The 138,058-nt window shown below is 35.1% G+C and overlaps 1 long non-coding RNA gene across 2 annotated transcripts; it reads left to right on the forward strand.

The window, feature by feature from the left end:
• Window positions 1-31,457: 31,457 nt before the first annotated feature.
• Window positions 31,458-120,534, forward strand: LOC116421340. Of its 2 annotated transcripts, XR_004231663.1 has the most exons (4): window positions 31,469-31,576; window positions 34,588-34,647; window positions 116,457-116,518; window positions 120,230-120,534. It is a non-coding gene; the product is annotated as an uncharacterized LOC116421340 (long non-coding RNA). The 2 variants fall into 2 exon arrangements; XR_004231662.1 differs by lacking the exon at window positions 34,588-34,647 and having other exon boundaries at window positions 31,458-31,576.
• Window positions 120,535-138,058: the final 17,524 nt, after the last annotated feature.

The following is a 138,058-nucleotide window of genomic DNA, read 5'->3' on the forward strand; positions in this document are numbered from 1 at the left end:
GATAAGATGTGCCAGATATAAGGCTTAAATTCAGATCTACTTGAATATGTCTGGCTTTCAATTTATCCCTCCATGCTAATTCTTTTATCATCTCCCCTCATCACCATCACTATCACCAGTACCATCATCATTACTGTTTTATTTTTTCTGATCTTTTTTTGATGGGATTCAGCAAGAAATGGTCCAAGAAAGAGTCACAATGCTGCTATTCTTAGTTTTTATTTAATATTCTATGGACTAATGTGCATCTGGCCAGCTAAATGAATAAGTATTAGAACCAAAAGTAGTAGCTCACAAGATAATATGAATGACACATCCCCATCTCATACCTCCTATAAGTTTTTTTTATTCTACCACCTCATCATTTTTTTCCCATTTCCATATCAATTTCTCTTCTGCTCATATAGACAGAGACCTAGTTTTAGGCTCTGATCACCTTGTCCAATTCTCTTTTAATTTCTTTTTCTAGTTATCTATATTTTGAAAACTCTTCATCCTGTATAGCTTGGATATTATGAGTATACTATAGGAAAAATTGTTAAAGTTATTGTTCTTAATTATTTTACACATTTATATTATATTTAAAAGTATGTGGGCCTATGTTTGCCTGTACTAAGGCTTCGGTTTCAGAAGAGATTATCTGCTTAAATTTCCAAGGATATTTCAGAGTCTATGTTTGTAATGTGGGAATTTGTTACCTATAGTTTATAAAACTATAAAGGACAGCAAGATTCTGTTGTATAATTCTAGTTGCCAATGGTGCCTTTCAATGTATCCTGTATTAGCTAAATGTTTGCAACCAATAGTAATTGTATAGTTTTTTTTAAGTATAGCTTTTTATTTACAAGATATATGCACAGGTAATTTTTCAGCACTGACAGTTGCAAATCCTTTTGTTCCAACTTTTCCCCTCTTTCCTCCCACCACTTCCCCCAGATGGCAGGTTGACCAATACATGTTAAATATGTTAAAGTATAAGTTAATGTATAGGTTTTTTTTTTAAAAACTAATTTCATTGCAAAATGTGCTTGTTTTGGCTCCTTGAGGATAAACTTTCTGTAATTTTTGGTGTTAATGCCCTGATCCTTAGTTGTTATCATAAGCTTATTTATTCTTATAACCATACCTGCATGAATCAGTTATAGATCTGGCCCTTCTTTGGTAAATTGTTGATTGAGTTTTATATTGATATCACTCAGCCCATTTTGATTCCATTCTTGGATTTTAGATTGACCAAAAGTGAATGCTTTTTGTGTGTTATTTTGTAACATTTGACTAATCAAGTGGTATATACCTACTTCAGTATTCCATGAAATAAAGTTCATTTGTCCCAAAAGAACTTCTGTAAATTTTTCATTAGTTTAACATGTGCTTTGAGAGCATCTATTAGTTTCCTTCTCTCTCTCTCTCTCTCTCTCTCTCTCTCTCTCTCTCTCTCTCTCTCTCTCTCTCTCTTTGGTGAGGAAAGTGTTGCTTTCCAAACTGATTTCCTAAGACTACAAACTTCATGTTCCTTCTTTATAACTTTATACTCAAGAGGTCTTTCTTGGAGAAAACCAAAGCATTTTGTAAGTATAATTTCTACCCATTGCATCAAATTAACTTACAGATTTAAGTTCAAAGTCTTGTTTGCTCTCAGAGTGTCTTTCTCTGCTTCTGGCTGGATATTTTATCTGCTGTGCAATCTCTCCAATAACACTGTCGATGGTAGGCAGCCCCTTTCTGCTTTCTGTCCCAAGTGCAATGGTCTGCTTCTCAAAGGTGTTCAATCTTGATTTCTTCATTGATGTTCTGAGTTGCCTTTTATATCCTTGGGGTTTTTTGGTATACATTTTGCTCCTTAGCCAACATATCTTCCCCTGTAATCTTCAAAGACATGTCATAACTATTTGGGCCATCAAGTATAGTTCTTCCTGATTAGAACCTTGAATACTGCTCATGAATACCTCTTGGAGTCTGCTAGACCAGCTTTAGTAAAAATGCAGGCCTTTATTTCATTCTAGGGCATGTTCATACTATTCTACTATGTGTATATATTCTTCTCCCAACCCTTTACAATTCCCTTTTATATGTTGCTTTTTATTATTAGAAGAGAAGCTTCTTGAGAGCAGGGACTGCCCAGTCCTTTTATTTGTATACTTAGTCCTTAGCATATCTTTTGGCACATAGAAAGCACTTAGTTTATACTGTAATAATCTATTTTCTATCTACTTCTGGGAAAAGTTTATAGATTTATTTTGAGGGCCACAAGTTATGAATTCTTGTGTAAAGTATACAAACATATAATCGATCCCCATTAGGGATCTTTGGAATTAGGTCATTTTTTGGAATTAAATATATAATGTTTTCTATTAAGAAATGTGAGATCAGACTTTTATGAGATGGGAAACTGGTCAAGTACTTTGATAGGATTAATTAATCACTTTGAAGAGATTGGGATTAAAAATGAGTCTTATTTGAACTTGACATTTTCTAATTTTGCAGAATCACCTTCCTTGATTAAAATTTTCTGTCATCTATGATCCTAATTGTAAAGAAATTTTCTATTTCATGTTTGATCTAAGTGTGTTTTCATTGTGTTGGTCTTCTTTCTATCATATAGTTAGTTAATCAGAAATTTTCTACATTAGCCTTCTTTAGGGTTTTTTTTTTTCTCATTTAATTTCTTTGCTTTTAAAGTCTTTATATTATACTTTGATGTTGAATTGTTTACCTTGTTGTTTCTTTTGCTTTTATTTCTCCAGGAAATGAATTACTTACTAGACTAGATAAATGGAGATTATAAATAATCTTGCTCCATAAGCATTTGTAAGGACAGAGTAAAGGATTGTTTATTTTAGATGTCTGGTTAATCCACATATTTGTTTGCCTGAGGATGAGGAGCTATATAGCAAATGACCTTTCAAAGTCTGTAATAACGAGATTATGACCTCCAAAAAGTTATGAATGCTGCTAGAGGAACAAAGATCCCAAGCTGGGATATGCCCAGTATTGAAGATTTAATAAGTAGGAGAGTCAGAGGAAGTGCTGGACAGAGACAATTTCTTTTGATACTAATAACCTGCTTCATGTATCCTCAAGTTGTTACCTCCAGTCTCTTATCTCTCCATAGGACCAGAATGACATATTCGGGCTTAGTGATGAACTGGATGTCGGTTGCATGAAGCCCAGAAACAGAACTGATAAATACAAGTAAGTATAGAATTATATATATATACATATATATATATATATATATATATTTCCTCTTCTGTATATATACACACCTCTATATGCACATATATGTGTGTGTGTATATATATATATATATATACACTCACATATGTGTATACACACATATATCTATATATCCCTCTCTGGGTGTGTGAGTATATATACATATATGAATGTATGTATACCTATACACATATGTATATATATATATATATATATATATATATATATATATCCCTCTTTGTGTGAATGTGAATACACATTCATGTATATATATACAGATGTAGTCATCTGTTGTGTGGGAAGAAGGAGAAACAAAAGAAAAAGATTTACATGATAACATTGTAGATTTGGAGAGAATAGAAAATTGTACACGGTAGATTTGCAATTTCATGTGCAATCATCTTTTTTATTGTACCATGTTATGGAAGTGCTTGTTTTATTTTGTGAATTGAAAATAATAAAAAAACCTCAGCAATAAAAACCATGGTCTTCTGTGTCTTTATAACCATGCACAAAGATATAGATATACTAAAAATGCTAAGGCAAAACTTCAGACAGCCACATATTCTCATTGAGGGGGATTCATGATTAGAATTCCAGTTTAGAAGGCCATAAGTTGTTCAATAGGAATAGATTAAAAGGTGTGGTAGAATGTTTCATGTTTGAAGAGGTACTCATTTAAAGAAATCAAGAATGGTAGGATGGGGAACAATGGCAGAGATCATTTGTGTGGGGCTCAGTGATGGAAGACACAGAAATCTTGTTAAGATATTATATTACTGAAAGCCTAGAGAAAAGGCCTTGGCTGAGGAATTTAGGAAATAGATTATGTTTTAAATCAAGGAGAGGAAGCTGTGTACTAGGGTGGGGAAGTGCCTTCCTCATATCACATTGTGAAAAAGTGACTTGAACCCCAAATCAATCATCTCATTCATCTTGAAGACTCTTTTCATTACCCCTTACTACTTCAATTGTGTCAGGCACTTCATCATCCCATTTGGGGTTTTCTCAGCAGTTACTAGAGTGGTTTGCCATTTCCTTTCCCAGCCAGTTTTACCGATGAGGAAACTGAGACAAACAGGATAAAGTGACTTGTCCAGGTTCATACAGCTAGTAAGTGTCTGAGGCAAGATTTCACCACATTAAAAATGAATCTTCCCCACTCTAGAATTGGTGCTTTAATCACTGAACCTCCTAGCTGCCTATATGAAAATTAGAAGAATGAATAATCATTCTGTATGAGCGGTTATTTCTAATGACAGTCCTGCTGATCCAAATTAGCAGAGTAGAAATGGTTTTAACCTGAAATAATACAGACTGGTAGCCCATGTTACTGTCAAGAAATGTTAGAATTAGATTAAAGATTTCTGGGTTTGCACATGAGCTAGGAGACTTAGAGTAGATCTATAGCTGAATAAATGTATTATAAATCTGAAAGTGCTATTTAAACATAAATTAAGATAAGCTGGTTTCTTCATCTGTAAAATGGGAGGGGAGGTAAAGATAATGCTTTTTGCACTATCCATATCACAGAGAAGTTGGGAGAAAGTGCCTTGTTTATCTGGAAGTGCTACAGAATTGGGAGTTATCATTATTATTTCCATCATCTCTATCCCGAGTGACTTAATCTGCCCGCCTGTCGGACTACAGAACCGAGATGAACAAGAACTAGCTCGGTAGAAGAGCCTCAGGGATAAGTGCTGCTACAAACCTCTAAATCCTAAAGCTCTCAAAGAGGTGGAGAATATTTCATCATCTTTTTTTATTTGAAAAAAAGCTGTGCTGTTTCCCCCCTTTCATTTGAGATGTCAATGTAGATAACACAGACTTGGGAAGTAATGCATTTTTTCCCCAGGATGTAACACATCAAACATTTATGAAATGTCCAAAGGAGTTTACAGCAGGAAGGCAAATAGTTGAAGGTTTCGTCTTGGCCTTGAGGTTGGAAACCATCATCTCATTGAGCACTAAAAGGCAGCCGTGGGTATACATGGAAGATACAGGGCTTTACTGCAATGCATGCTTTTGACTGACACGGAGACTATTACCCGGGGATGAGACTATCACGAGCCAAGCTGTGCAATATTGTAGATACTCAGCACCACTGCTTTTTCATCCCCTTTGTCTACCCTGTCACTTCATTTTAGTGCCTAATATTGTCAAGGCCCTGAGCTCAGTGCCGGGGATCCAGAGATGGACGTGGCATCCTTACGGTCTGAAGAAAGTTATTGCAATGATAGAAAAAGCACACAGGTAAGTATTACAGAAAAGAGAAGTAGATGGGAATTATGTACAGAGAAAGGCTTTAGAAATCTCAGGATAAAAAGAACATTTTTAGCTAGAGATAGGGGGGGGGGAATTAATAAAACTTTCATAGAGTCTCATTTTCCTCTTTTTCTCAATTCTGGACAAAATATTTTAATTCTCTAAGGTTTAGTTTCCTAATCTGCAGAAACAATAACAAACAGCAAAAACAACATCATTTTTATATCACTTTAAGGTTTGCAAAATATTTTACCAATAAAAACTCATTTTCTCTTTAGAAGAAACCTGGGAGGTAGGTGCTATTATTATTTATATTTTATAGATTAGAAAACAGTCTGGAAAAAAAAGGGTCACACAAGTATATGTCATAGAGAGGATTCAAATATACATCTTCCTCATTCCAAGTCCTATATTCTATGACTTCATGCCTCTATGAGCTATCTGGAAGCTACATAGTACACTGGATAGGGTGCTGGCTGTTTAAATCCAGCTTAATATTTAATAGTTATGTGACCCTGGGCAATCCACTTAATCCTGTTTGCCTCAGTTTCCCCATCTGTAAAATGAGCTGGAGAAGAAAATGGCAAACCACTCCTGTAACTTTGCCTAGAAAAACCCAAATGGGATCAGGAAGAGTTAAACATGGCTGAAACACTCAACACAAACAAAGACAGCTAATAAGAACCATAGATTGCATCAGTGCAGGGCTAAGAATGTCCCATGCTGATTAAAAATTACAAATGCTTCCAGAATTTGCACATCTAGAAATCTGGTTTGACTAACCTTTGACATATTATGTGTCACAGAGCTGTAGTTAGGTATATGCTGGTGATACTTTAACAGTTGGATTTCTAGAAAAGAAAAATTGTGAATAACACATTTTAGAGTATAATCTTTATTAGCATTTTCTCCATAATTTTCTAAAATCTAGACAATTAACAAAACAAAAAGCCAAGTTCTGATTTGTAGCATTTGCCAATTTCTGGCATATAAATGCTCATACTGAATATTTAACAACCAGCTCTTGAGAACAGGCACAAGCAAATTTTAAAGTACCTCTGGACACATGTATTAATAGGTTCTTAAATACCTTGAGAGCAATCTAGTTACAGTGACAAAGCCCATATACCTTGATAGCCAATGCTAATTCTAGACATTGAATTCTAAGTATCCAATGAGAGATATAGATAGCTAGTCAATCAAGAAGATAAACATTTACTTAGTAATCACCTAGCCAATGAAAGGCAAAACAACAACAACAACAACAACAACAACAACAACAACAACAACAACAACAAAAACCAAAACAACAAAAAAAACAAGAGAAAGAAATAGTCTCAGGTCTCCAATTTACTTTCTAATGAAGGGAAAAATATACAAACAATTATGTGTATTTCGATTACATACTCACAGTTATATACTCACACAGGGCAACTCTTCACAAAGTGGTCAGAAAAAGCGATACAAGGATACTCTCAAGAACTTTAGAATTGATTGTATGATTCGGGGGATACTGGTACAGGACTACCCAGCATGGCGTGCCCTCATCAGGGAAAGGGCTGTGCTCTATGAGCAAAGCAGAATTGAATTAGCTCAGAAGAATTACATGATGCTTCCAAATCCACCTGAAATGCTTGTAGGGATTATTTGTGTCCAGCTTGTGGTAGAGCATTATGAGCGTGGATTGATTGGTCTGGTCAGTCACACTGGACGCACTGTAACTCGACTTTAACATAGTTATATCATTTTGGCCCTCTTCAAGAAAGAAGGACAATGACCAGCCAGCTAATTATATAGAGTATTAGTCTAAGGGCTTCCTGCCTTTTGAATTGAAGAAAATTATGAATTTTAGGAATCAGAGATAGAAGAAGAGCATTTTGAGAATGAGAGAGTTAGGGAGAGCCAAGGCAGATAGATGGACTCTGAAGGTGAATTATCATGCAAAAGGAAAAGCAAGTGGGATACCTTAGCTGGATTATAGAGTAGAATACAGGGAAGTATAATTGGTAGATATTGGAAGAATGTGAATGAAATGCCCATAGGCTAGAATGGTCAGGGAAGGCTGCACAGAAAAAGCTGGACCTGAGATAAGTATTGAAATATTTCCAATAGAGACAACAAAAGCAAAACACATTTTACCATTCAAAATGCTTTTCCCCACCACTCTGAGCGACAAGTTGTGAAATATTATTTTTGTTTACAGATTATAAAACAGAAGCCTATGAGACCCGTTGTTTTGCCCATGGACACACAGGTGACAAATGTCGGAAATGGGATTTGTCCCAGATGTCTAAATCTGCATTCTTTTCCCTATACCAATGTTGTTTTTTTGAATCGAGAGGGGGAATCCTGAGACTGTGGAAAGATATGGGAGAAGAGTCTGGAATTGGGCCTTACAGGATCAATTGGTCCAACCCAGTCCCCAGAGCAGAATTCCCTTGTGGTCCCTCTGTTTGGGGGATGATGATTATGTTATGAAGGCTGGCACAAAGGCTTCTCCAGGAAAAGGTTGGAGACATCTTCTAGAGGGGCCTTGCATAACAGTCTAAAGAATAGCAATTTTTTTTCTGCTATAGGCAATGATCAGTGAAGTCTTTTGAGAATACTAATCAAGCTGGAGCTGCTAATTGCAACCACAGCATTCCAATTCATTCTGTTCTATCATCTGACACAAAGCTAGCAGGCAATAGCTATCTCTGGCAGCAAGAATTCTCATTCAAGAATACCTCAGCAGGCCAGAACAATGGGCTGAATTTAAGGTGAAGTTTAATAGGGATGCTAATGCCTCCACCTGGGTGGAAAAAAAAAAAAAAAGAATTCTCTGCTCATGTTCAATTAGTGGAAGTATAACTGCACAAAATTTGTGGGAAAGAAATTTGGGATATTTTTGTATGTGTATGTAAGACTGGGCAGTTTCTGAGGTCCCTTCCAAGTGTGAGATTTTTGACTTTATAATCTTTTGATTAACATATACTTTCTGAAAGGTTACATGACTTATTTGGAGTCACACAGACAGTAAATTTCTGAGGCTGAATTTGAATTCAGGTGATCCTGACTTCAGGCCTGTGTTCTATTCTCCTTGGCATTTAGCTATTCCCCAATATAATATAATTTCATTTACAGCAGAGGAGGGTCATAGCAACTGGGGAATTGGATAAATCCTACCTCCTTCCATATAGGAAGAGATACTTGAGCTGAGCCTTGGAGAAGGCAAGATTCTAAGAGGAAGAGATAAAGAAGGAATACATTCCAAGTACGGAATATCCTAGGTATGGAGATAAGAAATGGTAAACAATGTAAAAGAAACACCAAATAGACCAATCTGTCTATAAGTAGAGTGTCTTGGCTGAGTAACATGAAACCATCCTGGTAAGCTGGAGCTGAATTGTAAAGGGCTTTAAATGCCGACTAGAGATTTTGTTTTTAATCCTCTGGGAAGTGGGAACAGATGAAAAAACTGAGACCAGTGGATCTTCAGGAACTTGTCCAAGTCCAACAGATAATAAATAGAAGAGTTTGGATTTGAACCCATTTGTTTTGATACAAAATTCAGGGTTCTTTCCAATATGTAATGCTGGAGCTTTTTTTAATATGCAAGAAAGGAAGATTCCAAGTTGTCTCTGGGATTGATAATCAGGTCATTAATAGGCCAAAGAGAGCTAGCCTTTGTAACCAACATGACCCTAGCTGTCAAATTTATTCTACATAGCTCAAGGGGTTTCCTTCCCTCTCCCTCAGTGACTTATTTACAACAAATGAAGACCCTCTTCGAGGGAGTTCATCAGAAAAGCACCCCCCATGGGCCTGGGGCCTCAAGGTAGCTATGGCTACCAAATGGAAGGTTTAGGGGTGATGGGCTGAGAGGAAGAGATAAACGAAGCCTCTCAGAAGCAAGAAGTAGGTCAACTGGTTGCTGAACTCATCCCAGCTTGCCTAAAGCGGGATATACTTCCCCTCCCCAGCAAGAGACGTTTTGGGGTGGGGAATGAATGAAAATCTGACCTCTGATTTTCTCCAGGATCCTGTCATAACTCTCTATCTCAGGGAGCCTTTGTTAAACTATGCAATATAAATTTTTTATGTTTGCCCTTCGAGCTATACTTTTTAATTCCGGGAACAAGTTTTTCCTCTCTCCAGGTGTTACAGCATCATTTTATAATGTGGTAACCAGGGCCGAACATCAATTCTAAGTGAGTCAGCCCCACCGTTTAACCTCATCATCATTTTCTTAGACTTACCCTATAATCTTAAATTACCTGCATTGAGCATCCTAATTTCCTTTTATAATGACTTCTCCATCTTGCCTGGAGACAGGGCACACAATGAAAGCCTTTCTCTTCCCCGCAAGCTTCTTTTCAGTCCAACATGCTTCCTCTCCTACAGGAAGTTTCTGATACTGTGCCAGTTTGCATCCCTCTTACACATGTCAACGGTGAGACATCTCTGCTGTGTTTGCCCTGTCAGCACAAGTACAGAGCAGTGGAAAATAGGGCAAATTTACTTACGGATTTCACTCCATTTTGGACTCTTTGGAATGTTGTGAATGGTGGGGCAACTTCTGGAAGTCTTCTCAGTCACCCTTGCCTGCAGTAGTCTTAACTCATATGACAGTGTTTGGCAAATTTATTATTATTATTATTATCCTTACATCATAATTATGATAAATATCCATATAGATATGGAAATTGAGACTCAGGATAGGCAAGGGATGTTCCCACAATCAAAAAGAATAATGTGTTAAGGCTGGTACTAAAATTGTGGTTACAGAGAATTGAAAAGGACATTAGTGTTGTTAGGACACTTAACTCATATCTGACTCTTTGTGACCCTACTGGGATGTTTGTTGACACTGGATTGATTTGCCATTCCTTCTCCAGCTCATTTTATAGATTAGGAAACTGAGGCAGATAGAGTTAAGTGACTTGTGCAGGGTCATACAGTAAGTGCCTAAGCACAAATTTGAACTGGGCTTCCTGACTTAGGGTCCAGCTTTCTACTCATGATGACAACTAGCTCTCCTAAAGACTTCTCTAGGATAACACAATAAATAGTAATATAGATCTAATGATTGTATAGCCGGCCTTTTCCCATTACCCAATGCCTTTATGATGAAAGGCTTACTGCCATTACTTTTTATTTGACAGTTGCCTTGTATTGTACACAAAATGCCTTGTATTGTTATTGTGTGCTTGTTTAAAATTTTTATTAAAAAATCTTGTAGCATCAGAATATTTTATTTCCATGTCTGCCACTTAATTGCCACATGATTGAGCAAGCCGTTTTATTTTCTCAAATTTCAGTTTCTAACCTGTGAAATGGGACAATAATCTTGGGTCTACTATGCTCATGGGATTCTTGTGGAGAAAGCATTTTGTAAAACTTGTAGTACTAATTAATTATGAGTTATGAGTCTGGAGAGTTAAGTTTGAGGTTCAGTATGAAGGGCCTTGAATTCAAGGCTAAGGGATGTGGCCTGATTTTTTTCCCTTTTTTTTAATAATAGTTTTTTATTTTCAAAACAGATACAAAGATAATTTTCAACATTGAGTTTAGACACTATCATTTATTAGTTGAGCGATAACAATTTCAGGACCTAAACCTATCAATGAATTAGGGGAATGTCTACCCCAAGCATTGAAGACTTCCTCTGGTGAAATGGGCGGATGAAAACAATTTGTTCCAATGGCCACAAAGGAGGCTGAAGCAGGAGTTGTGGAGTGGTTGGAGAAAAAAATACTTTTATTTCAAAATAAGTGATTTACAATAAGGACCCATGTTATACAAAAAGTTAAGAATCTTTATCTTAAAGCAATACTCACTTTGTCATTTATTCATGAGGCAATAGGGATCCAGTGAAAGTTTATGTATAGAAAAGAATCACATTAAAATCTCTGTTTCAGGAATAATATTATTGATGTTCAGTCATGTCTGTTTGAGATTTTCTTGGTAAAGATACTGCTGTTTCCTTTTCTAGCTCACTTTATGGATGAGGAACTAAGGCAAATGGGTTAAATGATTTACCCAGTCTCACACATCTGGGAAGTGTCTAGATTTGAATTTAGATCCTCTTAGCTCCAAGCCAATCTTCTAAACACTGTATCATTTAGTTACCTTTAGGGATAATACTGATGTTTTAATAGATTGGAGAAGGTGAGGATAGAGGCAGAGAGAATATTCAAGAGACTTTTAGAGTAGTATAGGAAGACAGGGTCACAGAAAACAGGCAAATAAAGCTTGATTTGAGCTCTCTGAGGAAAAGAAATATCACTTTTTCACTTATATATCTTCCAGTATTTGAACTCATGATATAGCATGGGATTTAGTGTGAAAAAAGGATCTGGATTGAATTACAGGTAATTATTGTCATTGGATCTTTCTGGATTTTAATTTTTTAAGCTTAGATTGGTTTGTTTTTGAATGATCACTATCTCTGATGTTCATCAAGGGAGGTAGAAGAGCTCAAATCTGCTATTTATTTCTGCTCTTTCTGGTCTTTCCCCATCTGTAAAAAGAAATATTTTGCTTGGTATGGTAAAAAGAATGCAGGGCACGGAGTTTGCAAGAACTGAATTTAAAACCTCCTTGAGCCCTTGGTAGCTGTGGGAGGATAATCTGGTCTTTGATCTCCCAGTCAGGTTTTTTCTCCTATAAAATGGAGAGAATATTTACCTAATAAAATTGTTAGGCTACAATGATATATTACATGTAAAGCACTTTGCAAAATCTGTTGAAACATCTGCTAACATTAAAGGGGATTCTTGTTCGGGCTTTCTAGTTTTGGCATTCTATGATCAATCATTTTGTTATACCTCTACTTCATGCAGTCTTTAACACCTGTAAAAGTCCAGCTCAAGTGATATCTATCCTATCAGGGCTTCCTTGATTTCCCTAAGCTGTAAGAGCCCTTTTCCCTCCAAATACTTTGTCTACATTTTGCATTTGTTGTTGTCTGTCCTTCAAAAAAAGACCAAAACATCATGGGGTGAATTAGATTTAAGTAAAGCATCTCTCTCCCAATCATCAAAGATCAGTTGCATAGCAAAAATCATGAAGAGTGGACATGGCCCAGGATTCAGCGGATGACTTTGATGTGTAACCAAGCTTTAAGCACTCCACAACTCCTGCTTCAGCCTCCTTCATGGCCAGTGGAACAAATTGTTCTCATCTGCCCATTTCACCAGAGGAAGTCTTCAATGCTTGGAGTAGACATCCCCCTAATTCATTGATAGGTTTGGATCCTGAAGCTGGTTGCTATCACCCAACTAAAAAATGATAGTGTCTAAACATAAACTAATGTCTTCTAATGGCAAATGTTATTGGTCATTCTATTATCCCAATTCCCCACATTTTCATTAGACCTGATTTGTGTAAAAGCAGCCTTTGATTTCACAGAGACTACAATATCATAGACAAAAGTGGAAGGCTCTTCATGGATCATTTAGTTAAACCTCTTCATTGATAGGTGAAGATCTAAGGTCTGGAAATGTTATTTCTTCAAAATCATACTTTATTGTACAGTTTAACCTAGAATCCAATTTAAATGTTGTCTAGTCCACTGGATGATCTGAATCCCATGTGTTGAAAATGTTCCCCTCTCTCTTGAAGTCCATACTCCTTTTAGAACCAAATGCCCTCTGAGTAGTATTATTGCAGAGGTAATATCTGCTTTTCAACATGATCTTTAAAACCCTGCAAACAGCTCCTGTAAAAAAATCTAACTAAATGCAGCCACATTTCTGTACTAGTAAAGAATAGAAATAAGTTTGCCCAGCTATCATTTGTTTTTTTTTCCCCATGATTTCTTTTTGGGACAAGGTCTCATGAGTCACACTATTGTTTTTCAATAATGTCTGATCCCATGCATTGTTCATGAGTTTTTTTTTTTTTTTTTTTTTGTTTATTTGTTTGTTTCTTTTTTGCTGAGGCAATTGGGGTTAAGTGATTTGCCCAGGGTCACACAGCTAGGAAGTGTTAAGTGTCTGAGGTCAAATTTGAATGCAAGTTCTCCTGACTTCAGGGCTGGTGCTCTTCATAAGATTTTCTTGACTAAAATATCAGAGTGCTTTGCCATTTTTTCCCCCATTTTGTACTTGAGGAACTGAGGCAAATGGAGGGGGAAGGGGGTAAGTGACTTGCTTAATGTCATACAGCTAGTAAATGTCTGAGGCTGGATTTATACTTAGATCTTCCTGATTCCAAGCTCAGTGCATTGCCTAATTGTCTCCCACCTCCCCCCCCCAAAAAAAATCACTCTTTACTAACAGGGAATTAAATTTGGGCTGCAGTTCCTAATTGTTAAAGCCAGATCCTAACAGTTACAGCCAGATCTTAACTATTACAACCACATCCTAACCATTAGACAATCAGGGAACAAGTCACACTCATTTATTCATTTTTCTAGTATAATACAAACTCCCTGAGGGGAGGGACTATTTCATTTGTATTTGTGTTCCTTCCATCTATCACAATGCCAGGCACCTTGACTGTGCTAAATAAATGCTTATTCAATTCAACTGAATTGAATATTAGACACAGTAAATTTTAGCTAATTTAAAAAAAAGAGAGACTCTAGGAAATTCTCGTTACTTCAACAGCATCAAACTTGTTTGAATTTGGTAGTACAGATTAGTAGAGATTTAGAAGTCAGGAAAAATTGGGCTTTAATTCCAATCTTCATCTTCATCTGCTCTCTGCTATTTTTTTTAAACAAATTTTTAACTTCTCTATTTAGAGTTAAATCCTTGTTATGAAAAGAAGTCATCTTCCTCCTACCTGCCCCGACTCCTCAAGTTGAGCCCCGCCACCATCGTGTTGGGTGCTCTGGGCAGTAGTATCTCATTGCCATAAAACTCACTGGCTTGGTGCGAGAGGAAATTCACCGCTCTGCGTATCTTGCACTATTATCATGACTGATCTTCTTTCCCACATTTTATCCCTCATTTTATGATAGCTATTAAAGACTCTTAGGCACTCTCTGGGTTCCTTGAGGAATATTTATGAATTTTATAGGACTCTTATGAAAGAGAGAAGCCGTTATTAAGAGCATGCTGGGAAATGCTATATTAAGGGGGTATTAGGACACTGTGCTGGGAAGATAATGATTGTGGAGTTTCCTGTTTGACTCTAGTTTATGCACCTGTTTGCACTGTTTTCTTTAGGGGGGATTAAAGGGATCCTTCACAGCCACAGACAGAGTACAAAGATGGTTTTGAGCCTACTGCTACTTGGCTTCTCCCATCTGCTGTCAGGAGCGAAGAGGGAAATAGAGCTCATGGTAAAATGAAGTGTTAGGAGCTTAGTTCAAACAAACAAATGATTAGAATTGACAGGGAAGGTTCCAAGGAAAGGTTCAAACATCCATTATTTAAGAAGATGGGCTCTTTGTTAAAAATAAAAAAAAAAATTAAAGTGTCAGTACAGATAGAGCATTGATTTTTACATTTTTTTTTTTTTACAAGTTTATAACTGACATGCAGAAGTAATTATTTTAGGGACACTTATCAGGAGGATTTCATGGTTTTTTGCATGCTCCAAAACTAGGATAGGCTTCAGAAGGTGTTGTCAAAAATTAACTCTGTTAACTCACTGAGCAGTCCATAGCAGATATCTTTCCTGATCCCCCAGAAGGCTAGTGTCTCTTTGCGTTGATTGTAGCCAATATGAACATTTTCTTCTTCTACTGTGGAACTCTCCCAGATTCCCACGATTGTGCTAACAGTAGGACAATTCAAAACAAGAAGCTGGAAAAGCTATCTAATTGCTATATTGTAGGCTTAGCAAATGAAAATCACAGAATTTCTGAGGTAAAGGGGAGCTCAGGACACCCCTTCCCAAAGTAGTTTCCAGACTCTGCTTAAAGAACTCCAAACATGGAGAAGCCACCACTTCTGAGGGCAACACATCCTAGTTTTGGACAGTTCTAATGTTCAGGAGGTTTCCCCCTGCTTTCAAGCCTGAGTTGCCTTTTTTTGTAGGTTCTATCCACAGTTCTTGTGGATATAACCTGTGGAGATAAACAGAAAAAAATCTCAGCTTCTAACAGTCATTCACATTTTGATTATGGTCACAATGTTTTCTCTACATCTCTTAATCTTTAGGCTAAACATGTCCAGTTCCTTTAATATGTCATGAACTCAGTATTCACCATCTTGATTGCACTTAGGCAACTTTTGAATATTGTTTAGGGAGAATAAGATAGGAAGTATTATTTGATTATACCCTACCATGTTTGGGGAATTGTGTATGTAACTATGGTATCTTAGAGGATTTAATGACCATTAAGATAAATGAATATTTGTACTATGTAAATAAAGATTAAAAACTGACCCTGTGACCAAAACTTCTTAAACTGTGGGTTGGGACCTCAGGGTTGCATAATTGAATGTGGGGGTTGTAAAAAAATTTGGCAACAGTAAAAGGCATCAAATGTTCTGTCAAGATCTAATTCTTTTTTTTTTTTTAACTTTTTATTTTCAAAACATATGCACAGATAATTTTCAACATTGACTCTTGCATAACCTTGTGTTTCAGATTTTCCCCTACTTCCCCCCACCTCCTCCCCTAGATGACAAGCAATCCAATATATGTTATATACGTTAAGGTATATGTTAAATCCAACATGTGTAAACATATTTATACAATTCTCTTCCTGTACAAGAAAAATCTGATAAAAAATAAAATAAGTAAGAAAACAAAATATAATTGAACAACATCAAAAAGACTGAAAATGCTATATTGTGGTCTACCTTTAGTTCCCACAGTCCTCTCTTTGGGTATACATGTCTCTCTTTGTGTGTAGATGGTTCTTTTTATCACAAGATCATTGGAGCTGCCAGCAATCATCTATCTCATTGTTGGAAGAAGTCATGTTCATCAGAATTGATCATCATATAATATTGATGTTACCATGTACAATGATGTCTTGGTTCTGCTCATTTCACTTAGCATCAGTTCATGTAAGGCTTTCCAGACCTCTATTAAATCAAGATTTAATTCTTTATGTAAAACTAAACAAGCATATCATCTCATTTTTATACAAATGTTGCTTTTATCTTTAAAATATAGTAAAATCAAACATATGCCAAAGAATTATTTTAAAATAAATATCTCTATGTTTTATCATCAGTAAATGTTTGATTTCTGTATTTATTTTATGTACTAATACACATGTTCATGTAAAAATTTCTCTGAGGAAAAGGTGTCCCAAATGGAAAAAGTTTAAGAAGCCCTAATACAATCTCTCTAAGTAGAGATTGACATCTGCTCTTCAGCTTAAAGCCTTACAGAATTAAGTACCAAGAAATCATCTTGCATATTAGATAGAAAACAGACTTGGAATCAAAGAGGACTGGGTTTAAGTCTGATCTTTGACTTTACCATCAGTCTAGCCTTGGGCAAGCCCCTTAAGTTCTCAGTACCCCATGTAACCCTCTGATATCCGGGTAAAGATAAAATGTTTACCAAGTACTTAGTGTTTTCCCAGCTTACATTAATTAAAGATATTAATTAGAAAAAAAGTAAAATGAAGGTGCATTTTAAAAAATGTTAGCCCTGTAATTAGAGAAATGTGGAGGTGGAGATACCAGGAGGTGAACCACTTTTAAAATAATTATGCTGCTTTTCTAGTATATGATAAAGGCATTTTGCTGGTGTATATAATTCAAAAGAAATGTAATAACAATTGCAGGTAGTTGTTAAGATTCTCTACAATGTTGTTGGTTTAAGGTACAGCCTGACTGGCTAAGCCATTTGGTGAAGTTGAGGAGAGTAGAAGAGACTCAAAAATACCTTTGGAGCTCAGCAAAGGGCTTACCTGAAGCTCTGTGGATACTCTGAAAATATACCCTTCTGTGATTGCTTTCATACCTTTAGCTGGTACACTGATCCTCCAGGAAGGCAACTGTGCATTCAGTGGTGCTCTATTTGTATCTCCCTGCTCTGTCCCCAAACCTCATCTAATTTCCCAAAGTGTTTTTTGAATCATCATTATGCTAGTAATCAGCCTAGGTGTATTTACTGGAAAGGGATATTTATGATAATACATTAATTCAGATATATATCAGGATATATGTATGAAAAGATGATTGCTCTTTGGACTTTGAGAATATCGAGAAATAAGAAAATTTCTCTGTTGAGAAATATTTAAAAAGGGAGAAGGCCTTGTGGCTTAGAAAAAGCATTGGTGTACAGACCTCTCATTCTTATGTCCATCTCCATCACGAATTCTTTCTCTGATTTTGGTTTAGTCATTTTCTGTATGTGATCCCCTTGCTCCTTTTATTTTTGTCAGTATGCAAGAATCCAAGGACTCTTAAAATCATTTTTAAAATTAAATTATATTTTTTTTCAGTTAGCAAGCATTTATTTTCTCTTCTTCCCACTTCTGCCTTACTAAAAAAAGAAAAAGACATAGGAAAAAAAAAGATAAAGAAAACCTATGTCACAAGTAGGCATCTCAATAGTCAGCTGTAACCTATGTTTCTCTACTCCAGTAATCACTCTGTCTTCCATATGTTTCCTCCTACTCAACACCAAAAATATTGAATGCAGGGGAATATTTTGCCAACTAGAATGGTGAAATGCATGACCAATTTTTTTCTTCTGTTCCTTGAATGGCTGGATTCATATAACTGTCTCCTGTATATGGTTGTGTGCTTTTAGATAAACAAAAGCAAAGAATTTTTTTCTAATCTTCTAATTTGATTTATTTAATGTTTTCCTCCAGTTACATTCAAAACACTTTTTTTCATTTGTTTTTAAGATTTTTGAGTTCTAGCTTCTCTTCCTTATCCCCACCCACAATTAAGAAACTGCATGTGAAGTTAAATAAAACATTTCCATAAAAGTCAAGTTCTGAAAGAAAATATAAATCTCCCACCCTAATGAAAATAAAAGTACTCAAGAAAAATTAAGTTAAAAATAGAGAGATGGAGAGAGAAATAGAGAATGCTTTGAATTCAGACTTGATCAGTTCCTTCTCTGGATATGAATAGGGTTTTTTTTTTTTCATCATAAGTCCTTCAGAATAGTTGTGGATGACTGTAGTGTTGAGAATAACAAAGCAATTTACAAATGGTCATCCCAAAACATTGCTATTAAAAAGTGAAATATCTTTTATCAATGGTTAGCAATCTGTCAAAGGCAATGGAATAGTTTTATGCCCTTTTCTTTTGATGATCTAATCCTTGATAGAGAAAAAACAAAAAGGTATAGAATACTTTTAGGAAACAGAGAATAGTGGGATAAACTGGAAGTCTGGAGATCTGACTTGTATAGTCTGTCTTCTTCACTAGTTGGACCAAATGTATCAATTTATATCCAAAACCCTTAGTTTTTTCTCTGTAGAATTACAGGGAAGGATTTTTCGCATATTTTAAAATTATATGTGTTAAGATATCAATATGACTTTTATTTTTCATGATTTTCATTTCTCAAGCTATTCCTTTCCTACTCCCTCCCAGAAAACTATCATTTGTAATAAAAACATTAAAAAATAGAGAAGGAAAGAATAGTTTAATAAAACTAACCAGCATATTAATGGATATCACATGCAATTTTTCACAACCTTAGTCTGCCCTAAAAAGGAAAAAAGGTATTCTCTTACACATGCCTTCTTTGAAGCTAAGCTCTATTATTACAATTTCACAGCATTTGGTTTTAATTTTCATCTCATCTTTTTAAAAAATTATTAAACTAATTGTTTTTTATTAACAAGTAATTATTTTCTCTAAGTCCTGATTTATTTTCTCTCACTAAGAGGAAGAAAAGACAGAAGAAAAATTCTTGAAACAAATATTCATAGTGAAGCATTGACTTATTGGTTCTGTACAAAAATATGTGACTCATTTTTCATATGCCTGAAATTCTCTCCCATAATTTTCTACTGGCTTCTCTGGCTTCCTACAACTTCAGCTAATATCCTGCCTTCTTCAAGAAGTCTCTCCTGTTGCCCCTTAAAGCTAGTGTCTTCCTTGTGTGGACTGTGGCTAATTCATCCTAACTACAGCTTATATATATATATATATATATATATATATATATATATAGTTATTAGCATACTATCTTCCATATGAGATTCTTTAGGGCAGGAACTGTTTTTTCTCTTTTTTTGTATCTTCATCACTTAGCACTGTGGCTGGTCCATAGTGGGTACTTAATAAATGTTTGATGGCTTGTCATTGACTTTCTGTTAGTTTCTTGTGCCTTTGTTACTTACATTGCTGTAGTAATTGTGTGCATGTGTGTGTTTTTCTCATTCATTTTCATCACTTTTTATATCTTCTGCTTCTCTGTATTTGCTATACCTGTCATTTTATAGTACTGTAATATTTTATTATATTCACAGACCAAAATTTTAGTGATTCTTCATATAGGATATACTTTGTTCCCAATTCTTTACCACAATATGTATAAATGCACATGCACATGAATACACACACAGAATTAATAAAATATTCTAGTTTCTGTGGGACTTTAAAAAAATGAACTTTTTGGATATATTGCCTTGCAATAGGGTCTTTGGGTAGGTAGAGTTTAATTGATGAGAAAATTTCTAATAGCCCTTTTACTTCTAACATTCAATACTCTTGAGAGCCCTTCTAATTCTATATTCTGTAATATAAAGTCCTTCCTTCTTCATCAAATAAATTATATTTGTAAAGCATTTAGCTTAGTGCCTTCTCAGAAGAAGGATGAATGTGTTTTTAACAGTACACTTGTGATTTATTCTTATAATATGTCAATACTCTGATATTAATATGGCAAATTAATATGCCAAACAGTGATAGATCTCACCAAGGTTTGAAAGGGAGTCATGATATCAACATTCCTCTTTGGAGGAAAGTAGGCCATGTGTCTCTAAGTTCTTATTCATTGTTGTGTCTCACCATTACATGTTGGAAATCAAGAGTCAATGGCTCATAGTGGCTGGACCATAAGGATTACTAGACTTCTCTCATTACTAAATATTATCCTTTCAGAACTTCAGGGGATATAGAAAAACCAGACTGCCAGGTTCCAATTCTAGTTTTCTGGTCTCCCCTTCTCCCATGAACTTCTGAAAGCTGTTTTCATGACTATGTCCAAACTACAATTGATTGTTGGAACAGATGTAAGATTTTCAAGATTTTTCCCTTCTGCTGTAAACAGGATTATGTCCCTTCAGTCATTTTACTTAAATTTACTTTCTTTTAAAGGATGGCCCTGTTTTACCTAGCTCTCTTCCTCTCACCCTTACTCCTTTCTTCCCTTTGTTATGCCTTTTTACACATTTTTATTTATTTATTTTTATTAAAGCTTTTTATTTACAAAACATATACATGCATAATTTTTCTAACATTAAACCTTGCAAAACCTTTTTTTCCCCTCCTTCCTCCCACTCCCTCCCCTAGCTGTCAGGTAGTCCAATACATGTTAGATATGTAGAAATACATGTTAAATCCAATATTTGTATACATATTTATAGTTATCTTGCTGAACAAGAAAAATCAGATCAAGAAGGAAGAAAAAGAAAAAGAAAACAAAATGCAAGCAAATAACAACAGAGAGAGTGAGAATACTATATTGTGTTCCACATTCAGTTCCCCCTGTTTTCTTTCTGGGTGTAGATAACTCTTCATCACTGAACAAGTGGAATTGGTTTGAATCATTTCATTGCTGAGAAGAGCTATGTACATCAAAATTGATTGTTATGTAATCTTGTTGCCATGTATAATGATCTCCTAGTTTTGTTCATTTCACTTAACATCACTTCATGTAGGTCTCTCCAAGTCCTGAAATCATCCTGCTGGTCATTTCTTACAGAACAATAATATTCCATAACATTCATATACGACAATTTACCCAACCATTCTCCAATTGAAGGCCATTCATTCAGTTTCTGGTTTCTTGCCACTACAAAAAGGGCTGCCACAAACATTTTTGCACATGTGGGTCCCTTTCCCTCCTTTCAGATCTTTTTGGGATATAAGCTCAGCAGAAACACTGCAGGATCAAAGGATATACCCAGTTTGATAGCTTTTTCCAAACTGCTTTTCAGAATGGTTGGATCCATTGTTGTTACAACAAATGATTGTTACACCTTTTTTAAGGTTTTGTTTATTAAATGCTCTCATCTCCTTTTATCTGCTTATGTATTTTTCTCCTTTTTTCCTCACAGTCAAATAGATTCTTCTTTCCCCTCCTTCCCTTCATCTAATCCTGTTCATTAGTTTTTTTAATTTCTTTTTTGTGTGCTCCTTTTGTAATGTTGGAGAAACAGAGACAAGACAGAGATTGGTTTTTAATTTTAATTATGGAGAATTTAGATTACCTGAGGCCAGCTGGTTGCATGGGACTCTTGTCTCAAAGCTTTCAGCAGCGAGTAACTAAGACAAGAGATTTTTATAAGGCTCCAGGTATAGGGGAAATAAAGGTGAGGGGGCAAGGATATTGGGTGAGGGGACAAGCCCTAGTTCTAGGAAAGGATCATAACATGGTCCTGACAGGATGAGGGTCAAGATAAGAAGGTCGAGGGTAGGAGGGAGGGGAGGCAAAAAGCAATACTCAAATGGAGGGGGAATTATTATCACAGCAAGCATTTGAGATAAGGTTCCTGGAGTTTTATGACTCAGTGGTATATAAGGCTTCTTTTCTAAATTATTCTCTCAGTCCTAATGGCAAGGCGGAGGATGGCCATAATAATTTTATTCAGGGAATAACATTTTCCAAAAAGAATTTCTTTTACTTTCTTCATTTTCAGTCTTTACTTTTTGTTCACTCTAGATCTTCATTTTCTAATTCATGACCCCTAAAATCATCTGACCTCTTTCTTTTCTCTATATCCTTCCAAAAACCACAGCCTCTAAGGTATCATTTCCAGGCTTTCTCTTCTAAGAACTTTCTGCTACTGTCTTGTAGGGCTTATTCCATGGATTCCTCTTTTCTATAATTCCTCACTCAGAACAAAATGAATTATTTTAGAACCAGAGAAGATGCTGCTCCATGTTCAGATATTCCACCTTCCATCCTTCACTGATTTATATCTTTGCTTTTACATTTTTACATTTTCCAAGAAATCTTCTCTCTGTGTTGATGTTCTCCCACTCTTCTAGATGTCACCATCCCCAGGGGTTTCAAATGCCTCCTTCCAAGACAAGCAGATTTTTCAAATACCAGTTTACCCAGGCTTCATTCAATGAAAGGTCCTTATCTCCCTTTGTCCATAGGAGTATTTATCAATGGAACCACTTCCCATCCCCAAAGTAAGGCTTCTTTCCTTCATTTTCTCTTTTCTGTCTCCCTGCCTCCTCACTTACTCCTTTGTAGACATTTCTTTTCCAAGATCACAGATTTCACCTTCCCCTATTTACTTGATCTTAATTTGATCTGAATGAATTACACACTCCTCTCTATACCCTTGCCCCCTTCTACCTTCCATATTTACCTGTAGATACTGTGTCACCAAGCTTTGTTCATAATGTCCCATCGACTTCTGTAAAATGTCCTCCACAGATTTCTGTTCTTCTCTGCCTACTTGTGTACATCTAAAAGAAATTCTCTTACTAGTCTTTCTGTTGTCACTCTGTTGGTTTTGCTGTTCTTGTCTGCTGCATTTATTCACTCAATCATTTCTGCTGTTTGGGATGTTCAAAAAACAAATAATCTCTTCACTTTTGATTTTTTTTTCTGACAACATTTTTCAAACTCTGATAATTTAATGCTCATTTTTGGTTCTGTATTTTCAAGTTCAGATTTGCACAATAGGTCATTCTGGACTGCATCCTGAACTCCAGTGCTCTTTGGAACACATTATTCCATTCCCTCCTCTTTTTTCTAGTGGTTGCAGAATAGTCTTGCATTATTCAAATGTCCTTTCCTTTGTATATGAAGGTCTTTCTCTTGATGGCTTGCTGAACTTGTTTCTGAATTGAATTGTTAAATTTCCCCTCAATGTGTCTTGGAATTTGTAGCCCTCTCCTGCCTCTTTTTGCAAGTGATGTATGGCATTTTCAATTGGCATATCATTTTCTATTTTCAGTAGTTCTGGGCAGTTTTCTTCCATTTTTTCTTTTATTATGGTGTTAAGATTTTTTTGTCCTGTTGTGTTCTGAATGATTTTTAGGTTGTCTTTGCGCATCCTATCTTTGAGTTCATTATATTTTGCATGCATAGTGAACATATTTTCATTTAATGTTCTTGTTTTTTGCTTTTCTTCTAAATAACCATTCACTTTGGTGTATTTGAATTCTCAACTTTTTGTTCTCTTTTGTTTCTCTAGTGAGGCTTGCCTTTGCAGATTTAAATTTTTTTCTATTCTGATCATTACTTTTTGTGTGCAGGCCATAAATTCTGCTCTCATAATTCTCATTTCTCTTAGAACACTCAGGAACAGTGTGTTGTGGTTCAATATTCTCTTTCAAATTTCATAGGATTTTCTGTCTCATCAATTGAATCATTTTCATTTATTTTGCAGTATCTATTCATAGATTCTTAAACTCCTTTAAAAGATCTATAAGTCATCTTTCCTTTTCTTGTTACTATTTTTCTTGTTGATTTATGTTTTAAGTTCACAGTCTTTGAGATTTTTCTTCTTTCTGAAAACATTGGTATTTTTATTCCTTTCTCTTTTATTTTCTTTATCTCTTACTTCCTGACTTAACCCTGATTATGCTTTCCTTGGGGATTAAATCTTCAAGAGTCTCCCCCAATACTGGGAAATTCACAGTTGATCAGTTTAGATCTCTGCCACAGATTTGGTTGGCTAGAATCTAACTGAATGCTAGGCTGTTGTCTTTAGACTCAGTGAATTGCTATACTACTCTGATAATGTACAGTGTTCTATTCTAATAATCTGTTACACTTTTCTGTTCTTTCTCTGACCTGATACAAGCAAGTATCTGTTTTCCCTGGGAAAAACTTTAGAACTTCGTAGTACTGGTCCTTCCAGGTTGTAGCCTTTTGCTCTTAGGTGGGCTTTGTTTCTTACTAGGTTGTGGTTCAGCTGGTTGTTGAGGCTTAAGAAAAATTTCATAGGTTTGGAGCTAGGATTTCCATATCAATAGGAAGGAGAGTGAACCAAAGTGTCTGAGGATGTTTTGGTGTAAACTGTGTCATGTGCTTTAAGTCTGCTACTACATCCTTATTGTCTGTGGCAAGGGAGATGGTAGAGAAATGCTAAAAGAATTCAATATTAATGAGTATCAATTTATGGCTTTGGTGGAGATAGTTTTTAACCTTCTTTTAGATTCTAAGTATCCTACACCTTGAAGATACTGAAGTTGCTTTCTCTTTGACACATAATTTCTGTTTTGAGGAGATTTCAGAGATTGTGGGGATTAGAGAAAATGGTAGTCTACCATCTTGTTATTCAAATGGACTTTTTGCAAAGGATTATGTGTGGTCATGTATTTAGTCATTGTGGCTATTTTTCCCCCTAGGTTCTACTAACTTCACTTTGTATCATATAAATCTTTTAATGCTTCTCTTTACTTATTATTTCCCATGGCCCAGTTAGTTTTTTACATTTTTTCATGGCACAGTTATAACTGTTATAACTAATTGCACTGATGAACCACAATTTGTTTAGCCATTCCTCAACTGCTGGGTATTTACTTTGTTTTCAGTTGTTAGCTTCCACAAAAAGTATTGCTAGAAATATTTTGGTGTAGTAACTTTATTTGCATCTAATTTGTTTTCCAAAATGGTTGTACCACTTCACAGCCCTGTTGATAATGGGCATTAGCCTGCCCGTCTTTTCACAATCCCTCTATTCTTAATTATTTTTTTCGTGTGTCAACCTTTCCAATTTTCTGGATCAAACATTGAATTTGTGCCTTTTCTTTTACCCACTTCTGGAATTTCCTCCTTCCTCTTCAAATAACACCTGTAAAAACTCTTTCTCTTTCAACAACTCTTTATTTACTTTTCCTCCCTTACACAATAACCAATATGCACTGACATTGTGTTATAATGTTTATTATATCTGTTTATGCATTTTATACTGAAGATTAACAAAGCATTTTATGCTAGAGGAAAAAATATATATAAATCACTCCACTATATTTGCCAAATAAACCCAAAATGGGGTCACAAACAACCTGAACAATTAAACAACAACAAAAGCATTTTATGTCTGGGTACTTATGTGAAGTACTTAAACACACACACACACACACACACACACACACACACACATATACATACATATATACACACACACACACACATATACAAGTATATATATATATATTTATACAATAGTATATGTGTATGTGTATAAACATATATTTGCTTTTATATTCCTATTTCATCTTTTCAACAACTTTGTGAAATAGGTCTAATTATTATGCCCATTTTATAGATGTGGAAAGTGAAGCTGAGAAATGTTAAATAGCTTGTTCAGGTTCGCAAACCTACTAAATGTCTGAAAAAAGTATTTGAACTCAGTTCTTCCTGACTCCAAGGAACATTTTCTTATGTTCTAACATTTTCCTCATGTAATATTGTTTATTATCCATATTTGTGTTTTATTCCTCTGCTAGATTATGAAATTATGAGACTATATCTAATCTAAACTGCAGTTCTTTCTTTCTGATACTAGCATCCAGCTCAGTATGCTGAACCTAATGAGTAATTAATTTATGTTTAAAGAATGGATGAATGAATGAAAGAATGAATGAATGAGAAGATTCAAAGTAGTCAATCTGATATTTTAGGTGGTGATATTTAAACAGATGAAGGAGGAGACAGACCTTTCCATTCTGATTCTCACTATTTACTCATAGCAAACATGTCCCCCTAACTTAGCCATCCCAGAATTCCCTTTCTGAGGAAATCATCCAGAGTTTTAGTCCCCTCACTCAGCGTCCCAGAAACCTTCTTCTGGAGCAGGTTGGTGTCCCCTTTTCCTATTTTTCCAATCTAGCCTCCCTGTCATACTCTATTTCTCCATGGCTTTCTCTCCATCTCATTTTAATTGATTTTGAAGTGTTAAGGCATTTTAGTTAAGTATGAATTTGTGTTTTGCTGAAATCAATCTCTTTCTGCAAGCTTGCTTTCCCCTTCTTTAAAGTCAGCTAAATTTTGCCTCCCCCAAATTAAATGGCTGCAGGCTGAACTAGCTCTGAGTTGATTATATAAGGCCAGAGCAGCTCAGAAACATCTTGGCTGCGGATTGACCTAGTTTGACCCAGAAATGCCAATTCATTCAAGAAAACAGTACTTGTTTCTGTGAACAAATGCATTGCAATGTCCATGGACTGAAGATGTCCCAGCTGAGAGTGGGGGAGAAATCCTAGAACTGTAAGGACTTTCCTGTAATGAAAGAGAGGAGAGGCAGTATTCCTGGTCCCTATTTATTAATGATGTAGACTTAATTCAGCAAATTCATTTAATCTCCAGACTTTAAAGGGTTAGTGATCACATCTGGGTTCTCTCTCTCCACTAAGGGAGCTCAGTACCCTTCTAAAGCTTCTTATCATATATAATTCTTATTTGCATCCTTCCATCCTCTTCTCTAGAAAATCTACCCAATGGCCTAAAGGCTTCCTGATTTGCTTTCTTTTATTGATTTTTGTTAATCAGTAGGCAAAGGGGAGGAGAGGTGGGCATTCTGGGCATAGGTAATGTAATGGGCAGAGGCCTGGAATCCTGAAGATTCAGGGTATGTCTGGGTAACAAAGTTTGGCTGAAGCAAAGAGCACGTGCAAGAGAAAAGAAACCCATTGAATGAGAAAGTGAATCCAGTTGGGATTATTGACTCATGGACATCACATAGACACACATAAAAGGCAGAACTATATATATACATATATATGTACACACATATGGGTGTATATGTATGTATGTGTGTATATAAGTATGTATAACTACATATATATTTATACATATATAGGTATATATATATCTTTTTGTCTTTCTGTTTGTGTGTATATATATATATATACATATATATACACATATTTGTGTGTACATATATATTTTATATATACATATATTTTTTCCCCTATTTCTCCTTCTAAAGGCAGGGAAATCAGATGGCTTAGATGTTGTCAGTCATGCCTCAGGCTTGGGCTTAACTGCCTTTTGAATGGCCTTTCCTTTTCCAGATTAACCATGTCCAGTTGTAGGAGATAGGGAATTTGTTATGATTTTATACAGAAACACAGGATGAGTAAAAGATCTCTCTGGGTTTCAGCTGCAAATATTATAATGATTGATAAGTGAAACTGTCCAATGGAATCATGCAACTCCTTCTCTACCAGATAGTACATGCAACATTTGCCTAGCCAGATAATGATCATATGACCAAAAGGACTCTTTTATTTCCCCCAATGCTCAGGTGACATATGTGACCAGACCCCCTAAGAGCAATATAAATAACAGGAACTGCTAGAATTGACTCTTTGAGGCAATGATACCAAAGGTTCTAGAGAGATAGTTGCTTTGTAAGGATTTTGCCAGGATTTAGCCCATTACTAGAAATGGAAGTTCCTCTGTTTAATTTTTATCATCTTTCATGAAAGTTCCTTTTTTGCTTCAACATTGTGGTTCTTGCTGTTTTGATTTTTCCATCATTTAAAAGCAGGTTTTCCTGGATGACCTCAACTACGTTCCCTGTTCTAGGCAATTCTCTTAGACTACGGTTGCATGGATGCCTTTGTGTTTAGAAAAAAATGTGTGTGTGTGTGTGTGTGTGTGTGTGTGTGTGTGTGTTCAGGTGTGAGCACATGAATAACTAAGAGAGATAATGTAAACAACCCCCCAGAATTAGTGCATCAACCTCCATTTGTAGAAGGAGTTTGTCAACTTTGTCCTTTTCCCTTTCTCCAAATGAAAGCAGAGATCCATTCTCTATCTTTATCATTATCTATCTCTATTCCAATTTAGGCTATAATTAAGAGATGCTCAGCATCTAGTATTAGAGTGGTAATAGATCTTGAGTACTTGTCCTAAATTAAACTATCTCTGTAATATTGTTTGGTTTTGACAGGCAAGACAATGGATATTTATTAAGCACTTACTATGTGCCATTCACTTTGTTAAGTTCTGAGAGTACAAATCCAAATAAAATAGACTTTTCCTTCAGAGATCTTATAACCTAAGGGAGAAAGACAGCACACGAAAGGGAGTTGGAGAGTGGAGTGTGTCCAGATATCTAAGGGCATAGGATAGGGTGAAGGTACTTGTAGTGCAAGATGTGGAGGAGAACCCCCAAAAGTCATGTGTAGCTGGGAGGGGAATGAGGTCATCTGGTGCTAAAATCTATACCATACTATAGGAAGGACATTGATTTTGTTAGAGAATATACTAGGAAAATGATAAAGATGATGCAGAGCCTTGCCATCACATCCTGTGGGTACTGGATTGAAAGAACTGAGTAAATAACATGAAGAAGAGAAGCCTGGAGGGAGGATAGGGGTATTGTGTCTTTATTCAACTATTTAAAGGGCTGTCAAAAAGACAAGGGGTTAATTTGATTCTTCTTGACCCTACATTGCCAAACCCTTCCATTGCCTATGGAAGCTACAAAGAAGGAAGTATTTATTGTGTTGTTATAAGGAAAAAACAATTTAGGGAGATTTTTTTCCTAAAAGGGAAATAGGTTGTTAATATAAGAGTTTATCCCCTTAAACAGAGATTCGAAGCGAAGATATTTGTCTATTTTATTTTCACAAAAAAGCTAAGCCAGGATAAGAATCTTTTCATTTTTTTATTTGATCATGGTATCTACTATATACACACTTTGGAAGTCTTTATATTTGGGGAAAATGTAAATGTGTGTGTGTGTGTGTGTGTGTGTGTGTGTGTGTGTGTGTGTGTTTAATGGTGTAAATAAGAGGTACTATAAAATCAACTGGAGTCAGTGCCTGAAGACATGTTCAAATCACGGTTTTAACCTGGGTGACCCTAAACAAATTATTTATCCCTTTTAGGTCTAACCTAATTATGTTAACTTTGATTCCTCATGTATAAAATGAGACTATTGAACTAAATGATCTCTAAATTCTCCCTTAGTTCTAAAATGCTATTGATCTGTAATTCTTCCCAACCACTTAGGTGGCTGCCTATTCTACAAATATCCAGTTTCTATCCCTGAACAGTAGTAGTAATAATCCCTCATGCACCCCAGGGAGATGAGGTTCCCTAGAGCACTGAGTGGTTCATGTCTGAGTCTCACTTTGTACAGTTGTCTTTATTCTCAATTGGTAATAACATCTGTGTGTGCTTGGAAAATGAGGAGGAGGTAGAGCTGTGTGGGAAGACAACCCCAATGCTTTACCAGTGCCCTGGTTTCCTGCAGGTCATATTCTGCATTATCTTTTTATAGCTTGCCAGAATCCATTTAGAGGACATTTGATCTGGTTTGTCAGACTTCCTTTGGCAGGTTAGGGAGAGAGGCCTCCTTGAAAAAAGTACATGGATACTGCTTGGATACAGAACTCTGGTTTGTAGTGGAGAAATATTAAGTTGATTCTGTAGGTTTGCCAAGAAGGACGACTCCCATGAAATGGTCCATGTGTAATCTATCTTATGAGAAGCATCCTAGCTATGTATAGGGAGTCTTATCAAAGAGACCTGCCCATCAGAAAATTATTTTTTTCCCCAGTTATAACAATTCATGCTAACCATCTGCTTTGATGTAGCAAGGTTGATATTTACTTTGCTGGAATGACCAGTCAGCCTGAGAAATAAACAGATCCTTCAAAATTTGGAATTGTATTTTTTTTTGTTACATAATTGATGAAAATCAGACAGCTGGATATGAATCTCAATTCATCTACTTACTAGTTTGTGACTTAAATAATATACTTTTTTGGACTGGACTTTTCTTATCTGTAAAAATCTATGACTGAATTAAGGGTTTCTTGATGTGGAATTTGTGAAATAGGTTTTTTTTTAACATTTTGATTAATATGTTTCAATATAATTGGTTTCCTTTCTAATCCTAGATTTGTTATTTTATGCATTTTGAAGCATTATTAACAAAAGGGGTCTAGACACATCACTAGACTGCCAATGAGATCTGTGACACACAGAAAAATGTTAAAAACTCCTAGATTGTTTGGATTCTAAATGAAATTCCCTTCCAATTCTGATTCTGTGTATTTCTTCCTTGTTTTTCCAGCTAGACTTTAAGTTCTCAGGGGAGGAGGCAGGTACTGTGCCTTAACCTTTTTGTTACATCCTTTCCTACCCCCAAAGCAATTAGCAAAGTCCAATACATGGTAGTTAATCAGTGAGTCAGCCAGTCAATAAATAACTTTTTTACCATTTACCTTGAAGTGATTTTCACAAACCTCTGGACCCAAGGCCCACAGATACCCCAGGTATCTTTGGATAGTTTTCAGAGAATCTATGTACTTGAATAGGAAAAACAAAACATCTCTATTTTCGGCTCTTAGAATAATATTTGGCACATAAGAAATGCATGATTTTTAAAAAAACTGATTAAATTACTTCCAAATGAAATTTAGAGTTTTCTTCTGCATTATTCTGAGAAGAGGTTGCTAGATTCCACCAGACTTTCAAAGGAATCTATGATATTAAAAACAATTAAAAACTCTTGGTCTAGTCTTGCCCCCTTTTTTATAAGTGAGGAAAATGAGGTCTTTCTGATTCTGAATAAAGAGCTTTTTCCATGGACAGATTGTTGTTGTTGTTTGTCTGTCACTTGAAGACCAATAACATCATGAAGATGATGTCTTGAAAGATGACTTGAGAGATTGAAAGAGAATGAGAGAAATAGATATAGAGAGAAAGAAACAGAGACAGACAGAAATACATACAAAGAGACAGAGAGATAGGTGGTAGACAGAGACAAACAGATTGAGAAACGGGGTGAGAGCCGCTTGTATTTAAGAACATTAGGATGAAAAGCAGATTGCTGTTCTTTAGGAGTTTTATCTGAGCTGGCTGCTTATTCTGCACCTGAAGTCATAATCGCCCATTTGTGACGGCATGCTTTCAATAGCAGCCAGCTCCCACCACCCTTGCCAGGTGGCTTCCATAACTTCAGGCCCCCATGCCCTTTCTTTTTCTTAGCAGGGTTCTCACTGAAGTCAGAGGCAGAGATGGGCCTGTGACCAGAGGCAGCTCTTCAGGTACAGAACTCCCGGTAAGAACAGATGGACTCTTGAAAGCCAGCTCGAGCTTTCCCGCAAATATGATTAATACTAATTAAGAAAGGAAGCAGCAGAGAGGAGCTCAGCTCCCAAAGCAGAATGCATTTTCTCTGACTTTATTGGGAGCCAAACAGAAGGTCTTTAATTGTGCTTCAGAAACCATCATCACTGAGTCAAGGATGTTTCTTGTACCTCACTCAGAGGACGTGCCGGGAGTGGGAGAAGGGGGAAAAACATGGATCCAAATCAAAGCTCATCGACTCACTATCTGTGTGGACTTGGGTCTTTCTGGTCTCAGTTTTCACGTCTGCACAGTGAAAGAGTCTGACTCAAGGATCACTAAAGTTCATTCCATGTATCAAATATTATAAATCTATAATATCTATAATATTTTCTGACTACATCCTAGGACCTACCAGCTACAGTATTCTCCTGAGAGTCAGAAGAACTTGTGTTCAAACCTTGCTTTGGATACCTAATTGAGTGACTCTGGAAAGTATTTTAACCTCTTGGCACATGGCACATAGTAGCATCTTAATAAATATTAGTTGACTGACCCTAAGCATCAGTTTCCTTATCTTTAAAATGGAAAAAAAATAACAGCATGTACCTTTCAGAGTAATTGTTAGGATCAAATGAAATAACACTTGTAAAGTAACACCTTGTAAACCTTAAGGTGCTAGGTAAGTGATTTCCAATATTAAAATTATTTTTTCTTTTATTTATTTTTAAAAATTCTAACAGCATTTTATCTTTTTCAACTACATGTAAAATAGTTTCTGATATTCATTTTTTGTAAGATTTTGAGTTCCAATTTTTTTCTCCCTCCTCTTATCTCCTCCCTTTCCAACATAGCAAACAATATGATATAGATTATATATATGCAATCATTTTAAATCTATTTCCATATTTGTGAAGTTGTGAAAGAAAAATCAGAACAAAAAGGAAAAGCATGAGAAAGGAAAAACAAAGAAAAAAGGTGAAAATAGTATTCTCTGATTTGCATTCAGTCTTCATAGTTATTTCTCTAGATGAGGATGGTATTTTCTTTCCCATGTCTATTGGAATTGTTCTGAATCAGTGTATTGCTGAAAAGAGCCATGCCCATCACAGCTCATCACCATGCAATCTTGTTATTATTATTATGAACAGTATTCTCCTAGTTCTGCTCACTTCACTTAACATCAGGTTCATGTGAATCTTTTCAGGCTTATCTGGAATCATCCTGCTCATCATTTCATATAGAACAATAATATTCCATTACATTTGTATACCATAACTTATTCTGCCATTCCCCAACTGATGGGCATCCCATTTCCAGTCTTTTCCCACTACAAAAGGGCTGCCACAAGCATTTTTGCACATGTGGTTCCATTCCTTTTTTTTATCATCTCTTTAGGATACAGACCCAGTAGTGACGATGCTGAATCAAAGGATATGCACAATTTGATAGCCCTTAAATTCTAGCTTAAATGTCATTCCCTTCAAGCCTTATATTATTCCTTCCTTTTGTCTTTTGACTGTTGTCTATTTATTTTATGGTCTTTCCTTCTTCCAAACTTATGTAATGCTTTATTTGCTTCTATCTCATACACTTGTTGTTGCTGTTTAGTAGTTTTAATCATGTTCAGTATTCTTGAGTCATGTGAGGTCTTTTTGGGCAGAAACACTGGAACAGTTTGCCATTCCTTTTCCAACTTATTTTACATATGAAGAAACTGAGGCAAACAAAATTAAGTGACTTGCCCAGGGTCACACAGCTAGGAAGTGTCTGAGACTAAATTTGAATTCAGAAAGATGAGTTTTTCTGACTCCAGACCTAGCACTCTATCTACCACACGCCCTCACTGTCCTTGGATACATTTAGGATGCATTAAACCAAAGAAAGCTAAATAGTTTTGAGTGCTTAATAGAGTCTGGGCTCCATCAATCATCAGAGTGCAAATATTCCACAGGAAGAGCTCTTGCTTCCTATAATCTTTATATTTCTCTTTGAGTCTAGCGCAATGCTCTGCCCACAGTAACCCCTCAACCAAATATTGGCTGAGCAGTCATAGGATCTAATGATGACAATGATTTGTTGAATGTACATGTTATTTCTTAACAACTTCAACAGCCTGTATCCAATATTTGTGATGTATTCTGGATTAGTCTTTTGAAAAGACATTGTCTTCAAGAAAATTCTGGATGACCACTTGTTGGATATATTGTAATTTCTATTCATTTCATATGGTCCCCGAGATCCCTTCCCCATTTCACTCTTCTGAGATTGGTGGCTGCTGGTCCAGGCCTTCAAGATTATCATAAATTCAATAATTTCATTGAGCTTTAAATAAAAAAAAGTATTCTGGGGACTATTCACTGAACATACCTTTGACACAGTCAAAGATTAGGGTTAGTAATTCTCAGTAGAAAGCTCATATTTCATCCTCTCAGACTTATCATGATTCTCTGTCTCATTAAGAGCACAGCTGTCAAGATGATTACTTCAAGCTTATCTGGCCTAAGAGGTGCACATTTTTCACCCTTTCACCCCTTTATAATAATTTGTCCCCAGTTACAGGAAACAAAATATTGCACACATTTTAGAGAACAGTATTTTAAATTTCAAAATAATGAAACTTGTTTTAAGGTACCCTAATAATTCTTTGCAGAATAAATAGTACTTAATTTCCAATAATTGCAAAGCATAAACATATATATATATATATATTATACATAGATAACCTGCATATGTACATGTTCACATAAATACTTATTTTTAATGTATATATTTCTTTTCTACACTTGATTTCCTCATCTATAAAATGGAGTTGCAGGGCTTGCATTAACAAATCACTAATAACTGGGAATCTATTCACTTTATAGGATTCTCATGAGGAAAACACTTTGAAACTCTACATATTTTACAGTTTGTGATCAATAGAAATGCCAGCAATAATAATAATAATAATAATAATAATAATAATAATAGACCATTATTATTATCATTATCTTTATTCAGCACTTCAAAGATCAGTGATTTTTTTCTGTCTGGACATCCCATCAACCAATGTAGCTCTCGGTAAGCATGCCTACCTAAGTAAATATTTTCTAAATTTTATCTTTAATTTATGGGGAAAAAACAAGCATTTACATAACATAGAACAATAAAAAAGATGATTGACTATGAAACTGCAAATCAGCACTGTATAACTTGCTATTCCTTTTAAATATCCAAACCAAATTGTCATTTAAATTTATTTTTCTTCCCCCCTTCCTCCTCAGCTAGCTACCATTAGACACAAAAAGGTATACATACATACATATATATGTGTGTATATATATACATATATATATATATATATATATGTTAAATTATTCTATACATACTTCTATTTATCAGTTCTTTCTCTGGATGAAGATAGCATTTTTCTTTGACTGTCCTTTACAGGTAATTTGAGTATTTACAAATTATCAAAATAATTTATATGCTCAAAGTCACTCTGAAAACAATAGTGCTGTTATGGTTTACAATGTTTAAATTATTATTATTTTTTATTATTTTAAATTTATTTTTGCTGAGGCAATTGGGGTTAAGTGATTTGCCCAGGGTCACACAGCCAGGAAGTGTTAAGTGTCTGAATTCAGATTTGAATTCAAGTCCTCCTGATTTCAGAGCTGGTGCTCTGTCCACTGCATCATCTAGCTGCCCCTCTTTACATTATCTTTAAAAGTAATATTTGATTAGACTTTCTTTTTGCATTAATTACATTCCCAAATGCATTACTTCTCCTTTCTCAAGTAGCTACCTCTTATAGAAAATAAGACTAAAAAAGGAGAAATAGATTTAGCAAAACTAACAGATATGGAAATGTCTGACCTTTTATGCAATGTTCCAAACTCAGTTTCTTATTTGTCTTATTAGGTACCCTGTTTGATTATTATAATTTCTCAGTTCTAATTACTTTGTTATTGGTATTTTTTATTTATATCACGGTAATCATGTTATACTTTCTTTTCCTGCTTCTACTTAAATTTTCATGTGAAGCAATGTCTTCCCATGCTTCTCTGTATTCATATTCATTTCTTAAATTATAGTAATAGTCTACATGTAGAATCTGTTTAGCCATTCCATAATTGATGGCCTTTTTCTGTGTTAAAAAAATTAAATCCATTTCTTGGTCACCTTCAAAGGATGCTCCTTTTTATCACTGGAGCAGAAGATGTGGGCCAACAAGGATGTTCCCTTAAGGTCTAACAGCTTACTTGCTCTAAGCTCTAGACTTGGAGCCCTTCACACAAAGCTATTATGCTCCTTAGATTACAGTTATGTAGTCCTTCCCAGGTCTGTTGTTGAAATCTTTCTAGTTTGGTAGAACATTTCTTTGCACCACGATAAAGCATCATATGGGAACTTGAAGAATAATGGGACAGTCTCAAGAGACTCCTTGCTTTATGTGACCTAATGTCACAAATTCTTTGAACCTTTATTTCCTCATCAGGGTAATGGGGAAATTAGTCTGCCTTGCTTCCCTTTTGGAACTATTATGAAGGAAGAGCTTCTTTAAATCACAATGAGAGTTTTTATTATTTGGAATAGGAAAATATGCTAGAAATGGCTTTACGATTAACAAAAACCCTCTATTTAGTAACTAGCACTCTATGAAGGAATGTTGCAATAGGACATTTGGGCTTTTATAAGCTCAATATGTCCCAGCTGGGTCTCATTAATATTTTGTATCTGAGTTTGTCCTGTTGCTGGCTAACAATCACCACCTGCAAGAGCCCTCCTCTGTCTGGCTACTTGCTAATTGCAATTCAGTCATAATGGACAACTCTCCATTCTTCAAACCTGTCCAACCCTATTTTGCCTCTCCATCTTAACTTATTCTGCTGCCCTTTCTGAGAACGCCCTTCCTAACCCTGGTGCTGCCATTTTGAACTCTTCTTTTCATTAAAAGTACAACTCTAATGCTATCTTTTCCAGTAATGTGATTTAGCATTATAAAACATTTTAGACATAAAAGAATTCAATATTCTCATTAATAGAAAAGAAACAATCTCAGAAAGATTGAGTGACAGTACCAAGATGGTTTCAAACTCAAATGCAGAGGTTTTTCCCCCTACTATACCACTCCTTCCCTATTCTACAGAAAGCAGAGCTTCTTTAACTGATAAATTTTGGTAAAGTTTATAGATCTTTTTTCAGAAAAATATTTTTGTTATTGCTGAACTGTTTTTCATCATGTTCAATTCTTTCTGACCCCATTTGAGGTTTTCTTGGCAAAGATACTAGAGTGGTTTGTCATTTCCTTCTCCAGCTCATTTTACAGAAATGGAAACTGAGGTAAATAGGGTGAAATGATTAGTCCAAGGTCACTCAACTAGTAAATGTCTGAGGCTGGATTTAAACTTTGGAAGATAAGTCTTTCTGATTCTAAGACCAACAATCCATCCACTATATCACCTATATCCAATGGTATTTTTGAAAGCATTAAAAAATAGGATTTTCAAGGAAAGCAATTATATTGAAATATAAGTAGTAATTTTAAAAAAAATTCATGGAACTCAAATTAAAATAAAAACCTGACCCAGGAAAGATCATTTGTATGTATTACCTTCTGCTTTCTTTAAGAGTTTGTCTGTTTGCTTTATGTGTTGGAGTCCCTTAATAAGTCTAGGCGGAGGCTACTGTCATACTTGTACACCTCATCATGGAGAAGGTATGTATCCTCCTAACTTGTCTCTAGATTTTTATTCTTTGGTCTCAGCAGTGGCCTAGCTTCATAGTTTCCCCCCCCCCACCCCCACCCCCAGCTTCCTGCTGATTGTGACCAACAGGGCAACAATTGAGGAGAGTGTTTTAAACTTTAAAATACTCCAGAAATCCAAGGTTATCACTCACCTTGATCTTGGCTGACAATCTGACTAGCAATACTGAGTTGAATAACCCAGAGGTCTCAGTTGCTGCAACCTAAAGACTTGACTTCTGCTCTGTTGGCTGAATATAAGCCATTATTGCTATAGCAGAGGCCATCATTCAACTTCAGAGGAGATTGCTGAGAGCTAGAGTAGTCAGGGAAGATTCCTTTGAGGAGGCTGGATTTATGTAGGTCCTTGATGAATGGATAGGATTAGAAAGAAAGTAAACTTTCAGTGAAAAAATAGCATAATTAAAGAAAAAAAAATAGGAGGAACATATCCTTAGGGATTTATTTATGAAAACTGTTGGACTAAAATGGAGGGAATCTTTTTGAAAGTAATGGGAAATTAGTGGATAGATGAAGGTGAAGAGATAAATGGGGCATTAGCTAGGGAGCAGATCGTTATGGTCATCATAAAGATTTTAGATCTAAGAGAGAATATAGACATCATTTAATTCAAATGCTTTTATTTTACAGATAAGGAAACTGAGACATAGATTTTCTATGGACATAGAGTGAGTGTTATAGAAAAAGTATTTTACTTATTCTCAGAAGACTTGCCTTCATAGTCTAGCCCTGTCTTTTTTACTAGCTCTATGAACTTGAGCAAGCCATTTAACATTTTTAAGCCTTAATTTCTACTTCAAGATCTTGGGAAACAAGTTTTGTAATTAGTAGAGTTCAAATCCTAGGTCACACATATGCTATCTGAATGACCTCAGACAAATTGGTTAAACTCCTGGTCCTCAGTTTCCTCATTTGTAAAATGTTATATTAGACACAGTATTGCTTGAACTCACTCTCAAGTTGAGGTGGTAGAGGCTGAATTCAGAATTCTTTGAATGTCTCTGAAGATTTTTCAAATGCTTTGGCTCTGACGTGTTTTGCATATTGCCAAGCATTTTTTAAACCCACATGTAATTTAAGGAACATTTAATCAATACCGTCTTGATTCATTTTTCCCTTAAATCATCAGTATTATTGTTCTGAAGAGCCTATTTGAAGTTCAGGAAGGCTTTTAAGCATTTTGAATAACCATTTTCTTTCCTTGGCTCCTGTTTTTTAAGTTTCTGTTCTTAAAGATACAGTTTCCAATAGATGAACAAGTCATAACTAACTGTTTTCTAGTAGCTTAAATACTCTCAGTGTATATTAAATAAAGAATACTTCTCCACCTTTTATTGCTCCTCCTCTTATTATTCGCCTTCTTGCTCCTTCTCCTCCTATTACCACTACTGCTGCTGCTGCTACCTCCAATTTCTATGGAGTTTTATGGTTTTCAAGTCATTTTTCTCATTACCACACTATAATGTAGATTGTGCAAGTGTTAGCACCCCCCATGTTATAGCTAGGAAAATGAGAAATAACTTGCTTGTGATGATATAACTCTATATAGAGCAAGGTCAGAAACCCTATGACACATTGTCTCTCCATGGTCTTGGAAAGCAGTGACTTGAACTATTTATAAAGTTATACATTGCTAAGTTTTGTTGGAAAAATTCAGAGGGTTTGTTAGTCATATGATTAGATGTTCTGGGATGTTTTAAGCCAAGAATAAAGCCGAGGGAATGGTAGGGTTGAGTGAAAGCATTTTAAAGATGAGAAATACTTGAATATATTTGAAGGCAGAAGGGGAAAACCAGGGGATGGGAAAATGATAAAGATTAGAGAGAGTGCCTGAAGTTTCTTTTTCCTTGAAAAGACAGGAAAGGTTGAGATTAAGGGAATATTTGGAGAGATGGACCTAAAAGGGAAGAAACCTGACCTCATTAGGAGAGCATGGAGAAAAGGAGAAGAGAACGAGGGATAATATGAAGAGATTTTGAAATGAAGGGAAGGGGAGAAGAGAGAGTTCATATGAATGGTTTCCATTTTTTTTTGGTAAAAGTAAAAGGCGAGGTTTTCAGTTACTCGATTGCTCAATGTAGGACAATTCATTGTGGGAACTGGAAAAGGGAAGAGAAGGTTTTAAATAATTCTCCCCTCCACTCCAGGTAAATCAATTAATGGAGGAATTAAAGGAATGTTTCCAGGTTGTAAGAAATAGTTAAAATTGGAGAACATACAGATCATGAGGGTCATGTGACTTCCTCTAATTCTATTTAGTAAGAGGAAAATGAGTGGAAGAGGTAGATAATGGGAATAATACAGTCTTGAGGATTTGGCAAAGGATGAGCAGAAATAGGACAATGGAATGAATTGTTCAAGATGATGACAATGTGAAATAGAGCCTATAATGTGGTCATTGGCAAAGGAGGGAAGGCAATGAACTGGGAAAATACTGATTGGTGGATGGTGAGAGTGGAGATAAGGGCAAAGAATGGAGTGAGAAGGGTGAGACCTGGAGAGAGGAGGGAGGATAGGAAATTATGGTTTGTTAGAAGAATGCTTGCTACTTTGAGTAAAGAAATAGAACACTTGTGGGTAATGATGAAACTATAGTATAACCATTCTCTCTGTGCAAATCAAAGGTGGAATGGAGGATTTAAGGACACGTAGGAATTCAAAGTTTAAACAGAGTATCCAGATGAATGTTGAAGTCCCCTGGAATTAGGGGGAATAAGGACAGGAGTTGAGGAGAAGAGAAAGACAATTTCTGAACTCTTTGAGAAAGATGGGAGAACAAAAAAGAAGCTAGGTGGTTAAAATCCCTCTCTCAGGTGTCATGTCTTTTATCTCAGTCCAAATCTCATATCCAAATTTCAGTACTCATCTATGGTTCCATGTCCTATGCCCCCTACATTAAAAATAACATATTTATTAATTTTTAAATGTTTGTTGAGAATATACATAAAACATGGCTATGGTCTGGGTACTTTTGTGAGACAATGCTGAATAAAACGATCTTCTCCCTTAAGAAGTTTCAGTGTAATAGGGAGATAAAACTTATCTATCCACATCCACATGCACATACATATAATGTCAAGTAGAATCTCATACATTCCATAAAGAGGTACAAAAGGTTGTAAATTGGAAGGAAAACAAGATCACTTCCAGATTGAGGGTGTAGGAGGAAATGACTTAGGAATGTCATGACATTTGAGCCAGATCTTAAACTGTATGTTTAAATAGCTGGAGTTAGTGCAGGGGAGAAGATATGGAGAAGAACAGTGAAATATATAGCTGTATCACACATACACATAACAAACGTACATATATTTGCATGATTATTCATGTGTATTTATGTGCATGTATATGTAAGTAGGCTATATATAGCACAAATGTGCATGTATATATGTATGTTATATATGTGTGTATGTAGAGATATATTTATTCCCATGTTATATGTATGCAAACACAAACACACATATATGTTAATAATTGAAAGAAGAAACTTCTTATTTCTTTCTAAATTCATAATGTTTCAATTGTGATGGTGGAGTCAGAAGGAGCAATCACAGATCCAATCTGTGATCACACCAATATATCAGGCATCTAGGAGATGAAATGGCTAGAGTATTAGAACTGGAGTCAGGAAGAACTGAACTCAAATCTGACCTCAGATAAGTCTTATTATCTGTGTTGTATAACTCTGGGCAAGTCTTTTAATCCCCTCCTCCCCCAGTTTCCTCATTTGTAAAATGAGGATAATAATAACATCTATTTCCCAAAGTTGTTGTGAGAATCAAAGGAGTCATTATATTAATATGTGATACCTAATTATGTTGATTCAATACATTTAATTCTATATTATATTGATTACACATCATATTTATGTATTATGTATAAAGTACTTAAAATACTAAAGTGATATATAAATGTTATTGTTATTATTAATTAATCAATAAATCATACTTATTATGTAATAATATGTACTCTAATGTGTACCAGGGACTGTGTTAAGCCTGGAGATATAAAAAGAGGCAAAATTTATTGTTATTCTTATTATTTTTAGTATTATTTCAGTTTCATTTGGGCCTGGGAAATACATGCAGCAGTCTATGGAAACTTTAAAGAGAGAGAATGAGTTAGACAAATGATTATCTCCCTGACAATCCTTGTATTTTGTTTCCTAATTCAATTCTAAATCTATGGAAATTTCAGTACTCCTGGTTTCTTTCTCCCTTTAACCTCTTGAACAAAACCACTCCAGAGAATTCAAGATTATTAGCTTGCCCAAGTTTTTTGGTTTATAAAACTTATATCTTCAGTTAGACCTACTCCTTTTTGCCACAGAAAAGGATTGCTATTTCCTGACTCCCAGAAATTAGTCTAATTTCAGGAGGAGAAAGGTAGGGGGGAAGGGGAGAGAGACAGACAGAAAGAGAGAAAGAGACAGAGACAAAGAGAAAAGAAGACAAGAAAAAGAATTAGAAGAATAAAAATTAGAAGAATGAAGAAGAAAAAAAGAAAGAAAAAGAAGAAGAAGAAGAAGAAGAAAAAGAAGAAGAAGAAGAAGAAGAAAGTGGGAGGAGGAGGAGAAGGAAGGAAAGCAAGGAGGAAAAGAAACAGAAAAAGACAGAGACAGTGACACAGAGAGACATGATATATCTATATAGTTTACATTGATATGTTAGAAGTGCTCACCCTTTTGCCTATGAGACTTTAAGATTTGCAAAAGGCAAACAACCCTTCGAGGAATCCATTGTGGAGATAATTGTTTACATTTTGCAGAAATAAGAACCCAAGATCAGAGATGTTTATGACTATCTCTAGGTCACCCAGTTACTAAGTGCTGAATCTGGGAAGCAGAGAAGGGAGAATAGCATAAGCCTAGATGTTCAAGGGATGTCATAATGGTGTGGTAAAAAGGGTGAATTTTGATAAAAGATGAGTTTGAATTCTGTTTCTGTACTCATCACTTTAGCAAGTTCCTATCTCTATTGTAGAGTTTAGTTTTTTTTTTTTTTATCAGAATTATGAGGATGTTGGACTTGAGGACTCTGAGGTTGTCTCTACGATCCTATCAGTCCCCTCCTGCCCTTGATATGCCATAGACTCAACCTACCTCTCCTTGCTTCCCTTATTATTCAATAATATAATAGTAAGTATAATTTTGCATTGTCCTCCAAATCAAACCCTCAATTCCACTGACTTCACAGAAGTTCAGCATTGGCCCATCTTGGAGTTGCAAGCATTGATTTGTATTTTCAAAATCTTATTTGAAATCAAAAACTTATTGTTATTATTATTATTATTTGTTTCCAGGAATCACCTTTGACTTTGGAGTAAGAAAACCAACATTCAAATCCTAGTTCTTTCACTTAATGCTTGTATGATCTCAAGAGAATAACTTCCCTCTCTTTAAGATTTAGTTTCCTTATCTATAAAATGAGAATATTCAATCTGATGGTTTCTAAATTGCCTTCCAGCTCTCAATGTTATAGGGAAAAATACTGTGGCCAGTTGGTAATAGAATTACACATTTACCTGCACTTATGGCTAATATCAAGTTTACTTCAAATCTAAAAATATTCCCTTCCTTATTTCATTTTTGAAGGGTGACCCCAAACTCAAACCACACTTGACCACAGCTCACAAATGTATATACTTAACACATCTTGAAATATTAAAATGCATCACGAGCCAGGAACAAGGTAAACATTGTCATTCCTGGCAAGGAGGATGGTATTGAAAAAACCATTAGTGTGATTTATGTCTTCAAAGGGCAGAAGGGCTGTTTGCCTTAAGGAGGTTCCAGAAAACTAAGCTGGAGTGGTTACACAAAACACTGATGTCACTAATTGCTTACACTGAGGGACACCTCCCCCTGCCATGCCCTACCTCCTGATGAGGTTTGCCACAATCCCATCAGCAAGGTGTGTATAGTAGTGATATGGTCAATAGATTAGATTAGATTATGGTTCCAGTTTGGTTTCTGTCCATTGCTAGTTCTTTCACTTTAGGTAAGTTCTTTAATTCCTGTCTGAATCTTGATTTCTTCTATTAAGAGCATAAAATTATATTTGTACTATTTATCTTGTAAGGTGACAAAAGTGCTTTGTATCTTGAAATGAGTCAAAGGAATGAGTTAAACTGGTTCCTTCCTCAGTCTTTTTTTTTTTTTTTTCTTCTTCTCAAGACCTTATTGCTCATGCTCTCTAAAGCTCTGTCCTAGGTCCTGATCTCATTTTTCTCAATTCTCTTTCCTTGAGCAAGATCATTCATTTCTAGCTTCAACAATTATCCCTCCTCAATAAAGATAAGTTTTGAATTTATATCTCTAGCCCAAAAATGTCCTAAGGGAACTAGATATTAATCTTCACCTGTTTCCAGAATATTCCTACCTGCATATTCCAATATCGTTTCAAATGCATCAGGTACAAAACTGAGCTTCCTTTCTTTTGTCCTAAATCTGTTCCTCTTTCTGAGGTTAATACATTGATCTGTAGCACTACCATTCACCTCGTGTCTGATGTTTAAATCTCTGAGATTATTGATGACTTCATCAATAGGGCACAAGCCACATTTCATGTGCACAGAAGGACTTTAACAAATATTTGTTGAATTTAATTTCAATCCAATCCAATTCAGTTCATCAATAACCACTGTGACAAAAAGGAGGACCTACTATTTGAAAGGCAATATGTTAAGTCTTGGAAATACAGAAAAAAAACATGAATAATCCTTATAACATAAAGGAGTTTACATTGTTGGATTGGAGGTGGAAATGACATGATAAAAGTGTCAGGGATAAGCATTGCTGCCCTTACTGTATTAAAATGTAGTTGTGAAATATTTAAGAAAATAAAAATTCAATAGAACAGAGATGTTAATATATTTTTAAGTCAATATATAATCTGTAAGGAACCTTATAATATGGTTTAGTAACCCTGTTTCTATTTGAGTTTGACATCACAAGTATATAATAAGCAAGGTATTTTAAAAATTACAGAGCAGGCATACTTACTGTGATAAATATTTTTCTTTTTTGTGAGAGAGGGTTCAATTTCTTCCAAGTGGGAAGGGTGGGAAAAGGAAGGGGACATTTAGAGAAATAACATTAGAACAAGAGGCAATTGATAATTTTTAAAAAAGAAAAGTATGCGAGATCTAAATTATGAAGGTATTAGCATGCTAGATTTTGTTGAGAGGTCTGTATTTTATTTTAGAAAAAAGAGGGAGACGTTCTATATTCTCAGGGGCCTATCATTATCAAAGCCACAACTCAGGAATATTAATTTGGAACTGAATGGAGGAAGAATTAGAAACAGGAGAGAATGGAGTCAGCAAGATCAATTAAAAGGTAATTGCAGGAGCCTGGGTAAGATTTGATGGGGTTGAATTAGGCTGGTTGCCTTGTAATTGGAGAGAAGGCGACAAACAGGAGACATATTGTGAAGGTAGGATCAACAAGACTTGACAACCCTTGCCATACTGGATGAAGAAGGAGAGAGAGGGGATAAGACTGATTCAGATGATCAAAATTTTAGAGATGGAAAAGACAATATAGACATTGCTAGTCGAAAATCTTATAATATATATTATAATAAACTCAAAATGAATAAATGTCCTGAATGAATGTAAAGGTCATACGACATACATGCAAAAATAGAAGAGAAGAAAACCATATAGCTTTAATAACTATGGTTAGGAGGAGAATTGTTAATCAAACAAGAAGTTGATGAGATCATAAAAGATAATACAGACAATTCTGACCACATAAAATTTAAAAAGCTTTTGCTCCAATAAAATCAATGAAGATAGAATTAGAAGAGAAATAGTAGAGTGAGGAAATATTTGCATCAAATTTCATCACTAAAAACTAGATTTTCAAAACATAAAGGGAATTGATACAAATATATATTGTCACAGCAAGAACCATTCCCCCAGAGAAAAGCCATCCAAGCATGTGAATTAATGGTTTTTCAGAAAAAAAGAATTGTATACTATAGCTTGAAGAAGCTTCAAGTCACAAATAGTAGGAAAAAAGAATACCAAAACATATCTCAATCTGCCAGACAAACTGGCAAAGATGATAAAAATCAGGGAATAGTTACTTTTTGGATGGCTGTAAGAAGAGGGCACATTAATTGGTTATTGATGCATAAGAAATATTCTAAAACTTTTGGATTTGAATTTGGCATTATTGAGGAAAAGTGACAAAACTACCCACAACTTTTGGTCTCTAGCAGGCATATAAACCATGAAAGTCAAAGGCAAAATGCCTATTATCAATCATGCAAGTTTTTATTAAGTGAATGAAAATGAATGAAAAATCATATGCTAAGTATTTATTATGTGACAAATTCTATTCTAAATACAAATACAAAAGTTCATACAGTCACTGCCCTCAAGGGGCTTTTATTTTAACGGGGAAGACAACCTGCATAGAGATGTGGGGGCCAGGGAAGAGAAATTTTGTCTGTGAAGGTTACTAAGATGATGGATGGGACAACTAGAGAGTAGGCACTTTAGGCATCTGGATAGTGTGTTGTGTAAAAGTATTGGACTTAGAATCAGGAAGTTGATGTTCAGTCATTTTTCAGTCACATCTGACTTTCTGTGATCCCATTTGGGGTTTTCTTGGCAAAGAGATTGCTATTTCCTTTTCCAGCTCACTTTACAGATGAGGAAATAGAGATAGGCAAAAAGATTAAAGTGACTTGCCTAGGATCACACAGGAAGTAAATGTCTGAAGCTATATTTGAACTCAGCTCTTCCTAGCTCCAGGCCTAATTCTCTATCCATTGTGCTACCTGAGACATGTACCAGCTGTGTGACTAAGAAAATCACTTGATATCTGCCCGCTCTCAATTTTTTCAACAGTAAAATGTGGATAATAATAGAACCCATTTTCTAAGTTTGTAGTGAAATTCAAATTTGCAAGGCATTTAGCATAATTTTTGCAACACAGTAGATGCTAAATAAATGCTTATTCTCTTTCTTCCCTTGATATAATCAATGAGCAATCAGTTTTTACAAAGAAATACTTACTACAAAGATATAGCAACATAAGGAGCACAAAACACAGCTCTGAGAGTAGTTTCAGCTCCATCACTTTCATTCCTGTAAAAAGTGGGCTGAAATTCATAGTTGTTGCTATAACACTTTTGACCCATTGATTTCACTTAGTGATCTGGTACATGCCACAGGATATGGGTACTTGGGATCAATTCATTTCTGGCCTTGTATTCTATAGGTTATGCTGATATTTCACTTGGCTCCATTGCCAGAAAGCTCTGGTATAAACTCTAGTTCCTGGAACCCTGGTACTTTTCTCACCTTTTGATATTCATAAGGTTATAATCAAGTCCACCCCAACTCCAATACTTATTCATCTAAGCACTGGAGAGAATAAAACATAACATAGACTCCAGTAAAAACAGAGCCATATCTTCACAGACTACATGAAGTTCACCCCGATACGGAGAAAAAGAACTAAGGAATCTGTCTCCACCAGAAGGTTTGTAGCATTGTATCCCCTTTACTGGAACACAACCAGGGATACATATTGTTTTGGCTACCTATAGTGCTTTTTGAGTAGCCAGAGGGTTATTATTTTTTCTCTTTATAATAAAGTCACAGAATACTTGCTGATACTCTGGAGTGGAGAACTCTTCCCTCATCTCGCCTTTCCTTGTTATAAGGATTTCCAGAAGCAGTTGAATACATAACTACATGAATGGCAGCAGACAGAACAATGAACATGGTTAAATAATTGACCTCCTGTAGGTTAATGTGACTTTGTATATGGAAATTAGACAAGTAACTTTTTTTTTTTCTCTCACAAGATTTCAATTTCTTCATTTGTAACAAGCTTTGTGTTATAAGGTAAGGAATGATGGTTCTGGAGTCATGAAGATATGAATTCAAATCTGACCTTAGATGTTTCCTAGCAGTGTGACCCTGGGCAAGTCACTTAATTCTATTTGCCTCAGTTTCCTCATCTGTAAAGATCTGGAGAAGAAAATTGAAAAACACTCTAGTATTTTTGTCAAGAAAAATCCAAATGACCAAAATAATGACAACTTTATAATAAGCATCAAGCTTTATGCATTAAGGTAAGTTTGTTTATTCTCTCCTTTGAAGGATTCAAAAAAATTTCTCCAATGAGGACTTATTGCTGATTTGTAGATATTGCTGTTATGAATGTAGTAAAAAAAAAATCTAAGTAGATCACTTGAAGAACAGAGAGACTAATAAAATTCTAGTAGTTTGGTCCTAAATGAAGAATTTACAGGTGGGCTTTGATAACTCCTTAAGATAGTCATAAAACAAAGAAACAAACAACTTTGGCACTGGGTCTTAGAGAAATGTTTGAAGTCACATGAGCTTCTCTGTAATCTTATACTTTTAAATAAAAAATAAGCATTTCCCCACATCTCATTAAGGCAAATTCAGCCCACCAACCTTCACTGTTTTAGCTTAGTCTCTTAGTTCTTCAAAGTTCTCCTTAGACCAGGCTTGATAGCATACCTACTAGAAGTACTGGTGGGGCTCCTCTAGTCTTCACGGGTATACAGACTAAGACAATGTAATTCAGTGTAATGAGCAATGAATTGGGAGACATGAGCAATACAAGATCCGGTGGAAGACATATCATTGGTCCTGAGAATCAAAGGATGTGGGTTCAAATCTTGACCATCACTTGCAGATTATGAGACTTTGGCCAAGATCTCATTTTCCTCTTTGATAAAATAATGAGATTGTACCAGATGGCCTCTGATATCTCTTTGAGCTGTAATGATTTCAAAGATTAAGCAGCAGTATGATCTCAGACAAATCTCTGAGGATCAATTTCTTCATCTGTAAAAATGAATAATAATTCTATTATCCTTAGGGTTGTTGTGAGAATAGGGCTACATGAACTATTTGGTGCTATAGAAGCAAAAAAAAAATTATAAAAATGGCTAAATAGGAACTGTGCCTGTGATTATTCAAGTAGGGATGTACAGGGATTTATCCAATTAGACTCAGATGGCCCATGGTGCTTCTGTTCACAGGGAAATTTTGCTTTTTTTGTTTCATTCTGTGTTTCAGTAGAATATATCAGCATAATTTTACTCTATACAATTCTTTCTCAAGGTCATACCAATATTTAAGGGAAGTCTGAGTTTTTAACCTAAATCTTTAGAATCATAAGACTACAAATTTAGAGTAAAAGAGGCATGAATAGAGATCCTTTTAGACTCACATAACTCCCAAACTAATATACAAGCATTTTTCAAATCCAGGAACTCCAGAAAAGCATTTTGTGTATATCAGTTATCACAGGAAAGTAACAAGCATTGCCAGACTTACTCCACTGTAATGTCACTCCTGAGCCCCCATCAGTGTGCTATCTATTATCAATCAATAATTAAGCTCCATTAGCTTAGAGAACACCTATGGCAAAGGAAGACCTCACAACCTCTCACCCTGCAAGTACTTTTCTCCCTTCATGGAGTCCTCATGAATTTCCCTTTAGGCAGATGGAGTCTGAAGACTGATATTTTTCTATGAGTAAAAGCTATCAAATCTCTCCCTTATGAGAGATCCAGATCTCTAAAACCACCATCATTCTCCAATAACTATTCAAATTAATTTATTGCACTTCCTGTCTTCAGTAGCCATGGCTATGAACTTTGGTCATCCTGAATCTGGTCATTAGTGAATCTCTGGTGGAACCTCTGGATCTCAAGAACTCATTAATTTCTGGGTGCTTCCATATTAGATATCAGAATAATAATTTTCTGTAAATCAGGGAAGAAGAAACTCACCCCCTCTTCCACCCATCCCCTCTCACACACAAAGGTTCTATGTGCTCATATACAAATGGCAATTGAGTAGAGGACTACAATCAATTATTTCTTTCCTTACATGGCATCTTAAAGCATCACGCCAAGCTGGAAACAAAAACAAAACAACTGAGGTAACTAGACTATACTTTTTCTATGCAAACTCAATCCTGTCTCAACATCTGCTGAATCATTGGTTCTTCTGACTCCATACTTAATTAGAATACTTTTCATCATTATATAGTACTAACCTGTGGCAACTCATAGCTGGAAGTGGGCTCATAAAATTTCTTACATGATTGAATTAGAAGTAGGTAAGAAAAATCTATACATTCTCAATTTAACCTAGGAAAGGAAAATCTAATTGTGCTCTTTTGATTACATATGTAACATACAGAATCAGAAACTAAGTCCCTAATAGCGAACTGACTTGCTTAAATTCATATAGGTAAGAGAATAGCAGAGCCATGATTTGAATTTGGGCCCATTTATCCCCCAAAGTCAATATTCTTTCGATTAGTCCACACTGTTTCTTAGCTGTTGGGAGGGGTTCTTGAAAGACTCCAATATTGCTTTCTTCAATATGCCTACAAGAAATAACTCACAAATGAGATAATAAAGCCCTTACTGAATTTAAAAGCCCTCCATACATAAATGCTAAGCCACAAAGAGAAGATTAGCTTTCCCCCAGTAGGAGAGGGATTATCAAGCAAATACATAAAGTTCCTCTTACAGCAGAGTGCTCACCATGAATAATCCGTAAATATTAATTGACAGTCATCTCTCCATTCCCTCTTTCCTCACAACACTACTTCAGGTTGTTCAGACCCCTATAGTCACTCACTCATACACAGTAAAACACTAGAATGATAAACTTTATATGTGCATATACATCTATTATATTCTACCGTGTGGTCTATCTTCCACTTTCTAAACTGGGGATGATGGAGTGACTTAGTTCTTTTTCAATGAGTGCATTCACATTGGGCAAAACATTTGAGATATGGCCAGTTGCTTAATATTTTGCCTTCACAAATTTGAGGTCCACTCAAAGGAAATTTCCTTGGCTTGTAATGCTGGAGAAACTGAGGCAATACAGAGATTAGTTTTTAATATTTTATTAGTGGATAATTTGGGCTAGCCAAGACAAACTGGCTGAATGGGGCTCTTGTCTCAAAGCATTCAGCAGCAAGCAATTAATTCCAGAGACTTTTATAGGGCTCCAGCTATCAAGGAAACAAAGGCAAGGGGGCAGAACACTGGGTGAGTGGACAAGCCAGAATTCCAGGAAAGGATCATAATTTATCCTTCACAGGATGTAGGTCAAGTTAAGAAGGGCACTGGTAGGAGACAGCGAGTCTAGGGCAGGAGATAGTAATATCCAGGCATTTGAGATAGGCCACCAGGAGTTTTGTGACTCTCACTGGAATGTGAGAGTGGCCAGAGCTTCGAGGCCCCAATTCTCTCAGCCCCAATGGGGCAAGGAAGGGGCGTGGCCACAACAATTCCACTCAGGGCATAACACAATAACTCAGGGAAACTGAGGCACAACAATTCAGGGAAACTGAGGCACAGCAGGGCCATAGATACATGGCGCTAAGACTCTCAGAATTTCCTGAAACTTGTTGGGAGAAAAATAATCTTTCCTTTCAGCTTGTTCTCCTTTCAGATTCTATCTGCCTCTCTAACAAGCTTTCTAGAAGTCTTCAGTTTCTTCCTCCCTTTTATGATCAAAACTTTCAAAATAAGACATCTTTGGCTTGGCTTACAATTGACAACTGCCTATTTTATTTTCCGTTTTCTGTTTGCTAGTGTGTTCTTGCTTTTTATTTTTGTGGGAGTAGGAGTCAAGAGAGTACAAATTTGACCCAAGTATTTTCTTCTTTCTTTTCCCTCCCATTCTATTTCCAAAGGACTACTGAGTCTATTGAATTTTTTGCCATTTTTAACAACTTCATTAAATGTTCCTCCTCCAAGAAGCCTTCTCTGATTTCTCTCTTTCTTGAAATCTTTTTTTCCTTCCACAACTTTCAGACTTCTCTTTTTGAATCTTTTACAAAAATGTCTTTAGCTCATTAGATTGTGAGAGCTGTCTGAGAAGAAGGGCTTTCTTTTGCATCTAAGTGGCACAGTAGATTGAGCTCTGGACTTGGAATCAGGAAGACCTGAGTCTTCCAAATTCAAAGCCAGACATTTGCTAGCTTTGTAGCTCTGGCCAATAACCTCTGTCTGCCTCAGTTTCTTTGACTGTAGCACTTATCTCCCTTGGTTTTTGTGAGAATCAAATGGGACAATATTTATAAAGCACTTTATAGTAAGTGCTTAACAAGTGCTTCTTCTTTCCCTTCTTTGAGTTTTCAATACTTAGTACAGTGACCAACACATAATAGGTATCTTATATAGGTACTTGTTGGATTAACTCACTTTAATATATTTTAATATATTTTATAGTTGGTTCATTTATAAATTCCTGGTAGCAAAGAAAAAAGTTTTATTTCCTGTATGTCTCTCCCTCATCATTCCTACACGCCACTTCCCACAACTAGTATGAATTTCTGCAAGTAGTAGTAACAGGTACTTACTTGATGCTTGTTGAATTTAATTAAATGGAATTTAATTAATGGCCTTCATTATCAATGAATGGCCTCGATTCTATTATCTAGGGTAGCAGTTCACAACTTTTATTATTTCTTCAACAAATATTTACTGAGAACCCACTGTATACTGTCTAGTGAAAGATTGGGGGTGAAGATTGTAAATATATGCATGCAAATTAAATTTGAACTGAAGGCCAATTTAAAGCCTGCTCAGGACTCACATCTTCCATGATGTCATTCTAGGTTATTAAGAATAACAAGGCATCCCCCCACATTCACAGTTCAGACACCAATACACTGAATGCTTATTGTTTTTGATTTAAAACTAAAAGGGACTTTAGCAATATTTAGTTCAGGGCTTCTTAACCTGGGCTTTATAATCTTGTCTTATTAATATTTTGATAATTATGTTTCAATATGGTTGATTTCCTTTGTAATCTTCTGTATTTTATTTGAAAACATTTTCCTGAGAAGACATCCACTGGATTCACCAGGCTGCTCCATGGGACATAAGGCATTATAAATGCCTTTAGTTCAATTCCCTTATTTGACAGATAAGAAAAGTTGTGTGAGAGGTAGATGAGAACTTGATTTACCTAAGATAATAATGGTAAGGTAGCCTGTTGTTCATCCAACAAATGACCTCAGAAGGGTGATATCTTGATTTGTAAATGAATTGGATTTAAGTGAGGTAGACTTGAATAAGGTAGTAAGAACCAGAACTAAGATTTAGCTTAGTCTTTTTTTCTATATGGGGTTAGCAACCACTTATTGCCTTCTGTATACTTTTAGTTTCAAGTATTATAAAGTTGAGGGTATTATAAAGAACATGGATGAGTTTTTTAATTTTTCTGGATCTCAGTTTTATCATCTGTAAAATGAGCATAATAAATATTTATGCTGCTTTTTGTCTAGCAGTTTTTGGAGGAAAGCACTTTGCAAGTCTTAAAGGACAATGGAAATGGGAATTATGGCTGTCTTTTTATGCACATCCTATGTTCTGTCTCCCCAGTTACATATAGGCAGCTATATTGAGCATTAGCTTCAAAGTCTGAGTTTAAATGTCATTCCCACAATTCCCACCTGTGTGACTTCATTAATACTCAAAATTAGAGCCTCCATTTCATTATCTGTAAAATGGGAGTATTTGACTTGATGGCTCTTCAAGATTTGAATAATCTATGTTTCTTTAATTGTCATACTAAGAATTTGAGAGTGCTTTCTGGTATCCAACATGCTTAAAACATATTAGCTCATGTGATCTTCATAGGGGAAGGTAGGTGACAGAGTGGGATAGATGGATGAATTTGGAATCAGGAAAATCTGAGTTCAAATCCTGCCCCATGGAGTTGCATAGATGTATGATCTTGAACAAATAATTTAATCTCTCATTTATTTATTTGCATAATTTATAAAATCAGAATAATAATAGTTCTGACTTTGCAAGATTGCTGTAAAGATTAAATGAAAGTAAATTATTTTAGAGACCTTTAAATTCTATATAAATGCATTTATTACCACAAATGGGGCAGCTAAGTAGTGCAGTAGATAGAGGGCTGGGCCTACAGTCAGGAAGACCTGAATTCAAATCAGGCCTTAGATAGCTAAAGTTGTATGATTTTGGATGTACTTAAACCTGTTTGCCTCAGTTTTCTCATATGTCAAATAAACTGGAGAAAGGAATGACAAATCACTCCAGTATCTCTATCAAAAAACCTCAAATAGGGTCAAACAGTGTTGGACACAATTGAACAACAGCAAAAAATTGTATGAACATTTTGAGGTGATACACATATTAATATAGATGGGTAGAAGGGAGAAATTAAGGGATTTGTTCATGGGCAAATAGCTAGAAAGTGTCTGAAATAGAATTCATACTAATGAATTAGACTTTCTAATTTTCAGTTAGGAGATGTGAACAGAATCTGCAATGTCATTGGTATAGGGAACTTCCTTCTACCATGGTGAATCATCATCCTTTAACTATTATATTCTTAAAAAGTTGCTTAGAGCATTGAGATATCCACTGATTTCTCCATGGTCACATGTCAGAGACGAGACTGGGCTTTCAGTCTGACTCTTCATTTGTTATACCATGGTTCTTCTCAATTATGAATTATAATTATTTATTTGTTCTATGAGGCTCCTTAAGGAACTTCATTAGACCACATATTGTCAAAGCATGGCTTAGTTTACCCTATGGAATTGTAGTCAATAAAGGGGCATTTTGCTAACATTGTTTGCCACATCAGACACTGCCCTAAATCAGACTGTTCTCTCCTGCAATGATCTGAATTAGTCAGATTTTACCAGTAAGGTTTCCTATTAAAAATAAAATAAGTAAGTCAAAAGGTCCTGTGGCTAAAGAGTACTAGTCTGGGAGTCAGGATACCTTTATGTATTCTCTCCTTGACTTCATTCAGAAAAAAATAAAATGTTGGTTATTTCTCTTGTAGTAAGGATAAGTTGTAGTGAAAGAGCCACACTTCCCTCAGTTGCCTTATGGCTCAGGACAATATGGTCAAATCAAAGAATACTGGGTTTAGAGATTACAAATCCCAGATATTTAATTTATGTGCCTGTCTGATCTTGGCCAAGTCACTCCTTTCATTCATCTGTTAAATGGAGCATCTGGATTTGGAGATCTAAGCCTCCTTGTAAATCAAAAATTCGATGATGTAATTGATGTTCCGAGTTGTAAGGTAGTGATTGGACATGAATGAGTGCATTCTGAGGTGAAGGAATCATGCTATTTCCTTCCTCAAGAAACTTCTATGGTTCTATAGTTTCCTTAGGACAAATCATCTATTCAATTCCTCTACAAATTTGTAGACTTGTAGACTGTTGTCTAACTTTCCTGACTGATTATATATTACTCCCTCTTATATATTACATATTCCAGTCCAAATGGCCTTTGTGCCATACATTCCAGTGTGGGTTATCATTTTGACCACTTACTATTTTAATTGTTGAAAATTTTCTCAAACCAGCCATTCCTCTCCATAGGAAACATTCTATTTTGAACTTCCATGAAAACCATGGCTAGTATGGTCTCCTTCCTCAACTCCATGTCTTGGAACCCTAAGTTTTCTTAAACTTAAGTTTGAGCTCTTTAAAGATACTTTGTTATACCCATTATTAATGCCCCCTATCACCATGCATTTATTTAAATATCTATATATATTTACTCATGAGTATATAATGTCCCTTTTTCTTCCTCAGATAGTATGCTTCATAAAGTTAGGGTTTATCTCATTCTTGTGTTTACATTCCCAATGCCTAAAAAAGTCCTAGGGCTTAGGCACTTGATAAATGTTGATTGATTGATTGAGAGAAGATAACCTTTCTTCCCATGAAATTGGCTCAGAGGAAATAAACTAAGGAACAATAGCCATTATGCTATTGGACTTACTGAACTCAAACTAAAGAAAAATGATAGGCTTTAGATGGCACTTCTCCTTTTATTGCTTATCTCTGAACAAGAATCTACTCTATAAAATTCCCACAATATATTCCATTTGGATTGACTATGGCTTGATGGTAGAAGGAAGCCATTTTTTTTTTTGTTTTTTGTTTTTTGTTTTTTTTTGGTGGTTTATTCATTCTCTTTGGTACATCACTAAAAGTTTACATAGAAATGGAATCGATCCCTCTGAAATTTTTATCTCCTGTTCCTCTTCCTGCTCTCTGGGATGAAGTAGAACAGAAATTTATTTAATATGAAAAAACTTCAAACTTGAATCCAACTCTGAAACTTCTTCTCTTTCCCATCTTCAGTTTTTCCATTATTTCTCAAGTGATATGAACTTAATATCTTTCATCATAGTGATTGCCATGGTATAGTGAAAAGTGCATGGAGTCAGGAACCAGAAGTCCCAGGCTCAACTCCTGTCACTTAATAAATGTGTAACTGGCTCCTGCCCAACATGGAAGAGGAAGAGGCATTTTTGTTCTGAGAGTTGCATGGGGAAAATAACATGGCATCTCAATGATAGAGAGAATGCTGACACTGAACCTCAGGATTTTTAGGATTAATTCCAAAGGAGAAGAGAGAGAAAATTCAGAAGACATACATACACAGGGAAAGTCTTCACTCAAGATGTTTCTGATTTCCAGTTTGCCTCCCTAGAAACTCTGAATAGATAATTGGATTAGTCTCTTAGTTTGAGCTTAGTAATATCATAAAAGCTCATGTACTCGTATGTATTTTTCTGACATTTTAATCTTGTTAGGAGCTTTCATTTCTCTGTTTTTTTTTTCTTTGACTTAAATAAATGAGTTCATTCACTGTTTACTTTTTGTGATGATCTTTTGTGCAACCAATGTTTATATCCAAGTCAGGGAGAATAGAAGCTACTTTTCAGCACTGTATACGTACATAAACACACATGTGTGTGGATATAATATATGTATTATGATACATATACATATATATCCACATATATTAAATAGCAACATATAATGTATATTATAGATAGATGGATATAGATTATATATTTTAGATATAGATAACTATATTTCAATATAATTAATTTGTCTTTTAATTCTAAGAATTTAATTTTATGGATTTTGAAACATTATTCGAGAAAAGATCAACTTTGCTTCAGCAGTTTGCCAAAGTCAAAAAGGCAGTGTCCATGATTAAAAAAAAAAAAAGTTGTGTATGTATGGGTTAAGAACTCCTTATTTAAGGGGAAAGAGAATTCAATTTTTAGCTTGAAATGCCTATGGACTTCTAGCTGAAGAGCCTAGATGCGCAACAACCTCTAGAGAGAGATAAGAGTTTCATATGTACATTTGGAAGTTATAAGAGTAGATAGGATAATTGACACAATATAATATATTATGATATTTGAATATTATCAGAGTTGATGAAATCAATGAGGCAGAATGTTGAAGTAAAATCTGAGAGCTCGGGACAGAACTCCGGGGTACAGTCACACTTAGGAGGCAGAACATGATGGTAAATTAGCAAAGAAGAATGAGAGGGAAGATAGGCAGGAAGAGAATTTGCAGAGAACATTATTACAAAAACCTATGGAGAAGTGACTAGCCAAAAAAATGGTGCAGTCAATGTGTTGGATTCAGCAGAGAGGTAAAGGATGAGGGCTGGGAAAGGACAAGTGAATTTAACAATTAAGAGATTGGTGGCAACCTTGGAGAGATTTTCAATTGAGTGATCGAATTAACAGATTGCCAGGATTTGAGAAGTGAATGGCAAGTGAGAAAGTACATCTGGGATTGTAGACAATTGTTTCTAGGAGCTTGGTTATAAATGGAGGGAGGTAGCCTGAGGTTATGGGGTCAAGTGAAAGTATTTATTTTTAATTGATGCTTGTAAAAACATAATGATAGCTTCCTAATTACTTTCCCTTCTCTCTCTCTTTCTCTCTTCCCCCTCCTCTAAGGGTATAATTAAAAGAAACAGATTATTCCTGGTTTCAAAGGCCTAAGGGTAACACATTCATCTCATATCTCCTGGGAAGATAGGTGTAGAATGGGCATATATTGTCAGGAATAGCCGGTATGTTTATATGTCTTACAAATATGAAGGTTTCTTTTAAGGGTGGGACTAATGTCTACTTATATTTTTAGGAAATTGGGAAAACTAAGTAGATAAGGAACAAATGAAGATTGGCAGGGAGATAGGGGAGAGAACATCTTAAACTGCCTGAGAAAGAAAAGCTAATAACCCGGGCTTTGGTAGGTGATAGTTAAAAAGAAATGGACAGGGAGAAAATAGCCCTATCTAAAAAATGAATGCATATTTAGGAACATAAAGGGGAGATCCATTATCCTAAATATCACTAATCATTTACCATCTTTTAAAGAAAAAAAGTCTTAATGGAGACTTAAAGGAAATTTGGTGGAGCTTCCAATTACAATCGGGGCACCTGTGAACAGGTGCCTTAGTAAAAATCAGGTTATTAGGTTCTGTTTTGCTTTTTGGTGTCTCTAGTTACCTATCTTAGAGAAGATAGACAGGACAGAATTGAAGCCAGGGGAACTCACCATAGAAATAAATTTGTGAAGAGTAATGTGCTGCATTTTTTAAAAAGTAGAATGGTATTAAAAATTAATTGGGTTATGATAGAAGCATCATGGCTTGAGTAATTGAGGAGAGATTGCTATTAGCTCAGCCCACTCTCACTGGGTGATTAGCAGCCTGGCCCTCCCCATTGGAGGCAGCAATCATCTCTGCTAACCAAGAGGTCAGTCAGTCTGTTCAAGTGACTTGAAGGTGACATTGCTCCTTTGATTTCCTTTCCAGCAGACATAGTAGCAGACCCTTGGGCAGAACCTGAAGGAGACTTTGGGTTGAAGGAGAGAATTATTCTATGGGAGCCAGAAAGGATGACAGAATCCTTAATTTCCAGGGTGAAGTCTGTTTTTCAACTTTAGTGGGTTCTTATTTATTTTCTATCAGGGAAAGCCTTATATGCAACTAAAAAACTGAGTTTAATTTTTGTAGCATCTTTGAATTTTAGACATAGAAGGGTTCTTAAGAATATAATAGAAAAAGCACTCAAGACTTGGGTTTGAGTCTGGATTCTACCCTGATATGAAATATCAGGCAAGCTTCTGAACCTTGGTTTCCCATTCCTATAAAAATTATTTTTTATTAAATATATAAATATAAATAAATATGTTAAATATATAATTAAATATGTTAAAATACACGATTAAATATATGATGTTTACCTCATGGGCTTATTGCAAAGTTTTATAAAAAGAATTACACTAAAAGAAAGCTTTTGACAATGAATTAAATAAACAAATTCATTCATCGTGTTTAATAAGTATTTGTTTCAGTGTATTGAATTGTAGTACAAGGTATTGTGCCAGGTGCTAGTGATAGAAAGGTATAAATAAATCATTCTTTGTTCTTGAAATGTGAAGGAATGAGAACTCTAACAGATGGGGAGATCTGGGAAGTCTTAGTAGATGTTGGCATCTGAGCTGAGCCTTGAAGGAAAATAAGGATTCATGGAAGTGAAAATGACTGGAACATTTAATTTGTAAAGGAATACAATGTGAAATAAGTATGAATAGTGAATTGAAGTCAATTTTGAATGTCAAGGTGAATGTCAAAGGAGCTACTGAAGATTTTTTGAGTAGGGGGCTAGCATAGTCTGATCTCATCTATTCATAAAGGAGAAAAATTTTTCCTGCTTTGTAGAGAGTAGATTGAACTGGAAACAGGAAGAATAATCAGTTTTTTATATTTTACTTAGCCTTAAACTCATTTTGATTTGCCCTAAATAGATCTGAGCAGAACTTCGAAATAGGGACTAACATGAAAAAATCTTATCAATTACTTTATGTACATAGATGACAAGTTAAAGGGCTCAGCTGAGTGTTGAAGGAGAAACAAATATTAAGTAGCTTTTTTATGTATGGATTCTTTCTCTAATGATATAAAAATGCTATTTGGATAAGTAGAACCTTCTAACTATGTCAAAGAGACTAAAGGCTTTCAAATTGAATCTAGGACTTAAGAGAATTAATGAATGAAAGCAATACTTACAATACAGCTTGCCCTTCTCCAGGTATGACACATTATAAAACTAACAAGTAAAAAGTTGTTGCAATTTAGGCTAAAACTTAGTGGCAATCTGAAATTGAAATTTCAAGAGAAGAATTCATTTAAACTAATTAACATCCACCTAATATCAGAATTAACATACTCTTCCTGAACTACAAAATGCAAGTATTGTGAAAGGTTAGATAGTATTCTAATAAAAATTTGTACGATATTAACAAAAACAAGGACCTATTGCCCCAAATCAGTAGAGGAATATGAACTTTTTTCTATCAAAAAAGAACATTTGTAGATGTTCTAAGAGTACATGATAAACAGATTAAAAATGTGCAAGACTGCTTCACAACGAAATGACATCAATTTACCAAGAAACACTAGAGACTGATAATAGGCCCATTCCTTGAGATTTGCTGAATGTAACAATATAGTTTATCTCTTAATGAAGCTTCGACATGGCTAAGAACCAAGAATAAAACTACAAGGTCCTCTATGGACAATATGCCCATTGGAATTTATCCTAACAAAGAAGTACAAAGCTTGTGACAGGTCATGGCAATTTATTCATAGAAATAGGAGGGTTCAGGATTATAATTTTGGATCATGTGATTCCCATCAGAAAATACAGATAGATTATTTTAAGGGATACAGATTCATAATAAAAGAAAACAGTAGACTTTCTGCTATGTATCACTTCAGATGACAAGAGAATTTATCATGTAACGAATACCTGGTCAGGAGGTACAAGCTGGTGGATGAAATTTTACAATATAATTCAAGTATCTCTGTCTTCTGATCTGAGTTCCACCAGTGACTAACATTTCTTGAAATGCTAACTTCACTCCTAGCTCTATTATTCTTCATTTTCTCTACTTGTTCACCTCCTTACCCTAGAGATACTTGTGCCCTGTGGCCCTTTCAGTTAGTGAGTCTCTTTGGAAGATCATGATTTCATAAAGTGCTTAGAAAAGCTCATTCTGCACCCTGTAACATTTTTTTCTAGATCTTTTTTATATGTTGTCTTTCTCAGTTGGAATGTAGACTCCTTGAGGGTAGGGACTGCTTCTTGTATTTGTATTTTTAATGTTTAGCACAGTGCCTGGAATATAACAAATATTTGATAGATGTTTTATTTATTAATCTATATTATCTATCCATCCATCTATCTATCTCCTCATCCTCTCATTTCTCTGTTATTCTCTTATCTACTATATACATTTAGGTGGTACAGTGATTAGAACAATGAGCCTGGAATCAAAAAAGTTTGAATTAAAATCCATCCTCAGAAACTTATTAACTGTGTGATCCTGGACAAGATGCTTAATTTTTTTTTCTCTTCAGTTTCTTCATTTGTAAGTGGGAATAATAACAGCCCTTGCATCTCAGAGTTGTTGTGAGCATCAAATGAAATTTTACCTTTTGGAATAATGCTTGGTGCATAGTAAATATATCACCTGAATGTCAAATGCACACATAAGTTAAAGACTATTTTATGGAGAATTTGCACAAAGCAAATGCTCACATGATAGTCAGAAGAAGCGATGTGAGGACATTTTCAAAATTTCTCTGAAGAATTTTAGTATTGTTTGTGAGACAAAAGAGATACTGGGACAGGACTGTCCAAGATGGCATGTCCACATCAAAGAAGTACTCTGAGCAAAGCAGAATCATAGCAGCACAAAGATAGCAAGAAATGCATAGATCCAGAGACATCTCTATCCTAAATATTCAAGGACTATTTGTGCTCAACAGGTAGAGCCTTCTGAACTCATATTACACTGATTAGCCAGAGCCAAACACATTTTATCCTAACTTCATCATTGTGGTGTCACTGATTATCTTCAATAATGAAAAATGATTAACAACAGTAAGTGCCTTATAAATGTTAGCAATTATTTCTCTAACTATCCATCTATCTGTCTATTTGATATATTTCAAAAACAAATGACACACCCTTGTGCTAAAGATAGACTTTAAAATATTGTCAAAAATTCAACAAACCAGAAATTTTAGAAAAGCCACATTTTAATAGATGCTGAATTAATGAATGCTTACTTATTATTTTAGTTATATAGAACAAAATAACTTCAAAATGTGAATACCTGGTAGAAGAAATCAAATTTACATGGGATAAATTTCAACATATTCTCATCATCTTATCTCTTTCTAGAGTTGCATCTATTTTTTTTTTTAGTTATTTATAGGAGGTAATTTTATATCTCATTACACGCTTTTCTTAAATTACAAAAAGCATTTAGTTTATACTCTGCCAAATACTCCATAAAGCATTAATCATATAAGAATAATAAAAAGATACCTGATATTTCCAGGATTGTTTCTCTTTGAATTTCATTGAAAATTTGAATAATCATAAAAATATTAATCTCTATCCTCTTTCTCCATTTTACAATGATATGGAAGGAATACTGTGTTGTCAATATTTCTGACAGGTCCCACTGAATGACCATAATTGATCCTGCATCACTTTCTTATTGATCCTTTTTTATAAACAATTGATTTTGCCACAAGGAATTTAGCTTTCCTTGGAGGATGTGATTGCCATAAAGGAATTAAGCCTAATATCTTTACATTACCAGACTAGCTTTTAAGGGTGTCTGGTTTGTTGTCCAAATATTCTAACCTACTATTTTCCATCTGGACTCAAATACTGACTACTTTTTAGTCTCAAGAAGGAAGAAGGATTGGATTGTGGTTAGCCCCTCATTACCAAACTTCCAACCAATCATAATTTTCCTCAGCTTCACTTGTGTGAGCAATGATGTTGCCCACAATCTCATCTACCTTGTTCTATTCTTTTTCTGTACTCCTTAAAACCTGTAAAAGAGGAAATATCCTTTTGCTTGATGTTTTTTGACATAAATGGAGTTAGGAATCAATAAATAAATGGAGTTGTCAGGGTCAATAAAAATGTTAATCATGCTAATAAATTATATCGTGCTTGGAGATACTTAGCTTGATATAGTTTTTTTTTTGTTTTTTTTTTTGTTAAATTTCAGTTATGACATCAAAGTGGAAAAACCTCACATAACCAAGGTAACCATCTGTTTCTTGGAAAGCAATGTGCTTAGGTTAACCTATAGGAAATGAATTTTTTGTGTACCATAGCTAATTTTATATTATGACACTCAGATGTGAAAGTGATTTGACAAATGCCTGGGAAAGAATGTTTTTAGGGAAATATTGAGGAAACCAAGGGTTCTTTTATGCTTAAAACCTATGTTCTTCAAAATGTTATACATGTATCATATTACTCCCAATTTATAGACAAAGACATTGAGGTAAAGGAAGATAAAATGGCCTGTCCTTGGTTATACAAATAGGAAGTGACAGAGAAAGAGTATAGCTTCAAATTTTCTCATTTCAAAAAATCCTTCTGTTCCACTACACCACATTGTTCAATGAATAGTCAATTACTATAGTTATAACTTTTGTTATTTTATTATTAAATATAATATTTTGTTATTGTTATTTTTATCCCTAATATCACAAAAAACATAATTTTGACCAGACATGGTATTCACCCTATGGTATAACCTAAAGAGTATGGGATTGTTGGAAGATCTGGAACGACATCTTGTTTCTAACTCTTCCTTGTTGTATGGACTTAGAAAAATCACTTTCTGCTCTCCATCCCTCAGTTTTCCCTTTTATAAAATGAGACAATTCAATTAAGATAATTTCTAAGAGCCCTGTCATTTTTAGGAACATTTTTAGGACATTTGCTAGACCTGAAGTTAGGAAGGGTCTGTGTGCCATCTCCACCTCTTGACACTTAATTACTTTTGTAACACAGTAAGTTACTTAACTTCTCCTGGCGTCAGTCTCCTCATCTGTAAAATGGAGGTTGTAGTTCCATTACCTCACTGGATTACTCGAGGATCAAATACGAAAATATATTTAAAGTGTGCTTTGCAAAACCTAATGTACTATATGCCAGTTATTATTAGTCATTGTTTAGGTTTTAACATTGGATATTCTAAGACTCCTTCCTCTAACATTCTATGCAATTTTTTTGTTTCAAATGAGCATAAATGTGGGGGAAATGAGAAATCATTCATTGACTGTAACTACACATAAATACTGTCAACTGCAAAGAGAAACAAGCAATAGACATTATTTTGATGTCAGTGATGTATATGAGGATGAAAATGAAATTATCAGTGAATTTACATAATGGTTAGATTCACACGACAATCAAATTTGCAAAGGGAACTGTATCTTTTTGGAAGGAAGAGGACGGCGACATTTAAAATGTGTCATAAAGACATACTGGTCAGTGATGCAGAAATTGTTGGATAACATCCTTAATCATTTAGCTTGCTAAATGACTTCCGTATCTTGTGGGAGCCCACCCATGGCCCATGGATTCTGTGCAGGAGTAGCCTTATGGCTCTTGGACATGTGATGGATAGGGCACTGGACTTGGAATTTGAAGGTCTGGATAGGAATACTCACTTTTCATTTATTATGTATGCAGTCTTATAAAAGTTAATCACCTTTATGAGCTACAGTTTTTGCCTCAGTAATAATAATGTTAAGTTGATCTTTCAGTAGATAAATAAAGCTTTTGTTAAAGATTTGCTATTTGCCAGGTACAATGTTAAGTTCTAAAGATAAAAATATGAGCAAGAAAAATTTCTCTTGCCCTTGGGGAGTTTACATTCTAATAGGGACAGACAATACATAAAAGGGAGGGGGATAAAGGGTGAGACTGGAGCAGGGGAGTGAGTGTGGACTCTTACTGGAAGGTTTCATGAAATACAATTGCAACTACTAACTCAGCAGTCAGAATAGTAGGTCCTAGGATAGAGAAATTCTATAATACTTTTTAGCTTATATTGTTTAGTCGTTTTTCAGCTGTGACTGTTCACTTTGTGAAGCCATTTAGAATTTTCTTAGCAAAGACAATGAAATGATTTGTCATTTGCTTTTCCAGTTCATTTTTCAGATGAGGAAACTGAGGCAAACAAGGTTAAGTGACTTGTCCTGGGTCCTACAGCTAATAAGTATCTCAGCTAGATTTGAAACCAGGAACTTGAGTCTTTATGACTTTAGGCTAGGGCCTCTTTTCACCTTGCTCCTTAGCTTCCCTAGAGTTATAAAGCACTCTAAATACAGGATCACATTTGTTGCTTAGAACAGTATTACCTAAGAGGCAAGTATTTCAGGTAGGAGTCATAATATGGATGTTTGCTTGCTTATTTTATAGATAAGAAAACTAAGAGCTAATAAGGTCATCTGAACTGCTCAGTAGGGATCTAACAAGGCAATATATACAAAGTGTATGGGTATGATCAAGAATATATCAAAGGATACAATTCTTTGCAAACAGTAAAATATTCTACAAATGTGAACTTATATATACACATATACACATGAATGAAAACACACATATATAAATGTATGTATATTTACACACATATTTTAAAGTAGTTTTTATTGAACTTTTTATTTTCAAAACATATGCAAGGATAATTTTTCATCATTGACTCTTGCAAAATCTTGATACACATATATTCTTAAGGCAGCTAGATGACACACTGAATAGAGCTTTGGTTCTGGGGTCAAGAAAAACTGAGTTCAAATCTGGCCTCAGACATACATTAGTTGAATGGCCCTTAACCTCTGTTTGTTTAAGTTTCCTTATCTGTCAAAAGGGAATAATAATAACAAATACTTCCTAGGATTATTGTGAGCATCAAACGAGATAATATTTGTATCTGATACATAGTATGCACTATAAAAATGTTAGTTTTTATTTTTTGCTCTTCTTTATTTTTTATTATTCTTATTTATAATTTATAATATAAATAAAATATTTATTTATTATTATTATTTTTGCTTTTATTAATATATTCAGAAAATGTTAGAAGTGAGAGTCAAAGTTAAGTCTGCTCTAATACCCAAGTCTAGTGTTCTTTTTTATGTAGCACATTCCAAAATAATTTGATAGTCTCTCACATATCTCAGATATACATATCATATTTAATTCCTGTAATAATAATAATTAAGAACAATAATAATAAGATCTAATATATAGTATTTACTATCTACTAGGCATCGTACTAAGTGATTTACATTTATCTCATTTGATCATCACAACAATCCTGGAGATAGTTACAATTATTATTTCCATTTTATAGATGAGGAAATGGAGTCAGATAGAGGTTAAGATTTGCCCAGTGTTATAGAACAAGTAAGTATCTGAGACTAGATTTCATTGAGGATTTTATGATCCTAGACCTAGCAGCCTCTCTACTGTACTATGTAGCTACTCTAATGGGGTGCTATAATGGGATGCATTTTCAAGATTTCTTAATTCATATTCTCATGACATGAAGAAAATGTTGCAGATTTGTAGGAAGAGGACCAGGGGCTGAATCCTGACTCTGCTACTGACTGCATGTCTGCAAGTCACCTTTTTTCCCATTTATGAGAAAAAGCTATACAATATATTTATTACTATGTATATATTAGATGATTTCTAATTCTCTTTTGGGCTCTAAATCCTGTGATCTTTAGCACTTTTTCTATTTACCATCTATTTATAAAAACAACATTAGCCAAAGAACAAACTGACCTGGAACATGCCCTGCTTCTAACCTCACGTACATGGGGCATTGGCCACATGGCTGGGTCCTTGTGCCCAGTGATATTGGACTGATGAACCACATATATTTTCTCGTTTGCTAATTCAGAGAATGTTGGCAACAGGTAACACCCCAGCATCCAGAAACATTGAGCCAAAGCAGGAGCTCTGTTTCTCTAATACCAATTTGTGGAATAATCTTTAATTTTTAAAAAAATTTAATTAAAGCTTTTTAATTTTCAAAAGATATGCATGGATAATTTTCAACATTAAGCCTTACAAAACCTTGTGTTCCAATTTTCCTCTTCCCTTCTCCCTACCCCTCCCCTAAAAAGCAAGTAATTCAATATATGTTGAACATAATAAAAATATATGTTAAATTCATTATGTGCATAAATATTTATACAATTATATTGCTGCACAAGAAAAATCAAACCAAAAAGGAAAAAAAAATGACAAGGAAAATGAAATGGAAGCAAACAACAACAAAAAGAGTCAAAGTGCTATGTTGTGATTCAAACTCAATTCCCATATCCTCTCTCTGGGTGTAGCTGAATCTCTTCATCACAAGATCATTGGAACTGGTCTGAATCACCTTATTGTTGAAGAGAGACATGTCCATCAGAATTGATTATTGTGTAATCGTCTTGTTGCTGTGTACAACGATCTCCTGGTTCTGCTCATTTCACTCAGCATCAGTTCATGTCGGTCTCTCCAGGCCTTTCTGAAATCATCCTGCTGGTCATTTCTTACAGATCAATAATATTCTATAACATTCATATAACAATTTATTCAGATATTCTCTAATTGATGGGCATCCACTCCGTTTCCAGTTTCTTGTCACTACAAAAAAGACTGCCACAAACATTTTTGCACATGTTTCCCTCCTTTAAGATTTCTTTAGGCTACAGACCCAGTAGAAACACTGCTGGATCAAAGGGTTTGCACAGTTTGATAGTCCTTAGGACATAGTTCCAAATTGCTCTCCAGAATTGTTGAATCACTTCACAACTCCACCAACAATGTATCAGTTTCCCAGTTTTCCCACATCCCCTCAAACATTTGTCACTGTCTTTTTCTGTCATTTTAGTCAATCTGAGAGGTGTATAGTGGTACCTTGGAGTTATCTTAATTTGCATTTCTCTGATCAATAGTGATTTAGTGAATCTTTTAATATGACTAGAAATAGTTTTAATTTCTTCATCTGAAAATTGTTCATATCCTTTGACTATTTATCAGTTGGGGAATGACTTGAATTTTTATAAATCTGAGTCAATTCTCTATATATTTTAGAAATGAGGTCTTTATCAGAACCCTTGAATGTAAAAATGGAATAACTTCTTTTGCTATTGGATTCTCAGGAATGAGAAAACAAATAAACAAACAAAAAAAAGGGAAGATAGTTCAGTTGAATGGGTGCAATTTTCTTGGGAAGTGCCCAGTAATAGATGAGAAGCAACCAGAAAAGGAAAAGCTTTTTGGGCCATTAAACCTAATTCCCTGAATTTAGATTGGTAAAATAGGTTCTTTTTTCCCTGAAGATCTCCCTGGAGCCTAGATAATAGTATATGCTTAATAAAAAAACCCCAACCCCCCCCCCAAAAAAAAAACAAAAACTTGTTGATTGATTGATTGAATAATGTATGTAGACTAGTATGTAGATTAAGAGAACTGAAAAGAACCTCTGATGTCATTTAGTTCAATCCATTTCTAAACAGATATTTTCCCTATGACATCTTCCAAATTATTCATCTAATCTATTTGAAGCCCTAAGATGATGAGGAACTCACCACCTTTTAAAATAGCCCATTTTGTTTTGGAGCTACTCTAATCATGAGCAACTTTTTGAAGCTAAATTTATCACTGGTTTCAACTGACAGATCCTAGTTCTGTCCTATGTGGTCAAAAGCTACTTCTGAAGTGAAGATGACCTCTCCTTTTTCCAAAAAGGGCTGACATTTCATAAATGAGAAGCTGCATTTGAAGGCTATGCTAATAGAAAATTTACGTCTTTTTACCATTTTCCCTCACTTCCCAGTGCCCTACAGCTGATTTACAACTGACCCTGCTGTCATTTTGCCTTCACTTGCTCCCCCAGTGAAGCATTCTGGTCTTTTGCAATCCTCTCCCTGAAAAGTGGCTTCCCACTGACTTGCCCGAATTTCTCTATTCTGGCTTTTTATTCAGGCCTTTTTGTTCTATTATCTTTACATAGCAGGAAATAGCAACTGGGCTCCATGCTATCTTTCCTATTTAAAGTTTTAAACAATTCAATTTAATTGCTTCTTTACCAATTTGATTTTGCCTTATATAAAGTTAGGACTCCCCCCTCTTTCTTTTAAAAGTTGCCCTTTTTGTTAATGCTTGAACCTTTGTTCATTAACAAACTTCAAGATATTAAAATAGATCACATCTGAGCCTGACTGCCAGGTCTCTGACTACTTTCCTACTTCCCGACTTCATTTCTGAAAAGATTTCACTCTTAGCCCTACATATACACATATACATCCATATCCATATATACATACACACAATGCAATATACATACACATGCAAAATGCTTGTATAGAGCACACACATGTGAACACACAAATAGCAATGCTCTTATTTGCACACATACATGAGGCTCCTTGAAAATAGTACTCATTTATTCTTGTACTACTATATTATAGTACAAATACACTCATTTGTATCCCAGAGTGACTAGCAAATGTCCTGATACGTAGTAATCACTCAATAAAAGCTGATTGACTGATTGATTAGTTAATTGACCAGGCTCTAGCTTGTGGATAATTCTGTTTCCCACATCTGTGCAATACATCTTTAAACACTTTCATACACACACACACACACACACACACACACAAACACATAAATTAGTCAAACCAAAGCACTTATTAATCATCTCCTGTGTTCTGTAGCATTGTGCCAAGTGTTGGCAATACAAAGAGGAGCAAAACCCTACTCATTGCCCCATAAGAGCTCACATTATTTTAGGAGAGACAATATTCAACAGATTATGTACACATACGAGAAATGTACTGTAAAATAGGATATAATCCCAGAGGGAAGGCATGAATAATGGAACTGGAGGGTAAAAGGGTCTCTTGCAGAAGTTAAGATTTGAGTTGAGTTTTGAAGGATTCCAGGGAAGCAAGGAGGCTGAGGTGAGGAAGGAGAACCCTTCTGGGTGACAGTTGCCAGTAAAAGAAAAAAAGCTTTCAGGAGATATGGATCATTGTGTCTGAGGAATAATAAGAGAGTTGAAGCTGTTTGATCTTAGAATATGAAGAATGTAGTCAACTAAAAGAAAACTAAAAACATAGGAAGGAACCAGGTCGCAAGAGGTTTTAAAAGCTAAGCAGAAGATTTTATGTTTAATCTTAATCATTCTCTAGTACATCTGAACCAGATTCATATGGAATTGATATATATTTAACAAAATAAATAAAAATACAACAGAATGTAGATGATGTTAATGTGATTTTAAATCAATTTGTGGCCATAGGAATTCTTATGTTTGTTGTTGTTTAGTCTTGTTGAATTCTTCATGACCCAATTTGAGATTTTCTTATTAAAGATACTTGAGTGTTTGCCATTTCCTTTTCCAGTGGATTAAGGCAAACAGTTAAGTTTGTTAAGTGACTTGCCCAGGGTCAAATAGTTAGTACTTTTCTGAGGCTAGATTTGAACTCAGGGCTTCCCAATGCCAAGTCCAGAGCACTAGCCATTTTGCCATCTAGCTGTCCCATCCTTATGTATTGTCACTTTCTATTTGAGTTTGTCAACATTTCCTTAGATTAATATTTGCTTTAAAAGAGCTTCTATATGATGATCTGCCACCTACTCCAGTCAGTCAGCTATTACATCTGAAAATGTATGATTCCAGCAATTTTCAATTTTCCCTTTTTTTTACTCTTCTTATGTCCATCCCTGCTACTGCTTTCCTTGTAATTCAAGTTAATAAGCATTTATTTAATATAGGCAGTGCTGACCTACTAAGTGTCAAAACAAGATGCCATAGGTGGAGGACACAACAGTTGACAGACTTTTATTTTAAAGAAAGTTTAAGGAGAACTGTGTTAGACAGGATTAAATAAGGAGGTAATAGTTTGGTTTGTTGTTCTTGAAGAGGAGTAATAATATCAGATGGGTGATGTCTGGATTTGCAAGTGAATTGGATTAATATGTGGAAGTTCAGTCATCCCATTTTAGGAAGGATAATGTGGAAGTAACAAGATGACGTCAGATACTACAGATAAAAGTCTTAGATTTCTGTTTTATCAGGAGCTATTGAAGCTCCTATGTTCATCCTGAAGAAGACTTAGGAGGAGACCACAGCTCTCTTCAAGTATCTGGTAAGTGATTGCAAAGCAATTTAGCTTGTTCTGCTTGGCCCTAGGGTGTAGAGTTAGGAACACTGAACAGAAGTTGCAAAAAAGGATAAATTTAAGGTTGATATTGGGGAAATTTTCCTAAACAATAGAGTTCTCCAAAAAAGGAACAGATTATTTTGGGAGGTAGCCATTTCTCTCTCATTGGATGTCTGCAAGTCAAGGATGGATGGCTCATAGACAAATATACTATAGAGAGAATTCACAGTCAAGGATATATTGTATTAGATATTTCTGGTGTCTTTTGATTCTGGATTCTTTGATTCTGGAATATGAGAATAGTAGAATGGTTAAGAATATTTGAACATATAGAGTCCAATTTTCTCAATCATGCACACACATATATGAATACATATACACATATGTAATTTATGTATATGTGGATACACACAGCATGCATACTATATAGTATTTCCATATCTACAACACAATGCATATATATGCACATATACATATGATCCCATGATGGATTGTGTGTTTATGCACTTGTCTACATTTTCATGCATATATAATCTACACAGAGGGAAACACAAGCATGTACACATGCATGAACATGTACAATACACACTTACATATGTGCATACTAGTTATATAAAATTGAGGCCCCTGGAGAGGAAGTAGTTAACTCAATGGAACTTAGTGAGGCAGAGGAAAAGTTGGAGCTAGAACTGAAACATCTCCCTTTCCTATCCATTATTCTTTCCAAGGCCTTAATCATCAGTGATCCCCTGGGACACTTATCCCTTCACTTTCTCCCTTTAGGGTTCAAGGGGATCTTCTCAATTTCCCTAAGGCTACCCTCGAGGTAGCCTTCTTCCTCATTCCCTTCATTTTAGTTTTTGGTATAGGGCAATATGGTGCCTGATGAAAGATGAGTTTTCTAAAGAAGCCCTGGCTATCTCTTCCTGGAGACATAGAAATGACGATTAAACTGGCCTACATTCAGGGGATGGGCGAAGTGTTGGAACAATTACCACTAGTTCAATATGCCTGAAAACTGAGCTTGGAAGTAATTATAGATTTGAACTAGTTTAAGTTCCTTTCAATCCAGTGAAAAAGATGACACTAGTAGGGATTCAATTGCAAACTGAGAAATATGCTTTCCTCATGGAAATCTAAGAGAGGAATTGGCCACTTGGGAATCCCTGTTCCTGCAGCAGAAGTTCAGATGTGGGTGCAAGCTCAGCTTCATGTCACTGCTCAAAGAAAAATAACTTTGTTGGAAGAAACATGGTCAGGTTAAGGCAACAAGCATTTATTAAACACCTACTATGAGCCAAGCACCAGGGATACAAAGATAGGCAAAACAAACCTTTCCTCTCACAAACTCAGCATGTAAAGGTGGGAAACAATATTCAAATGGCTATGTACAGGTGAGGTATGCTCAGTATAAATTGGAACTAAATGATGGAAAGAAAGCACTGAAGGAATGGGGAAAGGTGAGATTTTTAGCTGAGACTTGAAAGAATCCTGGATGTGGACATGAGGAGGGAAAACATTGCAGGTTAGAGCCACTGATAATGCATAGAATTCAGGGATGAAGAGTCATATAAAAGGTACAGCAAGGAGGCAAGTGTTACTGAATCACAGAACACATAGAGGGGACTGAGGTGTAACAAGACTGAATATGGAACAATGATAGCATAAAAGATACTGCAAAGGATTTAGGGTCCAGAAGACCTGAATTCAAATCCAGCTTCAGATATTCACTAGCTGTATGACCCTGGGCAAGTCACTTTATCCTGTTTGCCTCGGTTTCCTTATCTGGAAAATGAGCTGGAGAAGGAAATGAAGAGCAACTATAGTATCTTTATCAAGAAAACCCAAAATGGGATTACAGAGAGTCAGACATGACTGTAACAACAAAAAATGGGGGTAATAAAGGCACTAAGCTCACAGAGTTGTTATAAGGATTCAAATGACATTAATAATTGTAAAATGCTTTATGAACCTTAAAAACACTTTATGAATACTAGCTCTTTAGAATTCTTATTATAACGTACCCCCTTGTGTCTCACTTTCCTCATCTGTACAATGACAGTAGCACTCACAATTAAGGTTCCATCCAGCTCTAAATCTGTCACCCTAGAAAAAGAAGCCACTTTTTTTCCTGATGAAGCTCACAGTCTATCACGGTGCATGCTGTAAGACAAGGGCATACATGCTACAATGCAAAGCAAGTTTAGATAAGGGTCATTGGAGTGGTACAAATTGGAAGCAATCTTTGGATTTGAGTAGGGACACAGCATTGTGGGCTGAAGTGGTTGGAGGGAGCTTCCTGGAAAAAAAAAGAGGAACTTGAGATGTTGGGATCATAGATTTAGAGCTAGAAACTACCTTTGAGATGATATGGTGCAAGTCTTTAACTTTCCAGATGAGGACTTGCCCAAAGTGACCTAGCTAGTAGGAGGCTGAGGCTGGATTTGACATCAGGTCCTCCTGATGTACTACACTATCTAGTTACTCAAAGAGACATTATTGTTTACTTGTTTGTCAGTTGTATCTTACTCTTCATGATTTCACTTGGGATTTTCTTGGCAGAAATACTGGGATGGTTTTTCATTTTTTTCCCCCAGTTCATTTTACAAATGAGAAAACTGAGGCAAAAAAGTTAAGTGACTTGCCCAGGGTCATACAATTAGTAGGTGTTTGAGACCAGATTTGAACTCAGAAAGATGAGTCTTCCTTACTTCAAGTTCAGTACTCTGTCCACTATACTACCTAACGGCCCCATATAAAGATCATACCTATAAAGAGAATACATGCAAAGTAGTTAAATGCAGTTTGGGAGGAAGAGTATTTCTAATTGAGGGGATCAAGAGACTCCTCCTCCTGAAGGTTGGGCTTGAACTGCATCTTAAAGGAAGAAAAACACTCAATTAATGTAAGGATGGAATCCATTCTAAATATCTGGCTTAGCCAATCAAAAGCATGATATTGGTTGATGACTGTCACAGGTAAGAGACAGAGAGAAAGTCCATTCATTTGGATCACCAGAGCATAAGAGTGAGAGTAACATCGTCAAATGAAGCTGCAAAGATAGGACAGGACCAGGTTGTGTAGAGATCTAAAAGATAAACAGAGGAGTTTATATTTCAGCTTAGAGGGATTCAAAAGTCAGTGGAGATGATTGAGCAGAAAAGTACCATAATCTGATCTGTACTTGAGGAAAATTTCTTTAGTGGGAAGGTGGAGGGTGAACTGCAATGGTAAAAGTCCTCGAGACTGAAAGGTCAATGAGATGGCCATTGCAATCATCCAGCTGAGTGATGATGAGGAGCTAAGATGATAGAAAGGATTCAGATGAGAAAGACCTTGTAAAAATGGCCATATTTATCTAATGGCTGTATATGTGGAATAAGAGAGAATGAAGAATTCAGAAGTTCACAAGTGTGCTTGTGTATCCTCCCCCCTCCCCCCCCCCAGGAACACGTATAAATAGATAACATCATAGTATGTAAAACTTCAAGAGTCATCTGGTCATGCATTTTTATTCTATCAAGAAAGGAGCCTTGGAAGGGGCAGCTAGGTGCTGCACTGGGTAGAGCACTAGCCTGAAGTCAGGAGGACCTGAGTTCAAATACGGCCTCAGACACTTAACACTTCCTAGCTGTGTGACCCTGGGCAAGTCACTTAATCCCAATTGCCTCAGGAAAGGGAAAGTAATTTGCTCATAGAGTTTAAAATAATGACCAATGCTGATATATTGTTAAGTATATTATTTCATTCAGTAGTGGTTAAAAATAAAAAAAACTTAGAGATGATCTCACATCCAATATATAGCAGAGCTAAGACTTGAATCTAGATTCTAGAACTCTAAATTAAGAGCCATTTTAATAGGGCTATAGGCAGTTGGAACAACCAATATTATAGACATAAGATTTCATTTTCATTAGATCTTAAGTCAAAAAGCATTTTTGTAGATTATTAGATAAAAAAGGGATTTTTAGTGATAATCTAATTCAAATTGTTTATTTTATAGGCTGGTAAACTCAAAGCCAAAACAACTAGAATTTATAAAGCATGCATTATATGCGAGGTGTTGTGTTAAGCACGGGGTATACAAAGAAAGACAACCTTCGCCATGACTTTAGCTAGAAATAAAAAAAAAAAAAAAAACAAACAAACCCAGAAACAAATAAATAATTAAAGTATTCCTTGTTTTCAAGGAACTCAGAGTCTAAGGGGGAGACCACATGCTAAGAACTATGTACAAATAAAAGGATTAAGATTAAGGAAGACTAAGAAATATGTCCTGTAGAAGATGGGACTTTGGGAGACAGTATTAAAGAGGGAATTGGTAATGTGGTTTTCCTAAAGTCATTCAACCACTTAATGGAAAATATAGCACTAGAACACACTTTTTCTCCATTCCCATCCAGTGCTCTTTGTACCATTTCCCATTGCCTCTTGTAGCTATGCTTTTCAATCAATCCTCATTGTCTAAAGATAGAACAGTATACTAAACCTTCCTTTTCTTCCTTTTGCTGGATTTTCACAAATAGTCACTTTGATAGTTTTACATTTTAAACCATTCATTTTTAGACTTCTTAATGACCCAGTCCTTGAGACCCAAATTTACATCCTGATGAAATTATTTACCAGCTGGGTGACATTTGGCAAGTCATGAACCTCTGTGAGATTTCTTTTCTTCATCTATAAAATGGAGGAACTAATTCTGGCTCCTCTTAACTGGACCCAGCTGTTGTGACGGAAACATTTGGTAAACTTTACTGAGTTATCTAAATGAGTTATTCTACTTTTTATTATTCTAGGTTGATGGAATGCTAGCACAGACATGTAGACTGTGACAAAAGGGAAAAGAGGGGAACTCAAAGACCATTTAGTCTAATCCCTTCCTTACGCATTTCGAATACATGTTCATCTCACCTTTGCTGAAGGACCTCAAGGGAAGGAAAATGGATTATATCTCAAAGTAGTCCCTAACTTTTGTTTGAAAGATTTTCCTTACATCAAAACCAACTCTGTCTCATGAGAAATTTCATTTCTTGTTTCTAATTCCGTCCTTCAGGGGCAAACAGAGCAAGGTCTTACATTTAGATCAGAAAAATGCCTCAGAGCCTTCTAGTCCAACCCTCTCATCTAACATAGGATGTGACTAAGACCCAAGGGGAATTAAGTGACTTTCCTAAAGTCACATGGATAGTAAAAATGGAAGTAGATTGGAAACTGGTTCTGCTAATGATGGTGCCCAGGGCCTTTTCCACTCAAACACAAAGAAATCTCAAAAGTTCTTTATAGAATCACTTCATCTAAGTTTGATTGTCTTCTTACACTCATGAACTCTAGAGTGTGTCCTAATACCATTCCAGTTTTCATATCTACAAGTCTATAAAGACACAATGCTCTCAGCCTTGGAAGAGGATCCACGCATTCTTCAGATGGCAATCATGGTGGCTGTCTGTCCTCTCTGGAACAAACAATACCTAGGACCTCCCCCCACCCCAATAGAATAGTGAGATGGAGCAGTGGATAGAGTACTGGCTCTGGATTCAGGAAGACCTGAGTTCATATCTTTCTTCCAGTGGGTCACCATGGGCAAATCCTTAACCATTTTTGCCTATTTTCCTCATCTATAAAATGAACTAGAGTAGGAAGTGACAAAATAATTCAGTACATTTGCCAAGAAAACCTCAAATGGGGTCAAGAAGAATCAGAGAAGGCCCAGCATGATTTTACTTCCTTCCTCCTCTCAGCATTCATAATCCAGCAATGGCCAACTTATAGTCGCTCAGATGCTAACCACCAGTACCTTCTTCTCTCTCAGGATGTTTGCTTTTCCTATCCCCTGTGCCTACTAAACTCTGTCTCCTCATCTATTCATCTTAGTTTTTCTGACATTCTTTTAGATTCTGCTGAAAGTCCCCTTTCAGAAAGAAGTCTCTTCTAATTTTCCTAGCTTCTAGTACCTGGCCCTCTGAGGTTACTTTCCATTTAATAATTTACATATTTCTTTCCATAATTCTATAGAATTATAGATATTTTGTATGTCTCTAATTATTTACATGTTGTCTCCTTCATTAAAATGGGAAACTGCTAGAGGACAGGGAATGTTTTTGTCTTTTTTTTCTATCTGTAGCACTTAATATATATAGTTCCTGGCACAAAGTGAGTACAAAATAAATGCTTATTGACTGACGTGAAGGCTAAACATTCCCATTTCCTTCATTTGATATATTATGTTATCTAGTTCTCGTCCTATCCTGGACATCTTCTGTGGAATATGCTTAAGTTTGTCTTTCCAAAACTGTGATGTCTGGAAACAGATCACAGTAGTCTGGCCTTGAAATGATTGGCATAGAATCGAATGAATCTTCAAATATACACAACACATAGCTCCCCTACATAGGAGGAAGAAAAAAAGAAAAGAAAAAAAAAGAAAAAGACAAAAAATAAAAGGAGGAAAAAAAAAGGAGGGGAGAAGGAAAGGGAGGAACAAAAGGAGAAAGAAAAAGAAGAAGAGAAGGGAGGAAAGGAGAAAAAGAGGAAGAAAAGAAGGAGCAGGAAACAAAAGAGAGGAGGAAGAGGAAGAATCCTTCTCCATCACCTACTTTGTATGTAAAGTTCCTCTACTCTTCTTCCAGCTCCTCACTTATATATTCCCTCCACCCATTAGAATGTAAGCTCTTTGAGAGAAAAGAGTAAGTCTTTCTATTTGCATTTTTTTTTTGTTTCTAGTTATCTGCACAGTGCATCCCACTTGGTAAGGGCTTCACAAAATAAATTTTTACTTACCTATCTATCTTAAATTATGGGGATACAAAGAAAGGCAAAGGGCAGACTCTGCCCTTGGGGAGCTCACAATCTAATGAGGAAGACAACATACAAGCAGCTATATACAAACAAGCTTCTATACAGGATAAATTGGAAATAATAAAGGGAAGGCATTGGACTTCCCTTTCTAAATGCTCACAAAATAATCCCTTTAATAATGTTACAGATTTTTTTCCAGGACAAATATAGATAGAAGTGTAGATGTAGAAGAGAAGTGCATATGCTTGGAGAATGGTAAGCACTTTACCTATTTTTGTTTATCATTGCACATCCCCTTTCCATTGCATCCACCCCCTACACATATATCCTGGTTCTTTGCCAAGGAACATTATCACTAACACAGCATCATTAAAAAACCCCCCAAAAACCCAAACATTTTTATTCTTGGTAATAGTTCAACTTAGTAGTACGAATAGTTAACATTTTATAGTTTTAAGCATTTTAAGATTTGCAAAATGCTTTACATAGGCTGCCTCATTCTATGGATAATCAAAAGATGCATCTATCAAAACTGTGTTTCTGGCTAAGTCATTCACCCTCTCTGAGCCTCAGTTTCCCCAAGTTTGACCTGTCAATGTGTGATTCTGTTGTCCATCTCCTCAAACTCATTTTTTTCTGCCTTACGTTTTAATCACTCTATAAAGTAGATGACAAAAGCCTGGGCCATATTGTTGAAACTCCAGATTTATTTAGAATTGGGATATTCTGTCCGATTTCTTTCTTCCTTAGCATCCCTCTTTAACACAACATTTGGGTTGGCAGGGTAACAGGGAGGCCCCCAAAGAGTCTGACTTTTCTGGACGGCCCATGACACTCGTTAATATAGAAAGGGCCATTGCTGTCTGCCTTAATTGGCAAAAACAATCATGGAACATTTACGACGACCAGCCGTGGACACATTTCCCTGACTCTGTTTTTAATGATCTCCATCCATTATTTTAAATTGCCGCCAAGTGCTGCCTATATTTCTTGTTTACTCATCATACGCCTATTGACATTGTGTTTAAAAATATCTCACAGGGAAGAGGATGAGATGAAATGTTTGGATTCAACATATAGAGGTAATGAAGCCGAATGTACGATTATGTCACATGTGAACAAAATACATGAGACTGAGTGTATTTATTTTTTATTATCACACAAAGCTGAATGATGCTTATTACCATCACATCAGAGAATTTCATACTATTAGAGCTTAAAAGAAGCCTAGAATATTAGGATCTTAGGATGTAGAAGATATAATGGAGGTTCTGGGTTCTATACAAGATGGAGTCATAAAAAGTAATATGTTGTGGAACAAGCTTTGAGTTCGGAATTGGAAGCCCTAGATTCAAATCGTGACCCAGTTATTTACCATCTGCCTGACTTTGCTAAGAAGTTAAGAAGCTGGGTCAGCTAAGTGGGCCAGTGGATAGAGCACCAGCCCTGAAGTCAGGAGGACCTGAGTTCAAATCCAGCCTCAGACACTAAATACTTCCAACCTGTGGGACCCTGGGCAAGTCACTTGATCCCAATTCAGTCAGGAAAAAAAATTAGTTATGAAGCTCTCCTGATCTAAGTTTCCTATTTGGAAAATGAGATGATTGATACATATGAATCTCAAGATTATTTCCTCCTCTAAATCCTATGAGCTTAGATCTGAAAATGGAATATAGAATGTTAATATTAGAATACAAAATTTCAGGACTCAGGCACTGGAGGGATTAACGAGCTCAGCACTTGTAATTGACAGTTAAATAAATTGAGGCTAGATAAAGAAAAGTAATTCATGTACACAATATTACATGATCAGGGTATTCTTCCCTTAATGAAAAAAAATCTCTTTCCAGACCAGAGACTTAAACCCCCCAAAACAAAATAAATCAAAATGTAAGTAAAGTTGCCACTAAAACCCAGCTGCAGATACTTTTTGGATTCATCTGATCAACAAATAAGTACCTTATTGACCTTACCCTGTGCTAAGCATTCTGCTAACTGCTGATGGTATAAGGAAAGACAAGATCACAGTCCCTGACCTCAAGGGACTCAATGTTCAGATAGGGCAGACAGCATTTTATACATGATGCAAATAAAAAAATGGAGGGTTGCTTTAGAAAAGGAGGTGCTAGAAAGTGGAGTGACCAAGAGGTTGTGCTTGAAGTTAGTCTTAAAGGGAGTTAGGAGGTTCCAAGTGGTGGAGGAGAAGAGGGAGAACATTCCAGGAACATTTTTTGTTGTTGATTAGTTATTTTTCAGTTGTATCCAAATCTTTGTGTAAAAGTGTGAGACTTAGGAAGTTGTGATTGTTGTTCAGGCTTTTTAGTCATGTCCCTTCATGACCCCATTGTTTTTTTGTTTTTATTTTTTTGTTGTTGTTGTTTTTGGCAAAGACACTGAAATGGTTTACCATCTCCTTCTCCAACTCATTTTATTGATAGGAAACTGATCCAAACAGGATTAGATGACATGCCTGGAGTCACATAGGTAGTAAGTGTCTGAAAATGACTCTTCCTGATTCTACCTCTATTTACTTTCCCACCTAGATACTTTTTATTGTACAGTGGAAGAACTGAGGTAGTCTAAGTGACTTGTACAGAGTCACACAGTTAGTGCGTGAGGTTCTATAGAATTCAAGGCTTACTGACTTCAGGCCCAACATTTTATCTGCTGTGTCACCTTGTTCAGTCATTCATAGTGTCTACTCTTCTCGACCCCATGAACATAGTCCATGGGGATTTTTTTTAAGCAAATATACCAGAAGCATCCTTCTCCATTTTGCCTTCTCTTTACAAATAAGAAACTGAGGTAAATAGGAGTTGTTATTATTCAGGGACACACAGCTAGTCAGTATCTGAGGCCAGATTTGTATTCAGATCTTCTTTTTTTAAAATTTATTTAATAGCCTTTTACCCCAGTCCTGATCCTCTGTCCACTGAGCCACCTCACTGTGCCATGTAAGTCCCTCAAATTATAATGTTAAAACAGTCTGAGTAAGGGGTAATAAAGGCTTGACTTAGGATGGTGGTGATATGAGTATTGAGAAGGGGGAATATTCTGAGATATTGTGAAGATAGGACAAAGTGCTTTAAAAACTGATTGGTTAGGTTGTTGTGAGCAAAAATGGGAAGTTAAGGGTGATGTTGAGACAATAGGTGACTGGAAGGATGATGGAGCTCTTAACTATAACAAGGAAGTTCAATAGTAAGGTAGACTTGGGTAGAAGGATAAGGAAGTCTGTTGATGTAATCTATCTATCTATCTGTCTATCTATCTATTTATCTATCTGTCTGTCTGTCTATATATCTATCTATCATTTTTGATATAAAACAGCTTATTTTGGGAGGATAAGAATGATTTAATGATTGACTCATTGCATTCTCTGGGTAATGAAACAGAGCCAAGTATAGTTAAGAAAAATTAAAAAAAAAAGAACTAGTCTAGGAATCAGAAGATCTGAATTTAAAAATAAGGAAGGCAAGGGAAGTTGGGTCTGTGCTAGTCACTATTCTTTCCTTCAGGTGGTCTTTGTGGGGGATCCCTATCAACTCACTCAGGATTTCTGGACAAGGAGATGTTAGATGAATAAGAACACTCAGTTAGTGCTTATCAATAGGATAGAATATGCAAGGAATTATAAAGAGTTTTTTGTTTTTAAAAATCTCTTTAGCTTTATTACATAAAGATTACAATAATATAGCTCCTTTTAAAAATTCTGTATGTATAACACAGATTGGAAATTGGGCTTGAAATCCAAAAGAACTGAGTTCTGACATTTACTACCTGGCACCCCAGTCAGATCTCTTAATGCCTCAGAAAATTCTCTGGCATATGTCTAACTCATAAATGGGTTGTAATCTGCACTGATGAAAGGAGTTACAGAAAGAGAATCCCTTCTGCTGATAAAAAAAATTAATCTTTATTTGACTTTATTCACAACTCTTTGAGGAGAGTGTTGCAAGGATTATTCTCATTTTCAAGGGGCTCCAATTTAACTGAGAAAATTGAGGATTAAATTTTTCTTTTTCTCCTCAAATTTTCCTGCTTCTCCCATTTTCAATTCTGTTGTTTCACCGGAGGGGTTAGTAAGCAGCAGACTCAGACAAGCTGAGGTCTTTTGAAAATTCTTAAGTCTAGCCAAGTTTCCCTCATTCCATTATCTCTGTCCATTGTCCAGAAAACAATTAATTAATGTGCACCAATAAGCTTGGCAAAAGTCAGTGTTCAATTAGTGTTTCAAATCTGAGATTTAAATTGAGCATAAAACCAAGAATGCAAGTTTCCAGAAGAGCAGCCTCCTTCTTTTAATAATGTGATGACATATCACTGTCACCTTCCCCCACTAATCACTAACCAAGCAGGTAGCAGGCAACTAGTTCTCAGTTCTATGATGGAAAGATGCATTGTGTATTATATGTTGGAAGTTTGGTTCAATTTTGCATTTTTCTCATAGTGTTTAGTTCATAACAACATAGAATTTGAAGCAAGAAGGAAATATCTAGAGTAATTATCTGTTTTTTTTCCTGGGATTATCTAAACTTTATTTGGAATTTGGCTTAAGACTTGATGTAACTTCCTCAAAGTTAAAAAAGTGCTAAATTGATGACCTGGGATTAGCATCCTGGTCCTCTGGTTCCAAATTCAATATTCTTTTTGAAATATCTTGATGTTAAATAATCATCCTGAGCGACAAAATCGTTCCTTTTTCATCTTCCTACGTCCCTAAAATATCTTACAAATTAATAATTACAAAATTTTCAAAATAATTATTGTTCATACCTCATTGTTTTTCATTTTTATTTTTATTTGATGACTTACAAAATGTTTTTAACAATAAAACTCTGGTTATAAGAACAAATATTCACTGAGTTGGAAATGTCATGCCTGCTGTGCCCATAGCTTCCATTCTGCCTGACCTTAGTGGTGCATTCAGCCACCCACATTGTAGTGGGGAAATTAAAGATTAAATCTGAGCTTTCAAATATCCTGTTGGGCATCTTGGGAAACATGTTATGATGGCGTATCAGATGCCTTTGGTCAAAGAGAAGGAAGATTTTTAGAGTTTTGTTCGTTGTGTGATTTTTTTTTCTTCCATTGGAAAATTAGAAAAAAATAATAACCTTTGTACTCTTTGAAATTTTGTCTGTTACCTTTCTAAGAGATACTGTCAAATGGAAGTCATTATTTCCTTTTTCTTAAATGTCCCACCTGGCACTATGAGCAGATAGCACTGTCTGCTACGCTACAAAGCAAATCTTGTACCTGAAACCAAGAGGGAATGGTTTCATGGCTCAGGTTATAAAATGTGTGAGATAGTTGGGCAGAGCATGGAGATGGCAGAGGATTCTCTGTTATATGTGAGAAGCCGAAACCAGGTCTATAGTAAAAATAAAAATAACAAATTAAATTTCTCTGGCACATTAAAGTAAAAAAAGCTAAATATATCCTTATTATTATTATGAGGTAGGAAAAGCATGTATTATTATCCTCATTTCATAGTTGAGAAAAGTGGGAAGGCAAGTGATTTGTCTTAACTAGCAAGTCTCAAATGTAGTTTCTTTGGCTATATTAACAGAAGTAGAAGAGCATTTTTCACTGTTTTCTGTTCAGGTCAACTATTCAATGTTTGACAGAACATTTTAGGATCGTTCTTGACAAATGGGAGGGCCAGGAGAAAAGGATGACCAACGCTTTATAAGTTAGGATGAATCTAAAATCAGAATACAAACAAGCCTATTCACCAAAAAATGGTTGAAGGAACTGGAGATATGGAGGCAAGACAGGAGAAAACTGAAGAGGAACATCCAAATACCTGAAATGCTTATCATCAGAAAGAGGGTTTAGATTTGTTCTTGTTGGTCCCCAAAGGTAGAACTAAGAAGGGTGGGTGCTGTTGTTTTTCCTTTGCTTTCAAAGAAGAATAAAGACATCAAAGGGGGATGTCTTGCCTTGCATGTGAATTGGATTTAATTGAGGCAGAGTTGCACAAAGTTGTCAGCCTCATTCTCTTATCCAGAATCATTGAAGTACCGAGACAACATAAAAGTCAAGATGACTGGAAATGATCTGGGATGGAGAAAATGATCTTTGATATCTGATCAAACTCTAAGTGCTCCACAAGTGATGGATAGGACTTGTAGAGAGGCAGATTTGATTCGATTAAAAAAAAGAGCAACTCTCCTAACAATCTAGGCTGGGCAAATGAGAGATAAGAAATCTCATAATGCTGAGTTCTCCATTATTGGAGTTTCTGAGTAGAAACCAGATGACCACCTACTAAACAGTAAATATAGTATCTAGTAGAAAACATATTTAATAATTAGCATCTCATCTAGTAAAATTTATGTAGTAAATTATGTAATATATAGTTTATATAGATTAACATGCAGATTATATAGTATAATATAGTATAAATTATAGTATATATAATATAGTATAATATAGTGCAATAATATAATATATAGATAACACAGTGAAATAGTATCTAGTAGTAAATATAAAATCTAATAGTGTATTCAATAGACCCACTCTTTAAAATAGACATATTCCATTGGAGAAAATGTTGGCTAGGTCAGTGTTGGCTAGATTACCATCAAGACTTCAGTAACACATGATTTCCTCCAGGTTGGTACCTCTTGCAGTGAGGCAGTGGGAAGAATGCTGGTTATGTAGCGAGGTGATTCAGGCCAGTTCCAATGGTTTTATGATGGAGAGAACCATCTGCACCCAGAGAGAGAACTGTGGGGACTGAGTGTGGATCACAATAAAGTGTTTTCAATTTTTTTGCTTGTTTTTTGCTTGCATTTTTTTCTTTCTCATTTTTTTTTCCTTTTTGATCTGATTTTTCTTGTGCAGCAGCATATTTGTGGAAGTATGTATAGAGGGGTTGAACATGTTATGTGTTGGATTGCTTGCCATCTGGGTGAGGGGATGGGGAGAAGAGAGGGAGAAAAAAAGAATTTCAGTTATGGAGTCATAGAATCCACGTGTTTGTGTGCGTGTGTTTGTGTTTGTGTGTATATACATCCATCTCTGCATGTATGCATACAACAATATAGATATGATTATATGACTATACCCATACATTTACAATGTACTTGTTTTAAATATGCTCACACAAGTACACACATGTCTATATATGTATATAACATGTTTGTATATGTATTTGTATATGTGCTTGCGTGCACATATGTGGATTATATATAGATAAATATAGATTCTGTAGCTAAAGGAAAAATGAAAGTAGATATAAAGATAGATATAGATTCAGATATAGATAGAGAGATGTTTATCAAATGGTTGTGGATGTGGATAGAAATAGAGATATTAGTATCATGTCCGTATAAATGAATACTTAGTCTAGATAATGGTCTTTCCTTCTTTATCCACTTATTTATTCCTATGTGGATAGTAAGGCAGATATATATGTGACTTGTCCATGGTTACATAGTTAGTCAGTATTGCCACCCCTCTTGTTATTTACAGTGTATTCCTCCTCTCATATACCTCTTGGGCTCCCTTTCCTCTGAGATTTTTTAATTCAAAGGCATGTGTTTTTATAAAAGTTAGACAGTCTAAGCCCATGCTATTCCCCAGGTATGAAATATCAATAGCTTCTAGTCTGTCTTCAATGTTATGTGTCATGAAAATATAAAAATATAATTGTAGGGCCTTTTCCTCTGATTGTAGGGCTTCTTCCAGAACCTCTATTTAAGCAGAATGCCTATGTCAGCCATCTGTTCATTTCCCCCCCGGGATGTACTCCATCACTCCATCACCAGGTATCCTCTTTTCCCTACCTCCCTCTTTTCAGATTCTTTTTATGTATTCTATTTTTTTTTGGATTAGATTTTTTATGAATCACGTATTTCATACCCTATTAGAATGTGAACTTCATGAGAGAAAGGACTATCTTATTTTTTATTTTAGTTGAACTCCTAGTTGTTGGCACAGAATATGCACTTTGATAAATGCTTGTTAACTGACCCTTGGACAGAGAAATAGACGCATCCTTCTTTCATGCTTTATAGAAAATATTTAGGGATACCCAGGATCAGTAATGATAAGAAAATAACATCTTGGTTTTTTTTTTAACTTTTAAGTTTTCCTATGTATTCCATCACTTAGTACAGTGCCTGGCATATAGTAGGCTCTTCATATTTATTGACTTGTTTTTTATGATGATCCATTTTATTGTTTGATGAAAATAAATGAGGACTCAGAGTTCACTTTTCCCTATTTAAAAGGATAGTCTGATCTCATGATCTCTAAGGACCGCTTCCAACTCTATCTGTGATCTTAGGATACTCTGGTGACAGGATCTTGACACTAGGTTACCGAGTTAACTTAGCAGTATGACAGCCGATAACCAGTGGAAATCCACAGAGGTTATTTTTGGAAGGGTGGCTTTTTCCCTTTTTAGATATAAAATTAATGTGTATCTGGCTAAAAAAGAAAAAAGAAAGAAAATACTTGATAAATTCTACTCCCGTTCCAATTCCAACAAACACAGCACACATTTTGTAGAAGGGAAAAGTAATGAGATAGAAAGAAAATTATTTTCCTATGTAATGCTTCAACTAAGTAGTTGAAATTGGACCTGAACACAAGCTTCTGGCCTTCTTCCTAATTGAATACTTTTTCCATGATGCCATGTTAACTTTTCCATGGATCATATCTCAAATGGATAAGAACATTGGGATTTCATGTCAGAAGACTTGAATTCTAGTCCCTATCTGGATCTGACTAGCGATATGACCTAGGCATTTTGCCAAGCTGGCAGGCAGACATATAGGCAAACAGGCACTTTTATGTTACAGGAACTGAGATAAGGTGCTAGCTACTCAAGCCTCAGTTTGTTCTTATGTAAAATGGTAAAAATGATTCTTGAACAATCTACCTCAAGGTATTATGAAGAAGATGAAGATGATGATAAATGACAATAATAATATCTAGACCCCACAAAGAGGAAAGGAATAAGATGATGATCTCATTAGTAATAATGGAACAGGACTAGGGGCAAAACTTATAATTTTACTGGGAATTTTCTAGGTGAGGAAACTCTCTCTACCAAAGCAGGATAACATTCTCTGAAACTTATCTTGGAGAATTTCCTAGACAATTAAGTATTTAAGTAAACTATCTGAAGTCATCAAAACAGTAAGTATGAGAGGCAGGATTTGAACCCAGGTCTTTGTGGCTTTGAGATCAAATCCCTATCTATTTGTTCATGCTGTCTCTTGCTGATGAAATGAGAAGTTTTATACAGAACTTTGAAATTTAGAATGTCCTTTACTTGTAGGAGCTCATTGGTTGCTGAGAGATAAATCTTTGATCATTTGTAAAGTGTTATCACGATATGAATGATGCTAGCTGTTTAAAAGCTTATGAGTGAGTTAGAGGAAAACTCTATCTGCTAAAATTTGAATGTCATCTGATGGAAGAACTTGTAGAGGAGACCAGAGGGACATGGCTATTTCTTGAAAGTTTCAGAACAGTATCATGTCAAAGGATTGATATCATCCTATGGGATCAAGGGTTATCTTTCTCTTTTCCCATGCTCCTTTTACTTGTTTGTTTGTTTATGCAAGATTATTGGAATTAAGTGACTTATCCAGAGTCACAAAGCTGGTAAGTATTAAATGTCTGAGGCTCAGATCTTCTTGACTCCAAGGCTGGTGCTCTGTCCCCTGCACCATGTAGCTGTCTCCTTGTTTTAATTTGTAAAAATAATTTTAATTTGAAATTAACAATTGTCAACATATTTCAAAGTAGAAAGAAAAACAAAAAAAAAGGATGAAGTAAGAAATGTGAATTTCATTTTTTCTTTCTAATATAGGAATTAAACAAAAGATTGATGTTTGGATTTAGACCTATAGAATGAAAGGATTAGAGAGTTGAAAAGGGCAGCAAAGGCACTTAAATTAACTCCCTTCTCCCATTTCCTCAAGACAGAATTCTCTTCTATCAGCATAACTGACAAGAATTGATTCAGTTTCCATTTGAAGATCTCCAGGGACAGGGAACTCAATCAGCCCATTTCTTTGAAGGGAAAAGAATGAATATTTTTTGGCTCTTATGATGGGACAGGCATTGCATTAAGAATTTTACAAATATTATCTTATTTGATTTTTACAATGAGGAGGTAGGTATTATTATTACTCTATCTATTTTACAGTTGAGAAAATTGAGGCAACAAGCAATTAAGTGACTTTGCTTAGCTAATGAGCATTTGAATTCAGATTGAAATTCAGATCTTTCTGATTCAAAACTCAGAGCTCTACCTATCATCTATCTTCCTCTGTCTCCACTTTTGAACAACTCTGATTTTAAGCAAGCTTTTTCTTTTCCTAACTTAAAACTACTTTCCTCTAATCCCCACTCATGACTCCTAGTTCTACCCCATGGAATTAGTGTAAACAATTTCAGTCCATCTTCTGGATGAAAATTGTTAATAAGGCAAAAAACTCCAACAGATGTCCAGGTAGTTGAAGTCTCATATCACTACTATATCTAAGCTTTGTGTCAGTTTTATTTTGCTCTGTCCCAGAAACAAGGAACAACATTCTCACCAGGAGAAGTCATTGCCTACATTTTAAGAACTAGAGTTGGTGGGAATAGTTGCTCTGCCAAGGATTCCCTCTAAGTTACCCCTTGGATATGTTCTTGGCCAGGTTCTCCTAGTATACAATAATCTCCATGTGAATGAAAGGTTATCAATGTAAGCTGCATGTATCTAGGAGAATGAATATTAGTGCTGGAAAGGAACTGTGTTTATGGAGTCCAAACCACTAATTTATGAAAGAACAATCTGAGATCCAATGGGTTTCTCTTCAAACCCTTCCCTACCCTTAATAATTCCATCACTGCAGAGGGAATCACTTTCATCCTAATCACTCTGGCTCTTAACCCAGGTATTATCTTTATGTCTTCACTTTCTCGTGTGGTGAGATCCACGGATCCAGCTTGCAATAGATGACTGTAAAATGTTCAGTATGAGCATTTATACCTTGGAAATCAGCAAATGCTCCAAATCAGAGTTTGATTTATCCTTTTGTTTATTTCTAAACTTAAAAAACCTATGGGAGGACTTCTGGGAGCCAAGATGGTAAAGTAAGTTGTAAATTACTTACTCTCCAATGTTCAGCCATAAAATAGCATCCCCTCAAACAAATACTGAAATAGCTGACTGAGTGAAAATAGGAATGAAACAATTTTTAGCCTAAGAAACTTGGAAGATCAGTATGAAAGGTCATTCTCATTTGGGTAGAAGGGGAATACAGCCCAGAACAAGAAACAGCCCAGCAAGCCAATAGCAAGCTCCAGTTCAGCAAACCAGGGGGAGATACTGAGCCCCAGTGTGGTGGAGCAGGGAAATGCCAGCACCAGATCCCCGCTCCCACATAGACAGAGGAACCTGCAGATTCTACCTCTAAGAGTTAGCATTTGCTTCAGCATAAGTCTGGACAAACAGGCCTCCAGCTGCCAGACTGCCACATGCTTCAGCAAAGTCCCAGAAAAGCACAGAAACATTCTACTGGCCACAGCACATACCATTCACCAGCACTAAGATCTGAGCTCAGGACCAGTAAGCCACCTGACCCCCATGATCTCCAGCATTGCCCATTATGCCCACCCCACACCCCTCGGCTCTGCACCAGAGTCCCCTTGGTTCAGCACAAAATTAACTCAGCACCAGGTAAACAGCCAGGATGGGCAGCCACTGGCACAAGAATCCTGGGAAAATGTCCTTTCCATCCTGGGAACAGAACTCTAATATAAAAGAAAGAAAAAAGACTAAAAAAGATGAGCAAACAACGACAACAAAGAATACTATCATAAAAAAATATGGTGACAAGGAAGATCAAGACACAAACTCAGCAGTAGACAACGATGTCAAAACACCTTTGAGCATTACCCCAAAGATAAATGAGAAATGTTCTTAAACCCAGAAAGAACACATATAAGAGCTCAAAGGCTTTCAAATCATTTAAGAGAGATAAAAATTATGTCGGGAAAAGAAATGAGAGTGATGCAAGAAAATCATGAAAAAAAAATTCAACACCTTGGAAAAGGAAAATAACTGCTACAAAGTAAAATTGACCAAATGGAAAAGGAAATACAAAAGCTAGCTGAAGAAAACAACTCCTTAAAAGTTAGAATTAATCAAGTGGAAATTTATGACTCTATGAGATATCAAGAATCCATCAAACAATTCAAAAGAATAAAAACAATAGAAGAAAATATAAAATATCTCATTAAAAAACCAACCATACTAAACCAAAACAAAACAAAAAAACAACTACTCTGGAAAATAGATCCAGGAAAAATGATGTCAGAATCTTTAGAATACCCGCAAGCCATAATCACAAGATGGATCTGGACAACATCTTTTAAAAAATTATCAAGAAAAACTATTTTGATGTCCTGAACTAGAGGGTAAAAGAGACATTGAAATAATCTACCAATCATCTCAGGAAAGAGATCCCAAGATAAATCCTTTAAGGAACATTATAGACAAATAACCAGATCAAGGAAAAAAAATATTGCAAGTGATCAGGAAAAAATGAAAATAACAGGGAACCACAATGAGGATGACACAGAACTTAGCAGTTGCAACATTAAAAAATTAGAGGTTATGGAACATAATATTCTGGAAGGCAAAGGAGCTAGGATTACATCCAAGTGTCACCTATCTGGTCAAATTAAGGATAATAAAATGGGGAAAGGGTGAAAATGGGCATTCAATGAAATAGAAGAAATTCAGGCTTTTAAGGAAAAGGCCAGAGCTAAACAAAAAAATGACTTCCATACCAAGAATCAAGAGAAGCATAAAGAGATAAAAGGGAGAGGGAAAATAAGATAATCAATAGAGCTGAACTTTTATGTTCATTTATGGGAAGATGATTCTTGTAGTTCTTTAAAAAAAATTGTAACACTATTAGTATATCTAGAAAAAATATACAAAGGCAGAGAGTATGGGTATACTGGGTAGAGAAATGAGGGAGGTGTAGAATGGGATAAATTTTTGCATGAGAAGAGTAATGAAAAGCCTGTATCATTGGAAGAAAAGATGGGAGGGTGAGTGATGAGTATCACTTAACCTCACTCTCAGTAGTTTTGGCTCAAAGATGGAACAATATTCACTATCTGTTGAATATAGAAATCTATCTTGTTAAACAAGAAAGTAGGATTAAGTAAAGGGGCGGGTCAAGGTAGATGATAGAAGTAAAACAGTGTTAAGAAGGGAAGTAATGAAAGTAGAGAGAGGAAAAATAGCATGAAAAAAAAAAACGATGGAGATAAAGATACAGTTAATAATTATAATTGTGAATGTGAATGGGATAAACTCTCCCATAAAACAAAAGTATATAGTAGAGTAGATCAAAAATCAGAATTCTACAATATATTGTTTACAGGAAATATTTTTTAAATTTTTTGTTATTATAGCTTTTTATTCACAAAACATATGCATGAGAAATTTTTCAACACTGACCCTTGCAAAACCTTCCATTCCAACTTTTCTCTTCCTCCCTCCCCCAAGATGGCAGGTAGTCCAATACATGTTAAATATGTTAAAGAATATGTTAAATCCAATATATATACACATGTTTATATAGTTCTCTTGCTACATAAAGAAAATGGGATCTAGAAAGAAAGATAAAAACCTCAGAAGGAAAACAAAAATGCAAACAAACAATGACACAAAGAGTGCAAATGCTATGTTGTAATCCACACTTCTTTTCCATAGTTCTCTCTCTGGGTGTAGCTGATTTTCTTCTTTACTGAACAATTGGAACTGGTTTGAATCATCTCACAAAAAAGATGAAGAGAGCCACATCCATCAGAGTTGATCATTGTATAATCTTGTTGTTGCCATAATGTTCTCTTGATTCTGCTCATTTCACTTAGCATCAGTTCATGTAAGGCTTCTCTGAAATAATCCTGATCATTTCTTATAGAACAATAATATTCCATAACATTAATATACCATAACTTAATCAGCCATTCTCCAATTGATGGGCATCCATTTAATTTCTAGTTTCTAGCCACAACAAAAAGGAGCTGCCACAAACATTTTTGCACATGTGGGTCTCTTTCCCTCCTTTAAGATATCTTTGGGATATAAGCCCAGTAGTAACACTGCTGGATCAAAAGCTATGCATAGTTTGATAACTTTTTGAGCATAGTACAGGAAGCACTTTAAGAAGAAAGAGTAAAGATAAAGGACTGAAACAGACTTTATTATGCTTTAGCTGAAATTTAAAAAAAAAAAACAGCAGGGATAACAATTCTCATCTCAGACAAAGATAAAGCAAAAATAGGCCTAATTAAATAAGTTAAGGAAAGAAACTACATCTTGCTGAAATGTTCCATAGATAACAAAGTGATAGCAATATTAAACATATATGCAACAAGTGGCATAACATCCGATACAGAGAAAATAATGAAATTAAAATAGATAGTTTTGATTATATTGAACAAATAAAGCCTTTGCATAAATAAAACTAATGCAACCAAGACCAGAAGGAAAGCAAAAAACTGGGAAACAATCTTTATTGCAAATGATAAAGGCTTCTTTTCTCAAATCTATAGAAAACTGAGTTAGATTTATAAGAATATAAGCCATTTCCCAGATGAAAATGGTCAAAAGATATTAACGGGAAGTTTCCAAATCTATTAATCAAAGCTATGTTTAGGGATATGAAGAGCTCTAAATTTTTTTTTTTTGATTAGAGAACCTCAAAAGAACTCTGAGGTATCACTTTTCCCCAAGTTATGCTATTCTTTCTGTTTTCTTTCCTTTTGATCTGTTTCTTCTTTCACAACTGTGACAAATATAAAAATATGTTTTATATGGTATCACTGTATAACCTATATCAATTACCTGTAATTTTAGAAGAGGGGAGAAAGAGATACATAGTAAAATTTAGAACCCCAAATCTTGTGGAAATGAATGCTAAAAATTATCTTAACATGTAATTGGGAAAATTTAAAAGAAACATAGAAAAATTTAATGAAGATTAAACTTAAAAAAAAAATCTTATGTTTGCTTCCTCCCTTCCCAGGAGAGCTGCTTATTAAACATTTATCAGCACACCTCTTCTTTCTTCCCTAAGATCCTATCAGCTGCCAAGTCCAGTACTTTTTATTTTTATAACATCTCTCATATATTCCTACTTCTCTCCACTGACAATACTATCATCCTTGTGCAGGTCTCATCTATACATATTGGGATTATTGACACAGTCTGCTGGTTTTCCTGTCTCAAGTATTTTTCCTATTCCAATTCATCCTCCATTCAGACTGTCAAATTGTTTTGTCACCTTCCCAGTCAATAAAGTCCTTATTACCACCAGGATCAAGTATGTAATCCCTCTGTTTGGATTCTAAAGCCTTTACTAAACTGGCTACTTCCTATCTTCTTAAACCTTAATTAAATTTATGCTATCCAATGCATGCTACCCTTATTCTAATCCATACTATTATTTAATGACTCTAAGGTCCTTGCTACTCCACACATGAGACATTTCATCTCCTAATTCTATGCATTTTTCTGACTGTCCTTCATATCTGGAACTTCCTCCTTTTTCATTTCCACCAGATCCTGGCTTCCTGAACACTGAACTAGAACTGATCTTCTGCCAGAAATCTTTCCACATTTTCTTTCTTCCTTTGCCTCTATTGATTGCCCCCATATATCTTGTTTGTATACTTGTCTGTATGTTGTCTTCCCCCATTATATCATAAGCTCCTTGATAAATTCCTCCCTTCCTCCCTCATACTCTTAACACTTAGCATAGTGCATGACCCGCAGTAGACACTTATTGCTTATTGGCTTGACCCAGTGAAGTGAAGTGAATTGACCAAAATTATAAAAAGAGTTAGTGTAAAGGGTGGGACTGCAGGGTTAGTTCCCTGCCTTCTAATCCAATGTTTTTCCTACAATACTAAACTATTTCTTAATTGGACCTTGGAGGGTTTGCAGGAAAGGAAATGTCTATGATGACTAAATAATCAATTTTATCATTATTATTATGAAACATTTTGGAAAACAAGTCTTCAAGTTAAAAAAACCAAATTTTAAGTATGCTTCAGCTATAATGCTTGTTATGTAACCGTGAGAAAATCCTTTAACCCCTCCATCCTCCGGCCAATTCGTTAAAGGCAATTAAATGTTATAGTGGATAGAATTTTGGGCTGTAGTCAGGAAGATCTGAGTTCAAATTTGGCATCAGATGTTTACTAGCTGAATGACTCTGATCAAGTCACTTAACCCCTAGTTGGCTCAGTTTCCTTATCTGTTAAACCATAGCACCTAGCTTTTGTTATAGTTCTTGATTTTGTTGTGATGATAAATGAAATAATAATCATAAAGGCTTAGCGTGGAACATAGTAAGTTATTATTATAAGATATGATCAATGTTAGCTATTATTATATAAAACTATAATTTGCAGAGAAAGATTCAATGTGTAGGAAAAGAAAAAATGATCCATACTGAAAAGGAAAAGAAAAAGGCTATTTGTGTGATAAAGAAACTTGAATAGAAATATAGATTATTTTGAGAAGATCTGAATGAAAATTAGTCCCTCAGATTAAAATGCTGAGGGGAGACTCAGATATTATTGAGTGAAAGCAGTCCCTCAGAAGAAAATGTATTGACTATTGGTAAACATGTCAGAAGTGCATCCTTTCCCAAAAGGTAATTTGCATATGGTTGCTTTTTAAGAAATTATTTATTTATTTTAGTTTACTGCTCGGAAACTGGAATTGAAGAGCTATTGACCATTGGTGCCATATGTAACAGAAATGTGGATTTGGAGTTTTTTTTAACCCAAGAACGTTTGATTTACTGTGGTGACAAAAAAGCCAAGAGGAAGCAAGGGAATTAGAAGGTAGAAGCTGGCAAAAAAAAAAAAAAAAAAAAAAAAAAAGCTACCTAGAGAAACATCAGAAGAAAGAAGAAAGCACAGAAATCAATGGTGCTAGATAGAAGCTGACCCTGGTTGGGAAAAGCTGAGTGGAGATAGATATACTGTGCCTGCAGTTGACATAGAAAGTTGTTTTAATTGGGGGGAAACTGGAATTCTGGGAGTTGATTGAAGAGGAAAAGAAGAACACTTTGTTGAATAGAGATCAAGTAGTGGGGTAAAAACTGTCTTTCTTTCTATCTCTACCTTTAGCTTAAGGATGAGGAAATCCCTCTGAGGTTTACCTTCATTGCCTTTTATTGCCCTCCATAGCTTGAGAGAAGGGAGCCTTTCAAAGCTTAGAAGATAGATCTGTGTAGCTTGGCAGATTCCCAGGCTTAAGGGAATTATTTTTCTCTGAAAGATTGTACACTGCCTCAGTGCCTGTGCCTAGCCAAGGAAGCAGACCTAGGAATCTCTGCAGATTCCAGGCTTAAAGTCTTTTGTTTACCAAAAGAGCTTAACACTGCTTCAGTGGCCTGAGAGTATTAAAGAAACTGCCTCATCTAACAGCAGAGTGAGAAGCCCAGAAGAGAAGCAGTTATAATGGGTGACATATGTTGCAGACTGTTCTCTAAAGAGAGCAAGAATATCAAAGGATGCAGTTCATCATTATATTTTCCCAGGCACATTTCTATGCTTTGTTGAAAAAGAGTATTACTCAATTTTATTAGTAGACATGATTATTCTCAATTTTTTTTGTTAATAAATATTTCATCTGTAAGACTTAATAATGTCATATTGGTTGATTTATTTAAATGGAAAGCACACTAGTAGGGGCTCAGGATATCAGATTTTTGTCTATTCTCCCTCATCAAGTTTACTTACAGGGTTTGAGAATGAATTGTAATTAATTAGCTGTTCTTTGAAATTTTGGGGTCCAAGGTTTCTTTTATCAATCCAGAGATTTTCTTCTCCTTACTATGGCCCAAAGGTGATTAGGCTCAAGGCTTTGTTGAATTCTTCACTTATCCTTCTTCGCTCATGTTCCTCATGCTGCTTTGGAGGTTATCAGTGATATCCTGATTTATTTTCCTTATATTTTATTCTTTCTTCCTCCTTTGCATTTCTTCTTTTTTGGAATCTAAAGTTGTTATTATTTGCTTATTTGGTATTGGCCTTTGATTTCCAAACAGTGATAATGTTTTGATTGGAAACTTCCTTTATTAATATTAATTAACATTAATATTAATTTATTTATAATGTTGTTGGATCATTTCAGTTGGGTCTAACACTTTGTGCCCCCATTTGGAGATTTTTTGGCAATGTTGTGGGAGTGATGTGCTTTTTCCTTTTCCAGCACATCTGACAGATGAGGAAACTGAGGCAAAAAGGCTTAAGTAACTTGCCCAAAGTCAAACAACTAATAATATTTGAGACCAGATTTGAATTCAGGAAGAGGAGTCTTACTGATTCCAGGTCTGCTACTCTATCCATTGTGCTATGTAGCTTCCCTTTGCATTTATATAGTGTTTTACAAATATTACCTTATATTACCTTCACAATAACCCTGGGAGGTAGGCACTAATATGATTCCCATTTTATAGGTTAAAAAATGAGCAACCTCAGGCTGACTAGTCACACAGCTAATACGTGTCTGGGCAAGATTTGAATTCAGGACTACCTCCAAATTTAGTGTTCTATCCCTTGTACTACCTCACTATTATTGGTATTGGACCTAATATATTGAAAGGACATATAACCTTGAATTCAGAATTCAAATTGCAGTATTTACGCAACCATAAATAATTTGCAACCAAAGACACTTCAAACCAAGCTTAGTCTTGATTTCTTCATCTGTAAATGAAATATGGATCTCTGTGCTTACTTCTCATGGATATATTGAGAGGAAAGCAATTTAGAAATCATAAATGACTACAGAAATATAAGCTATCATCATCATATGAACAACTAATGCCCTCATACCACCTTTGTAGCCATCAGTGAGAGGGCAGACCTTGCAGAAGTCAATATTACCCATGCTAGCACTCACACCAGATACCTACCTCTGACAGACATTTAATCCCAGAAAACTGGGGAGTAGCAATGGTCCCATTTTCAAACCAGCCTTTGCAACTACCATCAAGAGGAATAGATCTTATAGTGATGTAACTCAGCAATCTTGACACTATTACCCCCAATCTTCAATCAATGACCAACTTCCACTAATAGCCTTAGAGTCATAGCATCACAAATGCCCCCTCCCAACCCTAGACAGTAGCCCCATTTACCACCTAGTCCAGCAGCTACTGTCCAAGGGAGTGACTCCCATCCAGAAGGGATCATTGATTCTCCCACCATTGTCAAGAGCTGCCCATCCACTTTTACTGATGAGAGACAAGTCACCCCAGGCACAGAGTATAGTAGAGTAGTATATAAGAGTAGTATATAAGAGATAGATAGGAGGTAGCATAGTCAGATGAGTCAAAACACCTCAGCCTCCCCTCAGAGATGGGTAAAGGCAGCCCTGGCTTCTGAACCTTAAAGTTGCAGGAATATCAATGTTGTACACTACCAGCTTCTTTTGTCCACCTCTACCCAAGTGGCTTCTTATTCTTTTTAGAACTGAAAACAAAATGGTCTGTTTGATTCTAATGCCCTTCCATAACCCTTTCTCCTTCTAGCTTTCTAGACTTCCAACATCTCATTCCCCATCCTGTACTTCTTGATCAAGAGACAGTGGCTTCTCTCCTGTTCCACAAACAAGACATTCCATTTTTCAACTCTGTTTCTCATGCATGGAACACTTCCTCCTTTGCTATGACCGCTGATCACTCTGGCTTCCTTTAAGTCTCAATTAAAATCCCACCTTCTATAGGGAGGCTTCCCCAAATCCTCTTATTTCTACTGCTTTCCCCTTATTAATTATTTCTTACTTATCCAATATATAGCTTTCTTTGTACATATTTTTGCATGCTGCCTTTTCTACTAGGTAGCAAGCTTCTTAAGGGCAGGAGATCTCTTTTTACCTCCTTTTGTATCCTAAGCATTTGCCATAGTACCTGGCATACAATAAGCACTTATTAATTGCTTTTTGATTGATTGATTGCTGACCTACCAATTTTTGCTGTAGGTGTTGCAGACACTTCACTATTCTTTCCATTGCTTTCAGCAGCTACTAAAAACCTGGAAAATCAAAGTTCTCACCTCTAAAATCCTTGGCCAGTGTTTCATTATCAGAAACCAATAGCGTTTAATTAATAGAAATGACAGGAAAAGGTGGATTACAATTAGGATTGCAGACCCCTTTTATTTAAATTGCAGATAAAACCCCTGTATGTGTCCTTTACCCCATTAGAAATGTGAGCTTTTTGAGAATAGGAACTGTATCCCTTTTTTATGTGTATCCCTGGGGTACAATAAAAGCTCAATGCTTTCGTTTTTCATTGTTCTTATTTGTCAATTAAGATAGATCCAAGAACCTCTGCTTTGCAATCCACCCTGATTTGTATTGGTTAGTCCTATCTTATGGCATGAAGGGGAATGTGTTCATTCTGAATATTTTTTAACTTCATAAAAATTTTATTTTGGAAATTGTTCTATTAATATTGGCCTTTTCTATACTCTGTCTTAAAGAGGTTAGACTAATCAAGATAGCCATTGGATGTATTTGTCTCATTGTGATAAAACCAGGACAACAAGGATAATGGTTGTTGGGTGAATTAACTTTGTTTTCTCAGGTACCAAGCTTTAGGGTTGCCTTGGTTAGAATTACTGAGTGGAAGACAGTAGATGGTTGATTCCATTCCCACTCAGAGTCCCAACTCTTTCCATCTCCAAAGGAGTTCTCTAAGATTCTTTTTTCACTGTTGGCTTCTAATCTCTTCATGTCTTCAAAGTTTTTTGCCAATAAAGCAAAAGACCTGACATTCCTACCAAGCTGAAAATATTTTCAATTCAGGTCTGGTAACTAAAAGTGTTGAAGAAGAAAATGGCAAACCACTCCACTATCTTTGCCAAGAAAACCCCAAATGGGGTTATATGGAGTCAAGCAAAAATGACTCAACAACAATGACAACAATCAAAGTAAATGGGTATCTATTATCAGAGAGCCAGATTGCCTAAGTTTAGACAAACTTAGCACCAGAAAACTCTTTTCTAAGGAATACATTATTTTAAAGCCTATGGAAATACCTAAAGATTGTCAGCTGAGATTGTAAGAAAGAAAAATATATGCATGGGAAAAAAGATATTCTGGTCACATAAGAAATAACCAATGGATAATATTTATGTTCCATTTGTATTTGTATAATATCTTACCATGATTGGTTATTACTCTAAGACTGAATTTGTGGGATGACAGGGACTAAAGATACTCAGGATGAGCAGGAATGGATGTGTTGAGATCTACATGATTGGAGGGGAAAGATATTTCTATAAGAACACAGATTCATTTAGATATTTACTACAGCAGAGTAATTCATCAAATCTGTTGGATGAGATGTGTACATATATGGGGGGATTGGGGAGCTGGAATCTGCATTGGTACATGGAGTTCTCATCACTATCATCCCATGTATTTGGAAGCATTGAAACATGCAAAATTTAGTGGTTCTTTTTGATCTGTAACATACACATTAAAATAAATTCAGTTGCAGAAAGAGCCTTTTGACTGTTGTCAGCAAGAGGACTATGGTAGTGACCCCTGGAGTGGTATGAAGCTGTGGTAAGATACTCTCTCAAAGTCAGGAAGAATCAGACAGATCACTGCTGAGGAGAACTGAACATTAGCTTGTCTTCCTGAATTGAATGCCATGGAGACAAATGCTTATTAGAAAACAGGAACTTCTTATCTCTTGACAAAAATCCATCAATCCAATATACGGTTTCTGGATGCAGGAAGATGGCTTTCTAGGGAGAAACAAATCCAATTTTTAATAAAAAAAAACTGTGTCTTAATGTTTGATCTAAAATTCAGGGCCAACTAAGATGCTGATATTCCAGTGGACCTGTTTCATTATTTGGCTTATTTATATGTAATTCTTTTCTATTCTCTCTTGGCATTTGAAGATAGAAAGTGAAGTTGAATTTTCAAGTCTTATATTGGATTAAGAGAGATGCACAATAATGAAATGAACATAGAAATGAAATAGATTGATGGAAGTATCCCAAGATTTAGGAAATTAAGCTCATAATCACTTTAAATCTGGCTTTACTCTTGGTTCCCTATTTCTCACAACAGTGTGCTCACTCCATCTTCCTAGAGATTGAAGTTCAAAACCGCAGGGTCATCTAGGTCTTCTCCTTCATCCTCTCATTTCCCATTAAGGAATTCCCAGATTCCTTGGAATGTTGGTTCTTCCTCCTATATATATCCTACCATTTTTCTTCCTTTCCCCTCATGCTCCAATCAGAGCAAATGAATTGCTAACCTCCAAACTCCTAAAATGATTTTGTTTTGAACCTTTTTGAGCTTTTTACTTTTGAGTCTTTGCTCAGGCCATAACTTCTGCTTAGATTTGGATTACAAGTGTCCTTTCCCACTTATGTTTGCTGGTCTAAATTCCACATATTCTTCAAGGACCAACTTGCTTATCACCTTCTAGACAGGAATAATTCCCTGATATCCTCTTCCCTTGCATTGTAGGAAGAGGAGATCTCTTCTTCCTGATTCTTCAAGGAATTTGAATTGTCCTCATTCATTTTCAGATTTTTTCTTTGTGCTATAGTTATTTATTTATATCTTTTTTTATTAGACTGTTAGCTCCATGAAGTTACCCTCTTTGTCTTATTTCTGTTTTTATGTATACTACAAAACCTTGCCTACATGAACAAAATACTAAATACTTAAGTGTTTCTTGATTGATTTGCTCATTGAATCAAAATATTCATTGTGTTTATTCCATTTGAAATTTTAGGAGAAACATGAATTGCAAATTGATTTGAGCCACATGTTTATAAGAACTAGAAAGAGCTTCTTTATATAAAATATTAGAACACAGAACACAATATTAAAAAGGTAAAATATAGAGTTCTATGGTTGGGAGAGCTAATAACTTCATTTTATCAATCTCTTCTACTCCAGAATCCATTTTGTAATATACTCTATAAATTTAAACATTAATTCAGTTCAAAATTCACAAGGTCATTGTGCAGGGAGGTTCTTTAGTTTTGTTACTGAATACAGTCTCTCTCCTCTCTAGATTATGAGGAAGTTAATTTATAATAATAATAATCAAAGGGCTCTAGAAGAGTTAGCATGTTATAGAGGAGGTAATGGAGGACAGCATGAAAATAGCTGGACTAAGGTGAATAGTATTCACTGATAGTTGAACCTTTGCCATTCACCATTTGGGTGTTTTGAGCAAGTCATGTCTCTTTTAGGAGGATTCAGCCCCACAAAGCCTCTTCAGATTAGGAAGCTTCGGTTTCCCCAATAGTAATACAAGGATGTTGGGCAAAATCTTCTCTTCTAACTCAAAAATTCTGTTGTTTATACCTGAATTCCCCATGTTTTATGGTCTCTTTGGTCTCTCCCAGGACCAACAATCTGTGTTCTAACTTGCTTTCCAGGTCTAACATTCCTTTCTGTATTTAATGCCTACAATGTTCTTTCTTATTTAGAGAGATCCCAACATTTATTCTGCTATTATATGAAATGAGATATGAATCATGAAACTGCTTGGTGTGTTACACATGGAGCTGTTCAGCTGGAAGGCCATGTTCATGGAGGTGCTTCTTAACCAGGTTTGGAGACCTGGTTGGAGATAGGATGATAAAGTCGTGAGCACACATTTTTTTTTGTGCCTAACAAGTTTGTAGATCTGTAGATTCCACATGAAGACAGAGCAGATGTTCTTTTGTGAAATGTGGCAGCCAATATAATCAGGTGCATGGCAGCGGGAAGGACCTAAACATTACAAAGTTGTTGCCATGTTGAAAAATAATCAGAGGAATTTTATTGCACTGGGTAATGTCTAGCTAATTTCATTGGGAAACAAATGGTGGTGTGTAAGTTATGTATGTGTGCTGTTCTCAGAATTTGTACATATTTTGATGTTTCCTTCTGCATGTTGTCCATTAGGGAAATATAACTCTTCTAAAAGCATTTCTTTCACTTGGAACATTTTTCATTAGAGCAAATTTGTTTTTGAAATTGACTGTAAATTATATTGCAGTTTTGAAATAACTTTCTGATTTAAATATAGAATTTTGTATGCACAAACAGGTTTTATATATCAGGTAAATTACCTGTGATTTTATATATATCTATATCTATAGATATATAGATATATGTGTGTGTGTGTGTGTGTGTGTGTGTGTGTGCAGTTGGTGTATGTGAATGGAATTACAGAATGTCAATGGTGCATAGAACACAATATTCCAAATGAGGTCTGACAAGAGCAGAGTTCAGAGAGATTATTACTTTTTTATGTCTAGAAGTTATATTTCTATTAATTGTATTGACCTTTTTGTTTTATTTTTTATGGTGACCACATCATACTGTTGACCCATATTGAGTTTTCAGGCCCTCAAAGCTCCTAGATCTCTTTCAGACAAACTGCTGTCTAACCACAGAACTCTCGTTTTATTCTTAGGAAATTGAATTTTTAACAAAAGCATACCTAATGAACTTAATGAATCTAATTAGATTCAGCCTAAAGCTATAGCCTATAAAGGTCATTTTGGTTCTTAGTTCTTAATTCTGTAATCTAGTGTGTTAGCTATCTCTCTTAGCTTTGTGTCATCTGCAGATCTGATGAGGCTGCCATTTATGCTTTATTCAAATCATTGATAAATGTGTTAAAGAACATAGGGTCAACCCTAGATGCCTTGATGCTCAAGATGCAGGTCAACTCTTTGAGTGTTTCGCTACAATCAGTTCTGAATCCTAATTCTTGACTAATCTATAACTTTCTATCTACCACAAAAGCTTTACTAATCTGTGTAAACTATAGTTATAGCAGTCCATAATCAATCAATATAGTAACCCTATCAAAAATAAGGACATAGAAAACCTCAGTAGAAAAATAACAATAATAACAATAACAATAACAATGATGATGATATTTTACACCCATGTAGAGCTTTCTGTTTATAGAAGCACTTTCATATTGATCATTTCAACAGGAAAAGAGGAGACAGTATAAGAACTGATAGAATAGCCAGACAAATAATATCCAATGATGAAGTAATTATTTTTACAAGCCTCCCCAAAAAGCAGACCAACTGAATTTTCACACTTACTTCTTTGCTTTAATTGTCTATTTGTCTCAGAATGAAAGCTAATTACAAGATTATTTTCATATGCTTTAATCACACTACAGCTAACTGTTGGAAAATTTGCAATTAATTGATGCAACAGTTGACATAAGAATGCGAGTTTTTTTTTTTTTTTTTGTAACATCAGTATTTGAATACACAGAGCACAGCAATTAGTCCTTCATTAGTTCTGAGCTATTCTGAAAGCTTTGAAATACTTGCTTGTTTAATGTTTAATTATCAAGGAAACATATTGGGGATGGTGACTAAATTCAGAATCATAAATTAAGAATATTCCTTTGAGGGTGGTGAGTTCAGATTAATGGAAGCTGGCCTCAGGCAGCTTCCTGGTTCCCAAATTCCACTAGAACTAGGATTCTTGTATGGTTGTGATGCTTTTGTCTCATTCTTCAGTGACTTAACAGCCCTAATGAGGCCTCCTGTTGCCAAAGGGAAGCCACTGGCACTGTCTAGTTCTCTTCCAAGGCTACTGTCTCCTCCACCCCTCCTGCTCATTGTGAAATGAGAATGTGAAGTTAGGCTATATACGACTCATTTGTAAAATGAGGCAGCTGAACCAGATGATTTCTATGGTGCCTACCAGCATTCTATCATCCTAGGAGATTCCCAAGTCCCTCTAGATATGTGGGACCTTTAGAATCACAGAATATAGACTAGCAAAGTAGGAAGTGACTTTAGAATGCAGAATATTAGGTCATAAAAATGTACCAAATCACACAGTCTTAACATTGGAAGAGAACTTAGATTATCTTGTCCATACACAGGAATTTTTACCAAAATATCCCCGACAATTTACCACTCAGACTCCATTTGGAGACTTCCAGTAAAAGGACCTATCCTTTCCTCATGAGACATTATCTATATATTGTGATAACAATATAGAACATTAGATGTGGAAAGGGAATTGAAACTGTACAGTATACCCTCATTTTATAGGTGAAGAAAATGGGTCCACATGGAGACCTCAAAGTCCATAAGACCGAACCTAAAAATCACAATCTGAAAATATGTATCTTTCCTTTTGCTTTTCATTGATTATGCTAAATCAACACAGATATATTTAAAGAGAATGTCAGGTTCTAGGAAAAACTAAAAATATATGACAAAACAAAACAAAAACACAACCTTGTATTTCTACTCTCCTGCTAAGACTAACCATTCTAAATTCTGAAAACAGAATGAATACCATAGATTAAAAATAAATCCTTTCATTTATTTAAAAATTTTTATTTGTATTGACATGTTTTTATAATGTCTTCATTTCCAAATAAATCCCTCTTCCTCCCAGCTCATTGAACCTTCTTTTATAATAAATAATATAAGATGGTTAGAGGGAGCAGTTCAATAAAACTAATCAACACATCTACTGAGTTTGACAATATCTGTTATTTTCTATACTCATAGTCCCTCACCTCTTCAGAAAAGGGAAGGGAAGTACATTTTCTCATCTTTTCATTATTATAATGTGTTTACTTTTTGTTTTTATTATACTTTCCATTGACTACAGTCATTATATATATTTTCCTAGAAGTAATTTTTCATGATATGGGGGACTCAACTAAGTTTAGGGGAGTTAAAAGAGCTATAGCATTAACTACTACCAGCTGTTTGCCTTTTCTCTCTATAGAATAAAACAGTGCACAGGTAGTACCTTTCTGATGGAATCTAGAGTTTTGCTTTTTCTATAATTCACTGAGTGTATTGGTGCATTCCAAAATATTTGTTTGAACTAGAAAAAGAATCTATCTCTCTTGCTAGAAATGTGGATTAATTCAAGTCAAGTCAAGTCAAACACATGGAGATAAGATTTCATCTGTGGAGGAAAACATCATCAGTTGTTATCTGTCAGGGACTAGTTTGATCTATGGAAAAAAGTAGTAATGCTTGTCATAGAGTCACCACAACACAAAGATTCTGCATGTATCTGCTTTTGGAGGGAGGAAGTTGTAGTAATATTGAATTTTTGCTCAAAAATGTTGGCAAAAAGCAATCCTGTCAAATACCAAGCTGTTGTGAAAGCAGAGAATGAGACTCTTATAAAATGAAGATAGCTTTGTTAGAAAGCTTGCAGTCTTCAAAATGAGATGGTACACCCTTCCTCCTGCAATTAAGTCTTTGACTAGCTATTGGATCAAGAATCATGCAACCTATTTTACTGTATGATCTTGGGCAAGTCATTCTCCTCTTTGGGGTTCAATTTCATCCTTAGAAAAAATATATATGTATGTGAGGTCAGTCTGAGAAATAAAAAACCATTTATTAAATGTTATAGTTAGAACATACAAGTGATGACCTCCAATCCCCTTCTATTTGTCATCATAATAGCTAGTCTTTATAGAATGCTTTAAGATTTATCAAATGATTTACAAATAACTATTTCATTTTACCAAAATTATCATTACCAATCCTATTGCTATCATTATAATATCATCATCATCATTATCAACAACAACAGCAATATTATTTATATAATGCTTATTATATGTCAGGCATTTTGTGGAGTACTTGACAAATATTATCTCATTTGATCAACCATCTTGGGAAGTTGGTGCTATTATTATTCCCATTATACAGATAAGAAAACTGAGACAAAGGTTAAATGACTTGCTGAGGGTCACGAAACTAATAAATATCTAAGCTAAGATTTGAACTCAGTTCTTCCTGTTCCTAAATCTAATACTCTAGCTACCTAACATTCTATGTTCTATATTCAAACCCTATATTTTTTTGCCATAGTCTTTTAAATTGTTTCTTGACATTTGTGAAGACCGAGTTAGCACCCTGGATACCTTAGAACCAGCTGGAGTCAGGATAAGCAAAAGTCCTTGGTCTTTATTCTTGGTCTTTAGGGGTAGAAGAGAAGGGAATGGACACAGGATGTCTGCAACTTTCCTTTTCCTCTTCTACCACCAAAGTGACTCTGGCTTGTCTTACTCCACCCCGTAATTCCTCTCACAATTCTCTGTATACACCAAAAGATTGAACCAGCACAGAATCACTATCACAGAATTCCCACTGAAAGGACCATTTTGCAAGCCTATGCTAATAGAGTATTGTCCAATCGGTAATTAGCCTTAAGTGCTCAGTTGTTCGACCTCAGTGCATCAACTCAGAGTTTCAGCCCTTTACAGACATTTCTTTTGAAATTTCAGATTTTCATCTCTGTGTGTCTAATTTTATTAAAAATTTTTTTTGAAGAAATTTTAGGACTAAAAAAAATCAACTCACAGCCACTCTTCTCTCTGTCTGTTTCTGTCTCTGTTTCTCTGTCTCTGTCTCTCTCTGTCTCTGTCTCTCTCTCTCTCTCTCTCTCTCCATACACACACATACACACATACACAAGCATATGTGCATATATGTTTATATGTGTATATATATGAATGCATGTAATAACCTCCCATTCAAAGGAAATCCTTAAAGAAGATTTAGTAAAGTACAGAGAATCACAGACTTGGAATTAGACCTGATCTTGGGGTCAAAATCTGACATTTACTATCTGTATGACCTCTGGAAAGTCACTTTCCCTCCAGATGCCTCAGTCTTCTTTATTATAAAATGAAAAAGTTACACAAGATTAGTTCCATAGTTCCTTCTCAACCTAATAATCATTAATCAGTCACTGAGGCTCTTTTTTTCTACCTAACACTGCAAGTCTCAGAGATAGAGAAATGGAACCAATACCCGTGGAATGATTTGGTGATTTTCTAGGATTAGTTAAATTTGGTAGCTAGCCTGCTTGATTGGATCTTAGTTCTATAGAATCCCAGAAAATGAAGGGACTTTAGTATGAGATGCAAAGATAAGGATATCAGAAAGACAGTGATGGTGCTATTGCAACAGTTGGCTGAAACGAACTTGTCTCTTCCTTATTGTTTCCGTTTCTCTCTCTCTCTTTTTTTGTGCTCATTTCTCTTTCTCTTTATTTTCCTCTTCTTTATTTCTCACTCTTCTGCTCATTGCCTGTCACCTATTCTTTATCTTCTGCCTTCTCTAAGACCACAAAAATGATATTGAATGACCAGGTTCAAAGCCTGGCTTACCTATTTTACCTATCACCTATTAGAATCTAAGTTAATTTTTTTTCTGAGATTCATATCCCCCATCTATAAAACTGGCACAGAAGACTTGATGATTTTAAAGATTCCTTCCACTTCTAAGACATAATCCATATGATCTTTTGTCTCTCTCACCTTAGAGAGGAGAGATAAGCAAGCATTCTTCTCATACATTTGGCTCAGCTTAGAATGTTAGAACCAGAATTGGCAAGACCTGCTTTCAATTACTTTGTCAGAAACTTATTAAATTTCTGACCCTTTATTAGACACTTAAGTTGCTTTTCTCAAATATAAAATATGAACATATTATATTATCACAGTATTATTGGTGGATCAAATGGAGATCGGTTAGCATAGATATAGAGAGGGTAGTCAGTCAGCTCCAGCCCAGGAAGAGAAAGATTTGGAAGTCTGCACCATACCAAAGGTTACAAATGTATTAGTATCCAATCCCATCTTTGTGCTGGTTGAACACTTTTGGGACAACTCTAACAGGAGACAGGATGATAGGATGAGATTTATTTCAACTTTGTTTTAGATCGCACTGGTTGTGAGTTATAAATTAGAATGAAATGAGACATGAATGATCCCTCTATCAGTTAACCAATAGAGATTTACTTATGTATGGAAAGAAAATGACATTTAAAATGGTAAAAGGCTATAGCCTTGATTGATTGAAACACAGATTTCTGCTTGTTATTCATGCTGCTGGTTGGCAGGAGACCATGTATGACACAGCTTTTGTATTTAAAGCATCAGGAAGTTACATCATAGTCAGAGCCTTTAGACATTTGAGTCAGTTGAGTATCTATCTAAAAGAGTTCAATAATAACTTTTATAGAAAAGAACTAGCCAACTCACATATCAGTGTACTTAATATATATTCTTCTTACCACAATCCTATTCTCAATTAGTTTTGATTTCTTCTAGGTCTCTACATTTTGAAAATTTTCCAACCATATAGTTTGGAAAGAATGGGTATTTAGTATTGCAATATATATTAAAAACCCTTTCAAATTTTTAACTGAATAATATTAAGATGGGGATATTGTGTGAAACAATTTTGCTTCCAATAATACTCTGATTCTAAGGTGTTCAAATTGATATTTCATTTACAGCCTTTCCTGATGTGACTTCTAACCTCTCAGACTTTATAAACCGTTAAATTGGCAATTTATTTCTTGATTTTTAATGGTTATTTTGAGGACCATTTGTTTGACACAGAGATGTGCTGACTGTTAGTTTATGAATAATAACAAGTTTCTGAGGTATAAACTTGGCTTCTAAGTTAATTATAACTATATATCTAGTAGTTTTCAAATTTCTTAGTCTTTAGTGATATAAAACATTGTTTCTAATCTATCATAGCATAATTAGTATTGGTCGTAATTCTTAACTTTTTAAAAATTTGTAGAATTTTTAGTGGCAGTGATCTGGTCTTGAATCATCATCAACCCCCCCCCCCCAAACCCCATTGTCTGTAAACAAATGCACATGATTTATTCTTCTTGGTTAATATTGTTTGTTGATTTCATGTGAGATGCCACCCATAGAAGGATTTTTGTTTCCAATCACGGATCTCTTTCTGCTTCATGGGTTCCATATAGAATAAAGCCAGGTTCAATTACATTTGAAAAATCTAGTACTATTTCTCTATTCATTGTTGGCCTTTATCAGTCCTGATTCATCATCTGTATAATGTTGTGGGGATTCTCTTCCTTCTCCTCCCTTCACCTCCCTTCTGCTCCTTTCCTCTTTTCTCCTTTTCTCAGTGTATCTTTTGTTACTTGATGACATCAGTAGTAATTGATTAATTATCATTTCTATTAAATTTAATTCACATATGCACACATATATGTGTACACACATCCACACACACACAGCCTAACTTCTCTTCTGAGCACCAATCATAGATCATTTGTTTATTAGATTTTTAAATGATATTCTACAGACAATTCAAACTTCATATGTCCAAAATGGAACTTATCATCTTATCTTTCCCCACTCATCACCCTTCCAGAATTTCTTATATCTCCTTGGAATAGCATCTTCTAGTCTCCCAAGTTCTCAATCTTAACATTTTTTCTCCTCTCTTTTCTTTTGCTGGACTCCATTCAATCGGTTGCCAAAGGTTGTAGTTCCTATCTCTGCAATATTTCTTATTAAGTGCCTCTTCTTACAATTTATATTTTTGTTTAGGCCCCTATCTCCTTTTACCAATATTATGATGTAGTTTTCTTACCTAAAGTCTCTCAAGTGTCTCTCTTCCCTGCTCTATCTGCTGGAATAATTTTCTTTATGTGTAGATCTGACAATGTCATCCCCCTACTTACTGTACTCCTTTGGCTCCCTATTTCCTCTGATAAAATATAACTCAGCTTTTAAAGCCTATCCTAACTTTTCTATCACCATCACACACCATTCCTCTTTCTTACTTTATCGTCGAACCAAGTTAGTCATCTTGATTGTTCTCATACATGTCATTTCACTTTTTACCTTGTCTCTTTGTATTGTATTTACTTCAGCTCAAGCATTCTCTCCCTTGTTACTTTTATGTCTTAGAATATCTTGGCTCTCTCAAGACACAAATTAAGTGCTACCTTCTAATGAATCCTTTCTTGCTCCTGCCTAAGTGCTAGTACCCTCTTCCAGAAAGTACCTTCTTTTATTTTTATATTTTTTCATATGTTTATATAATCCTAATATCACATATCCCATGGATTGTACCCTTACCTGAGGTGCTCAGTTACCCACTCTCTCTGAATTAGTTTACTTATTCTAGCCTCTCCTAACACTGGCTGATTTAGGTTACTAGGAAAGGATCTCCACCATATGCCTAATCGCAAACTCTTTGAAGATTATTTAGAATAAGAGTTATACCTTCTAGCTGCCCAATTTTATAATATATCCCAGTTTTATTCATTATCAAGTGAAAGGTAAGAGTAATCAGTACATGACAGACTTCTTATAAATGAGTCATAGTTTTCCACCAATACATATAAATTGTGAGGATTAAATGATATAATATTTGTAAAGTGCTAAACAAATTGTCTGGTACTTACTGGATATTTAATAAATATTTTTTTCTTCCTCATTTCCTTCTCAAACTAATGAAATCATTTACCAGGGATATGGAGAAACTTGAAGCTTTATAATGATAGTAGTTTAATTGCTTATTAAAATAATATATTTATTAAACTTTTTTTTTATTAAAATGCTTTCAAAAATGCCAAAATAATGTTATGCCTTTTAAATGATAAGAAATACAGTTAAGCCAGAAAACTGTAATTTTCTACTATTAGGTTCTCTGAGCAATGCAACTTGTTTGCATCCTACTCAACAGGATTCTAGTTTGCCCAAACAGCCACTAGCTTTTCTTGCAGCAAAGCAGAATTTATAAAAACTTCTTAGGTTGGGTCTCTGGGCAATCCAGACAAGCCCAGTATTCCACAATCTGTTGAGTTGCCAATTAGCTTTAAGTCCCTTAAAGTAGAAGCAAAGGCTGCATTTTTCCCATCTGCTTTTTGCCTTTTACGTTAGATGACAAAGCAGAGAGGGATCAATAACTTTTGGAAGGCTTTATTTCTCTGCAACTCTAGACAGCAGTAAAGGGCAAAAGCTTTAATTATGGCTGATTTCCTCTTTCCTCCAGTAATCATTCTCTCAGTCAATTCCAAAGCAAATTTTTCTTCCAGTCAGCTACCTCCCAAATTCAGCATCTGAATTCTTCTTGTCAGCTGACTTCCAAAGGCATCTTTTTACTTAATCTATGTTATCTTCATAATGAGTATTTAAAACCAGAAACATTTTAATGTTTTATGTTATCTTCTCTCCTGCTAGGTACTTTAATACTTTCCATGATTCCATTAAATCTTCCTGATGCCTAGTAACTCACATTTCTCTTAATCAAATAAAACTGGCAATATTCACCATCCTGTTTACTTTGAAACCAATAGTCCTTGTTTGATCATCCATAATCTCCAGTTTTTTGACTCACCTCTTAATGGATTTTAACTTCTCAAATTTTTAAAAACAGTTACTTGATTGAACTGTGAAAGCTCAATGAGCTTAATATTGATTATGATGATACTACTCATGATATGGAGAAATCCCTAAGTATCCCTAAGTAATCAAAGGCCAGGCCTTAATAGCTCATACCAGTCTTAAAAGTCATTCCTCCTCTATAGACCTAGAGGTAGATTTTTGTTCCTATTTCTTGAGTACCATCTCATTTAAGAAAAGTGAAGTTCATCACCTCATTACTTAGGGTAATGGTATCAAACAAATAGAAACACAAGCCTGTAGGCTTCATCTGATTTAGAAAAACATGAATTAGTATTACCTATGTTGTATTGAACTTTTGTTTATTTTATTAAACATTAGTATACATTATTAATTATATTACTCTAGGGCTTGAATTTTTACATCTTGATTAGAGAATTACAGTTTTTGGCCTTGGGAACTCTTTAACTTTTGACTATTGATTGTGGGATTATGGTCTGTATTTTTAGGTAGCAAGCACATAGAAAAGAATCAAGGATTCTTGATTATTAATAAAAATAGTTATAATTTTATAGTAATAATAATGATAGTAATGATAATAATAATGAGCAACATTTATATTGTGTTTTAATGCTTAAAAAATGTTTGAATGTTAGAACAATCCTGTGACTACTGGTGCTATTATTCCCATCTTACTGATTTTACTGAATAAATACCAAATTATATATATATATATATATATATATATATATATATATACACATACATATATATATATATATATATATATATATATATATATATACTCTTACATATTGATTAAAAAGGAGAAAGATGATATGTCCATACTAACATAACTAAGGAAACGTCAAAGACAAGATCTGATTTTAGGTATTCCTGATTCCAAGCATAGTGTTTGAACTGAAATCTGAATTTCTGAAGGACATTTCCTGTTTAATTATTGAAGAATCATTATTTTAGTTGATGATGTTACTGACAATTTCCTTCACATTCCTATTCATGATTTTTTTCTCTGAGACATAACATCATCCAAAAAAAGGTTTGTTTTACACACATTTCTAAGCTTTCTGCCCAGAGGGATCTAAAGAAGGTATCCAACACTTACTGTGCCATTTTTAATGCTATGGGGGAAAGAGGACATTGCATTAAATAGTTCATCTGGAGAAAAGTAAACAATAAATATTGTCCAATTAATTCTTCCTTGGGAGAAGGATATTTATTTGAATTAAAGTCTTAAGAGAATTTAGTAGAATAATTGTAACATGATTAATTGTACTTTCAGAAAAAAAGTACCATATGTACTTCACATAGGAATGTTGAATCAATTTGACATTTATTAGGTAGTTTCTATATATAATACAGGCAGCTAGATGGTACAATGGATAGGGCTTTGGATTTGGAGTTAGAAAGTCTGTAGGTCAAAATTGTCCTAGGATATATACTAGCTATATGACTCTGGGTAAGACACTGAACCCTGTTTGCCTCAGCTTCCTCATCTCTAAAATGATTTGGAAAAGGAAATGGCAAACCACTTCTGTAGCTTTGCCAAGAAGATCCCAAATGAGATCATGGAGAGTTAGACATGATTGAAAAATGACTGAACAACAACAAAACATGTAAGGCATGTCATTTCATTCTTTCTTTCAGTGAGTTTATACACTACTGGATTGTACTCAATAAAATAAATACACAAAGTAATATGATTTTATTGCAAGAGATAGAAAGAATTAACACCTGGGGATATGAAGACGAGGTTTGTGTTCCTATCCCATGGTGGCATAGTAGCTTTGCTTTGGAGGAAGTCAGTGATTTTAAGAGATTTAAATAAGGAGGGAGTGTCTTCATTCCAAGCAGGAGAGAATTAGTGCAAAGGTAAGGATATTTTAGATCCAATACCATGTCCTGGGAACAACTACTAAGCTAGTTGGACTAGAAACAAGTATGTCCTGGAGCCATTTGGGGAACTGCTTGGAAAAGGCTGATTGTTAAATTTATTGATGTAGTATGAGTATTTACACATCAAAAATCAATTAATTACATATATATTTTTCATATATACATACACGAATATAAAATGTATAGATGTAAAAATATATGCATGTATATATACATAGATATATGTATAAATGTGTATATATAAAATGTGAATTATTGTTTTGATTGTTTAAACTTAGGAAAAATGATAGAGAAAATATTTATAATACAGATCCAACTTAAAAGGGCATCATGGATTTTTTCCTCCTAGATATCTGATTACTCATACCAGAGTAGTAAAAAAATTAAGTGGGAGGTCACATTATCAGTACTTTAAATATAGGGCTGAGGAGTTTGCATTTTATGCTTAAAGCAATAGGGATATATTGAGTTATTATTATTAAAATGGCAAAATCTGTATTTTGGAATATCAATTTGTCAGCTATGTGGAGAGAATGACTGAAGATGGGAAAGACCAGGAAAGATTAATTAGGAGGCTATTGTTTTAGACCAAGTGATAAATAGGCTTTGAGGGACAGAACCAAGATGGGATTATAAAAGTGAAAGAACAGAAACAGATATAGGAGATTTTATGAAAAATAGAATAGACATGACTTGGTAAATGTTTGCATGTGGAAGGGTAAAAATGATAGTTTTGAGATAGAACCCAGATTTTCCTCATTTCATTTTCCTAACTATGGTTCTTACAAAAGTTGAAAGCTGGGCTCTGTGGACCTTGGATTTAATCTGAATTGGTCTATTACCTCCAATGGCATGAATATGAATTCAGGTTGGAGAATTGAGAGGGTATTGGTCTTCATTCAGTCTGAATTTTATAAATGAAGAAATAGAAGTCAGGCAAGTGAAGAGTTTTAGGAACTTACCTACAAGATATAGTTAATAAAAAGTAAAAGCAGATTTTGAACCCATGAACTGATTCTAAAATAAGTGCCTTTCCCCCATCACCATTTTAATTTGTTCTTCCTTTAGAAGAACTTAATAAGCAAATACTTTGTTTTTTGATGAGTTTGCTAAGTCTATGTAAAATATTTGACTAAAAAGAAAAGGAAAATCTTTTTCAATCAAGGTAAATGCATTGAAACAAAGGCATAATCTGTCTATAAATAGTCAAAAGCAGCTGCTACTCTTCAGTTAAACCTGAAAGAAATTAGGTGGAGTTATGTAAATGAATGTTTATTATGTCTTGGAAATTCTGTTGTTTACTTATTATTTGAAAGTTGCAGGCAAGAAATGTTAGATTCCTCTGTGACCAATGGGTAACTTTCAACCTGAGAAAATGGTTTGCTTTGAAAATATTTGATTGAATTCAATTATTTTTTCAGTTAGCAAAAATCATTTCACTGGTTTAGAGTGCTGGATCTGAAATCATAAAGATCTGTGTTCAGACTCCTCTTTAAAATTTACTAATTTTATGTATATGGCTGTAGACTTGGTTACCTCTTGGTCTCAATTTCTATTTCTACAAGATGAGAGTGACAAATCAGGTGATTCTGAGTATCTCATTGATTTCCAATATTTTATACTCAAATATCCCTTTCAAGGTGAGAAACCAAGCCAGGATTTCTCTGACTTGCTAATGAAACCACAAAGATAATGAAAATTTCTCAACAATTAAATCAGACATTGATTCTCTTGAGGAATAGTGTACTATAGAACTTATAGGACTAGTCTAGGAATGGGAAAGACCTATGGATAAGAACTAAAGGTGATCATTTGACAGTTAGTGTCCTGCTATTTTCTTTAAGAGTATGTTAGAGTATTTTGGGATTTCCAGAAGTATGCAATTTAGTATTACTGCATTGCTGAAAGGATTTTTTACATTAGATATTCCCCATGCTCAAGAAATCAATAATCTGTAGTACCCTACTCCTTCCAGTATTGGTTATTATAGTACCCAAATGCTGAGCACAATAGTTTCACTTCATCTGTGAGAATTTTGCCTTTGAAAAGAAATCTTTTTTATATATAGCTTCTAGGAAGAACATTCCACATACGTGGCAAACATTTTAGCTGAGTGCATAGCTCCTTATTTTATACCTCATTTTGATATTAATATCTAATGGTCACTAATGAAAATATCTTCCTGGTCACTTCTTTCAGAGCCATTAATAACCCTAACAAATTTGAGGCATACACCTAATTGGGGAAAAGTTTTCAAGGTTGTATTTTTTTCCTGATTCTTTAAAAAAAAATCAACAAATAATGTTGAATAGATTTTCTATTCCTTAAAACTCTTGAATAAAATTGGTAATTATTTGAGAATAATCATTTTAATCATCCTACATATGAAAGACAGTGAATGAAATTCAATATTTCTCAAACTATGGCATAAAACTTATTAACATAGCCATGAGCAGATTGGGTAGATTCTATTGGGCAATGAATTGGTCCCAGATTGTGTAGTAAGAAGAAATTTGCCTAAATCTACTTTGATAAGTATCTAATACTTATAATAATCCTTAATTTCTTGCTGCTGCAAAGAACATCTCTTTAATAGTGGTATTCTGATGATCAGATAATCATCTATGACTATAATTCATAGAAAATGTCAATCTTAAATCAAAATTGTATATAACTCCAGTGGGCAATGGAAAGAGGCATATCAGATGCGAGCAGACTTATATCTACTATATAAATATAGTATATTGTCTATATACTATATTATCAGTAATGACTTTTGGATAAGAAAGTCATTATATTGAGGACATAAACATATAAGGAAGTGAACTTTCAAGTATTGAGTGGGAAGAATAAAATATATACAACATGATTGTTACATAGGTACTCTGGAAGTATATTTAAAACCATGAAAAAAGGCAACATGGTAGTTTCTCTACGGATAAATTATGGAAATTATCATCAGATACAAAAAAGATCATTTTAAAAAGAGGAAACAAATTGTTAATACTCACTTGAAAAATTCATCAACTTTGCTAATTATCAAAGAGATGCAAATTAAAACAAATTTAAGGGACCATGAAATTGGCAAAATTAGTGAAAAACAGTGAAACTGAATGCTGGCATGGCTATGGAAAAATAAGTTATTCCCATTGCTGGAAGAATTACAAATCTGTAGAATCTCTTTGGAGGAAAATGTGGCTATGAAGAATTAAGGGTATAAAAACAATTCCATTTTTTTGCCACATAATTTCTTGAGAATATAATCTGAAAGTTTTAAGGAAAACAATCCAAATAACAAAAATCTATTCAATGATATTTGTTTTTAGAAGAGTTGTTTTTCAGTTGTGTCCAATCCTTCGTGATCCCATTTAGGGTTTTCTTCACAAAGATACTAGAATAGTTTTACATTTCTTTCTGCAGTTCATTTTATAGACGAGAAAACTAAGGCAAGCAGGGTAAAATGAATAGCAAATTATAAAAATAGAACAGAAGTATAATAATGGTATACACATGATAGAAATATATGAGAGAATGCCATTGAGAACAAATGTATAAACTAACAATTTGATGGTAAATTGGAATGGTTTGAGACTGTATTTAATTAAACTCAGGTCTTCTTCACCCTACAACCATCTTGATGACCACTAAAACACTAAATTTTCTTTATATGAAATAAAGGCTAGCTTTATTAATCAAGAGGATGATTTTTTTTGAACCCAAGAAACCAACCTACTTCACAGGGTTATGTAAAGAAAATACTTCTAAAATGACAAAGTCCAGTATGAATGTAAATCGTTTTAGTAATTAAAAAAAAATTATTAGCCTCAAGATCCATCCACATAAGCTATAATAAGAAATAGATATTTTCTTTCATTTTGTTGTCCTTTATGAGTTTGCATCAATTATCTGCAAAAGTTAACAGCACATACAATATAATTCAGACATGAAATGTCAGTGCTAAAAGGTACTTAGAGTTTACTTAATCCAGAGGTCCTTAACCTTGTTTGTGTCATGTGCCCCTCTGGAAAAAACGTCTGGTAAGCTTATGTACTTCTCAAAATAATCTTTTTAAATGCATAAACTAAAATACATGAAATTACAAAGAAGTCAGTTATACTGAAGTGCTATTATCAAAATATTAACAGAAATGAATTAGTTCAAGGGCCTCAGGTTAAGAACTCTACTAATCCTATAATAACTTATTATATACTTTCCTTCTTATTTTAGGGATGGAGAATTTGACCTAGAAAAAGATCGTCACTTGCCTAAAGTTGCATAATAAACTAATGGTAAGAAGATAAACAACCATACCCTTCCCCTTCAACCTCAATCCCCCCTCCCCCCACTTTTATATTCTGAAAAGAAATAAACTTTTTAGTAGGATGGAGAGGGGATCTAGGGGTCTAAACTCGATGGGAAAAGCTAAAGTTACTATCATTGGTAAGTCATTAGCCTAACACATCTACTCAAATGCCAACCCAGAGTTACCCCTGTCTGCTACTTTCTCTATTATTATCCTGAAGGTGCTGAATATTTGTGGATAAAATTATACATCTGTGTTGACTGAATTTACCATATATATATATATATATATATATATATATATATATATATATATATATATATATATATTTTATCAACTGGACCTTCCTTACTGCATAGCAATCAATTTATAATTTTCTCATTGACTATCATATTCTTTACAGTGGGTATTTCAAATTTCTTTTCTCTCCCTACCTTCTATATCAAGCCCTCAAATGTAATTCTCATTAGAGCACCCAAACTTCTGCTTTACAGAGAAAATAGAGGCCATTAGTCATAAATATCCATCTGTCCTCCCTTCCACACTGAAAAATCTTTCATCATTATCCTCCATTTTCCTATTTGCCCAAGTCACCGATAAAGAGGCCAACCTTATTGCTAAGCCTTCTCTCCTCTGGTGATTTGATCCATTTACTTCCCATCTCCTCTGGAGAAATGTTTCTTCCTCAATCATTTCTCCTTTCTCTTGTATTTTCTCTTTCCTTATTCCCTGCTTCTTTCCCTACCACCTAGAAACATGCCCATATCTACCCCATTTTGAAAGCACCTTCAACACACATGGCTTCCCTCCATTCCAAACTATTACTCTATATCTCATCTTCCTTTTATAGACAGACATCAAGGGAAGGCCCTGTACAATCATTGCCCCTTTTTCCTTGTCTCTTATTCTCTTCACTCCCTTCAAAGCTGGTTTCCAATTCTGCTTGTCCATCTGAAAGTTGTAATCTCTCCCTGATTAACAATGACCTCTTACTCTAAATCCAATGACCTTTTTTGCTCCTCATTCTTCTTAATTTGTCTATAGGTTTTCAGGTAGTTGACTATTCTTTTATTCTGGATAATCTCCTCTCCCATGTCTTCTGTGACATGAATTTATCTTGTTGAACTTCTTCCCTTTCTGATTATTCTTTTCCAATTATTTTTGCTAGGTCACTATCATCTTTCTACTCATTAAGTATGAAGCTTCTACATGGTCTCTTCACCTCGCATTTCTCCTTACTTTGAACCACACACTTTCTAGTTGTATAAGTCATGACCATCCTCAAAGCCATAAAAAAATCGTTACCACAGGCCCTTACTGAATATTGGATTAAATATAAATAATTCAATTTGGCATTTAAAACTTTCTACCACTTAATTCTTTCTTACATTTTTAGTCTTATTTTACATTGCTAGAATATATATTCTAGTTAAATTGATCTGCTAATGCTGATAATGCTAATGCTTATACAAACTATTTCTAAATTCTGGGCCTTTGTACAAATGATCCTTTATTTCAGAAATGAGCTCCCTGCTCATTTCTTTTTCATAGAATTCCTAATTTATAGGGATCCAAAAGTACAACAATAATTTAACAAGTGCTTAATAAATAGTATATGAATTGAAGATAGACACTGATAAACATGGTGGTCAAGAATATATTATTACTATTTCTTATGTTTATCTAGAGCATCCTAACAATAGATACAATACATAAGTGAAACTGCCAAATTTTGCAAAGTATATGCACAGCAATTTTTAAAATAAATTTATACTCCACTCTTTCTCCAATCTTTTTTTTTTAATTTAGGAAATCAACAAAACAGTAAATTGAGAATTAATTTATAAATATAAATTAGTATAAATTCTTACAGTGAAAACAGAATAATCAGTTCTCAATAGGAGCCTGATCCAGCATACCCCTCATTGTAAATAACCTCAGAGCATAGGTGATTAGAACATAAAGCATAAAGTTTATTGAAATTGAATGACAGAATCCATTTATAATTTTGATGACCCTAAGCTGCTTTCTGATTTCTTCATCTATAAAAAGGAAACTGTTATACTGGAATACCTTTAAAATTGCAATTTTAAATTGTAAAAAATATAAATATATATTTTCTGAGCTCTTGACCCAGAGGGAAACTCACATTTACATATAAAGATAGGGATTTATCTGGCTGCTAGACAATACTAGGATAGAATTCTAAGGGACTTGGTCCCATACTAGCTGCTTTGCTCTATCTACACAAAAAAAAAAAAAAAAAAAAAAACTTTCCTTCCTCAATAACACCTTGTAAAGTTGGGAAGAAGCCAGTTGGAATCAGCAGTACAATCAAATCTCCAGTCCTGGGTCCTATAGCAATAACTTGAACTTTAGGCATGACTCTGGTCATGAAGAAATAGATACTGTTTATGTCTTTCCTTGGCGGTGGTCTGGAACCCTGAGACCCTTCTGCCTGGGAGCTATAGCCAGTTGGCTTTGAGCCATTGCCATGTGTATAGGTATCTCCAATTGGTTGGCAGATATCAGAGGGATGAATGAGTTCTAGGAGGCACCACACTGTCCTTAGTATTCAGCACAAGTTATAGGCTGTCAAGGCCTCCTGATTTAGTTTGCTCCAGCAGCAATTCTGTCTCATGAAGGGCTGACAATCAAACACGCTAAACAAGTGCTACATATGAATTTTGCAAAAGTATCACTTTGGGAGAACAGGAACCAAAACAAATTGAGAAATCACATAAATAATTACTCTGAGCTTAAACTACAACATAAAAAGAGAAGGCAAGCAAAGCTAAAATGCTAATTAATTCAAACTTCTATTTAATTACAGGGGGCACACATTAATAAATCAGAATTGACTACATGTTGAGTAGACCAGCTCTGTGTAGGATTCCCAAGAAAGTACATCACAGAATTAGAGAATGTTAGCTCTAAAAGGGACCTTAGTAGATTGAATTCTAAAGTTGGAAAGGACTTTATAAGCATGAATATTAGAACAGAGGATGTCAGAAATACAAGGGACCTTATACTATGGAGTGGGGTGGAAATAGAAGATGATCTCCAAAGGCCTTTCCAGCTTTTTGAACAGAAACCAGAGAATATGAGAGTTGGCAGGGAATGTGGAAAATAGGATTGCAGAGAGGAAGCAACTGTAGAGATGGCATAGAACCTAAAAATCAACAGACCTAGGCTTATAGTTCAGCAATAACAACAGCTTCATGATCTTGGTCAAGATCCTCAAATCACTTTGAAACCCATTTTTTTGTACAGGTAAAATGAGGATAGTACTATTTGCACTTAATAGCTCAGTGTTGAGGTATATATATGTGTGTATATGCATATGTATACACACATATATATTCCAACCAAGAAATCATCTTGTCTAATTTACTAAATTTGTAGAATTTGTAAAATTATAATGTGTGTTTATACACACTATCTATGTCTCTATGTATGTATATACACATCCATAAATATTCTCTCTTTGTGTATATATCCTATCAAATGAGTAAATGAGACATGATATGATTTCTAAGTTCCTTCTACCTCCAGATTCTAGACATCTGTGGCTGGGGTTTAATAATCCGAAGTCTTCTGATATCTTCTTCATTATATCTGGGTGATGTTGGACTGAAGGAAATTAAAAGTTCCTTTATATGCTGGCCTCTGTGTAACTTTGTGGTATTCTCTTTAGGCAACTCTACAGCTGCTTCCAAAGGAGGAATTGTGTAAGGGCTCATGAACACTGAAAAGGTCTACAGAGAAAAAAAATTTGTGTCTGTACTCTGATATAATTGGGATTAGGTCCCAACATGGTATAAGGAAGAGATGCTCTGTAAGGGTCAGAGCATTTGAATTCAAAATCATGATCCCGAGTGAGTTGTGTAATCTTTCTGAGTGTCAATTTTTTGGGCAACTAAATGACACAATAAATAGAGCACTGGATCTACAGTCAAGAATACCTGAGTTTGAATCCTGCTTTGGAAATGTAATAACAATAAAAACATAGATGAGTCACTTGATTTAAGCCTCAGTTTCCTCGTTGGTAAAATGGGAATGATAGCAATAGCACCTACTTCATAGGATTATTGTGAAAATCAAATGAGATAATATATGTAAAACTATTTACATATAAAATCTTATATAAGTGCTGGCAATCATGATATTATTATATGGAATTAACTTCTTCTGAAGTGAATGGGGCTGTAATAGATAGTTTTGATATGATTTTTTAAAAATGACGAGTAGGAATCAATACATTTTCTTGAAATAAGGGGTGACACTATTAAATATCTTGTAAAGTGAGGAGGAATAAAGCCTAGTGCATTGTGACCACCTTGGATTAACACTTCGTAACAAAGCATGAGAAAACTCTCTGTTCATGCATCTGTCTAGTCAACCAATGTTTGTTGAGTTTCCACTTAATGCTCAGCCAGTGCTATGTAATTAGGGGATTATAGAGTGAAACTGATAAAGCAGTGTGAAATCTGACAGTATCAGAAGTCCCAATGTTCATAACAAACTGATGCTGATGAGCAAATCTAAGGATATCAAAAAGACTTTTTTTTAACCCTTCCTTAACTTCCAACTAGACTGAGGAAAAGAAGATCAAATAAAGGAAAGATTAAGTTAGGTTTACAATAACTTATAGTCAAGACTAGACAGTGCTAGCTATTCAACTTGCATCTTGTATCTGTTTTACAGTCCCAAAGAATAATCTTTGAATTAGAAATTACCAAACAACATATGGGAACATATAGATAGAACTGCAGGGAGTGAAGTAAGGAAAGTGGTATCAGGAGAGCACCTAAACTTACTTGAATGTGTCCAGTTTGAATTTTGGTCTAAAAAAGGTTTCTGATGCTCATTTTGTAATTCCTATGGAAAATACCTCTTATTTTTCCTAACATATCACAAATTCAGAATTAGTCAAGAGGGTGACTCAAAGGCCCCTAAAGCTAGTGTGATCTTAGACTGCATTTACAGGGAAAATGTGCAAGATCAGTAAAGTAATAGCCCCCTGTATTTATGAGAAATACAAAAAGTGTAATGTTAAAGTGGTGGGCTTGAAGTCAAGAAAACCTGAATTTGAATCCAGTTTTTAAGACTAAGTGTAATAATAATGGACAAATCACTTAACTTCTTTGAGACTCTATTTGCTCTTCTGTAAAATTGGGATAATAATAACAGGAGCATCACAGAGCTATTAGGAGGCCCAAATGACACTTTGTAAACCTTAAGTTATCAAATCAATATCAGTAAGCTTATTGCTGCTCTTCTGTGATCATGTAACATCTATAGTAATATGTTCAGTTTGGGGTAACATATATTAAAAAGAGCATCAACAAAAAGAAAGGCTCTGGGGAGGGTGAACCAAAATGTTACATGGTTTCAGGATCATGTCACACTGAGAATTATTGAAATTATTGGGATTATATAACTTGAAGAAAAAAAAAATTTAAAGGAGTTGTCCTTGCTACATTTAAGCATTTGAAGGAGAAGTCATATGGTGAGATGTGCATTTTTTTATCCCAGAGTGGGGAATTGTGAACAATGGGCAGAATTTATTTATTTTTAAATTTGATGATCTTTTTTAAAAAGTAGTATTTTATTTTCCCAAACATATGTAAAAATGTTTTTCAACATTCACCTTTGCAAAATCTTGTGTGTCTCTCTCTCTCTTCCCTCGCTACTCTCTCCATGATAGCAAGACATCTGATATAGATTAAATCTGTGTGATACTTCTAAATATATTTTCATATTCATCATTCTGCACAAGAAAAATCTGATCAAAAGGGAAAAAAGACGAAAAAGGAAAAAAAACAAGCATCAAACAACAGCAATAACAACAAAAAGGTGAAAATAATGTTTTAATGCACATTCAGTCTTCACAGTTCTCTTTTGGGATACATAAAGCACTTTCCATCACAATATATTGGAATTGCCTTGAATGACCTCATCATTGAAAAGAGCCAAGTTCATCACAGTTGATTGTCACATAATCTTGTTGTTACTGTGTACAATGTTCTCTTGGTTCTGTTTACTTTCCTCAGCATCAGATCATTTAAGTCTTTCCAAGGGTTTCTGAAATCAGCCTGCTCATCATTTCTTACAGAACAATAATATTCAATTACTTTCATATACCACAACTTATTCAGCTATTCTCCAACTGATGGCCAGCCACTGAATTTCCAGTTTTTTTGCCACTACAAAAAGAACCATTACAAACATTTTTATGCTTGTGAATCTTTTCCCCTCTTTTATGATCTCTTTGGGATACACACCCAATAGAGACAATCCTGGATCAAATGGCATGCGCTTTGATAATCCTTTGAGCATAGTTTCAAATTGCTCTCCAGAATGGTTGGATCATTTTACCACTCCACCAACAATACGTTAGTGTCCCTGTTTTCCCACATCCCTAATAGTACAAATTTAAATTTGATATAATGATGTACTTCCCAAGACTCAACATTACAGAAAAGTGGGTTGAACTGTTTTATTAGGGGTGTTGAGACAAAATCTGGATGGCCTCTTGTTAGACATTTCTAGATGGGATTTTAACATATGTCGAGTCTGGGAAACACAAATGGTCTCCAAAGATCCTTCTCAATTCAGAGATTATGTTTAGATAGGAATAGGAGACTAAGATTGAGACCATGGGGCATCAGAGGTAAGAAGAGACTACAATGTTGTGGGAATAAATTTTGCAAGAATCAGTCAAAAGAAAAAGAACAATTGGGCCATTGACAATCTTCCTAGAATTCAGTGAGAAGGGTTATTTCTGATGCTGAAAAACCATTATTGCAGAAACTGTGCCAGAGTGTCCCTGGCTAAATCAAGAATTTTATTCTTAATAATATTTGGCATTTACATACATAGTGATTAAATTCTGTTCCTAAGAATCAATTGTTGGGTAGATAATAATATTTGTCAAGAGGATTCCTGTGCTTTTAGTGAGGGAGAAATAGTACCTGGAAGTAATTTAGGGCCCAGAAGACAATATTTATTTTAGTATCTGACGACACAAATCAAAAGCATAGGTCCCATTTCTATAATGATTTAAGATTTACAAAATGCTTCCTTCCCGATATTCCAAGAAAGTAGATAGTGTGAGTATTATTATCCCCATCTTACAGAAATACAATATAAAGTGACATTCCAGAAGTCAGGAATCAAAAGCAAGTATTCTGACTAGAAGTCATTGGTTCATAGGCTTAAAATTTGGGGATCATCTAAACCAATTGCCTTATTTACCAAGGAGGAAACTGAAGAGCAGATTGATGAGAGGCAGGGTAACACAGTGTATAGAATGTTGGTTACAAAGCCAGAAAGAACAGGATTCAAACCCTGCTTCTACTAGTTCTATGACTGTAGTTAATTGGATGATACTCTCTAATTTTGATCCAGATCCTCATCTTTAATAGGGTGTATCAAGTACCTATATTACTCTATTTCTCAGGGTCTACAAGGATATTTCTACAAGGATCAGATAAAACGATGGATGATCAGTTGTAATTGTTGTTGTCCATAGTCAGACTTCCTAAGGAAGTCATGATGTGAACTTTGAAACAGGGGAGGAGGGGAAGTACCAGGGAGGAGTTTAATAGCTCAGAGGGAGGAATGAAGGAGGAACCAGGTAGAATGCACAGACTGATCAGATCTCAGACCTGTCTAAAGGTATGCTAATCAAGATCTCAAAGATTTAATTTAAAGATGCTCAGAGGTTGAAGGGCTAGAAAATGAAGACTGATAAAGAATTTTATCCTTACATCATTCTATACAAACAGGATAGTCTTGGACTTGCTTATACCTTGTATTAGCCAGATGGCTTCTTCCTGATAAGGGAAGAGAACATTTTCAAGTTCACATCATTCAGAGCATAATTTGACCCCATGCCTTTTGACATATAGGGTTCTAATGATTAAAAAAAATGCATCTTCAATAAAACTGCTTCAAAAACCCTTCAACTTTATTGTGTATTACAGCCTGAAAAAAATCCACATCACTTTGAGAATTAGAAAAATGGGCAAAAGGAATTTCTCAATGAAGACATAAATATCACTTATAGATGTAGCTTTTCTTGACACTGGGGGCTTAAGCATTTCTAACATTGGTCATAAAAATAATTTGAAAGTAGGAAAGAGAAGTGATTATTTATTTAGGGGACTTTATCAATGGTGGCCCTCTCTCATTTTAATAAATGAAATTTGTTGTGTGCAGCTGAGATCACTGAAGCATGCAGATGTACTATCTGCCCAAGAAGGGATTTTAATAATTTATATCCTGCAAGGGTATTTTATGACAGTGCTTATAATCCTCTTAGTGCTCCAAAATCAACATTTACAGCAGATGTCTTTGACCTGATACAGTTGATAGTCTTATCTCTTTATTAAATGTTGTGACTCAAGACTTGCTCAAAATGAGGGGGTTTGTGAAAACTGATTTCTATTTGGGTCTCAATATTATATTCTCCAGTATGAATATTTCATCTTAATTAATATATTTGAGAAGGGGAATCTTAATTTATCATGGTACTTAGATAAGTCATTTTGGATTTTGCAAATGCCCTTGACTAGGAGGCTTGATCAGCCAATAAACCTGATGCTAGGATTTACCCCTTGCCCCACTCCCCAGTTTAATCAACATATGGCCTTAAGCTTCTCTGTGGCTGGATCCAGGCTCTAGGAGTACATCTTTGGACTATATGGGTTAATCATTAAACATTACTGCACACATGGCAGTTAAGACCTAGAGCTGGAGACCTTCTGCTTCAAGTGCCCAGATGTCAACTCCAGAGTGAAGAGTCAGAACATGGATGGCAAAGGTGTCTTTTACTTTAATAAATTAACAGGGAGTTTTTGAATATCTTTGCCTCTATATTCTTAAAGTGGCCAAATCCTTTCTAGTTTCTAAAGTGCTCAGGGATGCTAGGGACACAGAAGGAAAGCTTTTCCTTGACCTCAGAAAGCTACTTTTTAGTGTGGCAAGGAGTCCATATGACACAAGGAAAAGAGCAGTGGCCTTGTAGGTTAGAGGCATTTAGAGTTGGAAGGGATCTTCCAGATACACTGATTTAACCCTTTTCCTTTTAAAGATGAGTCAGAACAATGACTGAACATGTTGTAGTATGTGATTGTGATAGAATATTACTGAAATATGCGAAATGAAGAGCTCAATGATTTTAGAACAACATGGTTGCAAGGATTGATGTTGAAAATTGCAAGAGTTAATGTTGAAAATTTATCCATGCATATGTTTTGAAAAATAAAAAGATTTAATAAAAAAAAGAAAAACATGGAAAGACTTGCAAGGAGATAAACGAATAGAAACAAGAGAACATTATATACAGTAACAGCAATGTTGTTTTAAGAATGACTTGGAACAAATAATTTATTTTGATTATTATAACTATCCAAATTAATTATAAAGGACAGATGAAGAAAGATGCTGTCTGCATCCAAAGAAATAAATCATAAATAAAAGCATGCACAGAATAATTTTACATATGTATGTATTATGTACACATCTGTCACATATATGTATTATATGTGGGTGTATGCATACACATCTATTTGTGTCTAATGATAACCATCTGAGAGGAGAAAGAAATAAATTTACATGATAATTTTGTTATGTATTTGAAAGGAATAGCAAGCTGTGCAGAGCAGATTTGCAGTTTCATGTGCAATCTTCTTTTTTTATTGTACTATGCTATGGAAAGTCTTGTTTTATTCCACAAATGAAAAATAAAATAAAAATAAGATGAGGCAGATAACATGTATTTATTAAATGTCTACCATTTACCTGACATTATACTAAATACTTGGGGATAGATTCCAAAACAAAGGGGGGGGGAAGATAATCTCTGTCCTTCATCTTATAGGGAAGAAAAGGGAAGGGAATGGAAGAGAAAAGAGGGGAAGGAAAAGAAAAAGAAAGGAAGGGTTGGGAATAAACATTTATCCAGTATCTACTAAGATAAGTTACTACATAGTCACAATACCATATGCTAAGTACTTTACAAATATGATTTCATTTGATCCTCAGAGCAACACTGAGGAAAAAGTACTGCTATCAATTCCATTTTACAGTTAAGGAAACTGAGACAAACAAGTTAAGTGACTTGCCCACAGTCACACAACTAGTAAGGCTGGATTCTTATGTGAATTAGATTTAAGTGAGACAGTGTTGCACAAAGTCACAAATATCACTCTCTCTTCCAAATGACAATATAAAAGTCAGCACAACTGGTGATGGTCTGGGATGCAATGGATGACCCTGGCATTTTTGATGTCTGACCTAACTCTAAGTACTCTATAGAACTTGCTTCATGTGTATAGTTTCATTCCCCTCCCATCTCCCTTGTGCAGAGAGTCAATTGTTAAACATTTAGCAGTATATCCCTGACTTTTTAACAGGAATATTGTTAAATCAACTCACCTATACTATTTGAAATTAATTTTTGGCCAATATAGAACCCATGTGACTAAGTTTTACATGATTGTATATTTATGTACCTATATCAGTGGAATTGGGGGGAGAGAGAGAGAGAGAGAGAGACAGAGACAGAGACAGAGACAGAGACAGAGAGAGAGAAGAGAGAGCAAAAAAGTGAAAATTTTATTTTATGATCCACACTCAGTTCCCAAGGTCCTCTTTCTGAGTGAAGCTGGCTCTATCACAAGAACACTGGAATTAGTCTGAATCACCTCTCTGTTGAAAAGAGCCACATCTACCAGAATTGATCATCGTATAATCTCAAACCAACTATGTTTTTTTAAAAAAGGACAAGGATAGTTTGACCAGTGGTATATTCCAAGACAAATATCTCTTCAAGTTACTATTTAGCTATTAAGGATTAATTTTTGGTTCCAGTCATATAACCAGTTTCAACTCCATCCAAGAAAAAGTAATATAATCTAGTCTATCTCACGATGTCTTCTCCCCAAGGATAGCATGAAAGAAATTGTCAAATGTTTTGTTGACATCTAAACACACTACTGTATATCTTTAGCATTCCTCTGATCTATCAGTCTAATTACCCTATCAAAAAAGGAAATTAAGTTAGTCTGCTATTACTTGTTTTTGATGAAACCATGCTGGCTTTTAATGATCTCTATTATGTTTTCTGTAGAAGCAATGGATTAATTTCCATGAATGGAGTTTGGGTTTAGTTGAAGAAATATTGCGTTCAAATACAACCTTTATTTCACACAAACTACGTGACTTTCAATAAATCGCTTAACTTTTACATGCTTCAGACAACAAGCCTAAGCAATAGACAATTTGCAGTCTTTGTTCATGAATGGCATTCCCCAAAATGACAAAATCAAGAGTTTTTCTATATTCCTATCATTTTTAAGCATTCATAAACCATCTCTCTAATAATATGTCCCAGAATTTTGCCAGGAATTTTCCCATCCATAGTTTTCAATCCATCTTCATTCTCTCTCTCTCTCTCTCTCTCTCTCTCTCGTTTGAAATCTAGATTTTTTTTTTCCTTCACTAGTCCTGTGGCACTTCTCTTATTATCTGATTTTTCATAGATCATTCAACAGAAGCCCAATATCTTTTCTAGGCTTCAGTTTCCCGATAAAATGAAGAGAGTTGAATTATTTCTAATAAAATAAAGAAGTTGGGGCAGCTAGGTGGCGCAGTGGATAGAGCACCAACCCTGAAATTAGAAGGTCCTGAGTTCAAATGTGCTCTCAGACACTTTCTGTGTCAAGTCACTTAAACCCAATTGCTTCAGCAATAAATAAATAAACAATACAAATAAAATAAAAGAAGTTGGATTATAGTAGGGTTTCTAAACCTAGTGTCACAGATTGCTTTGTCAATATGGTGAAGGATATGGTTTGCTTTTCAGGATAATGATTTTAATGAATAAAAATATACATAGAGTTACAAAGGAAACTGATTATATTAAAAAAAGTATTCAATATTTTTTAAACTGTTAATGGACTTGAGATTTAAAAATTCTGAACTATGAGTTTTGATTCCTAATTAAGTTTTTTCCTCTGCCTCCCCCCATCAAACCTTCTCATTTTTTATTTTTCTTGGTGGTTACAGTCTGAAGAGTATAAAATATAGATAGATAGATAGATAGATGATAGAAAAAATAAATTTGAATTGATGAGTGCATTGGAAAAATGAAACACAGAACTCCTGGCTAAAATTATACCTCTGAACTTCAGCTCTGGCTTAATATTGCAGGGCTTCCTGTAAATGACTGGGATTCTTGCCTTCACCCAGGGTATCCCCAGGGAAAACAGAAGGTATAGGCCCTTACAGAAAAGATTAAAGAGGTTTTTATTCCTATGTACCCAGTGAATCTTATGATATATCAAATAAAGGATATCCTTTTTTTTTAAACCTAACACAAAACCCCCCACAACCCCTAAGCAATCTTGACAATTTTTCCCCAGGAAATCCAACCTCCCTAAGAGCCCTGTGATGTTTCCCAGACTTAAAATGCTTCCCTAAGACTGAAAAAGGGATTTTACTCTTGGGCTGGCTAGAGAGTCAAATATTCTGTCCATCAAACCAGTGCAGCTTCCAGAATTCCCAATAGTAAATGAAGAATAGAAACAAGGCCTACTCATGTACATGATGCCTCTGCTCTTGACTATTCCTCTATTTTGGAGGCCATGTAACCATTTCTCTTTTCTTCATCAGGCTTAAGGTAAGAATTTCTCTCCTGACTGGTTTTTCCTCCAGGAATTCCATTGTCTCTCTGACACTGTTTCTTCATAGCTGCCCTCTCTTAGGCCTAAAACTTCCCTGGGAGAGCACTATGTGGAGGAATGGGCATCACACTTCCCTCTTCAATAGACAAAATACTCTGTGTTAAGGCCTCTTTCTCATATCTCGCGGCTCTGTCTATTCTTATACCTAAAGATATGTAAACTTTCAGGGAAGTTCACAGGTCTTACAGGGAAATATAGTGAAAGTTAAAACAAAGTCATTATCTTTTACACTGGTAAAATCATTCTGTTTTCCTATGGTCACACTCTACATGATGAATTCTTAATTTTTTTTATATCATCGACTCCTTGGATAATCTGGTGAAGATTATGGATTCCACAGAATTGTTTCTTAATGAATATAAAATGACCAAAAAAGAAACCCAAATATATTGAAATATATTTATGAAGTTAAAAAAACCCCATCAAGAATCTCAGGTTAAGAAACTTTCCTCTATACCAACAGGAAGTCAGAGAATGATTCATGAAAGAGATAGTAAATAGAAATGTGATCTAGATATCATATAGCTAACATAAGAAAAAAAAAAGACATGCTATGATAGCAATCTCACAAAAAATGTCTTCTGTTTGTATGGTGGGATTATTTTGGGAAGACTTGATGGAAGCAATGGTGAGATCTGAACTGCTTTTTTAAAAGATGAGTAGCATTTAAGTGGGGTAAGAGAAAGTAGAACATATCAGGCAGAGAATATTATGGAATATTTGGAGAAACATTAATAAAAAAGAAATGTAAACCATAACAACATTGAAGTTTTGCTTCACACTCAAAAAGTTGGCAAAGATGACTAAAATGGCTAAGTCAGTGTTAAAGCAGCTGTGGAAATTCAGGCCCATTAATATACTGTTAGTGGAGCTGAGAATCAATACAACCATTCTGGAAAGCAATTTGGAAATATGCCAAGAAAGTGAATCAAATGAACAGAGTTTGACCCAGAGATCGTACAGTTAGCCATATAATTTAAGGAAGTCAAGGGGAAAAAAGAAAAAGTCCAATATAGGGATAGGTATTAAACTTATTATTTCTGTAGGATCCCCTTTGGCATTTTCTCTTGCATAGGGCATTGAGGCATTAAGGGATTTGCAAAATCCTTTTGAATCCAGGTCTTCTTACTTTTGAGGCCAGACCACAATCCATTATGCCTTGCTTCATCTCTAAATGTACCAAACAATTCATAGCAGTACTTTCTGTGGCAAAGAAATATAAACAAATTGAATATTCATTGATTGGGGAATGACATAAGAAATGATGAATATAAAGAATGTGAAGAATTCAGAGACATATGAAAGGGTTTCTATGAACTGATGCAAAGAAAATAAGTAGGAAAAGAAAAACAGTTAAAAAAACCAGTAAAAGGAAAAGTAAAATAGTATGAAAATGACTACAATAATGTAAATGAAAATAATAATCACTACCACAACAAAAACTGAATGCTGTTCAATTAAAATAACCAAAGTGACCTCTACCCCCAACATAGATGAGAAAATGCATTTCTTCACTTCTTTGCAGAGATAAGACAATGGATGCGGAACACTGCATTTGATGTCAGATTCTACCAAGAAGTGGATAACTTGTTAGAATGCTTATTACATTTTTTTTAAATTTTTCCTGTTTTGCAAAAGCTGCTACACATATATGTTGTATAGACTCACCAGGATAAACTTAGGGGAAGACAGGGAATCAATTTGCATAGACTGGGTAAGCACAGATTGTTTGAGATATGCTTCATTGGGGGAGGAAATTTGCAAATAGATTATTGAACAGATCCATTTGAATAGTTGAGGGTTACAAGATTTGCTAGGTAATGAGAAAGAATATATTTGGAAGTAAAAAAATTGGTTTAGATCAGTGATATCAGACCCAGAAAATCACAGGAGACATATTGACTTATAAAACCACAAATTAACATTATCTTTCTTGTATTATTTATATGTACATGTGTGTGCATGTATGTGTATGTGTGTGTGTATGTGTGTGTGTGTGTGTGTGTGTGTGTGTGTGTGTGTGTAGGTATATTTTGTTACATATTTCCCAATTATACTCTAATCTGCTTGAGAAGTTTTTTGTACACTTGATCTTGACTTTGTCACCTGTAAATTTTGGTTCTATTCCTCTTGACTCTATTTGGGGTTTTCTTGGCAAAAGCACTGGAATGGGTTATCATTTCTTTCTCTAGCTGAATTTATAAATGAAGACAAGACAAACGGGGATAAGTGCCTTACCTAGGATTACACAACTAGTAAGTGTCTAAAAGCAGATTTGAACTCAGCAAGATGTCTTCCTGACTCCAGGCTTGGCACTCTATCCACTGTATCACATAGCTTCTCCATTATAAATTAGAATGTGATAAAGAAGGAGGGAAACAAGCATATATTAAACATTATTTGCCAGGCAAGGTATATACATAAGTATATATTTAGAATTTAGAAATTTAGATTTTAGAAATATGCAAATATCAATTAACCAATACATAATTATTAAACATCTACTATGTGACAGATACTATGCTAAGCTCTAGAGATTTAAAGATATGAAAATGATTATGGATAATATGTTAGAAAATGATAATACAAATAGAGGACATATGTGGAGGTGGAACATGGTTTGAATACGTTTAGGCTCTGTCAATATCAGCGTAATCATAGTCGAATTGCTTCTTATTTCTCTGCCTCAGTTTCCTAACTTTTAAAGTGAAAAGAGTGTGCTGATCTGGTTGCATAACCATGATGAAGATACATTCTTCAATTATTGTTTTTAGGAGTAGCTAGATGGCACAAGGATAGAGCACTGGCCCCAGAGTCAGAAGGATTTGAGTTCAACTTTGATCTCAGATACTTGGTACTAGCTGTGTGACTCTGAGAAAGTCACTTAACCCTAATTACCTTGCTAGAAGAAAGAAAAAAACATATCTTCTTAGGACTCTCTGACACTTTGAAGACAAGCAGTTCATTTATGTTCTGGGGAAAAAATGTACCCTCAATAAAAACAAAATAAAACAAGCTTTTATTAAGCAACAACTGTTTTCCAAGTACTGTGCTAAGCACCTTACAACTATCTCATTTGAACCTCACAACAGCTTTAGGAGGTAAGTACTATTATTAACTCCATTTTATAATTGAGGAAATGGAAGAAAATAGAAATTAAATGATTAAGAGATCAATAGATTAAGTTTTTCAGGTGAGTCATCTGGTAGGGAAAATCAGGATGGATTAGAAAATGAGCATAGAGGCAGTAGAATTGAGACCTACTCAAGGATAAGGGTAAGAAGATGGGGGATAAGGAGAATGAAAAAAAACAAACAAAAAAAAAAACTTTTCCATTCCTTTCTTCCTCTGCCCCCACAGTTTTATTTTAAACTTCCCCTGCATTCAAGAAATTAATTTTCCTGGGGTGCTGGGCTTCTGTCCCATTCCTGCCTTCCTCCAATACCAGGCAAAGGCTCCTCAGGCTTGAAGATAAAGTTATCCCTAGGGAGTGTGGTCAGAAGCCCAACAATGAGAATTGTCTACTCTGGAGCAGCCCCATGTTTAATTATACGGCTTGGGCTTTTAAGTGCGTTTTGGGACTCACAGTTGCACGAAGCCTGCAATTTTCTATAATAGCTCTGGGAATGTGAGCTTGGTGACCTTATGTTTATTCAGAATTGATGTTGCATGTCTGACGCTGCAGAACTATATATAGTCAGGCCCAGCCAACTAAGCAATGACACAGAAAGCCGAGGTTGGCAGTGGGGAGTACAGCTGAGGCTGGTTCTTGCTGAACAGATTGTGGGGGCACCTCTGCACAGGTCTGGAGGAGTCCATTCTGGGAGATATGGAGTATATGGTCAAATGTTCCTTTTAGCTCCATGCTCCGAGTTCTAAGAGCTCTTCTCTCTCTTCTGTCCTAGGACTATTTCTACAAGTTCATAATCATGTTCAGGTAGGTGATGTATTGCAGAAGTATGAAACACATTGCCTGGAGCCCCCATGTGACTTACAATGCTCCCAAGTGTGTCAGAACAGATTAAAATGTAAATGAGAAATATTTAACAAAATAAATAAAAATGTAAGAAGATGTGGATTATATCAGTATTATGTGTCTTTTAAAGTAAGTATGCATTCTAGGAGGATCCTTGTATATGGCTTAATGGTTCCTTTTCAGTTTGAGTTTTGCATGACAAGGGTGGTAAGTATAAAGTACTGGATGGATAATCAGCAAGATCTGATTTCAAATCCTGCCTTAAGCTCTTCTTAGTGATATAACTTTGGGCAAATCAATTAACTTCCTGATAGAATTGTTATAAGGATTAAATGAGATTATCTATTTAAAACACTGTGCAAATCTTAAAGATCAATAAGATATTAGCTATCATCATCATCATCATTATTGTTTTATCATAAAATGTTAGAGTGGGAAAGTACTTCAGAACTCAGAACATTAGCTCTGGAATGGACTTCCAGGTCATCTAACCCACAAGTGGGCATCTAGGAGGTGCCATAGTGCACAGAATGCCAGGCCTGGAGTAAGTCAAAAATAATTATCTTCTTGACTTCAAATCCAGTCTCATACATTTACTAATTATGTGATTGGGAAAGTCACTTAACATTGTTTACCTCATTCTCCTTATGTTTAAAATGAGTCAGAGAAGGAAATGGCCAACCATTCCAATATTTTTTCCAAGAATACCCCAATGAGGTCTTGGTCAGACTATAATCCACAGGTATCAATTCAAGGCCAATCTCCCACAAAACTCCTGAGTGCTACAGGCTCACCAGATTAAAGTATAATTGGGGAAACATTTAATAAAATTAAAAAATACAATGCAACATAGATAATGCTATTTTTTGGTTTTCTAAGTCAATAGGCATCCTTCAGGAATTCTATCTGAGTGTGAAATGAATTATCTAATGCAACCCCTTCATTAGATGGCTGAAAAAAAAGGTTTTAGAGGGGAAAAACTGACTTTATTAAGGTCACACAATAAGTTAATTTTGGGTCTAAGATCATAATGAAATAATTCAATTCTGACTGATGGTTTTTCCTTTGCCATGAACTCTAAGCAGTTTGGGAGCAGGAGCTAAGTAAGGAAGAAAGCTTTTACATACTCTGAAAGAGCATAAAAATTATGTCCAGTTGCCATGGATTTAAGTATAATAAACTAAAGAATGTATCTTTTAACAGAAGGTATTTAAAAAATAGTATATTGGAAGCTGTTCTGTAGACTCTGAGCGGATCAGTCCCTAAGCTTATAATGCCATGTGATCATACTTTTCTCTTTAGATGCAGCTCAAGAACACTTCCTTATATCAACCAAGTTCTCTTTCTTCCAAACTATCTTGTATCTAACCACTTCATATAGATTGACTCATTTGATACATATGTTGTGTATGTATACATATATTTATCTTTAGCCATTTTTTCATTTTTCTTGTCAATTATACTAGAGTGGATTGTTATGTTCTTCACTATACTGAGGCAAATGGGATTAAATAATTTGCCTAGGGTCGCACAGTTTGAAAATGTCTGAGATCAGATTTGAACTCAGAAAGATAAGTCTTGACTCCAGACTCTAGACTTTATCCATTGCTTCCATATTTAATTACTTTGTATAGATTTGAATTTATTAATTTAGTATATTTTATATGTGAATGTATCCATGTAGCTAAATATATATATACATATAAATGTAACAAAATGTATATTAAAAAGTATAAATATTACATATATTTATATAATCCACATCTATATCTGTTTTGCTATGTTTATCATCTATCTTTCTTTAATTTCTCCATGTATGATAAGTATAGTCTTCCCCATTTGCACAAAAGCTATTTGCAAATAAATATAATTTCTCTATATACATGTATTTCCAGTCTGACATAGTGTCTGACACATAATAGGTGCTTAGTAAATAGTTTTTGATTAGTTGATTCCTAAGGTCCTTGCAGTTTGAAAAGTCTGATTGAAAATTCCATTTTCTAAGAGACACTTCAGTTCTAACTCTATATTTTAAATATTTTATGATATAATATAAGGAATATTGCCTTTAGAATCAGGATACAGAAGTATTCCAGCCCCAGCTCTGCTATTTAATGGCTAAGTGGCATGGGCAAATCCCTTGAATACTCTGAGATTCCATTTCCTCACCTGCAAAATGTAGTTGTACAAAATAATCCCCAAGGTGCTTTCCAACTCTTATATTTGGTAATTCCATGCCTCTAAACATCCTTGGATAGAGTCCATCTGGCCACTTAGAAATGGTTATTATTCTAGGGAAAGAAAGGAATTCTATCATAAAATAATACCAACGAACAACTCTACAACTCCATTAATGCCTTAAGATTTCCAAAGCTTTTTCTTACACAACTCTAGATGGCAGTGTAACTATTATTTTTCCCATTTTACAGATGGGGACAGTAAAGCTGGGTGGGGCCATTAGCTTGTCAAGGATCACACAGTTAAAAAATATCTGACCAAGAAGTCAAACTCATATCTATTAATCCCAAATCCAGAGTTCTGTCAACCACACTGTGTTACCTCATCAGTTCATGTTCATGGGTATGTGCAATGGCCAGGCAATAAGTGGCGTGGTTTATATGACCAGATTGCTCTTATCTTTGATCCCTGTCCATCATTTGAGAACTCCTGAAGAGTCCTCAGTGATCCATGACAATTGTGAAAATGGCCAAAATAATTGGTGGTCCAGTTCAGCGGCAACATTTCAGGGCAGCCTGTAACTTCCTATAATCGACGAAATGGGATTTCGAAAGCTCATTTTTTCCCCCCATTTTCTAGTTAATTCCTGGGATCATCATCTGGCTGCCATGGAAACCTCCTCTGTTTTTTCACCTATTCCAACCTTGGCTCTTGGGTCTTGAATGTCTTGTTTCTGCTGAAAGAACCCAGTTTTGTCATCTGGACTCTGAATCTTCCACCCCAGCTCAAGAAAGGCAGTATATCTCCTGTGGAGCAGATCCAGGATGTAGATTCTGGAGAAATAATCTGACTTAATCATGACACTTATTATCCAATGTCTTTGGGGTAGCTGCTTACCTACTTTCCTGAATGCACTTGTATAAAGCTTAGAAATCCAACCTTACTCTATCATGACTTGTTGTATGGATCAAATCATAGAAATTTAGAACTGAAAAAGACATCAAGGTCAACTACTCTATGTTTAGTTGTTTTTCAGTTATACCTGACTCTGGGACACTAGATAGTAGAGTGATTGGCCATTTCCTTCTCCAGCTCATTTTACAGATGAAGAAACGGAGGCAAACATGGTTAAGGGACTTGTCCAAGGTCCACAGTTAGTAAGTGTCTGAGGCCAGATTTGAATTCAGGAAGATGAATCGTTCTGGTTTCTATCCACTGAGCAGTTCAGCTATCCTTGTTTATTCTGTTTGCTCATGTTATAAACTGAGGAAATAAGGTCTGATATAGAAACTACTTACTCACCCCCACTAGCACTTAGTATCAATTCTGGAGCTTGAAAATGGGTCTTCCACCTCCCAGACTAGCAGCACAATGAGACCATGGGTACAAAGTATTTTGTGAATGGTCCAGTGCTCTTGAAACATATTTGTGACTATATCAGCTAGAAGAGAATATAAATATGAGGTGGTTCTCATAATTTCTTCTTCTTAATGTAGGTAAACATCGGGAGAACTCTGTGGAAATTGATCTAGAGAATGCCCAGATGAGGCCTCCCTCATAGCATGTGCAAGATGTATGCTACATTTGGAATCAGAGTTCCTGAGTGCATTTACAATTTGGGTCTCCTTGGACAAGTGCTTACTAAACTGTATGGGATTCAGTTTTCTCATCTGTAAGATGAAGACCTTGAACCCAAGAATATAGGAGATCTCTTCTGATGTCACATGAATAATCTGCTAACTCTATGATACAATCAGTGTCAGAATCATATATGGACTAGTATATAATATACCTAAATTATGGAAAGAAAGTGATTTCCTCCCATCTTTATCACAATTATCTAGGAAAAAGGGGAGGCAAATACATTATGCATAAGTTGGATAGATATCACTTTGCTATAGAAGAGGAAAAAAAACCTGCCAGTTTTAGACTCAGAAGAACTTAGTTCAAATTTCAGCTTTTTCACTTACTCAGTTCAATCATCTGAAGATGGCTACAATTGCTGAACCCCCTATCCAGTTAGAGGATTTTTACAGTTAGAAGGGACTTTGTACTGGGTCTCTTCCATTCCTGGAATGCTAAGACCCTTTACCTTCATCCTATAGTTTTCTTGAATTCCTTTAAGATTTAATTTAATTTCTTCCATCATCAAGAGACTGTTCTTCTCTATTCTTCCAGTTGCTAATACGTTATTTTCTTAGATTATCTTCTGTCTAATATGTATATACCTTCTAAGATCTTAATTAAGTAAATATTATTTTTAGAATGTAGGAGATGAGATCCTTGCTTTTTATTTCTAGCATTTATCAAAATGCATCATATATAGCAGGTGCTTAATAAATGCTTTTTTGACTGACTTACTTTAAACTAATCTTGTTTACCTCTCTCTTTTTGTAGAGGAGACTGAATGCAAGAAAAGGAAATTTTTTCCCATGGTCCCATAGCAAGTACATAGAAAATGGGATATTCTAACTGAGAAGGTTTAGAAGGAGAAATAATGCTTTCTAAACTTTCAAGTGCTATAAAAAGTGTTAGGATTTTTTTTTTTAAAAGCATCTTGAATGACATAACAAATAATTCTATTTTTCCTAAAAATAAAGTTAAGTAAAAAGGACCT

This window comes from Sarcophilus harrisii, chromosome 2, assembly GCF_902635505.1.
Source record: "Sarcophilus harrisii chromosome 2, mSarHar1.11, whole genome shotgun sequence".
Classification (NCBI taxonomy): domain Eukaryota; kingdom Metazoa; phylum Chordata; class Mammalia; order Dasyuromorphia; family Dasyuridae; genus Sarcophilus; species Sarcophilus harrisii.